This window comes from Megalobrama amblycephala, linkage group LG1, assembly GCF_018812025.1.
Source record: "Megalobrama amblycephala isolate DHTTF-2021 linkage group LG1, ASM1881202v1, whole genome shotgun sequence".
NCBI classification, from domain to species: domain Eukaryota; kingdom Metazoa; phylum Chordata; class Actinopteri; order Cypriniformes; family Xenocyprididae; genus Megalobrama; species Megalobrama amblycephala.
The window spans coordinates 2,102,538-2,246,716 of NC_063044.1; the positions used below are offsets into that span (position 1 = coordinate 2,102,538).

Consider the following 144,179-nt stretch of genomic DNA (forward strand, 5'->3'; position numbering starts at 1 on the left):
ATGGATAAACATTTAGCTATCGTAAGACATTGGTGAAGAAACTTTTGAGCACTCGCTATGACAATAAAGACGAATGTTGATTGAAGCGAGTAGGCCTAGTATAACCTTGTATAGCAACCCGAGATCAGAGCTATATTTGATTACACAAAATATGTCGCTTTCTAATAATTATTACTAATTTAAGTGTTTCTTACCACAGATAGGACTACCATAATTGAGCGCCTACTGAGGTTTCTCAGAAGAGCCTGGACGTTTCTGTGCTGCGGTGGACACGAGAACTCTGGTGTGTAGCTATATTATTCTTTTGATACATTTAAACAATAAAAGTGTATAAACAAACTGAAAACATAGGGAAGTCTGACAATGTGCTTATCCAATTCATAAACAGAGATTCCGCTCTCAGTTGAAGAAACAGCGCCACCTCTTGGTGTAAGCACTGTACGACCATGGAATCACAGTGAGGGTGGAGGTATTATTAGAACGGTTTAGGTGAGACACTTTCATTCACTAAATTCAGATCAAAGTGAAATTATCTATTTTATCAATTTTAAGTGATGCAAACTGATGACATCTTATTGAAGTGTTCCATTGAACAATTCTAATGGCCACTCTATCCATTCCATACAGAACACTTGAATCAAGATGAAGAAACGACTTTATAAGTTTCTCACTTCAGAGATGGAGAATTGGCCCCCTTGTAATCATCTTCGTCCCAGCCACTTATATCACAAATCTGTGAGAGGAGCCGATGTCAGGAGGTGGGGCAGAGTTATGACGCTCTCGCCTCAGGTGTGCACCTAATCTAGTCTATTTGATGTGATAGTGAGTCCTGCCAAGTTGTTGGCCGGCCCCAAGATACAATCATTCATTCACTCTTCATTAAGCCAGAATATCAGGGCTGATGCGAGTCAGTGTGATATTCCTTTTATACCAATTCAACAAGACAGTTGTAACTAAACAGTTAGTAAGTACATTTCTTCTCTTCCAAAGAAAGTAGTTTAAAAAGAAGCAAAAGCATCCAGCTTTCTGCATGTTACCAAACAATGCACACTGAATATAAATATGGTGGACAGAAACAAAGTATATTTACATTTATCTCAATGTTATTGGAGTATTTTGATTTTGGAGACTTTTTTTACTTCTCTTCAACTTACTTCAAAACATATCTTACTTTTTGCTTCACTGCATTTCATAAATATCGTGCCTTGCTCCTCATTCATTTGAAGACATGGTGGAGATCTGATGTCTGTTGTTCATGCTATCATCACCAGCAGGGTGGATTATTGTAATTGGCTCCTCACTGGTCTTCGCTGCTGCCAGGATTCTGAGCAGAACCAGAAAACATGAACACATCACACCAGTCCTCAGCTGTTTTAGCTGTTACGCCAGCCGCAGCTGGAACCAGCTTCCAGAAGAGATCAGGTGTGCTCCAACAGTAGCCACATTCAAATCCAGACTCAAAACATCTTTTTATCTATGCATTTCCGGATTGAACACTGTGCTACTGTTTATACTTTATTTTATACACACTATCTTTTTATTCTTTTAATTCCTTTTCCTGTTTTTATTTAATTTTTAATGTATTTTATATCTTTCATGTATCATCTTGTTATTTCTGACTTTTAATGCATTTTAAATATTGCTGTCTGGTTGAAAGAGCTGGGTAAATTAGGAAGAAAGCATTTGTGATTAGGTTAAAATTTGGTAAACTTGGATAAGGGGACAAACCATGGGGAAATTTGAGCTGTGGTGCATGGTTAAGATATCTCTGGATTACAGTGAAGACACTTTCCAAAGGGAAAATTTGAACTGAGTTGCAAAGATATCTCCGGAAGGGGGATTAGGGCTGTGTGGCGCAGTTTGAGGTGTCTTGGCAAAAGGGGAGATTGAAACTTTGTTTATCAGTTTGAAGTAGTAGCTAGACAGCGGTCCTGTCATGTGAGGAAGATCCATTTAGATCCGCTCTGATGGATAGATCCGTTTAGATCCACTCTGACAGACAACAACAACAAAAAACTTCCTGAAACTTCCTAGCTCTTCCATCCAGATAGCAAAATTCTCTGTTTTTACTGTTATTTCTATTCCTTATGTTCTATTTTTATTATTATTCTTAAAGCACTTTAAATTACCATTGTGTATTATATGTGCTATACAAATAAAATTGTCTTCCCTTGCCTTGCCTTGCCTATCTCAAAACACCATCTTGTTCACTGCGGGCGTCTGTTGTTGTTGCAGTCTCTGGAATTTTGTTGTTGTTCCGTCTCGTTAGTTTCTTTTTTTACTGTAAAACAGTGGCGCAGGCAAGTGTTGTCACCTTGTGAAACAACTGATTTGTGCAAAACAAATTCAATGCGCATGTTCGACCTGTGCGTACAAAGTACAGTATATGCAGGTACTCGTGACTAAATTTGCTTCACACACACTGTATATGGACTTTCGTGTATATGCATGAAAACAGAAGTATACTTTGGGCTTTAGGTCTAAGCATTACATTATGAGTTTCCCAAACTGGGGTTTCATGAAAGAATTGCAGGGATTTATAATTTAAAATTTAAATCAAAAATTAAATCATAAAAAAATCTAATTAAACTAATTTAAGTAATTAACAAAATTTAAAATAAAAGCAAATAAAAAAATACCTGAACAGTAAAAATAGAAATACTTTATTTGTTTACCTGCATGTCAGTGTGACTATTAACTGACATCAGAAAACCATGCAAATGTGTTGTTACATTATTATAATAACAACTTGATTAAGTTAGTTAGATACAGTGTTGAGGGGAAAAAAGCATGTCTTCAAATGACTTTTTTTTTTCTTTTTTTCTCTTTTTTTTAGATTTGACATGTTATCCTTTGCAGTACATAGGAAATATTGAGTTTATACTGCACAGTAATGTTTTTGCTATATGATTTCTGTAAGTCCAGTGGTCACATGTTTTGTGGCCTCTCTATTTTCTGTATGAGTCTAGTGGCTGGAGTGTGCACAATTGACCTTTCGCCGGGAGTTTGATTGACAAGCGATCTAACCAATCAGAACGCCGCATCCGCCATTTTGTCCGACAAAGCAGCCAGTAGTTAAAAGATTAACCTCGGTGAAGTTAAACTTGAAAAATGGTGTGTATTGACCGTCTTTCCGCGTTTGAAACAACATTCATTCTCATGTTCATGGACTAATAGGAAGAGATGATCGGTTTTTACGAGCGGTTGAGCTGAGGATCTGCAGCAATCTGTCACGACCATGGTCACGACACATTAAAGAGCAACAAAACGGTTTTTATTGTTTGAATTTCTTTAATAACTACACGGTTTGAAAGCTGGGACTTTGTTTAATATCATAAGTAACCTGCTCTGTCTTGTCTGTCGATGTGTGGTCAGTATCCTCTTTGTTCCGCGATGTATTTTTCACTGCGTGTGGAGTATGGTGGAGTGACAGCGCCACGGCTTGTCGGACAAAGCAACAGTAACTAAGGGGGGCGGGGCTCGGCGAAAGGCTAATTACACAAAATGTAAGCGCAATGATTTTTTAGAAAGGAAATGTTAAAAGAGAGAGAGAAAAAAAAAACATGAATATAGTGAATCAGTAAATTATAAATAATCTACTGCCATGTGTGAATATGTAAAAATGTAATCCATAACTGTAATCTGATGACAAGCATTTTAAAAGGACTTAATTTTATGAATCTGATTACATAATCCAGATTGAAATCAGTCACTACCCAGCACTGCTTCTAGGAATGAATTATTCTTTTGAGCCAATACTTTTCGGTGAACATGTTGAATTGGTTCTCAAATCACAACGAACAATTCATTCGTGAAGTACAGTGATCCAGCTGTAATCAGATCTGAGCGAATCCTATTTTCATGTCTGACTCAAAATGGACATGTGACCCTCATCTTGAGGTTGCGGAGGATTTGACTGGAGGTGCAAACAGTTACTAATGCCAAATGTTAGTATTGTTTTTGTACATAAAATTTATATTTATGTAATGCATATGTTTTTGAGCTAAATCTTTCTAATGAAGTGCTTGAATGTGTACATACGTCATGTAAATAAGGTAAATAATAAAGCCATGTTAAAATAAACCAGCGCCTAATGCATCTTTCCTGTGTGAAGATGATATATTATATAATTAAAAACACTGTGTTTACTTTGAGTTCTTAAAACACATGTTGCATGTGAGATCATTCTGCAAAACCAACCTAAGATGGTTTAGCTGGTTTAAGACGGTCTCTCAGCATATGGCCAAGCTGGTGTTTAGCTGAGAGTTTCTAGCAGATCTTCCACACTCTAAAAAATGCTGGATTAAAAACAACCCAAGTTGGGTTGAAAATCCAGCGGATGGGTTAAATGTTTGCCAAACGTGCTGGACGGTTTTATTTATAACTATTGTTTACAAATTATTATATGTTTGTTTATATTGTTTTATCTGTTTTTTTATCTGTTGTGCTAAAATGCTGTATTTTACGAACGCATTAGCGTATCGATACGAAACTCGGTATGGGTCATCAGGACAATGCCCTGAAGGAGTCTGAGAGGTTTCGGACCAGCGCCACCTTGTGGTAAAAATTTATAACAACCTTTACAAAAATGCTAATAACTTTTGACTTTTTAACCGATTGTAATGGAACTGGTCTCAGTAGATTCCTTGGGTCATGCTGAGAACATAAATATCAAATTTTCCATAGTCGGCTGAAGTTCCTGTCCGCCATATTGTTTTTCTTTAAAAACTTACTTTTTCAAACTCCTCCTAGACCGTTGCTCCGATTTTCACCAAAATCGAACTGAATCATCTTCAGACCATGGTCACTAAAATGGATGTGGATTTCAAGTCAATATGTCAAACCGTTTTTGTATACCGGAGCAACAAATTTGAGGCATGATGCAAAACAGACACTTGAAGCTGTATCTCTGCAATGCTTTGACATATGGACATCAAACTTTGCAGTTGTCATTGTCAACTCACTCTGACCATACCACATTAATTTGGTCACAGCGCCACCTATTGGTCGAAAGTGATGAAACAGTAAATCCTCATTTTTGATCATTTTTCAGCTCTTTTGCCTAAAATGATCTTAATAGGTCTTTAATTGCTCACTGTTGCAGTTGGTCTGATGCTCACAGCCATATTGGCTGGCTTCTTGTGCTGTTTTTGTGCTTGGCCCCGTAATTGCTGCTTGCAGCTATATTTTTTAGTTGTTGTTGTTTCCTTTATTATTGTTATTGTTGTTGATATTGTTCAGGGGTGCAAGCTTGTCACCTTTCACCGTTTTAAATTCAAAATAGGTCATTATTGTGATTCGTCTATATCCGATGAGTTTTAGAAAGTGTGGTTGCAGGGCAGAGTCTCGATGGATGACATTTCATATGCGCGAGAGATTGTTTCTGAGCGCTGTGTTAGAGATGCAGACACATCCGCTGTTTGTTGATGTTATTTCAACGTTTGCTAGTGTGATATTTATTCCAAACACAGCTTGTATAATACTAACGATACTATTTTGTCAACTATCATAACCACATTAAATTTTTTGTCACCTCTCCTTCAGGGTCTATTTGACCCCACGCAGTGTTTAACGCCTCTAAAAATATGGTTGACATCTTTTTTTTTGCTTCATATTTGATGACTTTTCGTCATTTAATGGGGACAACTAGGTAAACATAAATTTTTCACGATGACATATTTTCAGTGTCCTGTACACAGTCCTATACACATCGATGATCCTTGGGGTCAATTTGACCCCAGGCTCATTTATCTGTATAAAACATATTAGAAATATAAATATTTTACACATATTTGTTTTGGATAATACTGAGGTCATTATAAAATGTAATTTTATCATCTACAAACAATTTTCATCTGCTTTAGGGCCCTAACCTATCATAACCATACCTGAAGTATTGCGAGGAAACACTGTCATCGGGGGGGTCGGGGTGGGGGGGTCGTCATAATTTTAATGAAAACATAGATGAGGAGAATCCTAATTTTGAGACATCCTGCTCAGAATGAGATTCTTAGTGTTTTCTCTTATGTTGTCTCTCAACCACAAGGGGGTGCATTACCTTTCAAAAATTCAAAAAAGTCTCAGAAACCCTCATTAGATGAACTGCCTGTTAAAAGTTTGTTGCTTTAGTTGTGGTGTTGATCAGATGCATTTTACATACAGTACAGTATTTACAAAACGCTTCATTGGCAAAAACAAACAAACAAACAAACAAACAAACAAAAAGGACCTGTTTGAGGTAAAAAGTGATCATCAAGAATAATTTCACTAAGCACATCAACACATGGGAAAGTGCAAACAAGTTCTAGTCAGGAGGAAAAAGTGCTTCCAGTCATTGTGTTCTTGCGTCTTCAATGGTTACCTCTAAAGAAAGACATGTTCCCATCATCGCTTTGCAGCAATTTCTTTGCATGTGAGGCCATTTGATGCAAAGCATCTGAAAGAACCATTTACTGGATCATCAAGAACTTCAAGTTGAGAAATTCAACTGCAATGAAGAAGCCTTCAGAACATCCCAGAGTGTCCAGCAAGTGCAGGACAGTCACCTCATGAAGAGTCAATCCTGAACCATGTGCAGAGCTCAATATTGGCAGCAGGTGTGCATCTGTAGGCACAGTGAGGTCAAGACTTTTGGACAGTGGCTTGGTGAAGAAGGGCAGCAAAGAAGCCACTTTTCTCCAAGAAAAACATCAAGGACAGACTAGAATTCTGCAAGTACAGCAAGGATTGGACAGCAGAAGACTGAAAGAAGTTATTTTTTCTGATGAAGCCCCCATCCGACTGTTTGAGAAATCTGGAAAATGAATAGTCCAGGGAAATAAAAGGTGAATGCTACCATGATGAGTCCTGTGTCATGCCAACAGTGAAGCATCCTGAGACCACCCATGAGTGGGGCGGTCCCAAGGGAGTGTCAAATTGACCTCAAACATACTGCATGTTATTACCCTTGATAGCAAATACATTATATTATATTATATTATATTATACTTAGGTCATTATAAAATGCAATTTTATAATGTTCAAACAACTTTCATCTGCTTCGGGGCCCTAACCTATCATAACCATACCTGAAGTATTACATCATAATAGTGTAGGGGGAGGGGGGAATTATAATATATAGTATATAATATAATATAATAAAGCCATTAATATATTAATAAGCCATTTTTCCATAGACGAGCAATAGGTTGGGGGGTGTTGTTTTATTTAAAGAGCTATTTGAGTAGTCAATGAAGAAACATAAAGTACCTGATACAACTAGGAAAATAAAATTATATTCTGGAGGTTTTTAATTGCTGAAAACCAGGTACGCCACTGGTTAACTGGCGTACCTGGTTTTTGAGGGTAATACGAGGGTTCATTTTTTTGTCACCTCTCCTTCATAACCACATTAAATTTTTGTTGTCACTTCTCCTTCATTACCACATTAAATTTTTTTGTCACCTCTCCTTCATTACCACATTACATTTTTGTTGTCACCTCTCCTTCATAACCACATTAAATTTTTGTTGTCACTTCTCCTTCATTACCACATTACATTTTTTTGTCACATCTCCTTCATTACCACATTAATTTTTTGTTGTCACTTCTCCTTCATTACCACATTAATTTTTTTTGTCACCTCTCCTTCATTACCACATTACATTTTTGTTGTCACCTCTCCTTCATTACCACATTAAATTTTTTTGTCACCTCTCCTTCATAACCACATAAAAAAATTTTGTCACCTCTCCTTCATAACCACGAGGAGAGTGTAATGACGTTATTAGTTTCCTGTTTACATATTCTTTCTTCTGCGAGCGAAACTGCGAGGGCTTTTCTGAAGAGCCACTGTTGCTGCGCAACATCCTGTAGGCTGCTACATTAAAGTGCCGCAGTAGTCTTCATTGGTTCACTGTAGTCTTCGGCCACCAATAGCAGAACGTTTCACACGCCAGCTCCTCCTTTTCTGTCAACACTAATCAAGCATATTAAAATATTGTATGGCACTATAAGGCGGGATATTCGCAGCAGCGTGTCACATTTAAAAATACTTTATCAAAGACAGTGACTGATGGAACTCAATAACGGAGGTGAGAATTTTGTACTTTAATTGCAGCATCTTTGTAACTCTTGTCATGATATGGGTATGGTGACACTTGATATTTTCTGTCCTGCTTTACATTCCCTAAAACTTTATAAATAACTATTTTGGAGTTAATAGATAACTATATGTCAGATAATGCAACTGGAATGGATGTTATACCGGTAACCGATTTGCGTTGACGTTTTCGAGATAGTTTTTGAAATAGTTTTGATTAGATCTTTTAGTTAGTTTTCTTAAGTAAAAAAAGTAAGTAGCTACAGTCTTGTGAGGGATAAATATCTTTATATAGAAATATCATGACATGTGAAGACATTTTGCGTGTCCTCACCATCTATAGGCTAATGCTCATTAGGAGATACTAGGAGATCCCTACTTGATTACCTTTTAGAGCACGCTCGTTTCAGTGCACATGAGCAGACATGCACGTGCATAAAACGTATCAGTTATTATTAATAGTTAAACGACTGAAAAGCTAACATGACATTTCTCAGTAACCTCGCTGTTATACAAATTGTAAAACGTTGCTTGACGCTAGAGCTGAACATTGTTGAGAGCTGCATACACCCAGATACACTAAAAAAAAATAACTCTTTGAACGAACATAAAAAAAAATCATGGAAAGGATTTCCACATGATTAAGTTGCTTTATTTCAGCATTATGCAATTCTGTTATTCCAATTTAATGTACTTACGTTGGGTCAACTTAATTTATTAAGGTTGATTCAACTTATTTACTATGGTTGGGCACAGCTTAATTTAATAGTGTCAGCCCAACTAATTTGCAATGTTTTGGACCAACTCATTTACTTAAATTGATCCAATCTATGCAATTTAAGTTAGCCTAACAAAAGTGCTTAATGCTGAAAGAAAGCCATTTAATCACGCGTAAATCCTTTCCATGATTTAATTACATTAATTCAAAGAATAGCTTTTGAGTGTTAATAAATTAAAACCTTTTTACCATACACTCAAAAAAAATGACACTTTATGGACAGTGTTTCCACACAACCAACTTAGTTTTTTATTAACATTAAAGGTTTATTTTTATTCTATGCAAAATCCTTGAGTTGTGACAAAACAACTGACTAAGGAAGAATCTATGTAAAATAGTTATGTCCAACTTACTCAATTCAATCATGGACAGTGGTTCCACATGATTGAGACAAGTAAAATCCAATAGAATCAACCATGTTAAATTAACTAGAATCAATTGTGTTCATTTAAAATAAAATTTAAAAAAGCAATAAATAAATAATGAATTGTTTTCATTACATTGATTACAATTAATTCTTCTTGTTTAATTTTGTGATTTACATAACTTTTGTGATGTTCTGTGTTAGAAATCTTGATGTGATACTGGATTCATCCTAAATTGCTTTAACCAAAAACATTGTAAAGCCAAAATTGATCATAAGTCCATTGGTGGTAATGGTTTTACAATCAACATAGGTTTACAATGCTTTTGGGAAATGCAACCCAGAGCACTACCACAGTGATTACTGTCTTATTAAAGTAATTTGAAAGTTTGTTAGCAGGTCCTCAACCCAAGCACAAGTGCAACAGTTCACCACAATGGTAACCCTAAAACTATTAATTAACAGAAACGTTTAAATACCAACATAATAGAACAGTAAACATTAAAAAGTCTTTCCATTTTCTCATCTTCCTAAAAACTGCTTAAAATAACACTTTATTTCAACATTTACTCTCCCAAATCAGCCCCTTTGCAAAGCATGATGGGAAGTGAAAATCCTATTTGATTGAGTTCTGGTTGGGTTTACTTGATTGAAACATATTATTTTAATATAAAAACATCGTTAAGTCAAAAAGTAATTGTTTTTCAACTTAATTTAACATGAAGCAATTGAATTTGAACCAGAAACTTGATACAATGGTGTTGAATCAAAATAAGTTGTTTAAATAAAGTGAACAGCATAAAAAAATAATTTTTTTCAGTGTAGGCTACAACTCTCTCTCTCTCTCTCTCTCAAAGCATTGGTAATTACATGAACAATGAACAAATTAGTATAAAGTATAAAATGAAGTATATAGATATATGAACATTATTATAAAAAAGAAAAAAAAAACATGAAAATTGTCAACATTAAATCTTCAATCTCAGTGATTTCTCATATAAAACAGCATTAATTTTGTTATTTCCAGGAACTCCATAATGAATGTTTAATGATAAACACGTTGAAGATTCGCGGACAGGCTCACAATTTATAAAGTGATCAGATGCTTCCTCCTCTAAAAGTCTGCTTACTGAAGCATCCTCCACTGACATTCATAAAAAAGTAGCCTCGTACTCCAGCCCACACCCCAGATGTGTCATTCTGGCTCTATTGTCAAGTTGAAGGTGGCAGGCTGAATCTGTTACACAGGCAAACGTTCACGACAACAATGAACAAAGTGCCGTCAGTGAGTTTGAATTTAGATGTTTAAATATTTTCAATTACTTTTTCAATTTCATGCATTACATATTACTAAAAAGTGCACAAACACAACCTTCAATACATATACATTTTTTAAGGAAAAAATAACGTGTTATCTTATAATTTACAATTATGTTTGTTGCCTTATTTTAGAGTCGTGTTTGTTTCCATGATGGTGTTTTTATGGTGGATGTCTTTCAGTAAATTATCATGTTTAGTAGCTACTAAAGTGTTGCCTTATTTTTTACATTAAAGTTTTGGCAACCACAGCAGCCTCTTTATTCTTTGTTTTGCCAATTTTGGAGGCAACGGATATATATATAAAAAATTCGGTTACACTTTATTTTAAGGTGTCTGTGTTACAGTGTAATTATACATTTGTACTGAATAATAATAATTAACTACATGTACTTACTATATTGCATGTAATTATGCATAATTTATAGTTATTACTACAGTAACATGTAACGTGTAACAATGACACTGTAAAATAAAGTGTTACCAAAAATTCTTACCACAGGTACCATACTTGAATGTCTCTGGAGGCCTCTAATAAGAGTCTGGAGACTCCTGTACTGCTGTGACACTGATGACTCTGGTATGTATCTAAAGAGTTTCCAAAATATCATTTCAATATTACATTCTAACTTATATATAATGCTTTATAGATCAGTTAAATTGCAATGTTTGTTCATATTCCTCTAAAGCTTTAATAAACACCATTGGCCATAATAATTTCTGTATGTGATTTCTTACCAGAAATAAAACTGTCAGAGGAAGAAACATAACTAATTCCCATAATCAACGATGTCCCTAGCTCTGCCCGTCCATGGTTTTAAAACTGAGAAGAAGATGATGGAGTTTAGTAAGGTGGGTGAATACATGATTATTGCTTCATAAGTTATTATGGTTCATTGGGTTGTTGCTCATGTGCTCGCCCCCTCTGTCTCTACCTGTGCATGCATTAGGAGCTCCTGTTTTCACTTTCTGGAGCAGCTCTCCTGGAAAAGACCTTCCCAAAAGATCCAGACCTCTGGTTCATTCATTTCACTGGAAATGGAAAACCGAGTCCAGTATTGCATTACAATATGTGACCCAGGACAACAAGACCAGCCATAAGGGTCAATTTATGTGGTCAAGATACAACTATTTGAAAATCTAAAATATGAGGGTGCAAAAAAAAAAAAAAAAAAAAAAATATTGAGAAAATCGCCTTTAAAGTTGTCCAAATGAAGTCCTTAAAAATACTTTTTTGATGTAGGAAATGTACAAAATATCTTCATGGAACATGATCTTTACTTAATATCCTAATTATTTTTGGCATAAAGAAAAATCAATCATTTTAAATTAAACAATGTATTGTTGGCTATTGCTACAATTATCCCGTATGACTTATGACCTTTGTGGTCCAGGGTCACATATTTTCCTAAGTTCCTTTTTTTTTTTTTTTTCCTAAGTTCCTTGGGCTCAATTAAAGAAGAAAAGAAAAAACAGCACTGTTATTCTGATATTACTCAACTGTAACTTCCTGAGTATTCAAACTTGATGAAATTAATGTCTAAACTTTTTTCCAATTGCATGAGAAAATAGATTGTCTTTTTTTAGCCCTATACTGGATTTGTTAAAGGCCCCACCAATGTGCATTTTAAAAATCTGGCCATTACCTTGTTACCAATGTTAAAAATGTGCCTTAAGACATATATTTGTATTGGTTTTCTTTTGTTTTATGTCTATGTCTATCTAATGTTACTGTGCACAAATTTTGTAAGAACTTTTTTCCATTGTTTTGTATGTTAAAATTGTATGAAATGAGATTTCCAAAACTTCCAAAAATGAATGTATATTAGAGCCAGTGACAGACAGATATATAATCATGGTGAATTGTGGTTTGATTTGTGGTTAATGCAACAATGTAGTTGCAAACAAGGAGAGACTGGATTTAGATGCAGCAGTAGGTATTTAATAAACAGAACTCCAGATTACAGGATAAATGGAACAGAACAACAATGCGTAACAAATAAAAGACCACTGAACAGGACAAAACTCAGGGATAAATACACAGTTAACTGATCAGGGAAAAGAGACACATCTGACAAGACTAATTGCAGAACAACAGGTGACAGGAATACAACAGTCAGACACACTGGGAAACTGGGTCAAATTAACGGGATCACAGGCAAATATGAGCTGAAACCAATGAAAACTAATAAGACGCAAACAAGACATGAACACAATGAAAACTAGACTAAACACAGCAGAGCTAAACCATGACACGAAGGCCCGGTTTCATAGGCTTAGCCTAAGCCAGGATTAGGCCTTAGTTCAAGTACTTTTTTAAAAACGTTTACTAAAACAACATTACTGGTGTGCATCTTGAGACAAAACAATGGCACTGACATAATTTAAGATTTGTCAGTACAAGTTACTTTCAGTTAAAACAGCTCAAACATGCATTTTAGTCTAGGACTAGCCTTGTCTTTGAAACCGGAGGACAGTGTTTCAGTTAGGTCAACAGCTTACTTCTGCCTTTGTTCAATGGTTGTTGAAACTGCTGAGAACATATTTTCTTTCCAAACTGAATAAAATGAAATGAAAAATAAATTTGTAAGAAGTTTCTTTTTTTCTTGTCATAACAGCAACACTAATTTAAAGGGTTAGTTCACCCAAAAATTAAATTTCTGTCATTTATTACTCACCCTCATGTCGTTCCACACCCGTAAGACCTTTGTTCATCTTCAGAACACAAATTAAGATATTTTTGATGAAATCCAAGTTGTTGTTTTTTATCCCCAATAGAAAGCAACGTAATTACCTTCAATCAAGGTCCAGAAAAGTAAAACATCATTAATGTGACTAAAAGCAAATATGTTGTTGCGTTATTGAAATAACTACTTGATTAAGTTAAACATTGTTGAGGGGGGAAAAGCATACCTCTGTCACAGTTACAATCATTCCCGGACTCCATTTCCCATGATCCTCTCTGGTTCACACCTGCACTCCACCACTCAGCCATCACCCACACCTGCAGGTCATCTCCTCATCACCACAGCTCTACATAAGACTCTCACTCACTTCAGTTCACTGTCCGTTCTCGTTTTGCAAAAGGACCCTAATGTACGTCAGTGATCTCCAACGTCTCCCTGTTATTCTCAGTCCTTCATAATGTTATAGGAATAAAGGAATTAGCCTATACTTCCATTAATTTGATACGATAGGCTGCTACTCCACTAAAGGACGTACAAAATGACCAGTGCTGGGTATGTTACTTTAAAAAGTAATTAATAGCTACTAATTACATCTTAAACAGTTAATTACGCTCTCTAAAAAGTGTTGCATTACTTAGTAATAAGTAGCCTACTTATTTCTAAAGCCCTATTCGGACGGGATTAGTTTTACATGGGGAGGTGGGGGTAAAGTAATCATTGCCAGAGCTTCTCGGTGATTTTAGTCCCGTCCGAATGTGCCATCTCAGTAATCATTACGGACAATGTCAGTAAAGATTACGGCGACTTTTACCTTCTGTAAAAAGGTCCGGAAAAATGACCTCAGGTAATACTAATCCCGTTCGAATAGAACCACTGTAAATATGTAAAATTTCATCATTTCCTGTTTAAAAGTAGCCTAGTTTTCTGCGCATTTTTTCAAGCATGGAAGCACTTAGAAGAAACATTCATTTGTGTTGTAGGTGGTGGAACTGTGGTGTTGGTGGAAGGTGGTGTTGGAAGTCTGTGGCAATCCTCAAGTATTTTCCACATACCATTCAGAGCAAATACAAGAAGATCGAAGCAATTGTCAGAGGCACAAAACTAATGTGCATATTACATCATAATTCAATCAGAATTTAATTAATAAATCGTTTGACCGGACCCAACGTTATATATAGTTTATATATTTAGATTATATGCGTTTGCGTACACGGTATCAGGAAGCAACGTATATCCACATGACGACAGGGAGGTGACGGCGGTGAGTAAATCGAGTTACCCCTCCCACTTCTGGTAGTTTTACTGAGATGTCTTGTCCCGTGCGAATTGGCCTAGTAATATTAGAGGTCCTGAGGTAAAATTACTTTACACATCCCCATGTAAAACTAATCCCGTCCGAATAGGGCTTAAATCCTATAGTCTTCGACAAGTTGAACAATACAAGAGTAGACATGAAACTGCTCTTTTAGTTCTGTCAAGTAAATAATATAAAATTGCATAAATTCTTAAACTGACCAAAGTATTCAAAGGGAGAAAGTTACATTAAAAAATACATTTTAACACTAGACGTTACATTTTGATAGACTAGTATACAGTATTTAATGCAATTACATCAGAAGTAGCCTAACTGCATACAATTACGGAATATTCTGTAATACAGAAAAATTAAGAGTAATCTATCACTTTACTTTTTAAAGGGAAATGTAATTAAATTACAGTAATTACTTAGTGATTCTTTACACCTAGTATTGACTAACCCTAATACATATAAATGAAGCTGAGGTTTTGGTCTGGAGCGAGGTTTATGCTACGTAAAGTGAAAACAAACGAGGCATCTCAAATGAGAGAGGTGTCATTCTTTCACTACAAAACTGCTGGTGAATTCCGGGATGACGCAGAGCGAACTCGCTGTCAAAAAGCGGCAGGAAACGAGTCCTCGTAGTCAACCACTTTGAGGAAACGAGAGTTCCTTCTTCAGGGAGCACAGCTATAGCTCCAAAAATAACCCAACAGCCTCTGTAGACCAACCTTCTCCGGTCAAAACAAACCTTTAGCCTACTTTTTCATTGGTTCACTGTGAACCAATGAAGAAGTAAATGTTTTATTTACATATACTGACATATTTAATTCCACCAACAGCAGACCTTTTCACGCGCCAGCTGTGCAACTGTAATTAAGCTGCACATTTTAATTCTTCCTGGCACTATACCGCGGGAAATTCGCCGCAGCTTGTCCCATTTAAAATTCGCAGGAATTACTTTAATCAAAGACTAACATGACTGACATGAAACTCAATAACGGAGGTGAGAATTTTGTATTTTTAACTGCAGCATCTTTTTAAACTATTGTAATATGGACACGATGGCATGATGGCACTTGATATTTTCCGTCCTGCTTTCCATTCCCTAAAACTTAATAAATATAGGCTAACTATTTTCGAGTTAGTGGTAAATACAAATGCCGAATAATAGGCTACCGCATCTGAAATGTTACAATGACGATCTGCGTTGATGATGTGTTCGAGATCTGACTTGCACAGGTTTCTGTGAGGGTTAGGTTTAGGGTAGGGGTCGGACTGGTTAGGAGATACTAGGAGATCCCTATACTGAGATACCTTTTATTGGAGCATGCTCTATCTTTTCTCTCTGTCTCCGCACACACTCACAGACATTCACGTGCATAAAACTTGTCAGCGCTGCTATGAAGAAGCTGAACGACTGAAAAGCTACATGACATTTCTCAATAGTCTCGCTGTATTAGAAATCGTAAATTGTAGGTTTTTTTTTTTTTTTTTTTTACATTAATCACCATTTTTGTAGTGAATCAACATATATAGCCTATATATAGGCTATATAAAAGTGTGTGTGTGTGTGAGAGAGAGAGAGAGAGAGCATTACTGATTAGTCGAATCCCTCTTTTTGTGACAGGCATCAATGTCTTGCTGCTAGGAAACGTTCTCATTTTTTTCACCTAATAAATGTTGAATTTGTGTTTTATTGTTTAATTTTATGAAGTTAGGGCAAAGTAGGCTATTTCTAATTTTGTATAAAATGTCTCTGATTTCCTCAGTTAGGGCAGCTGGTGAGGAAGTGGTGCTCTATCTCTCTCGGGACAGTTCTGTGCCCGTCTCTAGTCAGCGTGTGATTGTTCAGTCTGTAGTTTCTTCTTTTCTCTCCTTCTCCCTTTCTTTCTCTCCCATTGGCCTACATTATAATGGCCATTCAGAACTTCTATAAGCCGAAAAAAAATTATCAGCAATAAATAAACCAGATTATCGGCATCACTGCTTAAATTTGCATGGCTTTAAAGGGATAGTTCACCCAAAAATGAAAATTCTGTCATCATTTACTCATCCTCAAGTTGTTCCAATGAATTTCTTTCTTCAGTTGAACAGAAAAAAATATATTTTGAAGAATGTCAGTAACCAAACAGTTGATGGATCCCACTGACTTTCATATTATGGAGAAAAATAAATATGGAAGTAAATGGGGTCCTATCGACTGTCTGTTTACCCATATTCAGGTTTGGAACAACTTGAGTGTGAGTAAATGATGACAGAATTTTCATTTTTGGGTGAACTATCCCTTTAAGTTTTACGCCAATCATTGTTTGCGGATAAAAAAAAAATAGAAATAAAAACAAAAATCTCAGTGACTTCTCTTAGCAAACAGCATCAACTTTGTAATATCCAAAACTGTCTCTATAATTAATGTTTTAGGACATACTGTTTGATAGTGTTTCCTCACAAAAGACTGCTTACTGAGTGATTACGCCACACTAAAGTAGCCTAATCCTGCAGTCCTTACACACCAGAGAGAAGCGCCGATGAGTCATAAGATTATGGCGATACACTTTCCTAATGAGTTACAGGCAAAAGGTTCAAAAAGTTGAACAGTTGGGGGATATAGATGATTATGATAAGTTGACCTGTAAATACAAAACAGCAATTACAAAACATGACATCTTCACTGTAAAAAATGTTTGTAATTTTAACGGTAAATGCATACGGAAAAAAAATCAGTGACCTGTTTAACGGCATGTTCTCTTATAATAAACTGTAATCACTGATTCTTGAAATAATGGTCAAAACATGTTTTATAAGTTAAGTTTTTATTATTTTATAATACATTATTTTTAAACTGATATATTTGTAGACAAAGATGTCAGCTAATGAACCATGTATAGGCTAAGTGAACAGGTTTTTCTGAAAATGTTTTTTTTTATGTGCATTTATTCACTTCAGAACTTAGTTTGTGTCAACTCCGTCAGACGCATTAAAAAACATGCTATTTTAATTTGATCCATCCGACATCAGTGTAAAGTCTTCAATTAAGCTATGTTGCCTTAATTCTCTACTCTCCTTTTTAATATTAAACATACTAATGTTCTCAGGTAAATCAGACATGATATCATGTGGTTTAGTTGAAGTTTTAATATTTTAACAATAAATGGAAAAAAAGAATAAATTATTTCTTTCAAAATTAACAGAAATCTTCATCTGACGGTGTGACGGAGTTGACAAAAACTGATGGAGATGACAAAGGTCCACCTGAGGTTACAACAAGTGATTGACAACACAACAATTAAGACAACTAACTAATTTCTAAACTAATATTTAATTTAATTCAACAATCCTTCCAGTGGTTTGTTGTTCTTCTTTTAGCGATATAGGCTACGTCTTATTCTGGGTTTCCAGTGTAGCTCACAGAATACAAGCGTGTGTTAGCAGCAGGTTGTAAAAAAAAATGTGTAAAAATTATTTGATTTATAATAATATTCCATAAGTAGCCTAAATACATTTTGTGAGCATTTGTCAACACCATCAGGCTGATTTGCACTCTAAATGTGGCAGAGAAATCCTGAATTTCTCCGTTAATTTCCAACAGCGCTCACCTTTGAGCCATGCACATAGCGTGTTTAAAGGGTTAGTTCACCCAAAAATGAAAATTCTGTCATTTATTACTCACCTTCATGCTGTTCCACACCCCTAAGACCTTCGTTCATCTTCGGAACACAAATTAAGATATTTTTGTTGAAATCCGATGGCTCCGTGAGGCCTGCATAGGAGCAATGACATTTCCTCTCTCAAGATCCATTAATGTACTAAAAACATGTTTAAATCAGTTCATGTGAGTACAGTGGTTCAATATTAATAATATTGACTCAGAAGGCGCCGATCTTGAATCGTAAATATTCAACATGTTGATCATTGTTACGACCGTAGGGGTCAGCCGCAACAGGAAGAGGAAGAAATGAGTCTCACTACCAGAGAGATTCCGAAAAGAAAAGATTTATTTCTTAAAGATGGTTTAGCGTCAGGGGCAGACAAGGCCAAAATAACAAACGGAAGAATACTTTTTTTTAAACCTCTACAATTCCTAATTTGAAAATAAAGAAAACAAAATACAGTTTAAACTTACCTAACCAAACTTACCTAACTTAATCTCCCTAACCAAAAACAATATGAAAATATGTACAAAATAAAATGGCGTCAAACCCCCTACATCCCTCGATTTGGCAATATACAAAAGTATTTACAGGTAATATTTACAGAAGTCCGTAGCAAACAAAGCAGAATCAAAATCTAGAATTGATAGTCAACAGGCGTGGGTCAAGTAAACAAGAAATATCAACAATCAAAATACTACAGTCACACTCACAAATACAAACTCCAAATAATCACTCACAATCAATCTCTCTGGCATGACACACTAGACTAACAAACGATACGAAGTAATGATGAGATACGATCAAAGACACAATGGCACAATGATGGCCCCTTCAGTGTGTTTGGGGCGGTCTTTATATCCAGATCAGGTGAGGAGGAGAACCAATTGCAGCCTCCAACAGGTTATCACAAGTCACGCCCGCATCTGTAATACAAACATGCATACACAGAGAGAGAAAATACACAAGACAAACACAGGACAACAGGATTGGATAAATGAATAAATAACTCTGCTCATAACAATCATGATCAGAAATCCTGATGTGTGGGGGGAACCCGAGGACAAATGTGCATGCTCTGGAGATTATGACATGAAATATCTAATATCCAAACGCGCATGCTCTGGAGATTATGACATGAAATATCTAATATCCAAACGCGCATGCTCTGGAGATTATGACGTGAAATATCCAAATTATGACGTGAAATATCCAAATATCCAATCAGAAAGCGAGCTGACAGAAGACAGAAGCATAACAAACGCAGTCATGGCGCAGCACAAAGTTAAATGGATCTGGACAGCAGAGATGGAGGATCAGCTTGTTGATAAAAGAGGGATTAGACAATGAAATCAAATTCAAGAAAAGATTTATTAAATTCAACAAATTATACAACCAATAATAATGAACAGAAATCTAGGGGTATAGCAGAAACAAAAAAGATAAGAAATTATCAATGTACAAGGCAAACACAAAAATGAGTCACTCCTGAGAAATGTTCCCCTAGAGAGTGCCTATCCTCCAATAATACACAACCATTTTTATATTCTATTGATAATTATCAATTAAAAGTGTTGGAACCAATCAGGAACCCCCACATTCTGCACCAATAGCATTACGAGTAGGCTGAGGGATGTCACACCTCAAACCTCCAAAAGGAGGTTCCCTAAAGAACAGACAAAAGAAAACAAAATATAATTCACATGCAAAACAAATCAGATATAAAAATGTACATGAATGCAACGATACTCATCTCTGTAATCCCACTCCATCTCACTCCCGGAATCCTGGGCCCTAGGACATCAGAGAGGAGAATAAAGAGAGAACAGAGGAAAAGAAAGGATGGAGAAAAGAACTGAGGAAGAGGAGAGAAAAAGAAAGAGAGAAGATTCCTGACACTACTGGGATATCTTACGCATGAGAAAGAGCATCAGCTATCAGGTTATCCTTGCCACAAATATGTCTAATCTGTAAGATACATTTGCTGGTGATGATTGAATTTTTATTTTTTTTTAATAACTGACCAGATGCTCAATCCCATTTACATCTTGCGAAAGAACAGCACCAGCGCCATAAGCACTAGCATCAATAGCAAGGAGGAAAGGTTTTTCTAACTGAGGAAGCACAGGAGCATTGGCTAAAAGGGACTTAGCATTTTCAAAGGCACACTGACACTGTTGTGACCATTTGAAAGGTTCCTTTGGGCTTAACAAATTGGTCAAAGGGGCAACAACAGTCGCAAAGTTCTGACAGAAGCCTATATAGTAACCTACCATCCTAAGAAAACGTTGTAACTCGCGACGGGTAGCTGGAACAGGAAAATTACAGATAGCTTCAAATTTAGCGCTGATGGGTTTTACACACCCCCGGCCAACCACCTTACCTAAATATGTCACAGTGGCCTTGCCAAATTCACACTTGGCAAGATTTATGGTCAAGTTAGCTTTAGCCAAACATTCAAAAAGCTCTCTAATTTGTGTGAGATGTTCAGACCAAGAACTCTACAAAACCACATTATCCAGGTAAGCTTCACATCCCATCAACCCAAACAACACTCGGATTTACTAGCCGCTGAAATGTAGCGGGAGCATTTCGAACTCCAAAAGGCATAACCGTGTACTGCAGAAAACTATCAGGTGTAATAAAGCCACAAAATTCTGGGTAGAGGGAAACAATCAGTCAAAGAGTTAAGCTTCCTGTAGTCAGTACAGAAACAATAAGAATGATCAGATTTACTCACCAAAATACAGGGAGAGCTCCAAGAACTGAAACTAGGTTCTGCTAAATTATGAGTAAGTAAATAATCCACCTCTTTCTGAAGCAACTTCCTTTTTATAGGGTTTACACGATATGGATGTTGTTTTACGGGTTGAGCCATACCAACATCAGTGTTATGTTCAATGACATCAGTTTGGGTAGGAGCATCAGAAAAGAGAAAGGGGAATGAACTTACCAACTTGATTATATCCGTCTTCTCTGATTCACACAAATGAGACAGATAATCAGCTAAATTAGCTAGAACCTCAGAGTTGTTGAGGCGCCCTTCCACTTCTCCTCGAGAAGGACATTTAATCTCCTTCAGATTGTCAGCCACATCTACAGATGCTGTTGAAACACTCGGATCTACAAGTTCAGTAGTTGTCGCAACATTAACAGACAGAGAAGGTACAGGAGTTAGATATGGTTTCAATAAATTATCATGACAAACCTGTACTTTCTTTCTACGATCAGGCGTGTTTAAAAGATAGTTGTTATTAAGATAACACTTCGCTATCGTATAAGGTCCAGTGAACCTAGCCTGAAATGGATTACTCAGCACAGGTAGCAAAGCGAGCACTTGATCTCCTACTTGGAAATTCCTGGACTTAACCTTACGATCATGCAACCTCTGCATCTTTCCTTGAGACTTACCTAATTTTCGTAGAGCAATACCTCTGGCTTCATAGAGTCGGTAACGAAAACTACTCACGTTGTCTAAGACATTCTCAGGTGGATCAGATGTTTTCCATCCATCTGCCAAGACAGCAATAGGGCCCCTGACAGTATGTCCAAACACTAACTCATTAGGACTAAAGCCTGTGCTCTCTTGCACAACCTCACGAATAGCTAACAACATCCAAGGAAGTCCATCCTTCCAGTCACAATCAAGTTCAACACAATACGATCTCAAAAGTGACTTAAGAGTCTGATGGAATCTTTCCAGCCCTCCCTGACTCTGAGGGTGATAAGCACTCGAGATGTTGTGTTTAACTTTGAGTTGTTGCATTGCTTTAGAGAATTGTCTGGACATAAAATTTGAGCCCTGATCAGACTGAATGGTTTTAGGAATGCCAAAAATAGACAAAACTTGTTAAAGCCTTTAAAATTGATTTAGTTGTAATCGATCTCAGAGGATAAGCTGCAGGATAACATGTAGACTGGCTCATCACAGTGAGTAAATAAGCATGCCCAGCATGATCCATCTCTAAGAAAATAAAAGGAAGATGAAGTTTCATTTCCTCCTCTAGCAGCTAAAGAGAAATACTCATGAAGAGTTTCATCTGCGTGCTGTGCTTTGATTAATTCTTCTCGAGTCACACTATAAAGTGAAGACAAAGAACAAGTGTTAACATGGTCATCACAAGTAAATGGACTTTCAGACATGAAGTCAGGCTTATTCATCTTGTGGTCATTATCAGACTGTAACTCATACATAGAGTTCACATCTTCAACTTCAGTACAATTGTATTACCGAATATCGGCACATGTCTAGTTGACAGGCAGGTAGAACATCATATCATTGCATTCAGGCTGAATGCAATGATTGGACTAACATTTTTTTGGCCCTGAGACTTCCACAGAAGATACATGTACATTTTTTTAGTATTTAGACCATTTCTAATATTGATTGCTATCAGTAGGCTATGTAACATGAGTTACATAATCAGATTACTTTTTCCAAGTAATTAAGTAACTGTTACGACCCGCTCATTCCAAGCAGTAACATAAAAGAGGGATTAGACAATGAAATCAAATTCAAGAAAAGATTTATTAAATTCAACAAATTATACAACCAATAATAATGAACAGAAATCTAGGGGTATAGCAGAAACTAATTTCTTAATTTCTTATCTTTTTTTTTTTTTTTTAAAAGATAAGAAATTAAGCTACATGTATAAGGTAAACACAAAAATTAGTCACTCCCGAGAAATGTTCCCCAGAGAGTGCCTATTCTCCAATAATACACAACCATTTTTACATTCTATTGCTAATTATCAATTAATGTATTGGAACCAATCAGGAACCCCCACATTCTGCACCAATAGCATTAGGAGTAGGGACATCACAGTAACACATTACTTTTAAATTTACAACAAAATATCTGAGTTACTTTTACAAATAAGTAATGCAAGTTACTTTGTTTTCCCATGTAATGACTGACAGCTCTTCTGTCCCCATGCTGAGAGAAATAAGAGTAAGTGCAGAGGTGTTGTGTGTAAACATGACAGTTATTGTAGTTCTAGACTAAATGTGAGCATTTACTCATCTCATTTGCATATGAGTTTCATTTCTCATTCAGTATTCCTCAAAATGAATTCAGAATATTGCACAAACCTGTAATAATTACATATTAAATTAAACATACTTTATCTCACTTTATTAACCAGTGTCTTTGCTGCTGACCTTCGATGATCCAATTCAACCATACTAATAAGCAAAAATTACTTTAGAAAAACATCACATTTGTGATCAGCCTGAAGCTTATTCATTTCACTTTTGGTGTGAAAGGGCCTTTACATTTGCCATAAATAGAACTTTTTTGTTGTTATTAAAGAACAAACAAGGAAGCCCAGCCCAGGTGAGAAAAAGTTACTTTTTATGAAAAGTATGCATTACATTTTGCGATACTAACTAATGCAGTTAGTTACTTTTTTTTAGGCAGTAACGTAATATTGTAATGCATTACTTTTAAAATTAAACACTGATTGCTATCAGGATGTGAAGAGAGTTTCAACCAGTATAACAAAAAGTGTTTATAAAAAACATTGCATAAATGGAAAACTATGTGAGTGGCGCAGCAGGATTTTGAGCTGCCTCTAGTGTTGTCGAATGGTGCCGCCCATGTGCGTTAACTCAGAGAAAACATGTATTTGAATTTTAAACACGTGGAGCTTCTTGTCCAGTGTATGACCCTCTTTATGCTCTGTTTTGCTAATTTTGGAGGCACCTGGTTAAAGAATATAAACAAATTCTTACCACAGGTACCATACTTGAATGTCTCTGGAGGCCTCTAATAAGAGTCTGGAGACTCCTGTGCTGCTGTGACACTGATGACTCTGGTATGTATCTAAAGGGTTTCCAAAATATCATTTCAATATTACATTCTAACTTATATATAATGCTTTACAGATCAGTTAAATTGCAATGTTTGTTCATATTACTCTAAAGCTTTAATAAACACCATTGGCCAACATAAATTCTGTATGTGATTTCTTACCAGAAATAAAACTGTCAGAGGAAGAAACAGAACCAATTCCCATCATCACCGATGTCCCTAGATCTGCCCGTCCATGGTTTTAAAACTGAGGAGCAGATGATGGAGTTTAGTAAGGTGGGGTGAATACATGATTGTTGCTTCACAAGTTATTATGGTTCATTGGGTTGTTGTTCATGGGCTCGCCCCCTCTGTCTCTACCTGTGCATGCATTAGGAGCTCCTGTTTTCACTTTCTGGAGCAGCTCTCCTGGAAAAGACCTTCCCAAAAGATCCAGACCTCCGGTTCATTAATTTCACTGGAAATGGAAAACCGAGTCCAGTATTGCAATATGGAATACAATATTTTCTTTCATATACAAGTTTAAAAAAAAGCACAACACTGTTATTCTGATAATACTCAGCTGTAACTTCATGAGCATTCAAACGTGATGAAATTAATGTCTAAACTGTTTTACAATTGCATGAGAAAACAGATTTTAAGCCCTATACTGGATTTGTTAAAGGTCCCACCAATGTGCATTTTAAAAATCTGACCATTACCTTTGGTTCAGAAAAACAGATTAATGCTGTTGTGAAAAGTGACTTCTTCCAGCTTTGGGCTGTTGCACACTGAAATCTCAGGTACTGATCTGGAGAATTGCACACATGCTTTTATGTGTTTTTGTTTTATTTACTCTGACACTTTATGCCTGGTACTATTAAGAGGAACCATATTTCATCTGCACTTGCCCCTCTTTACTGGTTACCAGTCCAGTTTAGAGTCTTGAGGTCAGTTTTAGAGTCAGTTAAGGTCTTGTGCTGCATGGATGACATTTTTTTGTAGGCCAACCTGTAAGTTGGCATCACCCTGGTTCCCTCAACAAAAACTCAAAAGGATTTTTCCATTGGCTTTTGAATTATTGCAGAAAAACAGCTTTGTGACCAACAAAAGTGTACGATTCTGAAGCCTAAATACAATCGACAGAAAGGTAAAAAGGTAAATGTGGGCTATATAAATGAACTACAGCACGGTCACATGACTTCAACGTCACCACCATTAGGCTTCTGACAACTCTTTCAGTCTTTATTTCAAAAACATTTCCCCTGAAAGTTTGAGTTAGAATAGCTTGTAAGATCATGATAATAAACACAATGAGGCTGTAAAAGTGGATGAGTGAGTAAATGAGTTTACATGTTCGGCTGATGACGTTTTACATTTAATGTTAAAAACTTGCCTTAAGACATATATTTGTATTGGTTTTCTTTTGTTTTATGTCTAAGTTTATGTCTATCTATGTTATTGTGCACAAATTTTGTAAGCACTTTTTTTTCCATTTTTTTGTATGTTAAAATTTTATGAAATGAGATTTGCAAAAATGCACACTTCCAAAACTGAATGCATAATGTATATTAGAGCCAGTGACAGATAGACAATCAAGGAGAATTTTGGTGTGATTTGCTGCTCAAGTGTGGTTAACGCAGTACCCACACTGTGTTTTAGTTAGGTCAGCAACTTATTTCTGCCTCTGTTGAATTGCAGTTGAAAATGCAGAGAACTTTTTCTAAACTGAATAAAAGTGAAAGTGATTTTTGTAATAAGTTTCTTTTTTTCTTCTCATAAAAGCAACACTAATTTGACTCTATAAGCCATCACAACTCTCAGCAGTAAATTTTAAATATTGTGGAAGATAATACATTGGAATCTATAACTTTGATGATCAAAGGTCATATTTCATTGATAATTCAAGGGGAATTCCAAATATCCTGTGTTGTCATTGGATTTTACTTTGCAAGTATATGCAGCACTTCCCAAAAACATCCCATTTTTTCTTGTTGCATTGACATCAAAGTAAACAAACAGTTCTTAAAATTGAAAAGTCATGAAACGTAATGACATTTAGAGTTCTCGGAAAAAAAGCCAAGAGGATGTACAGTTCATTCAGCCTTTGTGGTTTTGTTGTTATTGTCAGTGCAGTCCGCATTAGTCAGATTAGAAACTGAAGAGTCATCCTCTGACACATATTGGTCCATTCTAAGTTCATAACACAGATTGAAATGCTAATAACTGGATTTGTTTAAATCACAGCAGTGGAATAGCACTTGGGGCATGTTAGAGACAAAGACTATGTCACAGGTATTGCACATTTAAATATGAATATATGAAAACATATCAAAGCTTATTGCATTTCTAAAGTATTTTTTATGGTATATGTAACATTATCTGATTCAATGATTTTATTTGTTATTAATTAAAATAGGCCTATTATAAATTATTACCGACTTGACAACACAATCAGTTGTGTGGGAAGCTTGTGTAACAGTTGTTCATTAATATATCCTTTAATATCTGCTCAGGAAAAGATTACTTCTTTGATATAAGCTATGCCCCCGGTTTCACAGACAAGGGTTAAGCCTAGTCCCAGACTAAAACACATGTTTGCATTTTATATATCATAAATATGTCACTGCCATTGTTTTGTCTCAAGATGCACAGCAGTAATGTTTATTTTTTTCTAAGGCATGTTTATAAAAGCTACTAAAATGCCTTAATTGAAGGCCTAATCGTGGCTTAATCTAAGCCCTGTCTGTGAAACCGGCCATGAAGCTCTTAAAAACCTTTGCAAATGATGGATTATTAGTTGTATTTGGATTCACAGGCTGTTTCCCTACAGATTCATGTATTCATTTAAGGTCGGATAGTTTATTTTATACTGATGTGAAATTTTCATTCTGAGCAATTACTTCTACATGCTTTATAGCTGTTCATTAAACTTTAAGGAGTAATTTAACTTGCATAGACAGACATCAAGTAGTCTTCTTCTACCCCCTGTAGTCTTCTGACCACAGAAGACTACAGAGGGTAGTCTGGTCTGTTAAGCGAATCATTGGTACAACCCTCCCCGCTTTCCAAGAACTGTACTTATCCAGAGTGAGAAAAAGGGCAAAGAAAATCACTCTGGACCCCTCACATCCAGCACACTCCCTCTTTGAACTGTTGCTATCTGGACGACGCTACAGAGCTCTGAGCGCCAGAACGACCAGACACAGGAACAGTTTCTTCCCTCAAGCAATCCATCTCATAAACACTTGACAAACACGGAACACACAACACTATAATACATTATTTACTTAAAACACATACTTATTTATATTTCTAATTTGCACACATCATAACTACAAATTGTCTATATTATGGTGCTTTACAAGGTTCCCTTTGTAAAGGGTTTATAAAGGTGTTTGTTAATGAATAATAAGTCATTTACAAATGCATTATAAATCATTAATAATGCAGTTATAACTGCATGAATAAAAAGGGCGACTTTAACGCAATACCTGCCAAATAGTGAGCCGTTTTTAACTCACATGTAATAAATGCTTAATAAATGTATTTATTAACACTTATTTAACTCAAAATCAGATTCCTGGTTTATTTCATGATGCAGCAAAAATTGACTATCATAATTAGACTGAAGGGTGTTGTATTTGTGGTTTTCTTATTAATATCTCATGACTGCCACTTTTCTTACTATGTTGCTTACCAGAAGTTTCTGTCTTAGCCATAAATGGTTCACAGGTTTCCACTTTACATTAATGTTCACTTTCACAGGTTATTAATGTTTATAACACATTAATAAATGGTTCATATGTGTCCACCCTACATTATGGTTCACAGTTAACTAATACTGGAATTATTTTTTTCATTATTAATATCTCATCAAGTTATGGTTATTTTCTTATGTTTTATTTTCAAAATAAAGTTGGAATTTCATCTTAAAAAAACATGAAATCAGTTTTTATACACTGCTGTGGATAGGCATCATGACCTTTTTGGAGAGTATCCTAGGCAAGACAGAAACTTCTGGTAAGCAACATAGTAAGAAAAGTGGCAGTCATGAGATATTAATAAGATATTAATAAGAAAACCACAAATACAACACCCTTCAGTCTAATAGTCTGATAGTCAATTTTTGCTGCATCATGAAATAAACCAGTTGTTTACCTTAATGTGATACATGTGTTTACCTTAATGTGATAAACCAACCTTAATGTGATACACTGATTCATTATGCTCTGAAGCTTCATGAAGCAGTGTTTTGAAATCGGCCATCAATATATAAGTCGTTATTTTGTTTTTTTGGCGCTCCAAAAATATTCTCGTCACTTTATAATATTAATATTGAACCACTGTACTCACATGAACTGATTTAAATGTTTTAGTATGTCATTGCTGGCTATGCAGGCCTCACTGAGCCATCGGATTTCAACTAAAATATCTTAATTTGTGTTCCGAAGATTAATGAAGGTCTTACGGGTGTAGAACGGCATGAGGGTGAGTAATAAATGACAGAATTTTCATTTTTGGGTGAACTAACCTTTTAAATAAGTTTTATTAAATACATTTATTAAGCATTTATAACATGTGAGTTAAAAACGGCTCACTATTTGGCAGGTATTGCATTAAAGTTGCCCTTTTTATTCATGCAGTTATAACCGCATTATTAATGATTTATAATGTATTTGTAAATGACTTATTACTCATTAACAAAAACCTTTATAAACCCTTTACAAAGGGAACCTTAATGTAAAGTGTTACCTATATTATATATTGTTTTTTGCTTTTTTTGCACTTTGTCTATCTTGTGTATTTGTATATTATTCTTTTATTCTTCTTGTGTCTTGTCTTGTCGCTGTCACTCTGTTGCACTGTGGAGCTTCTGTCACTAAAACAAATTCCTAGTATGTCCTGGCTCTTTCTGATTCTGATTCTGATCAACAGGGGGCGCGATGCTCCATTTTCACTTTCAACCAAAAATCAACCAAGGAAGAGCGCTATTGAACACGCGCGGGAACAACAACCGTTTCTCGGCAACAGGCAACGTGCTCACAGCCTTCTTCAGGACTCTCTAAAACAACCAGATTAACTATTATAATGCTGCTGCTGCTGCAGAAAACACCGAAGAACAGAAAATACCGATTAAGACCATTTAATTCTGGCGACATTTTAACAAAAAAGAAGAAAATTAGTGGATTTCATTCATTTCCTTCTTGCAGCAGCTGACACAAATTTCATGAGAAGGGAAGGAATTATTTAAAAGGTATTTAAAAGGTAAGAATTTCCTCCATTATTGTGTTTATGAAGTTAAAAAGACATACAGACCTTCTTGTGAGCACTTGTTGAACTTGAAGTTTAGCAGAAATGTAGGATTTCACTTGTTTGATGTTATTTACCATTAACGAAGTCTTCTTAATGATGTAAATATTGTTTCAAATCATAGTGTTTCTCAGTGGGACTTGTAGAGGCACTTTTTGGACACTGATTGATGTTGATTTATATATGAATTTTGAATGAATGTTGCGGAAGTGCATTGATATAGGAAGAGAAACAAGCTTCATGAAGAAAGAAAGAAGCGCAAAATAAGCCTCTTCCTTCACGAACATTATTAACAGAACCGATAATTCTAAATGAAAATATAAACACAGATTCGCGCTAAACGGCAGTTTGTGCTTTCACAAAGAAACGGACACATTTGCCATGGTAACGAACATTGATGGCTAGAGAAAAATTCCTAGTAAAGAATTTAGTCATTTTAGATTTTGACGCGGCATAAGTGTAATGACTTTTGATTGGTTGTATGTAAAGTTAAGTTTGGCTTGTGTGATGCCCCTCCTTCATTCATTCAAGAGAAATTCACCCTCCAATTTCAAGCGCGCTGAACCTGCGCCGCTTACGCGCGCTCTGTGTATGCGAGAAGTTTGTTTATGTCTGTCGCCTTTGTACATTAAGTTTATAAAGGACATTAACACAACGATGGCCACACCAAATAGACTGGAAACCAACAGCAGAGGTGAGAAATGCGCTGTTTTACTCTTAAAACCTGATGAAACACCGGCGCGCGCGAGCTGTTTCATCCTTATCCATCTTTCAGACAGTTTCTTACTCGAGATTATCCGATATTGCTTAGATCAAATTATCATTTATAACTATTTCGGAGTTGATGGAGCGATTTCACACTATTAAATGCATCATAAACATCGAAATAGAAGTGATTTGTTGACATTAGAGAACAATCGTCCAGAGTTATGTGTGTCAGGTGGCAAAACACGACGACATTTTTGTGATGGATTCCGCTAAATAGAAGTGACTATAACCTAGATGAAGACTAGTTAATGGTTTAATCTATTTTCAGAGATGTTCAGTAACAAACAGTGTTCGCTCAGATTGAATGATCTTATCTTATCTTATCTTATCGCAGGTGGCATTTTTGTCTGTATCTGGAGGCCATTGCTAAGAGTCTGGGGACTTCTTTGCTGCCATCGTGGAGCTGATGAGTCTGGTGTGTATCTAAAGGACTTCTGCATTATCATTCAGAAACACTTGACTAATGTTATATAGCCTCATGCTGAATAGATCTGCAGTTCATGAGCGAGAATAACAAAAATGAATGTATATGAGAATGTGAGTAATCATTTTTTAATATTACAATAAAGGATAAGTCCACTTTTAAATAAAAATTTCCTGATAATTTACTCACCCCCATGTCATCCAAGATGTCCACGTCTTTCTTTCTTCAGTCGAAAAGAAATTAAGGTTTTTGATGAAAACATTCCAGGATTATTCTCCTTATAGTGGACTTCAATGGTCTCCAAACGGTTGAAGGTCCAAATGACAGTTTCAGAGCAGCTTCAAAGGGCTTTAAACGATACCAGACGAGGAATAAGGGTCTTATCTAGCGAAACGATCGGTCATTTTCTAAAAAATGCAACTGTATATGCTTTATATAAACAAATGATTGGCTTGCACGTGCTTCCGCTTTCCATATTCAAAAAGCTTACGCCGTATGTCCTACGCCTTCCCTATTCAACTTAAGGAAAAAAACTAAACTGATGCCGCGTTTGTTCCGTAAGTTGAATAGGGAAGGCGTAGGATAAACGGCGTAAGCTTTTTGAAGAATGCGTAAGCATGTGCAAGGCGATCATTTTTTTCAAATATGACCAATCGTTTCACTACATAAGACCCTTATTCCTTGTCTGGTATCGTTTAAAGCCCTTTGAAGCTACAATGAAACTGTAATTTTGACCTTCAACCGTTTGGAGACCATTGAAGTCCACTATAAGGAGAATAATCCTGGAATGTTTTCATCAAAAACCTTAATTTCTTTTCCACTGAAGAAGGAAAGACATGAACATCTTGGATGACATGGGGGTGAGTAAATTATCAAGAAAATTTTATTTAAAAGTGGACGAATCCTTTAACACTTAATGTGTGGTATAGTATAAAGTTTTTCTTATTAAGGTCCCACTTTATATTAAGTGTCTTTATCTACATACTAACATTTAAATTAGTCATTTGTTCCATATTTTGTAACTACATGTTTTATATTGAACTTATTAAAAAAACTGCATGTAATTACAGCTGTAATTAATCTATGTAATTACATCTATAATTTCACTGTTGACCCTTCTCTTGCCCCTTAAACCATCTTAAACCTAACCAGTCCACCTGTCCTGTATACCTGTATCCCACCTCAATAGCAGTGTTTTGTAAAACTTCATGAACACAATAAATATCTACATTGTACCTAACATTTTATTATGCAAGTGCATACATAGTAGTTGAAGTGGTCATGAAATTAAACTTGGCCCTATTTACTTTATTAGAGCACACAACTAGTCTTGTGGTGAACAATTCATCCATGCAAGTTAATACATGCACAAAGAAATTGGCTTTATCTGTAATCAAAATCTGAAAATGTACTTCCCTCTGGAATGGCCTTCCAGTGGGATCATTTCACCAATAGCCTGGGTATGGCAGACCCTGATGATCCAATCTTACTCATGTCCTTCGACGTGAGAGTCCCACTTTCTAATTTAAAAAGAAAAAAAAGAAAAAAAAAGGCTAAATTAAAAAAAAGTCAGTCCCACTTTCTTCACACTTTTTCCATCACTTCAAAGCTCAAAAGTCTGAATATTATCCAATTTAAGTGTTATTTTTAATATGCTTACCAAAAACATTTTTGTACGTCGTAGTTTTACAAATGAGGACAATCTAAGTCAATCAATCAAAAATCACAGCCAATCAGAACACAGTGTGGGTGGGCTCTCACGGCATGTGCACACCACGGCACCAGAGATTAACGGAAGTGGCACTCGCAAGGAAGTGGATAGGTACATAATCAAATTCACAAATATTACCCCATTTAAACATTAATAAAAATACATACCGAGTTACCAAAACAACCTTTGTCATAGAATACATTCGTATAGGGCTGAACAATAATTCAATATCAATACATATCGCGATATAATTTTTTTCGATAACGGTGATATGATTTTTAAACACATTTCCGGTATTTCGATATATACATTACAGCATTTCTCACTGACTTGAGGCGCAGCGGTTAGAAAGAGCAGAACGCGATTGGCTATTTGCGTGATGACGTGCACCACAGAGACACGCAGCCATCAGCCAGTGCTCAGCGTATCTATTGGTTAATATGGTTTGTTTAAAATAGCAACGTGGAAAACAGAGAGACAGAGTTCAGATAATGTATGTTTCAGTCGATGGATGCTCAAAACGTTACAACAACGATAATCAAAAAGCGTGGACAAAACAGTCACTCTTTGTAAACTGTTAACAGCTAGTGCCGTCTGCTCTAATGTCCAGTCATTTACGCCGTCATCACACGGGTGTTGATAGCGCACGAGCGCAGGTGAGACCTGAACAGCACACATTGCTATCTGTGTTTAAACTAAACTCATTTAAGCTCTGCTGATTTAAACTTTCAAGAACAAGAAGCGAAAGAGAACTCGCACGCGCTGTGAGAAGATTTGTGTGCGCTCATCCGAAGCGCGCACACGCTTATTTCAGTCAGCGCGCAAATACTGAGTTCTCTTTCAAGTCTTGCGCTTCAGCGGACAAATTCATACAAAAATTATGTCAACATGCCCGTCTTAGCGAGTATCCTAGTCAGTTCATAGTCAGTTATGTCTTAAGTGAACGTATAACATTCGAGAAAGACAGCGCATGTGTAACAGTATATGTATCGTGCATGTCTTAAAGGGAAAAAAACTATTCCTGCTGCCTGTTTTTAATGTTAAATCAAACAACAAATAACAAAGAAATCACTCACTGCTCTTGACTGAATAGTTTTTGTAACTTCAATAATGATTCATCTTTATTTATTTTATACAGTAAAGATAATATGCAGTGTTATTTTATATTTGATTACTTTATCCATTTTCTGTACCTGAAATCTACTGTTAGATACCTGAAAAACCTGAAAAGCACTGTTTATTTTATTTGAATATTTGCTTTATTGTACTTGTTTGTGATGCTGCTTGTAGTTTGATTGTTTGTTCTTATTTTCTTTATTTTTATTTGACAGTAGTCCTATTTTTAGGGTCACGGTCCCGAAACCGTGACCCTAAAACCGTGATACGATCCGAACCGTGAGCAATTTGAACCGTTGCACCCCTAGTGTCATCAACACTCAACAACGTCCCTGCCCCATGTGTTTTTGTTGTTTCTCACTGTTTTTACTGTTCACAAATCACAATCTTTATCTTGGCTGAAGCACTTTTGTTTTAATCTATATTAAGGATAATAAAATCAGCCTACATTAATTAGTTTAATGTTAAAGATATTAATATTACTAAAGTGAGTGAGTCTTATGTTTATTTTTTATGTTTGTATGAAGGCTAAATACAAATAAAAGCTGAACATAAATTTATTTGTACTGTTTTTATTTCTAAAATATTATATAGTTTTATAGGAAGAGATTTCATAGATTTGGCAAATTCAGTTTTCAGACGTTTGTAGGTACAGACATCCGTTGTGGCCGTTCTTGGCAGTTTTTCTGAGGCTATTATATAGTTCATATCGATATCGGAATTATATCGTATTGACCGAAATTAAGAATTATATCGTGATATAAATTTTGGCCATATCGTCCAGCCCTACATTCGTACCATCGCAGCTGGTTAGGACAACCGGTTACTTAAACACCTCTGATTGGTCATTATTTTCAACAGAAATCTCTGATTGGCTACAATACTCAACACTGCAAAATCACGTTGTGACATTGGCAGCACCATTGGTCTTTCATGACACGAATATAACAACCAGATCACTTTAATGACTGACTTTTCTGTTTTATTTAAAAATACAAATTTTATGTTACACATACATAGTAATATAATTCTGTTAATCATGCATGCAATGAATAATGAATAGTTGCTATACCCTGGCATACCCAATTGACACTCCTGTGGCCTTCTTTCTCTGATGACGTCAGTTTTATGGTTTGGGTAGAGCATCCCCCCCATCCGTCAGTCTGCTGCAAGCTTTGACAGTGAACTGAACAGAACGCCCACTTTTCTAGGTCCAATAAATTCCCAGCGGGAAAAACCAACCACGCCCTCTGTTTTTCTCACTCAAAATTCTGTTTCACATGGAAAATACGTCACAATACTGAGCGACTTCTGGTTCACGCGGACTTTAAAGACACCTAATATAAAGTGTGACCCTTACTCATTCTAAACAGAATAAAAACTGTGGAAAAATGAACAGATATTTAATGTTTTACCAGGAATAAAACGTTCAGTGGAAGAAACGTCACCAGTATTCAATGTCCAAAGCTCTGTCCGTCCATGGTGGTGATCCTGAAGTTGTTTTCTTCACACAGGTGAGACAAATGATTTGTGACCTACCCTGGCTTTCATTCGAATGATGTGAATGTATCAGTCACTCCACGCCTTCTCAAACCTGTCCTGGGAACCCCCCATCACTGCATTTTTTAGATGTCTTCCTCATTTAACACACCTGATTCAGGTCATCAACCCTATAGCAGAGAATGCAGGACTTGATCTGGGTGTGTCTGATTAGAGAGACGGGGAAAAAGAGCAATGTAGAGGATTCCCAGGACTGATTTGAGAAGCACTGAAGTAGGGCTGAGCGATATGGCCAAAAAAATCATATCTAGGAATTTGGCTGAATGGCGATGTACGGTATATATCTTGGTATTTGCTACTTTTTTCTATTTGGATTTAGAAAAAAAACTGTATTTATTTTAAAACTTATTTCATATCCTGCCCAGTGTTGTCCTGCAAACAATGTTCATATTAAAGGCTCTGAAAACAAGTGAATAGTGAATGTATCCAGTGCAAACAATGGTCAAATCACAATGTATTCTAACATTATAACATTACAATCTAAAAATAAAAAAGCAGAAGTTTTTAAAGCAGAAGTTAAATTCACTAAACTAAAAATGAAAATAAATAAAAACAAAAGCTCAGACTAATTATATTAAGCTATTTTGATTTACAATAGTCACTTTACACTTACAGCTATCACAAAAATACACCTCCTCGTAGGTTTAAAATTCTACATTCAACAACAAATATTTTACCAAAATGTATATTTTAGTCAGAATTATGGCGCTCCTATTCGATTGCGCTCCATCTGTTTCATGGTGGTGCTCGTTCACTGAAGTTTGTAGTTTAGTGGAAATTAACTTGTGCATAAGGCTTGCCCACTCCTGACAGCAAAATGCAAATATTTGCATGACTTTTTAACATTTCAGATGGAGAATATACCTAGACAAGTAGTTTTCTGGTGTAGTTTTGTTAATTCAGTGCAGGTTTTGTGGAGAATGCGGTTGTGAGTCCTGAAAATGTGCAGGTGTCAGTTCGGTTATAGAACGGGGTTGTCACGCTCATAAAAACCAAAAGACTGTATGAACGCTACCGTATTAAGTAGCGCTGCCTTAATAGCCATTAGCATCTGTGCAGGAGTTTTGTGTGAAACATGATGGGATTCGGGATGAATGTAAACACTGTGACTCGTCGACACGTCATTCCATGCAAATGAACATTTTTGTAATTGATTACGTTGATGCGTCGTTCCAGCCCTAAAGCTCTGCACAAGAATGTTATGCTTTTTATTTTAGTCTTTATCTTTTAAGGTAAACATACTTTAAATGTTTTTTTTTTTTGCCTTTTTTTTTGCTCTGGCTTAAATTCCTTTTTCCTTGATTAAAAATTAAAATTGTATGCCATTAACTATAATGTTAAGATTGTGTGTCAAACTTGAACTGTTTTTTATATATATTATATATATATCTACACGTCAACATCTCATACAAATGAAAGTCCTTTTGAAAAATGTCAACTGTTACACAATAAAGGAAAATGTTCAAAAAAAGAAAATGAACCATATTTTTTTGGTACAAAATAATCGCATGGACAACTAACAAAAAATGTCACCAGTATTGTTTTCAATTCACACACAATAAATCTTCAGTACTGCACAAGCTCAATGAACAGACAAAAAACAAAAAAGGAAATCATCTTTAAAGAAATCAAGAAAGCAAATTCCCAAAACAAACAATAAGAGAGGGATATATATGTTTGGAAATGGTACGATTTTTAATGTTTTTAAAATAAGTTTCGTCTACTCACTAAGGCTGTGTTTATTTAATTAAAAATACAGTAAAAACAGTAATATTGTGAAATATTATTACAATTTAAAATAACTATATAAAATATTTTAAAATATAATTTATTCCTGTGATGCAAAACTGAATTTTCAGCATCATTACTCCAGTCTTCAGTGTCACATGATCCTTCAGAAATCATTCTAATATGATGATTTGATGAAACATTTATTATTATTATCAATGTTCGAAAACAGTTGTGTACTTTTTTTCCCCAGGATTCCTTGATGAATAGAAAGCTCAAAAGAACAGCATTTATCTGAAATACAAAGCTTTTGTAACATTTTACACTACCGTTCAAAAGTTTGGGGTCAGTAAGAATTTTTATTTTTTATTTTTTTAAAGAAATTAATACTTTTATCCAATTAGGTTGCATTAAATTGATCAAAAGTGATCAAAAGTTTATAATGTTACAAAAGTTATATTTCAAATAAACAAATAAAAAAAAGTTTCTTTTGAACTCTTTAATCATCAAAGAATCCTGAAAAAAAAAATATTGTACACAAATATTTCTTGATCATCAAATCAGCATATTAGGATGATTTCTGAAGGATCATGTGACACTGAAGACTGGAGTAATGATGCTGAAAATTCAGCTTTGATTACAGGAATAAATTACATTTTGAAAATATTTTCAAATAGAAAACAGTTATTTTAAATTGTAATAATATTTCACAATATTACTGTTTTTATTATATTTTTAATTAAGTAAATGCAGCCTTGGTGAGTAGATGAAACTTTAAAAACATTAAAAATCTTCCCATTTCCAAACTTTTGACTGGTGTTGTGTGTGTGTGTGTGTGTGTGTGTGTGTGTGTGTGTGTGTGTGTGTGTGTGTGTGTATGTATGTCTGTGTGTGTGTGTGTGTGTGTGTGTGTATATATAAATTTAAAATGATATAATATATATATAAAATGCAACAAAATAGATAACAAGGGTTCACCAAACTAAATGTATTAAATGACTGTAAAAAGCAAAATCAGTTGAAGAAAATTAAAGTCAGTTCAAACCAGATAATATTATTACTATCACAATAGAGATCAAACAAAAACCAAAAAATAAAATAAGAATAAGTACCTGCTGTAAGGATGTTGCGGTTAGCCTCATTGATGCGTCATTGATGCGTCATTCCAGCCCTAAAGCACTGCGTTTTTAAAAAAAAAAAAATTTCCATTTTGCTCTGGCTTAAATGCCTTTTTCCTTGATTGATACATATACATATATATGTGTGTGTGTGTGTATATATATATATATATATATATATATATATATATATATATATAGATAATAAAAAGAATTTATGTTCACTGTACCATCACAATAGAGATCAAACAAAAAATAAATAAAAATAAAATATGAACCTGCTGTAAGGATGTTGTGGTTAGCCTCAACCATGGAAGTCAAGCTTCCGTATTGCACCGCTATTAAGTCAGAGATTTGGCACGCACCTCCAGGATATCTTCATGTATCAGCACTTCCAATTTACTATTTTTTAAATTCTATTTTTAAGACTTTTTCAAAAAATGTAGACCTTCACATAATTTCTATCGAGTTCTTTGCAAACACACAAAATCACCTTCTCAATAGAGATATATGAATGAACAATGGACATTTCTAGGTTTAAATGAACTATAGCACTGTAAAGGTCTATAGAGGTATCTAAGGAGACCATAGCAAATATAATTTTAGCATTACCATTTGCCCCAGTGATGCCTTTATATGACTTTCCAATAGATGGAAAAAATATATAGAGAGACAGTCATATATACAGTGGCATGAAAAAGAATGTGAACCCCTTGAGAATCTGTGAAAATGAGAAATATTTTAATAAAATAAGAGGGATAATAAAAAATGAATGTTATTTTTTGTTTAGTACTGTCCTGAGTAAGATATTTTACATAAAAGATGTTTGCATTTAGCTGTGTGTGGTTACCTGATGATCCACAACTGTTTTTTTTTTTTTTGTTGTGTGATGGTTGTTCATGAGTCTCTTGTTTGTCCTGAGCAGTTAAACTGAGCTCTGTTCTTCAGAAAAATCCTCCAGCTCCTGCAGATTCATCAGTTTTCAAGCATTTTTGCATATTTGAACCCTTTCCAGCAGTGACTGTATGATTTTGAGATCCATCTTTTCACACTGAGGACAACTGAGGCACTCAAACTCAACTATTAAAAAAGGTTCAAACATTCACTGATGCTCCAGAAGAAAACACGATGCATTAAGAGCTGAGGGGTGAAAACTTATCCCTCTTATTTTATTAAAAAAAATTCTCATTTTCACAGATTCTGCAAGGGGTTCACATACTTTTTCATGCCACTGTAGATCATGACAGTCAGAGAGACTGGTAATTTAATGCCAGGGTACTATAACACAATGTATAGTTTTATAAGTGTACATTGTTATATAAAAATATTTTGTAACATTACTGTAGTGAAAATATATAATAAAACAATAATAATAAAAAATTATAGTTGTATTTGGGGATAGAAATGGTAAAATAATGAGTGATCTATTTCTACCTGGGATTTTATGCATTAGACCAGGGTTTTCAAAGATAGTGGGCCAATAAGGCAGTGTTTTTCAGGCAAGTCTAGCTTAGTATTCAAGTAAAAATACAGAAATTGAATAGTCTTAACTGTATGAATTAAATATGCTACAAAAGCTTTTCGGTCAAAGGAGTGAGTGATTCTCTCGCAAATATAAATCATTGCATTGAATTTGGGGGACACTTTTGCTCCAAGCACCGGTTAAAGGATTAAGGCCCCAACATACTTCAAACAAAATTGAAGAAGGAATTGATGTGACGTCATTTCGAACAAAATCAGGCCGAAAGCGAACTTTCTGGAAAAGTTTGCTTCAGCTGGTAAACACCTTCGTACTACCATTGGTCCGTGGCCATTACGTAAGGTTGGTGTGTGCTGAGGCTCCTCCTCCTTTCACTCGTAAAATCTTTTCCAGTTTATTTCTCCTCTCGAGTCCATAGAAGTCAGATGTCCGCAAGTGAAAACATGAACGCTAGAAAGCTGCTTTATAGTAGAAAAGAGACTTACACTGTTTTTAGTGTTTAATACGAGAAAGCTGATTGATTTTAAGTAACATACAGAGCTTGTGCAAACAATCATCCTTAAAAAGTCCTTGATAATTTCTAAATTTTGTTTAATTTGTTACTGAGAGGAAGGCGCACAACATTTTTACATATTCGTCTAACGTTGCTTTCAGCAGTGTGGGCTGCTTACATATATTGCTGCTTACGTATTTCGAACTTCATTTTACACCTAAATGAAGAACGAAAAAGAACTTTGCTTGATGTATATCGGGGCCTTTAGTTCACTTTATAATTATCCCAAGATTTTCTTACCCTCAAGCCATCCTAGGTGTATGTGACTTTCTTCTTTCTGATGAACACAATCGGAGATATATTAATAAATGTCCTGATGCATCCAAGCTTTATAATGGAAGTGAATGATACCAAAGAGTATGAGCTGAAGAAAGTGCATCTATCCAAAGCAAAATGTGTACTCCACACGGCTCCGGGGGGTTAATAAAGGCCTTCTGAAGTGAAGTGATGCGTTAGTGTAAGAAAAAAAATCCATATTTAACAAGTTGTTATGAAGTAAAATATCTAGCTTCTGCCAGACCGCCTTCAGTATTCAACTTGCGAAGAAAGTGTAAAACATTTTTACTAATAATTTTAATTATTTAGTTATTCAGTGCAAATACAACAGCCCAAATTTCCAAACAAATTCAGTAGTGTAGTAAAAAAGGCCTGTTCACACTAAGGATGATAAATATAACAATAAAGATATATAGTTTTAAAAATTATTCTAAATTTAAAAGAATACCAGAGTCCACACCACAACTATAACAATAATGAAAAAAGGAACAATATCATTGGAATCGCTTTCAGAACATTTTTTTCCAGCTGATGAACAATAAAAACATTGATAGCCATTCAGAATCTATCCTGATTTAAAGAGCTTAAGCAAAAGTGGCAGACCGTGCATTTATAATAAACAGAACATTATCGTTTGTTGGCGTGGACACTTTTATAGTTATCTTGGTAACACATTACAATAATGTCATGTCTATAGCATTTATTAATCTTCATTAATGTTAAGCTCAACATTTACTAACACATTAAGATCAAAATTTGTATCAGTTGATAGTAATTAATGCACTGTTAAAATAATGATGTACAAATATATTGTTCATGTCAGTTAATGCATTAACTAATATTAACAAATGAGGCACATATGTTATTGCTCATGATCTCTTCACCTCTTTTTTATATAGATGATCATTTTTGATGAATTGATGACCAGTAGATGACCAGAAGAATTCTTGGACCTACATTTGGAGCCAAGTTTAAAGACTGAGAAGATTTATGTACTTCCCCTCAAATCTGCCTGACGTCCCACCGACATACTGGCAGAATGTGATGTGTTCTGGCCAAGGTACTTTATTACTACTGTGCACTCAGGAGAAGACACCATTAGGGCTGTGCCAATGGATGATATCATCGTCCATCATGATGGCTGACCGACATCACGATGGAGAGACACCATCGTGATGCCACGCCCCTGCCCCGGCCCCACTCTGCTTCGAGTCTTGCGAGTCGACACCATAAACTGTAAATAAATACACATCCTAGTCTCTTCTATAGACTATAGTTAACCTAAAATCTTTGCAGGAATTGCTCTGTAAATTAAATTAAGAATATAACTAATGCATATATGCTATTTTAAATACTGTAGTCTATGCCAGAGACATGATGTGTGTTAGTCTGTGAAAATACTGTGTCAGGCATTTGATCTTGACATTGTTAGAATCTCGTCTTTTTACATGTCTAACACTGTACATTTAACTTAAAATATTTAATTTTGTACAAGAAAACAGCCCTTATTAATGAATTATTAGTAGCCTATTGTAGTGCCACGGGAGATCATGCTCATTGTAGCTCTGTGGCTATACTGCACTGAAGCGGCAGTTTAAGATATAAACACAGGACGCTACTTTTTTTTTTTCCTCTCAAGTGCAACCTATTGGAATGCCCGGATGACGAAATTATAGTTTTTAAGAAGAAAAAAATATTTATGTAAAGAGATATATTAAAATAAAAAGTGCTTAAAAGTGCACAACTCTTAAGTGGAGGAAAGCTACTTTTTCCCCTATTGGAAAGCCCGGATGGCATTAGTTGGGTTAGTAAAATAACGAAATTATAGCTTTTAAGTAGAAAATAGTATTTATGTAAAGAAATATATTAAAATAAAAAGTGCACAACTCTTAAGTGGAAGGAAGCTACTTTTCCCCCCTCACGTGCAACCTATTGGAAAGCGCGGATGAGTCATTAGTTGGGTTAGTAAAATAACGAAATTATAGCTTTTAAGTAGAAAAAAAAATTATGTAAAGAGATATATTAAAATAAAAAGTGCTTAAAAGTGCACAACTCTTCTTAAGTAGAAGAAAGCTACTTTTTCCCCGTATGTGCAACCTATTGGAAAGCCCGGATATGGCATTAGTTGGGTTAGTAAAATAACGAAATTATAGACCACTTTGGAGCAGACGTCACAATGACGTCACTTGCAGCTGCGCGCGCATAGTGGTTGCAGAAAAATAGCAGTAGCAATTGGAGGAAAATGTGCAAAATCCACAGAATAAGAGAAAAATGTTTTGTTGTGCCTCTGGATGTTGGAATCAGAATGCAAAAAAAATATAGTCTTCATTTTTAAAGAAAACCATCGTTGAAAACGTCCTTTGAAGCTAAACGGAGACGTTTCACAGACTGGACTGATGACACCTGCAAGGATTAGTCTACTATTAAAGTTGGAATTTGATGCAAACAGTAAGTGTACATAATATTCACATATGCAGTTCAGAGGACATACATACATAGCAGTTACAGCATGAAATAATATTTAAACCTATAACATTTTACATAGATAACTTTTAAACATAGTCTATAAAATTTGTATTTCACAATTCTGACTTTTTTCCTGCATTTGTGAGTTTATTTCACAATTCTGAGGGGAAAAAAGTCAGAATTGCGGGATAAATTGCAATTCAGAAAAGACAGAATAACGAGTATATCTCACAATTCTGTTTTTCTTTGTAAGAAATGTGAGATATAAACTCAGATTTGTGAGAAATAAAAGTCAGAATTGTGAGATATAAACTCGAAATTAACTTTTTTTATTCTTTTATTTCGTGGCTTCCATAGACTGCCACTGCTCAACTGTCATTTTCTGCAACCAGGTAGGCTCCGCCCATAAAAAACGTCATCGCTGTTTGCAAACACCAAATTGGTCTATAGGTTTTAAGTAGAACATAATATTTATGTATAGAGATATATTAAAATAAAAAGTGCACATCTCTTCTTAAGTGGAAGATCTACTTTTCCCCCCCTCATGTGCAACCTATTGGAAAGCCTTGATCTAGTGCACAAAACAGTTGGTTTAGGTCAATGGAAGCTGGCATTGGATCATCAGCTGCTAAACTTGAAGATAATGAAGCACTGTACCAGTGAAGTGTCCTTAAGATTTAGACAGGTACTGTTGTTTTAAGTGTTAACAGTTTCAATGAGCTTATGCACACATCGATGTGTGAATGTTTTCACACAGAAATCATGATTTATCCATAAGTTCATACTAGTATTTTTAGTCAAATAAGAAAACATTTACACCACCTGAGATCACTCAGATATTTGGTTTTTGTGCTCTCATGTGAGAATGCACCTCTAGAGATTGAGGAAATGTTATGTAAATTATTCCCTGCAGGCACACATTCTCCCATTCAGAATAATCCACATTAATGATCATAAGGACTGCAAAACATCAATGACAGCTGTTAACCTGTCCATGTTGGCAAATGATCATGGCCATGTGAATATATAAATCATTTTAATAGCAGGGCCATTCGAAACTTGAGGGTCTGCCATGTGCGTAGTAAGGCGATCACTTTGGGCAACCGCGGAATTAATGTAAACACAGATATCGGATGCGATTCGTGTCTAAAGTAAATGTAAACAGGCAGGCCAAAAACAACAGACGAATCTGTGCATTAAAGGATTAGTTCACTTCGAAATGAAAATTAGCCCAAGCTTTACTCACCCTAAAGCCATCCTGGGTGTATATGACTTTCTTCTTTCTGATGAACATAATCAGAGAAATATTAATAAATATCCTGACGCATCTGAGCTTTATAATGGCAGTGAACAGGACCAATGAGTATGAGCTGAAGAAAGTGCATCCATCCATCCAACTAATCCTTTAAAACTTGAAGTGTAAATGCAGCCAAGGACAAATACTGTTGTGATACATTGCTCATGCTTCTCTACTTGAATCTCTTAAAGGGATAATTCACCCAAAAATGAAAATTCTGTCACTTATCTTTTGTGTTTGTGGAACATACATAAAAAACGTATATTTAACCATTTTGGTTCTCACTGTATGGACCAAAATCACTGACATTTCTCAAAATATACAGAAGAAAGTCATACAGGATTATAATGACATGAGGGTGAGAATTTGACAGAAATTTGGCTGAACTGTCCCTTTAAGCAGAGGGTTGTCACTGTTTACATTCTGTCTCAGGATTGGAAATGTAATTTATAATAAAATCATGTTGATATTTTTTATTGTTGATTATGAAGGTTTTTTTCTTGCTCTGAACCTTCATATCTAAAAGAATGCCTCCAGTGGGATTTTAGGGAAATACCTAAACACTTGAAGTTCCTAGAAACATTTCCTCAGGGGTGTTGCAACAATCACTTGCTCGCGTTACCTGAGTATTTAAAGAAGCCATGTGGGTTAGTGTTTGTCCTGACAAGATAAGGTGTTCTGATTTCTCACAAAGTACCTACACTGGAAGTTAATGCCAAACTAAATCGCTTCCATTAAAACCAACAAAGTTGTTTGAATAGCGGTTGACTGAAATCTAGCCTCTCTCATCTGGCAGTAGCCTAATTTACAACATTTCACCCACAGCTTGTCCAGAATGCTGTCTATCCTAAAGCAGTGTTTCTTAACTCTCAGCTGATCAAATTCATTAGTTCCAGGTGGATTTGATCAGGATCGGTTGAGAAACCCTGTTCTAAAGGTTCTTGATTGGTGTAATGGAGGACTGTAGAATTATTGGTTTTAGATCAATATATTGTTAGCACTTATTCTTTGCTTGCACTTAAGCTTGATTGTGCCTTCTTTTGCTATTATTTATTTAGACATAAAACAAGTGCTAGTTAAAGGATTGTTTTACATTTAAGTAAAGTCTTATATTATGAAGTTGCTTAATATTCAAGTATATTATTTATCCAAAAATATATATGTATGAAAAATACTGTATCAATTAAGAAGTTGGTTTGTATTGTATGTGGTTACAGTGTCGATGTTTTTTTTTGGGGGGGGGGGGGGTCGTCGACAATGTGGATGATACACAGCCTCAATGTGTTACATGTTTTGAACAATAAAGTCAAATGATCCAAATCTATTTTGTGGCTTTTATTTATATTGCACTAGATGGCAAGCAGCACATGCAAATCTTTTCTAACAGGCTTTCCTCAGGTTATGTATGCAAAACGTGGTCAGTTGGAGTTATTGTGCACTGCATTATTGTACAAATATACAGGTTGTAGGTACTGTGCCAACTTTAAAGACCGTCATCAGGCAAAGGCAAATTATAAACAAAGATTTTAAAATAACCTTAGTTTTATTGAATATATTTTAACATAACCCCTAATATGAACTGTATAAGGTTGTACATAGATTATAGCACAAATACTAGAGACATCCAGCAGCCTGCAGACGGAAATCACATGCATTGTAAGAAAGAAACTTAACCTACTAACTTCTGTAAAATCCACTTCCTTCAAAACAGACTAATATTACATATTTAGTGTATTTACATACAACAGCTTTAACCTCAACAATCAAGAGCAATAAAGTTCTTTATGGATACTTTCTCCATTTAAAGAAAATTAAAGGAGTGTCTAGTTATAAAAATATTTCATAAGGTGGTATCCGCAAAATCACAATTGGTGTAATACGAGACATCGACAAAACCCACACCTAAAGTTTTACAAAGTTTGATCAAAATATAACATGGTTAGAAATAAACCAAAAATACTAAAAACGAACTGAACAGTGAGCTCATGGTTATTACCTGAAATACAAATGTTATGAACATGTTTATATAGAGATTATGCAAATCCAGTCCAGAACTACAGCTGTGAATGGCCAGGGTCTTTGTATGATGCTTTGACCGAAGGAAGGTGTTCAGCTGCTTTCGCCCTTTCCACTAGGAACTTATCAAACTCTGAGGATGAGAAAGAGATGAGACACTGAAATTAGTCTTTCACATGTCTGTTGTAAGAAATGCTGCTTGCCTAGATATAAACATATCAAATATTGCAGAATACTTGAGAGACACAATAGGAAATGCCATATATAGACATACAGTAGGAAGTACCATATGAAAAAATGCTTTTAAGAAGCCTAATAGCTGGGTTTGGAAAGTACCTGCAAGTGAGAAAAAGCTGAATTACTGAGCTAAGCGTTTGCAGATTGACAAAAAGAAGAGGGCAGAGGAAGGGTACAGAGAATGTGATAAAACCACAAGCAGACTGTGACCGAGTACTGATCACAAGTTGATGTCAGAGGCGTAGGTGTCTATGACTAAATAAGGACATAAGGACATCCGGCAGGTCAGAAATGAGCTTCATAGACTGAACCTCTTACAAGATGAAGACTGGATCATACAAACAGAATGGGAGTAGGGGGAAAAAAAGCTTTAAAAGTTGGCAACTGATATAACCAAGTATGCAGAAGTTAATATCTTAGCATTTTTGCTGTTAACTTAAATCTGCTTTGATTTTAATATGGCAAAATGTTACATGGTGCTGATAGTAATACAATCTTATTTGTAGCAGAAAGCATTATCATACTAGCCATATTTCATAAGCTTGCAAAAAAAAAAAAAAAAAAAAAAAAAAAAAAAAAAAAAAAACACCACCACCACAGTACCACCTTCACTAGTCACTCCCTCATAATCATCTTCCTGGAACACAAAAATACACATGAAATACAAACTTAAAAAGAGTTCACAATAATCAGTGTTTTAAGATGACATGAGATCCAAATGCACCCACTTAAACTTTATTCATAAATGTCTCTGGTTTTATTGCACGTTTCAGTGCAACAATTCAGTTGACAATATTTTTTTAAATAAACCAACAAAATGTAAACAGTATGTAAATAAGTGATTAATTATTAAATCAGTTGGAGCAGTTCTTGATATACTGAACTGCTAATCATTACTTTTGTCATGTTCAAGTTGAAATTAACGGTTTTATCGTCTGTTTTTAACACTATTTTGTGGTAAAGTTTGAGTAATTACTGACAAAGCATAGTTATACAAATTCATATACACTACTAACCAAAGAAATGCTCACAAAGGATGCATTTGTTTGATCAAAAATACAGTAAAAACTGTAATATTCTGAAATAATATTACAATTTAAAATAACTTTTCTATTTTAACTTTTTAAAATGTTAAAATTCATAGCTGATGTAATGGGGGAATTTAATCCAAAACTAAAAAAACTAAAATACTAAAAAAAAAAAAAAAAAAAAAAAAAATAATTCAATAAATGGCAAAGAAATCAGAAATTGTAAGTGGAATTGGAGCCACAACTGTTATATCTCCTACAATTCCCATCCTTAGCAACCAGTTAGAGGTTTAAGACATGTTACTCACATCATCAACATCAAGCCACTGTTCAATGTCATCCATCACTTCACTCTGACTGACAGCAGAAGAAAAAATATGAATTTACATTAGCATATTAAAGTACAACAATCAGTTCCAAACCACACCATCTCAACCAAGCTTCACACTACTTTAAAGGTGTGTTCACACTTGTAGTTCAGTTCTTTTTGGTCCGGACCAAAAAAAGAAAATGCATTTAGTCCTGGTTCACTTAACATTCACACTGTAATTTTTAACTAGTTTCAGTCTTATGAGTTTAGAATGACATGAGGGTGAATAATTAATGACAGAATTTTCATTTTGGGGTGAACTAAAATTACGGACAGAATGAACTAAACACCAAAAAGTCCCACAGAACCTTCAGCAAATAAAGATAATGAAGCATTTCCAAACATGCAGGCGACACAAAAGCAAGACAGCCGACACTCATCGTTTACTGAAGGAGGAAAAAAAAAAAAAAAACTGACATGCTGAAAGAAAAAGAAAAACAAGGCCAGAACAGCAGATACATAAGCTCGACCAACAGCACATCATAGGCCCTGTCCCAAATGGCGCACTTCATGTGGACTTTCGGTCTCGTGGACTTAAATTGCGCGTGCTCGCCGAGTCTACGAGTCCGTAGGCCGTCCCATTCAGCATTTTAACGCTCTGAAGTGTGCTCAGCAGCGTCCCCTTTGTACCCTTGAAGCGGTCTTCCGCGAAGCCCGCATAGATGCAGGCTCCGCACACTTTAACTACCCAGGAATCTTTGCGAAATGCCAATCAGACAACGGATGGGAGGAGATTTCACTCAAGAGCAATTGATGACATGGCTGAGAAGAAACTATTTAAGTGTAGGTATCATTACGGTTTTTATGACCTAGGTGTACATTTTACCAGTTGTTACCTACAGTTTATACAAACATTATGGTCATCGACCAGTGGTTGATATCTCAAACATAATAATAGCGCGTTGAATAATACGATCGCATTATGATTCATTAAATAAATAGAACCGAATGTCAGTCATATGTAAACCTAGTATTTATATTTAAACCTGTAAATTCATCTGAAATTCACGCACATGTTTATTATGCGTTAAAATTGTAATCTTAGTTCAAATGGAACATTATGTATTATTACAACTGTATACATTATTTAAATAAGCATGTATATATTGCCTAATACCTAGGTGGCATAAGCAAAAGCAGGCTGTGTATTTGACATGGAGATAATATTTTGCAAAAGAAAAGAAACCTGTTCTTGATGCTAAATATTATCCCCGAACCTGCAGCTCCTGTCAAAAAACAACCAGACCGTTATTTCCGGCGTGACGATCGATTCTGTCCCAAAAATACCTCTCAATGCACCCTTGTGGACTCGCGCCAAGGGCCCTATAGGTCTGCACTACATGATGTCACCAAAGTGTGGACTCCGAGGAAGTCCACAAGTCCGGAGTGTGCCATTTGGGACAGGGCCATACACTAAAGGCTGACTGTCTCATCAGCCAATCAGACCCACCATTCCCTTTTCAAGCATCCAATGAAACTGAGGCAACAATGTCCTGTCGCTCTTTGTATGGCTGCCAGTCCCTCAAGAGCTGCACAGCTTTCTGGACTATCAATACAATTTTTAAGTGGCGTTTACTAAGACAAGCATTAATATTGCTCATACTTAGCATTAGTGATACTAATAAACCCTTAACACATAGCATTACACTTAAAGGGTTAGTTCACCCAAAATGAAAATGTCATTAATTACTCACCCTCATGTCATTCCACACCTGTAAGACCTTTGTTCATCTTCAAAACAAAAATATCACAAATTAAGATATTTTTGATGAAATCCAATGGCTCAGTGAGGCCTCTATTGACAGCAAAGAATAAAATGTGAGCAAAATATGAGCAAAATTGGCACTTACTCAATCCTGCCATCTGATTGGATAGTGTGGGGACTGCTGATTGGCTGATTGCACTGTGAGCACCATTTGTTGCCTTTGATTGGTTGGAAGTACCAAAGTCAATGAGGTTTGCATTAGCTGGATTCTGAAATAAAACAATGAATTAAGAATGAATCAAATAAAGAATCTATCTATAGATTAAATCAGCAGTATTTAATATCAAATGTATATATTCTTACAGACTGTGTACTGCTCTGTCTGTTGAGATGCCTTTCAAATCTGAAGAAAGAGAAGTTGAGCAACACTGAGCAACACAAGTTATTAAAGTAATTTGATGTGGGATACACACAAACCTTTCAGCAAATTAATTTATGACTTCTCCAGTCACTCATGCTTAGTTTATAAGGATTTGAACTAAAAATATATTTGTAATATATTTACAGAAATATATACATTTATATGAATGTTTAAGATTAATAATTATTTCCCAAGTCTAAAATAAAAAAACAAACCCCCCCCCCCCCAATTTTCAAATTCAGTGTTTTCCATGATCGAGGGAACCCTGTCATTATAAAAGAGCGCTCCTCTATTTATAACGTTTCATAGTTCCCACAATTGCCGATATTAATTAGGATCATCCAGGACAATGGGAACATTTATTAATATTTTGAATTAACTAACCAATGAGACCAAGTTATTGCAAAGTCTTTCCATTTTAATTAGCATAATAACCCTGGCCAAGGCATTTTTTGTAAGTTTATCATGCAGTGATTTTGTTTTCCACTGGGTGGCAGTACATGTGACGGTCAGGTGTCTTCTTACTAATCACGGATGTGAACAGTTTTTGGTTTGATACAGCATACTGTTGTTTCTATTTCTGCCATATGAAGATAAAGTCGTATGCTATTTGTGTTTATAGTGTGTGAGATTCTGCAAGGAAAAAAAACAGTGAACTTTACGATGGAACTGTTAAAATACACATCAGTTGTTCAGGTTATCTAATATTAATATATTAAAGACCTTTTAAAAGGATTGTTTGGATTATCTATCATGAGTCAGATATTTATTCACCAAATTTCTTTTACAACACATTTACACCTTGCAGGTCTCCATTTGCCTGAAGTGAAAGTTGATATATGAATTATTCATGAAATGTTGTCAAACATCATGCCTCTAACCTGTGATATTGTGCAAACGTGGTGTTAATGTCATCATTGGCAGTGAGTAACTGCTCTATGAGCTTCTCCTCTGTCAGTCGGGGTATGAGCTCCACCATCCGGCCCTGCATGTCCTTGCTCATGGAGTACAGCTGCTACTGACCGGCACAGAGAAGAAGAGGGTAGAGAAACATCAACAACCCTTCATTCATAGGTCTAAAATCACACCTGGAGGATGAGTGTGTACATGCTGGAGAAAGAAACGGTGGAAAAGAAAGTAAGGATGTGTATTTGTGTCCGTGTCTCATTCCAACCTGTAGCACCTCCGTGTCCGACGGCTCAAGACTTCCAGGCTCCATCTGACTCATGTCAGACCACCACCACCAAACCGGTCATGCTGAACGATTTTACAGGCAGCATAACGTTCTCCACGATTTTTCCAGACCCTTTCACGTCTGTCACATGTGCTCAGGGTGAACCTGCTCTGTGAAAAGCACCAGTGGTGGACCTGCCCATTCCGGTGTTCAATGGCAAATCCCAATCGAGCTTCACGGTGCCGGGCAGTGAGCACAAGGCCCACTAGAGGACATTGGCGACCCTCACGAAGTCTGTTTCTGATTATTTGGTGAGAGACATTCACACCAGTGGCCTGCTGGAGGTCATTTTGTAGGGCTCTGGCAGTGCTCATCCTGTTCCTCCTTGCACAAAGGAGCAGACACCGGTTCTGCTGATGGGTTAAGGACCTTCTACGGCCCTGTCCAGTTCTCCTAGAGTCTCCTGGAATCTCCTCCATGCTCCTCAGACTGTGCTGGGAGACACAGCAAACCTTCTGGCAATGGCAAGTATTGATGTGCCATCCTGGAAGAGTTGGACTGCCTGTGCATCCTCTGTAGGGTCCAGGTATCGCCTCATGCTACCAGTAGTGACACTGACCCTAGCCAAACGCAAAACTAGTGAAAAACAGTCAGAAGAGATAAGTAGAGAAAAAAATATCAGTGTCCTCCACCTGTAAAACCATTCCTGTTTTGGTGGTCGTCTCCTTGTTGCCCATCTAGTGCACCTGTTGTTAATTTCATTAACACCAAAACAGCTGAAACTGATTAACAACCCCCTCTGCTACTTAAAGGATTAGTTCACTTTCAAATTAAACTTTCCTGTTAATTTACTCACCCCCATGTCATCCAAGATATTCATGTCCTTCTTTCTTTAGTCAAAAAGAAATGAAGGTTTTTGATGAAAACATTCCAGGATTTTTCTCCTTATAGTGGACTTCAATGGCCTCCAAATGTTTGAAGGTCAAAATTACAGTTTCAGTGCAGCTTCAAAGGGCTTTAAACGATACCAGACCAGGAATAAGGGTCTTATCTAGAGAAACCAGTGCTCATTTTCTTAATTTTTTTTTTTTTAATTATATATGTTTTAACCATAAATGCTCATCTTGAACTAGCTCTCTTCTTCTTCTCTATTTGAATTCCAGCAGTGTTGACGCTGCTAAGTGTATTACTGCCCTCCTCAGGTCAAAGTGTGAACTAACTGTTAATATAACAGCTGAAGCTGCACTGAAACTGTAATTTTGACCTTCAACCGTTTGGAGTCCATTGAAGTCCACTATAAGGAGAATAATCCTGGAATGTTTTCATCAAAAACTTTAATTTCGTTTCGACTGAAGAAAGAAAGACATGAACATCTTGGATGACATGGGGGTGAGTAAATTATCAGGAAATTTTAATTTGAAAGTGAACTAATCCTTTAACTGACCTGGGGTCTCATTTATAAAGGGTGCGTACGCACAAAACGGGGCTGGAAACGTGCGTACGCCAGTTCCCACGTAAAGGTTGTGATCTATAAAAAACAAACTTGACGGGAGAATCTGCGCACCTTTAAGCAAACTTTGAGCCGTGCGTACGCACATTCTGGAGACAAAGGGAATTGGCGACACCGATGGTGAGCTGAGAGACTAACGGCAGATGAAGGAAAACCACTTTAAATCCTCATTATGAGTCATAATCATAAGTACAGTGTATGTTCACAATAACAGTTTAAATTTAAACTCGCATGGAAACTCACGTTTTCATTTTGATATACATATTTACAATAATATTACACTTTTACTAATGGCGATAAGCACTGAAATTACATTACGCAGTCATTACGGAGAAGTTAAACAAACGTGATATGAATTCAGATAGTAGATGTGCTACTTTAGATCACTTTTCCTGTTTTAATGACAGCGAGGAGCGCTGGGAGCACAATAATTCCTCTTTAAACTACTGCAGATGTTATAACAAAATATTTTAGCGAGAACGACGATCGATGCACACTTAACTTCGATATTATGGAAGACACTGCTGGATTCGGTGGTCGAACGGTCCGTTGTCCTGTTTGAAAATTTCCAATGATAATATATAACCGCAGCTGCAGGAGGTGTTAATGTCGTGTGAAGGATCTTTAAACAATTACCACTGTATTTGAAGGATATAATTTGAGGAAAACGATAAGATTTGCACGTTTCCTTTTTAAAATACTTAAGTGAAGCGCCGAGAAAGACAAATGTAGGCTATTTACACTGCAATAAATAAGTAGGCCTATCCGTTTTCACTAAAAAATATAGCCTAGAAACATCCTAAAAGATATGTTCACCTTATCAGCAAAACTGCATAAATTTGATTCGAATTGTTTAAAACAATTAAAATACTATAGTAGTCAACATTTGAAGTGGATTAAAACCTTTCTTAAAAGTTGTCCTAAGACCCTCTTCTTAGGACAACTTAGTTCTTAAGACAACTTTGATGAACTTTTTTGATCCACTTCAAATGTTGACTACTATATTTGGCCAGTGGAAATGAATGAATCAACTCTATTCTAAAACCTTAAGTATTTAATAAAATTTTGTTTTTATGCATATTTTGATATATTTATTCTAAAACAAGAATAATGATTTTTAGCAATGTAATGTGCATGGCACAAATGTTAACCATGGTGTCATGTGGATGGGAACGTGTATGGAAATGATATGCAGATGAGGTTATGCATAGTAAAACTAGGCGTCGTAAGCTCCATATATGGTGATTTCGGGGAGGAGACAGGGTGGAGATGAGATGCACGTATGCACAATCTTCCGCTGACTGGGATTTATAAAGGGATTTGTGCGCAGGATCTGGCGTACGCATGGTTTTATAAATCTGATTTTTCTTTTTTTTGTGCGTACGCAGAATCTAGCTTTTGCGCGTACGTACACTTTTAGGATGAAATCTACGCAAAGTTTTATAAATGAGACCCCAGATCAATATCCCAGGAGTTTAACTGACTTGATGCTGTTCTCTGATTAAAAAGTGTTCCTTTAATTTTATTAGCAGTGTATATTAGAGCCAGTGATAGATAGATAATCAGGGGGAATTGTGGTTTGATTTGGTGCTCAGATGTGGTTAACACAACACCCACACAGTGTTTTAGTTAGGTCAGCAGCTTATTTCTGCCTTGAATGGCAGTTGAAACTGCAGAGAACTTATTTCCAAACTGAATAAAAATGAAATTAAAGTGAAATTTGTAATAAGTTTATTTTTTAACACTCTGTCTCAAATTCTGTCATTAATTACTCACCCTCATGTTGTTCTACACTCATAAGACCTTCGTTCATCTTTGGAACACAAATTTAAACAAAGATATTTTTGATGAAATCCAAGGTTATTTTATCCCACATCTTAGATTAGTCCATACCAGGCAGAGGGTCAAGCACATTTAATCAGTCTGTACATACATACACTCCACAAAGGGCAAACAGGAACAAGGAATCCACGACCCAGCTATAAGAAACATCAGAACTGCTCGAAATGCCAACAGAAAATATCAACCAAAACAAACAAGACTTCATAAATAATACAGGGCAAAAGGCATTTAAATAGACAGGGAAATAAACAAACAAGACACAGCTGAAACAGGTTAACTAATAATGAGCAGAAGATACTGGGAAATTAAGTCCGGGAATAACAGAGTCTATGGAAACAATGAGTGATGAGGCTGTCATCTGCTGGTACTTCAGGGTACCACAGCTGACGGATGTCACAACAAACAAGGCTTAAAGGGTAAGTATTCCCAAAAATGAAAATAATGTCATTTATTACTCACCCTCATGCCGTTCCACACCCATAAGACCTTGGTTTTTTTTTTGATTCAACAAAAATATCTTAATTTGTGTTCCGAAGATTAACGAAGGTCTTACGGGTGTGGAACGGCATGAAGGTGAGTAATTAATTACATTATTTTCATTTTTGGGTGAACTAACCCTTTAAGCCTAGTCCCAGACTAAAATGCATGTTTGAGCTTGCTTTAACTGAAAGCAACTTGCACTGATATATTAAAATATGTCACTGCCATGGTTTTGTTTAAGATGTACAGCAGTAATGTTTTTTTTTCTCAGGCATGCTTATAAAAGCTACTAAAATGCCTTAATTTAAGGCCTAATCGTGGCTTAATCTAAGCCCTGTCTGTGAAACCGGGCCATGAAGCTCTTAAAAACATTGCAAATGATGGATTATTAGTTGTATTTGTATTCACAGGCTGTTTCCCTACAGATTCATGTATTGATTTAAGGTCAGATTTTATACTGATGTGAAATTTTCATTCTGAGTAATTACTTCTACATGCTTTGAAGTTGTTGATTAATCTTTGAAGAGTGATTTAACTTGCATAGACAGACATCAACCAACAGGGGGCGCGATGCTCCATTTTCACTTTAAAGCTAAAATCAACCAAAGAAGGAAGAGCGCTATTGAACACGCGCGGGAACAACAACCGTTTCTCGGCAACAGGCAACGTGCTCACAGCCTTCTTCAGGACTCTCTAAAACAACCAGATTAACTATTATAATGCTGCTGCTGCTGCAGAAAACACCGAAGAACAGAAAATACCGATTAAGACCATTTAATTCTGGCGATATTTTAACAAAAAAGAAGAAAATTAGTGGATTTCATTCATTTCCTTCTTGCAGCAGCTGACACAAATTTCATGAGAAGGGAAGGAATTATTTAAAAGGAGTTTAAAAGGTAAGAATTTCCTCCATTATTGTGTTTATGAAATTAAAAAGACATACAGACCTTCTTGTGAGCACTTGTTGAACTTGAAGTTTAGCAGAAATGTAGGATTTCACTTGTTTGATGTTATTTACCATTAACGAAGTCTTCTTAATGATGTAAATATTGTTTCAAATCATAGTGTTTCTCAGTGGGACTTGTAGAGGCACTTTTTGGACACTGATTGATGTTGATTTATATATGAATTTTGAGTAAATGTTGCGGAAGTGCATTGATATAGGAAGAGAAACAAGCTTCATGAAGAAAGAAAGAAGCGCAAAATAAGCCTCTTCCTTCACGAACATTATTAACAGAACCGATGATTTTAAAGGAAAATATAAACACAGATTCGCTCTAAACGGCAGTTTGTGCTTTCACAAAGAAACGGACACATTTGCCATGGTAACGAACATTGATGGCTAGAGAAAAATTCCTAGTAAAGAATTTAGTCATTTTAGATTTTTGATTGGTTGTATGTAAAGTCATCTCCGATTGGTCAATGAAAAAAATGTTTGGCTTGATTCGGAAAAGAGCTCATTTACTGTTTATTTTATATCTTTATATGTTATATAAATAGTAAATAGTATGCTATTGAGAAAAAAGCCTTTATCTTTCGCGGTGTGTGTGCGCCACTAACACTCATGCAAGAGTTGTGAACTCGCGGTTGCCATGTACAGTAAAATCCCCTAAACAGCGCGCGCACCTGGAAATGGGAAACAGTGCACAGTGACGTGTTAGTGGAGTAGAGATCGAACCTGGTAAAGACAGAAACGCAGGGAAAAAGGACAAACAGCAGTGTCGAATAATAATGACATTATGCAGAGTGTAACTCGACTTAATAAAAGGAGCGGTCATGGCAACCTACTGACGTCATGTGTCGTTTTTCTTTGCGTCGCTAATATTTTACCTCCCATTCGAATTTGACGCGCGTTATGCGCACGCTGCCGCGAGAAGTTTTCTTGTACCTGTCGCATATGTAAATTAAGTTTATAAAGGATATATTAACACACTGATGGCCACACCAAATACTAATAGTATGGAAACCAACAGCAGAGGTGAGAAATGCGCTGTTTTACTGTAGCGTCCGACGAAACACCGGCGCGGGCTGTTTCATCCTCATCCATCTTTCAACCTGTTTCGCACTCGAGATTATCCAATATTGCTTAGATCAAATTATCATCATCTCTAACTATTTCGGAGTTGATGGAGCGATTTCACACTATTAAATGCATCATACACATCGAAATAGAAGTGATTTGTTGACATTAGCGAACAATCGTCTCGTCCAAAAACACGACGACATTTTCGTGATGGATTCCGCTAAATAGAAGTGACTATAACCTAGATGAAGACTAGTTAATGGTTTAATCTATTTTCAGAGATGTTCAGTAACAAACAGTGGTCGCTCAGATTGAATGATCTTAAATTATCTTATCGCAGGTGGCATTTTTGTCTGTATCTGGAGGCCATTGCTAAGAGTCTGGGGACTTCTGTGCTGCCATCGTGGAGCTGATGAGTCTGGTGTGTATCTAAAGGACTTCTGCATTATCATTCAGAAACACTTGACTAATGTTATATAGCCTAATGCTGAATAGATCTGCATGAGTGAGAATAACAAAAATGAATGTATGAGAATGTGAGTAATCATTTTTGAATATTACAATAATACTTAATGTGTGGTATAGTATAAAGTTTTTCTTATTAAGGTCCCACTTTATATTAAGTGTCTTTACTATGTACTAACATTTAAATTAGTCATTTGTTACAATGAACTTATTTTGTAACCACGTTTTATATTGTACTTATGAAAAATACCTGCATGTAATTACAGCTGTAATTAATTACACTGTTGAGTACACCAGTCCACCTGTCCTGTATACCTGTATCCCACCTCAATAGCAGTGTTTTGTAAAACTTCATGAACACAATAAATATCTACATTGTACCTAACATTTTATTATGCAAGTGCATACATAGTAGTTGAAGTGGTCATGAAATTAAACTTGGCCCTATTTACTTTATTAGAGCACACAACTAGTCTTGTGGTGAACAATTCATCTGTGCAAGTTATTACATGCACAAAGAAATTGGCTTTATCTGTAATCAAAATCTGAAAATGTACTCCCTCTGGAATGGCCTTCTTTCTCTGATGACGTCAGTTTTATGGTTTGGGTAGAGCATCCCCCCCATCCGTCAGTCTGCTGCAAGCTTTGACAGTGAACTGAACAGAACGCCCACTTTTCTAGATCCAATAAATTCCCAGTGGAAAAAACCAACCACGCCCTCTGTTTTTCTCACTTAAAATTCTGTTTCACTTGGAAAATACGTCACAATACTGAAGCCGGTTGCGACTTCTGGTTCACGTGGACTTTAAAGACACCTAATATAAAGTGTGACCCTTACTCATTCTAAACAGCACGAAAAACTGTGGAAAAATGAACAGATATTTAATGTTTTACCAGGAATAAAACTTTCAGAGGAAGAAACGTCACCAGTAATCAATGACCAAAGCTCTGTCCGTCCATGGTGGTGATCCTGAAGTTGTTTTCTTCACACAGGTGAGACAAATGATTTGTGACCTACCCTGGCTTTCATTCGAATGATGTGAATGTATCAGTCACTCCACGCCTTCTCAAACCTGTCCTGGGAACCCCCCATCACTGCATTTTTTAGATGTCTTCCTCATTTAACACACCTGATTCAGGTCATCAACCCTATAGCAGAGAATGCAGGACTTGATCTGGGTGTGTCTGATTAGAGAGACGGGAAAAAGAGCAATGTAGAGGATTCCCAGGACTGATTTGAGAAGCACTGAAGTAGGGCTGAGCAATATGGCCAAAAAAATCATATCTAGGAATTTGGCTGAATGGCGATGTACGGTATATATCTTGGTATTTGCTACATTTTTCTATTTGGATTTAGAAAAAAAAATCTGTATTTATTTAAAAAATTATTTCATATCCTGCCCAGTGTTGTCCTGCAAACAATGTTCATATTAAAGGCTCTGAAAACAAGTGAATAGTGAATGTAACCAGTGCAAACAATGGTCAAATCACAATGTATTCTAACATTATAACATTACAATCTAAAAATAAAAAAGCAGAAGTTTTTAAAGCAGTAGTTAAATTCACTAAACTAAAAGTGAAAATAAATAAAAACAAAAGCTCAGACTAATTATATTAAGCTATTTTGATTTCCCCATTGCAATAGTCATTTTACACTTACTGCTATCACAAAAATACACCTCTTCGTTGTCACGCTCATAAAAACCAAAAGACTGTATGAACGCCACTGTATTAAGCAGCGCTGCCATAATAGCCATTAGCATCTGTGCAGGAGTTTTGTGTGAAACATGACGGGATTCGAGATGAATGTAAACACTGTGACTCGTCGACACGTCATTCCATGCAAATTAACATTTTTGTAATTGATTACATTGATGCGTCGTTCCAGCCCTAAAGCTCTGCACAAGAATGTTATGCTTTTTATTTTAGTTTTTATCTATTAAGGAAAACATCCTTTAAATGTATTTTTTTTTTTTTTGTCCATTTTGCTCTGGCTAAAATGCCTTTTTCTTTGATTAAAATGTTAAGATTGTGTGTCAAACTTGAACCTTTTTTTTTTTTTTTTTTAAATTTTAATATAAACGATCCACACGTCAAAAAATATACAATATATTTAAAAAATATATATTTTATGATTTATCAATAAAATACAAATGAAACAGTCCCTTTGAAAATGTCAACTGTTACACAATAAAGGAAAATGTTCAAAAAAAGAAAATGAACCATATTGTTTTGGTACAAAATAATCACATGGACAACTAACAAAAAATGTCACCAGTATTGTTTTCAATTCACACACAATAAATCTTCAGTACTGCACAAGTTCAATGAACAGACAAAAATCAAAAAAGGAAATCATCTTTAAAGAAATCAAGAAAGCAAATTCCCAAAACAAAAAAATGAGAGCTATATATATATATATATATATATATATATATATATATATATATATATATATATATATATATATATATATATATATATAAATATAAAATAACACACACATATATATATATATATATATATATATATATATATATATATATATATATATATATATATATATATATATATATATATATATATATGTGTGTGTGTGTGTTATTTTTACTGCACCATCACAATAGAGATTAAACAAAAATGAAAAATAAAACAAGAATAATATGTATGTGTGTGTACCTGGTGTTTGGATGTTACCCTCATGGTTAGTCTCAACCAAAAAACAAACTTCCGCATTTGCACTGCTATTGAGTCAAAGTTTCGGCACACATTTCCAGGGTATCTGCAGGTGTCAGCACTTCCAATTTAATACTATTTTTAAGACTTTTCCAAAAAATGTAGACCTTCACTTAATTTCCGTCATGTTCTTTGCAAACACACAAAATCACCTTCTCAATAGAGATATATGAATGAACAATGGACATTTCTAGGTTTAAATGAATTATAGCACTGTAAAGGTCTATAGAGGTATCTAAGGAGACCATAGCAAATACAATTTTAGCATTACCATTTGCCCCAGTGATGCCTTTCTATGACTTTCCAATAGATGGAAAAAAATATAGAGAAAGAGACAATCATGATATACAGATCATGACAGTCAGAGAGACTGGTAATTTAATGCCAGGGTACTATAACACAAGTGTTATAAGTGTACATTGTTATATAAAAATATTTTGTAACATTACTGTACTGAAAATATATAATAATACACTAATAATAAAAAATAATATTTTTATTTGGGGATAGAAATAGTAAAATAACAAGAGTGATCTATTTCTACCTTGGATTTTATGCATTAGACCAGGGTTTTCAAAGAATTATTAAAATATTTTTAATAAGGCAGTGTTTTTCAGGCAGGTCTAGCTTAGTATTCAAGTAAAAATACACTTAACTATGAATTAAATATGCTACAAAAGCTTTTTGGTCAAAGGAGTGAGTGATTCTCTCACAAATATAAATCATTGCATTGAAATTGGGGGACATTTTTGCTCCAAGCACCGGTTAAAGAGTTAGTTCACTTTAAAAATAAAATTACCCCAAACTTTTCGCACTCTCAAGCCATCCTAGGTGTTATGTTAATAAATTGGAGTTATATTAATAAATATCCTGACGCATCTGAGCTTTATAATGGCAGTGAATGGAACCAACGAGTATCAAGCTCAAGAAGGGGGGTATTAAACCACTTTACTTTAAGGTTTAGTAAAATATCTAGCTTTCAGTGTTCAACTTGCGAAGAAAGTGTAATGCCTCTCGCAGTTCAAAATGCTTGCGCCACGTCCAACGCCTTCCATATTGAAATTACAAAAAAAGCTTAACTGACACAACGTCAGTTACATTTTCTTCCCAAGTTGAATAAGCTAGATATTTTACTTTATAACTTGTTAAATATGGATTCTTCAGAAGGCCTTTATTAAAGGATTCACTTGAAAATGAAAATTAGCCCAAGATTTACTCACCCTCAAGCCACCCTAGATGTATATGACTTTCTGACAAACATAATCATAGAAATATTAATAAATATCCTGACGAATCTGAGCTTTATAATGGCAGTGAGCGAGGATCAACGAGTATGAGCCAGACTGCCTTCCGTGTTCTTCATTAAGCTTATGCTGTACGTACTACACCTTCCCTATTCAACTTACGGAACTTAGGCATTGCCATTTCCGTTTTTTCTGTAATTTGAATTCTGAAGGCGGTCTGGACACTTTTATAGTTATCTTGGTAACACATTAACGTATCATTTGTTAACATGAGCAATACATCTATAGCATTTATTAATCTTCGTTAATGTTAATCTCAACACTGTTAAAATAATGATGTACAAATATATTTAATGCATTAACTAATATTAACAAATGAAACCTTATGAGGCACACGTTATTGCTCATGATCTCTTCACCTCTTTTTTTTTTTTATATATAGATGATCATTTTTGATGAATTGATGACCAGTAGATGACCAGCATAATTTTTGGACCTATATTTGGAGCCAAGTTTAAAGACTGAGAAGATTGATGTACTTCCCCTCAAATCTGCCTGACGTGTCCGTCCCACCGTCATACTGACAGAATGTGATGTGTTCTGGCCAAGGGACTTTATTACTACTGTGCACTCAGGAGAAGACACCATGCACAAGTTTTTCAGGGACTGACCTTTGGCTTCAAACCTCAGGACAGCATGATCTTCCTTTTTGCCAAAGTGACAAAGACGGTGTTCCCTTTTAAATCACCTCGAATATCCAGAACGCTTGTTTGAGCCAAGAGGTGTTTGATCTAGTGCACAAAACAGTTGGTTTAGGTCAATGGAAGCTGGCATTGGATCATCAGCCGCTAAACTTGAAGATAATGAAGCACTGTACCAGTGAAGTGTCCTTAAGATTTAAGGCCAGAACAAACCAAGTCGATGCCGACAAACTAGTGGCGACGAAAGCAGACTGCGGGGTTTGTTCACGTCGGCAGCGTCTGTGTCTATAGTTGCCCCGCCACACCAAAACCGACGCTCAACAGTCGACGGCCAAGCAGCACGACATGTCGAATTGGCTGAAAAAAAGCCGACGAGGACCAACTTCAGCCGACGGTGCAGAACACACTGAGAAAACTTAGTCGGCCGACGAAGGAAAACTGCCCGACGGCCGACCGTCGGCTTGGTGTGTTCCTGCCTTTAGACAGGTACTGTTGTGTGTTAACAGTTTCAGTGAGCTTATGCACACATCGATGTGTGAATGTTTTCACACAGAAATCATGATTTATCCATGAGTTCATACTAATATGGTCACATACACACTGCAAGTTTCAGGAGTGACAACTGCATTTAAATGCGGGAGTGAATCCCCTAAATTATCGTTACATGTGTGTACGGAACATGACTCACTCTCGAAACTTGGATGATTGACAGCTCGGAAACCATAGCGACGTTCTGGTATCTCTCGTGTTTGGTATCCGTTATTGTGACCAAAGTAATATTACAGTGACAAAACACTCGTTATTTTCAGCAATTTAACTAAACGGTTGACAGAGGCGTGATGTTTTTTTTTTTGTTTTTTTTTTTTTTTTTTTTTTTAAATGCTTGTACAGCCTGATTCACACAAAGCGTGCTCTTTTTGTGTTGCCAGTGTTGCCATGATCACATTTATTTTAAGCGTTTTGTGTTTGTTGTTTAAGCTCGTCTCATAAAGTGACCAGGTGTATGGAGTTATTAAAGTAAGCAGACAAGAGTCACGATATTTTGTTCTTATTTTCAGCATAAAGCACTTGGATTTAGTTCTTGTTCGCTGATTTTTCTAGAAAAATCTGGCAACACGAATGAGTCAAGGCTTGTGCTTTCCCTGTGATTCACTGTGCATAAAAAGACATCTCCGATGCACGTTAAAAACGTCATTAACAACTAGTTGTTCAGTTCAGTTCTGTACACACTACGTGGAATTTCTGTAAAGGCGGTTATAGATGCAGAGTTAATACGGTTGTAGAAGGCTGTTGTCACTCCTGTATTTTACTGAACTGTGTGTGTACAGAACACGATTAAGCACTAAATGGTGAACTGACAACCGAATTTAGCAGCAGTGTGTACGTGGCCTATTTTTGGTCAAATAAGAAAACATTTACACCACCTGAGGTCACTCAGATATTTGGTTTTTGTGCTCTCATGTGAGAATGCACCTCTAGAGATCGAGGAAATGTTTCGTAAATTACTCCCTGCAGACACACATTCTCCTATTCAGAATAATCCACATCAATCATCATAAGGACAAATACTGTTGTGATACATTGCTCATTCATCTCTACTTGAATCTCTTAAAGGGATAATTCACCCAAAAATGAAATTTCTGTCATTTATCTTTTGTGTGTGTGGAACTTACATAAAAAACATTGTATATTTAACCATTTTGGTTCTCATTGGCTCTCACTGTATGGACCAAAATCACTGACATTTCTCAAAAATATACAGAAGAAAGTCATACAGGTTTGTAATGACATGAGGGTGAGAGTTTGACAGAAATTTGGCTGAACTGTCCCTTTAAGCAGAGGGTTGTCACAGTTTACATTCTGTCTCAGGATTGGAAATGTAATTTATAATACGTGGAGATAAAATCATGTAGATGATATGAAGAGCTTTTGATATTTTGTTGTCTTTGTGCCTTTTTGATTATGAAGATATCAGTCTTGCTCTGAATCTTGCCTCCAGTGGGATTTTACGGGAATCCCCAAACACCTCAAGTTCCTAGAGGCATGTGATTTCCTCAGTGTTGCAACAATCGCTCGCACATTACACAAGTATTGAAAGAAGGCATGTGGGTTAGACATGACTAGGTGTTTTGAATTCTCACTAAGTGCCTACACTGGAAGTTTGTGACTGACTAAATTGCTTCCACTAAAACCAACAAAGCTGTCTGCACTCACTAGAAATGAGCAATACTGCAGTGTCACAGTGGACAACTTGTTCAAGTTTTATTTTATTTTTTATTCATTCATTGTTTTATTTGTATTTTTTTTTAATAAACAGTGGTTGAGTTCAGCAGCAGATTAATGTTGTTGTGAAACTTACTTTTGCACTTTTGCAGTAGAAATAGCGGCTGACTGAAATCTGGCCTCTGTGTCATCTGGCAGAAGCCTATTTAACACAGTTTCACCCGCAGCTTGTCCAGTATGCTGTCTATCCTAAAGCAGGGGTTCTTAACTGATCAAATTCATACTAGTTCAGGTGGGATTAAGAGAACCCTATTCTAAAGGTTCTTGCCTGGTGTAATGGAGGACCTTGTGTTGGATTCATGGTTTTAGATATATATTGTTAGCACTTATTCTTTGCTTGCACTTAAACCTAAGCTTGATTGTGCCTTCTTTTGCTTGTTTAACTTGTGCTTAACATAAGCACAAGTTAAAGGACTGTTTTAGATTAGGAAATAATGACTCAAAATATATAGCAACTTCATAATATAAGTAAACATAAGTATATTATTTATCCAAAAAGAGATGCATGAATGTAAACTGTGATTTTTGTATTGTATGTGGTATAGTGATTATCACACACAGCCTCAATGTGTTGTTTATTTTGAAAAATAAAGTTAAATGATCAAAATCCATTTTGCGGTTTTTATTTATATTGCACTAAAGGGTAAGCAGCACATGCAAATCTTTTTTAACAGGCTTGCCTCAGGTTATGTACGCAAAACATGTGGTCACTTAGTGTACTCATACAAATACACAGTGCATGCATAATTAGTAGGCAAGTTGATATTCTGATATAATTTTTTTCCATGCACATTTTCCCAATTCCGTAAAACACATCAATCTTAATAACTACTATTAATTTTATATTTAATAAAATTTTCCAGAACTACAACCAACCAGGGGCCGTATTCACGAAACATTTTATCTTACCACTTAGAGTTCTCATAAATAGCAGTAAAAGTTCTATTCACAAAGCTGCCGAGACCAACTTTTACTAAGGAATAGACAGAAATCAAAGTAAGAGCGGGGTTGACATTGTTGCTATGGATGATATCAACATGCTTACTGACTATTCCAACTAGGGCCACAGTGATTGGGTGATGGGGAGGAGTCTGTCAATGATTTAGACAAATTTTAGAATGAGGTATCATGTTGCCATATTCAAATAAAGGTTTTAAAATGTATGCTAAATGTCACTAATTAAATGTTCAGCTAATTGTTCAGCCTCTTACATGTCTGCATCTCGAGAATGCAAAATTCAAGTGACAAAAGATGTTTTTTGGGAAGAACTTGTTCAAACGGTCTATCTAATCAGCTGGAGAGAGCCGACTCAACTATAGTTACCTCAACAGTTTTCTGAATGAGCTAAATTGGGCTAAATTCCAAGCTTGGAGTCCTCGATCCCCCTGGACAGCATGCCAAATACGCTGCTTATATTTTTTTTTTACTGTATTCGATTGTAAATGTGAACTTGTGAATACAACCGCCACAGGTATTCGGACATTATTAAAGATTGATTTTTGCTGTTTTATTGTAGATTCAAATCTAAAAAATCAAAATATGTATTGCCTTTATGAAGAAAAGGTTCAGCACCCAAGACTCATCACTATTGGCTCAATGGTGTTCAGTGTCTTTGGGCGGATTGCTGAGGCAGATTGGCAGCAACGGCTATTAGGATTGTTTGTGATTTGATCTTAGTGATTTAGGAGTCCTCTTGACTGCTAACTTCTCACAGATTTAGGAGCTAGTTTTAGCAATAAAATGCTTTGTCTTAGAGCAAAAATTTAGGAGTCATAAAATTAGGGCTGACATGACCATTAATTTTATGAGTTTCACCTAAATCGGCAAGTTACAGTAGGAGCTACGTTTAGCCTTTAGATTTTTTGTGAATACGGCCCTTGGAGTCTCCATATATACAGGGTATCAGGTTTTCAGAGACTGCTAAAGTAAAAAATCCAGAAACATGACACCCACATAGTAAGAATCTCTTTTTTGGCTCATTTTACCTGTAAAAGAAAACTTGCTTAATAATTATGCACATCAGAATATAAGGTGTTTTTCACTTCTAGCCCTCATTAACAATTATATATTACTTATGAATGATTATATACAAAAAAAATGAATAGTAGTTATTAAGGTTAATGTGGTTTGGAATTGGTCAAATCAGAATATCGACTTCTGCACACACTGTACAGGTAGCAGGTACTGTGCAAAATTTAAAGACTATCATTAAGCAATTGCTGAAGAGACAGAATATCACTGCTGCATTATTTCACTAATAGGAGATTAGAAGTCATTAACAGGACATTGTTGACAATTATTCAAGTATTTATATTTTTCAAAATAACTACACAATATATAAAGGTGACTTATATGTGCCAGAAGACTCCATATACAGAAAACGTGTGTGTATTTAGAGAGAGAGTTATAAACGTTCAAAGATTTCAAAATAACCTTAATTTTATTGAATATATTTTAACATAACCCCTAATATGAACTGTATAAGGTTGTACATAGATTATAACACATATACTAGAGACATACAGCAGCCTGCAGACGCAAATCACATTCATTGTAAGAATCTTAACCTACAAACTTCTGTAAAATTCACCTCCTTCAAAACAGACTAATATTACATATTTAGTGTATTTACATACAACAGCTTTAACCTCAACAATCAAGATCTTTAATAAAGATCAATAAAGTTCTTCATGGATACCTTCTCCATTAAAAGATTAAAGAAACGTACCTCTTCAACAGACTGTACTGAAGAAAGGAGTGTCTAGTCATAAAAATATTTCATAAGGTGGTATCCGCAAAATCAAAATTAATGTAATATGGAACATCGACAAAACCCACACCTAAAGTTTAGTTTTACAAAGTTTGATCAAGATATAACATGGTTAGAAAAATACTATAAACAAACTGAACAGTGAGCACATGGTTATTAACTGAAATACAGATGTTGGAAAATATGAACAGGTTTATGTAGAGAACTACAGCTGTGAATGGCCAGGGTCTTTGTGTGACGCTTTGACTGAAGGAAGACGTTCGGCTGCTTTTGCCCTTTCCGCTAGGAACTTATCGAACTCTGAGGATGAGAAAGAGATGAGACACTAAAATTAGCCTTTTACATTTTCATCTTTCACATGAAAGTATTGCAGAATACATGCTTTTATGAAGCCTTAAGTCTATTTGCTGGTTTTAGAAAGTACCTGCAAGTGTGAAAAAAATGAATTACTGAGCTAAGCGTTTACTAGATTACTACAAAACATTAAGAAAAGGGCAGATACAGCAGAAACTACATTGCCACACACTTGTAATAAAATAGGGAAGATAACGAGCAGAATTTAAAAGTGTAGGTGTCTGACTAAATAAGGACATAAACAAGGCAGGTCAGCAATGAGTTACATAGACTGAAACTCAAAGAAGAGGAAGACCTTTATGGGAAAGAAAACAAGATATAAGCATGCAGAAGAAAAGATGAGTGAGCATGCATATGGCCCAAATGGATTGAAGTGGTTTTTTTTTTTGCTGTTAATTTAAATTTGCATCCATTTAAACATGGCAAAAGGCATTACATGGTGCTGATAGTACTACAGTCTTATTAGCTGTAGCTGAAAGCATTATCATATTAGCCATATATTTTTTCACAAGCATGCAAAAAATATAGTAGCACCTTCACTGGTCACTCCCTCAGAGTCATCTTCCTGGAACACAAAAATACACAGTACACAATAATCAGGGTTGTAAGATGACATGAAATCCAAATGTACCCACTTAACTTTCTTCATAAATGCACAAGTTTTAGTGCAACATTTTGTGGCATTCACAATATTTTTTAAATAATAAACAGGATGTGATTCATTGTTGAATCAGTTGGAGCAGTTCTTGATTTACTGAACTGCTGATCATTACTTTTGTTCAATTTGAAATGAACTGGTAACTGTTTTATCCATTATCTGTTTTTCCACACTGTATACATATTCATATACACTACTAACCAAGTAAATGCTCACCAAGGCTGCATTTATTTGATCCAAAATACAGTAAAATGGTAATATTGTGGAATATTGTTACAATTTAAAAATAACTGTTTTATATTTTAATGTTTTAAACTGTAATATATTTCTGTGATGCCAAAGATGAATTTTCAGCATCATTACTCCAGTCTTCAGTGTCACATGATCCTTCAGAAATCATTCTAATGATGATTTGATGCTTAAGAAACATTTCTTATTATTATCAATGTTGAAAACAGATGTGCTGCTTCATATTTAGTGGAAACAATGATACATTTATTTTAAGGAGTCTTTGATTAATAGATTGTTCAACAGAACAGCATTTATTTGAAATATTGTTTACTGTCATTTTTGATCAATTTAATGCATATAATGCAAAGCATTAATTTCTTTCATACTGACTTTTTTTTACTTAAAAATGTGTTACTCACATCGTCCACGTCAAGCCACTGTTCAATGTCATCCATCACTTCACTCTGACTGATAGGGATCTGATAACAGAAGAAAAATGGGAATTTACATTAGCATAATAAAGTACAACTATCAGTTCCAAACCACACCATCTCAACCAAGCTTCACACTACTTTAAAGGTGTGTTCACACTTGTAGTTCGGTTCTTTTTGGTCCGGACCAAAAAAAGAAAAATTTAGTCCTGGTTCGCTTAGCATTCAAACAGTTTTATGATGTATATTTGGTGACAGAACTTGTCGAACATCCAAAACAATGCTGTGTGCTGGGCTAAACATTAGTGATGGCCGATTTCGAAACACTGCTTCATGAAGCTCCGAAGCTTCATGAATCTTTTTGTTTCAAATCAGTGATTCGGAGCGTGTATCAAACTGCCAAAGTCACGTGATTTTAGTAAACGAGGCTTCATTACGTCATCACTGTTTCGAAACAGTTCGAAATTTCAGTGGTTCACCGATAGAGGGCGATGATATGGAAGGCCGTTTCAGCATAAAAACGTTCCAGCGTTACTCGTCGTAATTATATTTTTACTAGTAACAATTAAATTAAAGAGCTCTCTAATTCAGTTTTTACTAGTAACAATTACAATTAGAGAGCTCTATAATTCATTTTTTACTAGTAACAATTATGATTGTAGAGCTCTATAATTCAGTTTTTACTAGTAACAATTCCAATTAGAGAGCTCTGCAATTCATTTATTACTAGTAAGAATTCAATTGCAGAGCTCTGTAATTCAATTGTTACTAGTAATAATCCAATTGCAGAGCTCTACAATTCCACTAGAGAGCTCTCTAATTCAATTGTTACTAGTAAAAACTGAATTATAGAGCTCTCTAATTATAATTGTTACTAGTAAAAACTGAATTAGGGAGCTCTTTAATTCAATTCTTACTAGCAGCAATTCTAATTACAGAGCTCTATAATTGTATTATTACTAGTAAAAACTCCTATTCATGAGATGCAAAACAGATTGCAGATTTCCCGCCTACAAAAGTGCGTTTCAAAATAAAAGCCCTGTAGCGTGGTTCTAAAGTATCCTGAAATATTTTACAGACTTAGGTAACATATTAATCATGTTCACATTAAAGCAAAATTAAGATGATGCCTGAGATAAAAGCCTATATTTAGTCGTTATATTCATTCACCTTTGTATATTGGTAAAGCTAAGAGCCAAGAACACTCCATATCACTGGACATAATATAGGGTGAAATGCCCTAAGCCACCCAAAGTGTTTTGACAAACTTGATATTAAGGAGTATAAATTCATTTTAAATATTTACAGTGTTTAGTATTGTTATGCAATAATAGAATGATTATCGCGGATATCTAATACAAAATAAACACCTCTATTGAATTGATTATCAAATTGTGTTAATAATAGGCGATTTGGCGCTGGGGTATGTTGTTTTTGAAATTATGTTGTTGTTGAGTGCTCGTTGTTATCAGAGGCGCGTGCAACAGGGTTCACAGCGCTCGTGCACACGGATTAGCACTTCAATCTATCGCTGTTGCGGAGACTCTCTATTCCATACGTTGAAATCACAAAAAACAAAATACATATAAACGTGTCACTGCTCTTGATATACAATCACTGATGAAAATCTTTGGTTTTAATGAGAAAAAAAAAAAAAAATTCACTTCGTTGGATTAGAACCGGGAATCTCTGACATCCTAATCGGAGAAACTGCCACTAGTCCATCAGGACATTCAATCATCAAAGGCGGATCGTCGTATTTATTAACTAATGTACATACTCTCGAGACTAACGACATTGTATTATAGTAGATGTAGGAAAACTATCATATTTGAACACATTTATAATTTTAATATCATATCATTATTATTGTAATAATAATACAACCACCCATACACATTCTTGTCCCACCCACTTTGTAAAACAAAGTTACGCCACTGACCCCAGTTGAATATGCATAAGGCACGATTAGCATAATGATATGTCGCCGAATACAGAGCTCTGTAATGCAATTGTTACTAGTAAGAATTGCTATTGTAGAGCTCTGTAATTCAATTTGTACTAGTAAGATTGCAATTACAGAGCTCTCTAATTCTAATTGTTACTAGTAAGAACTGAATTATAGAGCTCTGTAACTTAATTCTTACTAGTAACAATTCAATTAGAGAGCTCTGTAATTCAATTATAGAGCTCTCTAATTCAATTGTTACTAGTAACAATTGAATTAGAGAGCTCTATAATTTAATTATTACTAGTAAGAATTGCAATTAGAGAGCTCTACAATTGAATTCTTACTAGTAACAATTTGATTATAGAGCTCTCTAATTGAATTACAGAGCTCTCTAATTCAATTGTTACTAGTAACAATTATGATTAGAGAGCTCTGTAATTCAATTGTTACTAGTAACAATTACGATTAGAGAGCTCTCTAATTCAATTGTTACTAGTAACAATTGAATTAGAGAGCTCTGTAATTGAATTATAGAGCTCTGCAATTACACATATCTTTAATGTGTATTTTTACTAGTAATAAATCAATTGAAGAGCTCTGTAATTCAATTGTTACTAGTAAGAATTCAGTTAGAGAGCTCTATAATTGTAATTGTTACTAGTAAGAATTCAATTAGAGAGCTCTATAATTGTAATTGTTACTAGTAAGAATTAAATTAGAGAGCTCTATAATTGTAATTGTTACTAGTAAGAATTCAATTAGAGAGCTCTATAATCCCAATTGTTACTAGTAACAATTGAATTACAGAGCTCTATAATTAAAAATGAATGGAAGTCAATGGAGACATATGACTAGTAATAAATGAATTGTAGAGCTCTCTAATTGGAATTGTTACTAGTAAGAATTAAATTAGAGAGCTCTATAATTGTAATTGTTACTAGTAAAAATTGAATTAGAGAGCTCTATAATTGTAATTGTTACTAGTAAGAATTAAATTAGAGAGCTCTATAATTGTAATTGTTACTAGTAAAAATTGAATTAGAGAGCTCTATAATTGTAATTGTTACTAGTAAGAATTCAATTAGAGAGCTCTATAATCCCAATTGTTACTAGTAACAATTGAATTACAGAGCTCTATAATTAAAAATGAATGGAAGTCAATGGAGACATATGACTAGTAATAAATGAATTGTAGAGCTCTCTAATTGGAATTGTTACTAGTAACAATTGAATTAGAGAGCTCTATAATCATAATTGTTACTAGTAAAAATTGAATTATAGAGCTCTGTAATTGTAATTGTTACTAGTAAAAATTTAATTGTAGAGCTCTATAATTGTTATTGTGACTAGTAAAAACTGAATTAGAGAGCTCTACAATTATAATTGTTACTAGTAAAAATTGAATTATATAGCTCTGTAATCGTAATTGTTACTAGTATAAATTAAATTATAGAGCTCTTTAATTTAATTGTTACTAGTAAAAATATAATTATGACGAGTAACGCTGGAACGTTTTTATGCTGAAACGGCCTTCCATACGATGATAAAGTGAGCCCATGAATCATGCAGATTCACTGAGAACTATTGAACAAGTGTCTAGGGCTTTACCCTATGGTTTTACCTGATCTCCGATCAGTTTTATACAGTTGTAGATGTTTTAATTATACATTAGAATAATTAAAATGAATAATGGTAGTTATTAATCTCTTATTGGCCTGTTTAGCTTGAGCCATGGAACAGATACAAGCCTTTAAAATTGATAAAAGAACACAAATTATACAGACACTCGATATTTAATCTTATTAGATGATTAGTTAATTCCATTTAATTGATTTTACTTTAAATAAAACTTTTGAAATACATTTGTTAAAGTGTATTTTTAATGCATGTTTGGCCTGAGTTTTGTTGCATTTGCACTGCTCTGACCACTAGGGGTCACCGTGGAGACGGGTGTCAGATTGTTTCGAAGCCTCGAATCATTACGGCACATTTGATTCAGCTGCTTCAGTGTTTCATGAAGCCTCGATCTGCCCATCACTACTAAACATGCTCGCTGTATGTACATACATATGATGATATATGATGGAGCTGATATGATGATATTTTTAGGGTCGCATCTTGTGATATCATGTACTGTTTTTGGTTCGTTTACATGTCTTTTGTCTGTGTTGTGTTTATATTTCATTCAGACCACGTTTGGAAGCGGACCAAGACGTATCTTTTCAGTGGTCTTGCTCACTTGTTTGGTGCGAACCAGGGTTCTGATGGCAGCATTCACACTTATTCAAATGAACTGCACTAACAGAGCAATCGCAACAGGGTTTGTTTTAATTGAACCAAACATGCCAAGTGTAAACACACCCTCAAGTATAAAAGGAAGAATCGGTATGTTTCAGTCCTGAGAATGGGAAATAAATTGGTTTGAAATGGGAACACCATAAAATAAGGCACTAACAGTTATGGAACGGTCAGGATCCAGGCCTTAAAGGGTTAGTTCACCCTAAAATGCGAATTATGTCATTAATTACTCACCCTCATGTTGTTCCACACCGGTAAGACCTTCGTTTATCTTCGTAGCACAAATGAAGATCTTTTTGATGAAAGATGTCTGTTCCTACATTGACTGCCTTTGCAACTGACATATTGACGCTTCAAAAAGTTATCCATATGAATCAAGCAGTTTAGTCCAAATTTTCTGAAGAAACTCGATTGCTTTATAGTCAAGTCACCCTTATTTATATAGCGCTTTTTACAATGCAGATTGTGTCAAAGCAGCTTTACATTGATAATTGGTATATAATTTTCCTTTTAAAGAATAGTGTCAATGCAGGCAGATCAAAAGCACTGTTGAATAAATGTCAAGAATACTGTTGAATATCAAATATCAAGTCAAATTAAATTAAATTAGGGCTGCACGATTAATCGTATTTTATCACGATAACGATATCTGCTTCTCCCGATTGATTTTAAATAATCGTCACGATATTGGCCCACTCTATGAAAATGAACATAATTTGGAAATATTGGAAGTAATATTAGGAGTTTCGCTGTTTTATCTTTTGAAGTTCCTAAAGGTTTTACCAGTTTTCATAATGTTGATCAGCTAGAAATGATTGTTCTTTGCTTTACAAATTTGCCGGGCAATTTGAATCTGGTTTGTCTTATTGCAAACGAATTTTGTTGCTTTAAAATCTAATGTGAATACATATTACAAAGCGCTCACCAAAACCATGTTTTGTATTGATTTACCATCTAACGAAGTAATCATAGTTGGTTAAATTTAAGTCTTTGTGCCACCTACAGGCCTTTTGGGTGAATTGTAGGTTGGTAAAGAACTTGCAAAATAGCCATAATTACATTACTCTTTTTGATAGAATAAACGTAATTAATAATCGTGATTATAATTTTGAGGAAACTGGAAACTGGAGGAAACTGAAATTATGCTATATGATGAACAGAACAGTTTTACGATGTCTTTATAAACTTTTTGAAGCGTCCAAGTTACAGTTGCAAAGGCAGTCAATCAAAAAGATCTTCATTTGTGTTCCGAAGAAAAACAAAAGTCTTACGGGTTTGGAACGACATGAGGGTGAGTAATTAATGACAGAATTTGCATTTTGGGGTGAACTAAAACTTAACAAAAGGACAAAATGAACTAAACACCAAAAAGTCCCACAGAACCTTCAGCAAATAAAGATAATGAAGCTCCTCCAAACATGCAGGCGACACAAAAGCAAGACAGCCGACACTCATCATTTACTGAAGGAGAAAAAAAACTGCCATGCTGAAATAAAAAGAAAAACGAGCCCAGAACAGCAGATACATAAGCTCGACCAACAGCACATCATACACTACAGGCTGACTGTCTCATCAGCCAATCAGACCCACCATTCCCTTTTCAAGCATCCAATGAAACTGAGGCGAGCTGCCGAGGGAGGTGGAGTCTAGGCTGTCATCCTTAACATAGACAGACAGCGTTTTAAATGATGGACACATATCGTGGCATCCAATGGCAGGTGAAAACAACCACAGGAATATCCTCACTGCTCTCACATACATTAATGATTGCTGCTCTCTCATAATACAAAGAGATGGTATTTGAACACCATTTCAAACATGATATCCTTTCTTAAATTATTGAAAGACACTTACCGCTCCAGTGTCCTGTCGCTCTCTTTGTGTGGCTGCCAGTCCCTCAAGAGCTGCACAGCTTTCTGGACTATCAATAAATCACAATGTTTAAGTGGCGTTTGCTAAGACGAGCATTAATATTGCTCATGCACTTTACACTTAAGTGTGTAAATATTGCTCTGGACATAACCAAAACCAATACCTCAAATTATGCTAAATGAGCTACAGAAACTAACTATACAACACACTCTTTGTTTAAAGTGCCCCATTATGCTTTTTCAGATTTTACCCTTCATGTAGTGTGTAATATCGCTGTCTGTGAATGTAAAAGGTCTGCAAAGTTTCAAAGATCAAAGTGCTTGAAGAATGAATTTGTTTCCTAAATGAAAGAACTCATTTGGAAATGCCTGAAATGAGTCATCAGTAATTCCAGTCTCACTTCCTGCATGAATGTATGTTTGTTACAAATCTGCATAATGCCCACAAGTGGTTTTCATTGGCTGCCCTTGAACAACATCTACTTTGACCCTCAAACACTTTCGTTCGAGCTGATGCCTGGGAGAGTTTGGTTTGTTGTCGACATGTCAAGAAGATGCTGTTTTCTCCGCAACAAAAGCAAATCTACTTAGCATGCATTTCCAAAGGATGAGGACTTGCGCTACAATTGATGTGGTAATACAGACACCATCATTACCTTTCATATCGTGTTGAAGAAAGTCTTCTCTTATTCAAAAGAAATCCCTCAAGTCAGGGAGTTTCAGATGCCAAAACTTAGTCAAGACAATAAAGCTGAGATCCCTGCAGAACATCTAACAAGTCGCAGCTTCCACTTTTGAGCTGATAACCAATGATCTCATTCACAGGTGTTCTCCTCCCTTTCATCTTCAGTCTCTTGCTACAATTATTTATCTTCTCACTTTCTTTTTAATGTTGATGCACTACCAACTAGTTTATTTTTAATAACATTTGTCAGACAATATATAACTGGTGTTTCACAGAGCAGAGTAGACCAATCACAACAGACTAGGTCATCTAACCAATCAGAGCAGAGTAGGCTCTCGGAAAGGAGGGGTTTAGAGAGACCGAATCCTTTATCGAACTGTTTCGGACAATGAGAAAAAAGGAAATTCTGCAAGGTATATTATGAGAAAATTCAAGTGTTTTGACCTTGGATGCATGTAAACCTGTAGTAGGAGACCTCCAAAACTAAATTAGAAACCTTTAAAATAGGGCATAATAGGGGCACTTAACAAAGATTTAAACAAATCAAGTTCACTTCATTGCCAATAACTTCACTTCCTGAAATTATCACAAACATTTGCTCACAGCTCTAGTTTTTCATGCTGTTTTCTAAAATGATAATTATATTATACATATAAACTGCTTTAATTCCTACCTTTTTTGTAATGAGCTGCTTTTATTTACTTTTAGGTCATCTCCTTTTGTGCCTGTAGCAAATCATGCAACAAAATTATGCATTAATAACTGAGATTAAGATTGAGAATAAAATGTGAGCAAAATATGAGCAAAATTGGCACTTACTCAGTCCTGCCATCTGATTGGATAGTGTGGGGACTGTTGATTGGCTGATTGCACTGTGAGCACCATTTGTTGCCTTTGATTGGTTGGAAGTACCAAAGTCAATGAGGTTTGCATTAGCTGGATTCTGAAATAAAACAATGAATTAAGAATGAATCAAATAAAGAATCTATCTATAGATTAAATCAGCAGTATTTAATATCAAATTTATATATTCTTACAGACTGTGTACTGCTCTGTCTGTTGAGATGCCTTTCAAATCTGAAGAAAGAGAAGTTGAGCAACACTGAGACAAGTTATTAAAGTAATTTGATGTGGGATACACACAAACCTTTCAGCAAATTAATTTATGACTTCTCCAGTCACTCAAGCTTAGTTTATAAGGATTTTTCAATAGGATTTTAAAAATATATTTGTAATATATTTACAGAAATGTTTATTTACTATAAAAATGTATATGAACGTTTAAGATTTTAATAATTAATTCTTTCCCAAGTCCAAATTCAGTGTTTTCCATGATCGAGGGAACCCTGTCATTATAAAAGAGCGCTCCTCTATTTATAACGTTTCATAATTCCCACAATTGCCGATATTAATTAGGATCATCCAGGACAATGGGAACATTTATTAATATTTTGAATTAACTAATCAATGAGACCGAGTTTTTTGCAAAGTCTTATGCTTTTAATTAGCATAATAACCCTGGCCAAGGCATTTTTTGTAAGTTTATCATGCAGTGATTTTGTTTTCCACTGGGTGGCAGTACATGTGAAGGTCAGGTGTCTTCTTACTAATCACGGATGTGAACACAGTTTTTGGTTTAATACAGCATACTGTTGTTTCTATTTCTGCCATATGAAGATAAAGTCGTATGCTATTTGTGTTTATAGTGTGTGAGATTCTGCAAGGAAAAAAAAAACAGTGAACTTTACAATGGAACTGTTAACTTGAACAACTGATGTGTATTTTAACTATTATTAATATAATAAAGACCTTTTAAAAGGATTGTTTGGATCATCTATAATGAGTCAGATATTTATTCACCATATTTACACCTTGCAGGTCTCCATTTGCATGAAGTGAAAGTTGATATATGAATTATTCATGAAATGTTGTCAAACACCATGCTTCTAACCTGTGATATTGTGCAAACGTGGTGTTAATGTCATCATTGGCAGTGAGTAACTGCTCTATGAGCTTCTCCTCTGTCAGTCGGGGTATGAGCTCCACCATCCGGCCCTGCATGTCCTTGCTCATGGAGTACAGCTGCTACTGACCGGCACAGAGAAGAAGAGGGTAGAGAAACATCAACAACCCTTCATTCATAGGTCTAAAATCACACCTGGAGGATGAGTGTGTACATGCTGGAGAAAGAAACGGTGGAAAAGAAAGTAAGGATGTGTATTTGTGTCCGTGTCTCATTCCAACCTGTAGCACCTCCGTGTCCGACGGCTCAAGACTTCCAGGCTCCATCTGACTCATCATGTCTGACATCACAGATATATTATTACGCACCACCTCCAGTTCGGCCTTCAAAGTCTTCATCTGAAACACAAACACACATGAAACCAGCAGTATTCAATAATACAGTAATAAAAACTTACAACATTTACTTATGGTTAACAGTAATTTCTACATGTACTAATGGATTTTTTAATTAGTGTATAATTAGTGTAATACATTAAAATGTTAAAAATGAATCTTAATATATAACCAGTAACAGTAACCTTAATTTAATATATTAACATAGTGTATAGCAGTATATATATATATATATATATATATATATATATATATATATATATATATATATATATATATATATATATATATATATATATATATATATATATATATATAGCACTCACATTTATTAAAAAATGTAATAAGTTAAATTATTAAATAATATTGATATTAACCAGAATATTCAATTTCTGACATAAACTGAGGCCCTCTGGCTGGTTACATAGTATGTTTGATATACTATGTATTAAAATATACTATGTATTAGCAAAAAATACCTTGAATATCTCTGCTCTCAACCACTAGAATGTGGATGTAACTTTTACTGTTCCTTCTGATCACGCTGCACAAAAGTGAAGTTCTTCCTCAGTATTTTTGTCTTGTTTTCCAGTGCAATTGTCTAAAGATTCTTAAATCAAGATGCATTTAATGAAGTGAGTTTATGCTTAAAACAAGAACAAATATCTGCCAATGGGCTGAGAAAAATCAACTTAATTCAAAGGGAAGTTTTTCATATCTAACTAACAGATATTTGCATAAACTCACTTCATTTTGTTCAATTTTTCAAGACTTCATTTAACATTTGCATCTCAAGTAGATGTATCAAGGATGTTTAGATATTTGTATTGGAAAACAGGACAAAATTACTGAGGAAGGTATACATACATTGCCACAACTGTATGAATTTAAGACTTTCTGCTCTGATTTAAGACCTTTTTAAGGTCTTCATTTGTTTAAGGACGAATTAAAACATTTAAAACCTGCAGAAATGCTTTGAAATGTTGAAGCCACACCCACCCTTTATCTTAAGCATGACATGCTAGTCAGCATTGCTGTGTGTGTGTGTGTGTGTGTGTGTGTGTGTGTACCTGTTGAGGTGACAGCGTGACGGGCGTCTCTGTATTCTGTGGCTGTGAGGATGTGACGGAGTGACTTTCTGTACATGCTGTTACCGGAGACACGGATCCCACGGTCTGTTGGCATCAAGCATTAATTAATAAATAAGCAAAAGCAGTACACATATAGTATGCTAGCACTCTAGAGAGGGTCTACTGTGTGCAGCTTTTGAAAACAGTTATGTATTCTTTGTGTATTTATAATTGTTTATAAAGAGCTGCTTTATAAACAGGTTTTTAAATATGCAGCAGTTATACCCTGTTTGGAGTGTGAATAGGGGAATAACCATTCAGTTCAGTCATGGGAAACTCCAGGCCTTTTCTCCTGAGATCCTCGTACACGGTTACAACCCCTGTCAAATCTGGAGAACTACGGAAGGCATCGGACCACGCCTAGTGAGAAAGAAAGACGGACACACCCAAGATCTGTTTGAATACTTCACAATGCATTACACAAGGCACATACTGAGCCAAATATTTCCAGTGATAGTGGAAAGAGATTTTCCTTTGGTAAGATTTTCCTTTGAAAGAAATTAATACTTTTATTCAGCAAGAATGCATTAAATTGATCAAAAGTGACAGTAAAGACATTTGTAATGTTAATAAATGCTGTTCTGTCATGACAGCTCTCAGAGTGGTAATGGATAAGACAATGCTGATACGTTTGGAACGTGACTTGCTACTGCCAACACTGCTGTGAGCAAGAAAGACACAAATTACCCCTAGCAGATCAATACAGGTGGAGCTGGGGATGGTGGAGGCTTTCTGAAAGAGCGCTGCAAACTTTTACAGCAAACACTGACCAAGTATTTGAAGGTTAAGCAGCGAGCCCATTGGCTTTTGATACAGAAGGAACCAATCAGCTGCAGTGTTGGGGATAACACATTACAAGTAACTTGAGTTATGTAATCAGATTACTTTTTCAAGTAACTAGTAAAGTAACGCATTACTTTTAAATTTACAACAAAATATCTAAGTTACTTTTTCACATTTATTGACTGACAGCTCTCCTGTCCCCATGTTGAGAGAAATAAAGTTCAGAGGCATTACACAAATATACTTCATGTATTTAATCTCACTTTATTAAGCAATGTCTTTGCTGCTGACCTTCGATGATTTAATTCAACCATACTAATAAGCCAAAATTACTTTTGATTAGATTTAGAAATAAGAGTGTTGAACTTCCGTCCTCTATATCCTATTCTTCTTTAATCAGCACAGCTGAAAGATTTGTTTGAGCTGCGCCCTCTAGTGTACAGGTGTAAATATGCATTTCCTTCAGCCTGAGACTTATTCATTTCCCTTTTAGTGTGAAAGGGCCTTAACATTTGCCAAAAATAGGACTTTTTTTGTTGTTATTAAAAACAAACCCAGCCCAGGTGAGAAAAAGTAACGCAAAAGTAACGCATTACTTTTCATAAAAAGTAACTAAGTAATCCAATTAGTTACTTTTTTTTAGGGAGTAACACAATATTGTAATGCATTACTTTTAAAAATAACTTTCCCCAACACTGATCAGCTGTGCCCTATAGAGAATGAGAATGTGATTGCAAGCCTACTGAGTTAAAGGGTTAGTTCACCCAAAAATTAAAATTCTGTCATTAATTACTCACCCTCATGCCGTTCCACACCCGTAAGACCTTCGTTAATCTTTGGAACAAAAAATTAAGATATTTTAGTTGAAATCCGATGGCTCAGTGAGGCCTGCATAGGGAGCAATGACATTTCCTCTCTCAAGATCCATAAAGGTACTAAAAACATATTTAAATCAGTTCATGCGAGTACAGTGGTTCAATATTAATATTATAAAGCGGCGAGAATATTTTTGGTGCACCAAAAAAACCAAAATAACGACTTATTTAGTGATGGCTGATTACAAAACACTGCTTCAGGAAGCTTCGGAGCGTTATGATTCTTTTGTGTCGAATCATGATTCAGATCGCGTGTCAAACCGCCAAACTGCTGAAATCACGTGACTTTGGCACTCCGAACCGCTGATTCGACACGCTGATTCATTATGTTCCGAAGCTTCCTGAAGCAGTGTTTTAAAATACCAAAAATATTCTCGCCGCTTTATAATATTAATATTGAACCACTGTACTCGCATGAACTGATTTAAATATGTTTTTAGTACCTTTATGGATCTTAGAGAGAGGAAATGTCATTGCTCCCTATGCAGGCCTCACTGAGCCATCGGATTTCAACTAAAATATCTTAATTTTTTTGTTCCAAAGATTAACGAAGGTGTTACGGGTGTGGAACGACATGAGGGTGAGTAATTAATGACAGAAATTTCATTTTTGGGTGAACTAACCCTTTAAAGACTAATCAGACTGCGCCATCTAGAGTTTCATGACAGAAATTTGTATTTGTTTTTTGTTTTTTTACTTTTTTATTGATAAAAGAATCCTGAAAAAAATTATCAAAGTTTCCACAAAAAGATTAAGCTGTTGTTTTGAACAATAATAATGAGTCTTGAGCAGCAAATTAGCATATTAGAGTGGTTTCTGAAGGATCATGTGACACTATTTACTCTGAGTTGGCAAAGGGTTTATTTGTACCTGTATCATGCTCAAGACTCTGTCCTGAAGAACCACTGGTGCGTTGTTTTTAGGCAGGATCGTTTGGACCAAAACGTTCTCCACAAAGTCTCTGGTGGACACGTAGATGTGGAATTTGTGCCCGCAGTTCTTCACACAGGCCTCCAACACCTGCAGCAAAACCAAAGGGGTCACTGAAGAATGCACATGAAGAATAATTCAAAACATAATGTGAATTATTAATGTGTAAACATGAGGTAAGACAAGAGTTAACTGACAATATGTTTGACACTTACACTCAAAGCCAGCATGACCTCTTTGAAATTCTTATTTCCCAGAATCCTCTTCTTTATTGCCCTGACTGCATCTTTAGGTCTGCAAACAGAGCAGCATCACAACAGTTATGTCAGACAATGTATGTTATACAATTTAGAAACTCAAAGCACCATACAGTTGAATGAACTATTCAGATTTGGACACTTAAGCCATTTATTATTATTTTAAGCAAACAATGACAGCACAAGCAAAGATAGTTTGGTTTTAAATGTTAAATCCATAGCTATACAGCTCAAAATGAAGACTGTATTATAACATTATGACACCTTGTGGTTGTGAAACATTAGTTTGTTATGTAGCCACTGATTTATAATAGATCAGAGTACAGTATGCTGCTAGTTCAATCAAAATAAAACACTTTCTAAAATGAAATATTTGTTTACCTGCCTGTCATGTGAGCATTAACAGAACCGTGAATATGTGCGTGTTGTTAAATTATTGAAATATCAACGTAAAATCTCAGGGGGACGTAAAGTAAATATTGTAAGGTAAAGGGATTTGGCTAACAGAAAACTTTGGTTAAATACAATGACTTTCAAAAGTTTTAAATGTAGTTTAGGTATTCAAATACGTTGGGTAAGACTTCATTGTCATGACCATATGAACAGACAACATACACACCCTTCAACTGTTTCATTGACAATGTCACAGATCTCCATGTTGAGTCCCCAGTCTTCTGACGGGAGAGAAGAACTGGTGGCATGTTCTGAGAAAGAAACAGTCAAACAAACATAAAGGGTTTACCCTAAAAATAACAGGATACAACATGTTGTGGTTTAAAATAATGGCTATTACATGCATACTTTGATCCCATACTTATCATTCCTTTTTTTTACTGAACAAAATGCAGTAAACAGAGGAACTCAAAGCGATTATGTAGATGTTTGCAAGCTAACTAGTACTGTTTCTTATCAACTGAATCAAGAGCATGAAATAAACTGAACTGTCTGTCTGATGCATGCCCTGCTATTATTGTTATCTTACTCATCAGCAAAGTGGTTTATGATTCACAACAACACTATCACTGAACTTGTGTTGATATAATAGCTCATGAAGAACCCAGACTAACTTTAAAAAGAGGTCTCATATTTACACTCCACTCATTCTGGATTAGTGAAATCCCAGCCATATGCTGAACTGAAAATGTGAACTAGCTAACTGAGAGTTGAACATGACTTGTCCTATTGTTTACAATGTGTAAGGTTCAGCATCTGGGCAGGGAAAACAGGCTTTTCAACAGTTTTAAAGGGCAAGTTACATCAAAAGCTCTCTCATTACACTGCTAGTGTCATTACATAAGGTGACTACTCATCTTTAAAGTCACCATGAAATCAAATTGAGGTTTTTGTTTTTTTAATTGAATATTGCAGTATTTATTATAAATGATTTATCCGTGCACCTCAGTTCTTTTAAATTCATGTGTCTTAATAATTTATCAAATATTTTAATCTTTACTCAGAATAACTTGGTAAAGACAGCTCTCATCTTGTCTAATGCCGTTGTTCTGACTATTTCTGCTACCCTGTCAGATTTAGCTACCTCCCATTAAAATAGTAAGGAGAATAATTCAACAACTAAACATACTATCAGATTATGCTTCCAGCATGATATTAATGTGGAAGTATGAGGCTTTATTAAAGGATTAGTTCACTTTCAAATAAAATTTTCCTGATAATTTACTCACCCCCATGTCATCCAAGATGTTTATGTCTTTCTTTCTTCAGTCGAAAAGAAATTAAGGTTTTTGATGAAAACATTCCAGGATTATTCTCCTTATAGTGGACTTCAATGGCCTCCAAACGGTTGAAGGTCAAAATTACAGTTTCATTGTAGCTTCAAAGGGCTTTAAACGATACCAGACGAGGAATAATGGTCTTATGTAGTGAAACGATCGGTCATTTTCTAAAAAAATACAACTGTATATTAGGGCTGGGCGATATATCGCATGTGATTCTCACGCGCATTTCGTCAGTAAAGCCGGTTCCCTGATTACCTCTAAATCGCCATCACCTGCTTTAAAATGGAGCGCCTTTTAATAGACAGAGCCGTAGTTCACTGATAAGCCACGCAAAATCGGGTTCATTATCGAAGTCGATTCATCTTCGATACTGAACGCGATTTTGCGTGGCTTCTCCGTGAACTACGGCTTTGTCTATTAAAAGGCGCTCCATTTTAAAGCAGGTGATGGCGATTTAGAGGTAATCAGGGAACCGGCTTTACTGACGAAATGCGCGTGAGAATCACATGCGATATATCGCCCAGCCCTAATATACAGTTGTATTTTTTTAGAAAATGACCGATCGTTTCACTACATAAGACCATTATTCCTCGTCTGGTATCGTTTAAAGCCCTTTGAAGCTACAATGAAACTGTAATTTTGACCTTCAACCGTTTGGAGGCCATTGAAGTCCACTATAAGGAGAATAATCCTGGAATGTTTTCATCAAAACCTTAATTTCTTTTCAACTGAAGAAAGAAAGACATGGACATCTTGGATGACATGGGGGAGAGTAAATTATCAGGAAAATTTAATTGAAAGTGAACTAATCCTTTAACATCTACACCTACTCCAACCCTAAACCTACCCTTACTAAAATTTGATAGGTAGCATTATTTGTTAGACCGTGTTTACTGGAGCAAAGGCATTCTGACAACTATATCTGGGATGAGCAGAACATTGCAAAAATTATTCTGCTAATGCATAATTATGGTGTTTGGCTGGAACAGGAAGTTCCTCCCCAACTATTTGCTCTGTGCTGCTGAGATGACACTAGTCTAGATGCAACGTCACTATCAGGAGAACAGCAGAAAAAGAGGGCACCCCTTAAAATGAATGAAAAGGAGCCCTATTATTGTATTTCTTGCGAAAACAGCAGTAAAGTCTGGATTGGGTTACATAACCCGTTTAATTCTCAGATGTAAATAGTTCTTTTCTAAATAAGAGCGGCTAAGAAATGGGTCAAAACGTTATTAGGATACACTGAGACGTGCAACTTCCAGCAGACATCCTCCACGTCCCGCCTTCCTTTATTGCCATTTGCAGAGAGCGTTTGATTGACACGCAGCTCCGCCAATCAGGAATACGTTGATGGGGCGACTGCGACGCTGGTTTGCACGAATGAGCTGTCAATCTTAATTTAATCGTATCCTTTGCTGTCATCCTTAATTTAACGATGCATACGTGTTCGTGGGTGCCTTGGAAGAAAACCAGGCACGAATATACAGATATATTTGTTAAATTTGATGTAAATATCAAGCAGTCGTATTGGATAGGCTACATCAAGTTAAAGTACACTGACTGATCTGTGCTAAAACGCATTGCGTGTGATTTGCGATCTCATCCAGCGTGTTACTCACCGATAAGTTGACCCACGGGTGTAGAAAAAGGGTTTCCTATGAAAAACTCCATCCTCCGAGTGTCTCTTGTCTGCTCGGTGTTTCGGCTTCGGGCTGATCAGCTGGAGAGCTAAAACAAACTTAACCGATTACATCATCTCTTAAAGGGACAGTAGCGCATACGGGGCTTTCCTAGCTATTCGCTGTTTGCTGCCTATTATTTTCATTCATTAGTATGTAAAATGAAACAATAAACGTTTAAACAAATTAAAACAAGCATCATTTTGCATTTTTAGTTCAACAAGTAGGCAAGGTTTTTTTATCTTTCTTAAAGGGATAGTTCATCCAAAAAATGAAAATCTGTCATCATTTAAAGGGATAGTTCACCCAAAAATGAAAATTCTGTCATTTATTACTCACCCTCATGTCGTTCTACACCCGTAAGACCTTCATTCATCTTCGGAACACAAATTAAGATATTTTATTTGAAATCCGATGGCTCCGTGAGGCCTTCATAGGGAGCAATGACATTTCCTCTCTCAAGATCCATAAAGGTACTAAAAACATATTTAAATCAGTTCATGTGAGTACAGTGGTTCAATATTAATATTATAAAGTGACAAGAATATTTTTGGTGTGCGCCAAAAAAAATAAAAAAAATAATGACTTATATAGTGATGGCCAATTTCAAAACACTGCTACAGGAAGCTTCGGAACATAATGAATCAGTGTGTCGAATCAGAGGTTCGGAGTGCTAAAGTCACATGATTTCAGCAGTTTGGCGGATTGACACGTGATCCGAATCATGATTCGACACAAAAGATTCATAACGCTCCGAAGCTTCCTGTTTTGAAATCGGCCATCACTAAATAAGTCGTTATTTTGTTTTTTTGGCGCATCAAAATTTTTTTAGTCGCTTTATAATATTAATATTGAACCACTGTACTCACATGAACTGATTTAAATATGTTTTTAGTACCTTTATGGATCTTGAGAGAGGAAGTGTCATTGCTGGCTATGCAGGCCTCACTGAGCCATTGGATTTCAACAAAAATATCTTAATTTGTGTTCTGAAGATGAACGAAGGTCTTACGGGTGTAGAACAGCATGAGGATGAGTAATAAATAACATTATTTTCATTTTTGGGTGAACTAACCCTTTAAGTCATTGGGGCCTATCATCTGTTTGGTTTTCACATTCTTCAAAATATCTTGTAATCGAAATTCATACAGGTTTGGAACAACTTGAGGGTTAGTAAATGATGACAACATTTACATTTTGGGTGAACTATCCCTTTAAATTGGATTTTTAACTCAGTTTTGTGTTGTTTTAGTCTAATTTAAAAGTACAACAAATTAAATAAAAAAATAAAATGGCCACTGATATTACTCACCCATCACACTGGAAGTGGAAGGATGTACAAGTCAAGCACATTGCATTGTGGGATGCATTAAGCTCTATATATTGTCATCCAGATATTCAGTGCATACAAAAAACACAGTATACGTACTGCATGTTGCATACTGTAGTATGATTAGCAGGGTTGGATACTAGCCATGGACGAACACAAGCAGGATTCTTATCATTTTGAACTGCATAAATGATAAGGTGTGGTTCTCTTGGACTGAAATGCAGGCCCTGCCCTGTAATGTGTTGCCCACATGATTTGATTTGAGAGTGCATAAACAAGCAGACTGGTGACCTGTCAGGGTGTGTGTGCTCTACACCACAGAAAACATCCAAATCCTTAGTGTATGACATGCATTTTTTTTTTCTTGTAATCAAATGATTTATAGGATCTATTGTAGTCACGGGAGGTCAAGCTAATTTTGATGCATGTCAGACTTTATCACATCTGAAGCACTGCCTCCAGTAATATTAGTCTTTTTGTCTCAAAGGTCAGCCGCTTTCTGTTATAAACACTACAGCTCATGACACAGGCCACGGCAGACCTTCCAGTTCCAACAAGGAGAGATTTAAGGGATTTTTTTATATGAGAGTTTTGGGAATTGTACTACTATAGTAAATGTTTGTAAGAGTTAGAGTTCTTCGATATTTAGAAGAGTGTGTTATGAAGTCTCTTCTACTCACCAAGGCTGCATTTATTGATCAAAAAATACAGTAAACATAATATTGCAAAATATTATTACTATTTAAAATAACTGTTCTCCGTTTGAAAATATTTTAATATGTAATTTATTCCTCTGATCAAAACTGAATTTTCAGCATCATTTTGCAGTCTTCAGTGTCACATGATCCTTCAGAAATCATTCTGATATGACATGAAATATAATTCTGATATGAAATATAACATTTATTATTTAAAACTGTTGTGCTGCTTAATATTTTGTGGAAACCAACTACCATTTGGTGTAAGTAAGATAAAAAAAAAGAAAAAAATATTCAGAAAGATGCACTAAATTGATCAAAAGTGACAGTAAAGACATTTAGGCTATGTTACAAAAGATTTTTGAACTTTCTATTACAGTTCTTTCAAACCCATGTGGAAAAAAAGTACACTTCTATAATGTACTTAAAGTGCTCTATTTTTGTGCACTAATTTTGTACTTAATATATACAAAAAATTCTTGGTTACACTTTATTTTAAGGTGTCTTTGTTACACTGTAATTATACATTTAAGTACTGAATAATATTAAGTAACTACATGTACTTACTATAGGGTTAGGATTGGGGTTTGGTTTGGTTTAGGGTTAGTTGCATGTAATTATGCATAATTTATAGTTATTACTATAGTAACTACATGTAACATATGTAACAATGACACTGTAAAATAAAGTGTTACCATAAATTCTTCTTTAGTACGTCTTAAGATACTTCTTGACATCTAAGTGTGCTCAAAAAATGTATTTAGTTACCACTAGCAGTACACTATGGGTTCAAGTATACTAACTAAATATATTTTTTAAATACAGAGATAGTATATTAAATGCACATTTCAGTTAATATTTCATGGTGTCTCAAAATAGCACAATTGAGTTCACTAAGATGTCATTAAGATGATCTTAAGTAAGAATTTTTAGTATATTAAGTACAAAATAGTGCACGAAAATAGAGCACTTTAAGTACATTATAGAAATTTACTTTTTTTAGCCTGGGAATTGTAATATTTCACAATATTACTGTTTTTACTGTATTTTTGATCAAATAAATGCAGCCTTGGTGAGCAAAATATCTAATTTTTTCAAGCCTTTGACCGGTGGTAGTTTACAACATCTATTTTACACTGGTTATAGTGCTACGGTATTTTTGACTTTCATGATCAACCACATGGTGGCGTACGTCTCTGCGTGATTGTCCACTGAACTCCAGAAAGGCAAAGCATGCAAACCAACACCTGTGGTCCTGACGTGAAATACTGCGGTTGTAAAGGTCAGAAATTCACATCACACAACACAGAGATGTTGTGTAAAATGACGAATTCCTCATTATATTGTATTTTTTTTCTTATTTTTTCCTAGAATGCATCGCGTTGCATGTTATTACAGCGGCAATAAAATGACAGCTGAACAGCAATGTAGTTTTTTGGCATGTTTCTGACTGTTGATTAACACACCTGGGAAAATGTAATCTTTTCGTAGCTCTTTATTAGAGGCAGATCTCACAAGAATCCTCCTGTAATTAACACGGTCACGAATGAGTCAGTTATGACTCACGGCTCATTTCTCTCTCTGTGTGAGATGCACATTCAACAGGAAAAGGTGGAAAGCCAAAAAAAAGCGAAACCATATTTCAGATAACAGTGTATTTATCAAAGAATCCTGAAAAGTATAATCAGTTTCCTCAAAAATATGAAGCAGTACAACTGTTTTCGACACTGATAATAATAATAAATATTTCTTGAGCATCAAATATCATTATGATTTCTGAAGGATCATGTGACACTGAAGACTGGAGTAATGATGCTGAAAATAAAGCTTTACCATCACAGGAATACATTACATTTTAAAATATATTAACATAGAAAACAGTCATTTTAAATTGTAATAATATTTAACAATATTATTCTGTTTTTACTGTATTTTGCTCAAATGCAGCCTTGGTGAGCAGAAGAGACTTCTTTCAAAAACATTTAAATAATTGTTCAAACCCCAAACTTTTGAATAGTGGTGTACATCTTCAAACAGACAGTTTTAGAAGCTCTAAAGAAAAGAAAATCCTTCATGAATCCTCAGTCAATAACCTGTTCAGATAATGGACATAAAACACACTGAAAAACTTTGTCTTGTCTTCCCAGTCCTCACACAAAGCAGAATAAAGAGAGAGAAGAGAGCATTTTATAGAGTGGATAATGCATTTAAATGATGATTTACCTTTTACTTTTTTTCAGCTGAATGCCAATAATCAACTTCACCTGACATTACTGTCAAGGCAAATCAAGAGATTTATTATGGGTAACATCATTTTCATACATTTTAAGGGCAATCATCATCATCCAAACACATCACTGCTGACACACACACACACACACACACACACGCAGCAGTGACATGGGAAATGAGCTGTATTTCCCTACAGCTGTGGACAGTCTTCAGCCAATCAACACAAATGTCACAGACGCTGGATCCTCTGTCAGAGCTTGATGAAGAAGAATCGGCCATCTAACCAGAATCCTAATTATACTGTCCAGAGCGAGAGTCTGGTTATTTTAAAATACCAGCAAATTTGACATCAGCAGCCATTTATTTATTGCCTGTAATTTCTCGGTTCCTTCCTGCCTACTGTAATAAGGAACCTGTCAATAAAGCCACACACTCACTGACCTCGGCTTAATAAAGCTGGTGCACAAGATACGATTTGTTGGGTCTTTTCTTGGGTGAGGGAGACTTAACTAATGTGAAATCATCATAAAATCACTCTTTACACAAGAAGTGTGTTTTAGGATCAAAAACTTTTTCAACAAATGGTCAATTAATGTTCATATTCAAACTTGAAAGGTCAGACTATTATACGGGATGTTTTATTTTTTATTCATTTTTCTTTATGTTAAGTTTGCAACCTTGGTTTTCATGATTTTATATATATAGCAATAAAAGATGATTTTGTGAGTCTGTATAATCTAAAAGGCAACAAAGCATTGGTTCATTCATCAGAATTCCTTTATATTTATCAGTGGAAAAATATCATTTAGAGGCATGAAAATAACAGTAGAAGCATCAGCAGCACACATAAAATCCTGCTCAACCAAGCAGCATAACATGTCAAGTGTCCATGAGCACTATATTTCAATACTTTTTTTTTTGTTGCATATTAATACACATTTCTCAGTTTCACAATTTGATTTCTTTTGTAAAGATAAAATACTTTTTTAATGTTTTTTTGTTTTTTTGTGCATAAACACTGATGCATCACTACGGAAGAGGATTAGGGCCGAGCAATAATGGAAAAATAAAACCATCTCGAGATTAAAGTTGTTAAATTTCGAGAAAAAAGTCAAAAGAAAATGTTGAGAATAAACTCATTAAATTACGAGAAAAAACTCGTTAAATTTCAAGAAACAAGTCGAGATAAAATGTTGAGAATAAACTCATTAAATTATGAGAAAAAAGTCGTTAAATTACGAGAAAAAAGTCATTAAATTATGAGAACAAATTTGTTCTCATAATTTAATGAGTTTATTCTCAACATTTTATCTCGACCTTTTTTTGGAAATTTAACGACATTTTTCTTATAATTTAATGAATTTGTTGTCGTAAATTAATGACTTTTTTTCTCGTAATTTAATGAGTTTATTCTCAACATTTTATTTCGACTTTTTTTCTCGAAATTTAACAACTTTTTTCTCGAAATTTAACAACTTTAATCTCGAGATGGTTTTATTTTTTTTATTATTGCTTGGCCCTAATCCTCTTCCGTACATCACAAATACTCTACTGTTTAAAAGTTTGGGATCTGAAAATTTTGTTTTTTAAAAAGTTGTTCATCTTCATACATTTATGCAAAAATACAGTGAAAGCAGCAGTATTGTGAAATATTACAATTTTAAAATAACCATTTTGTAATATATTTTCAAATGTAATTTATTCCTGTGATCAAATCTGAATTTTCAGCATCATTACTCCAGTCTTCAGTGTCACATGACCTTCAGAAATCATTCTAATATGATGATTTGATGCTCAAAAAACATTTATGATTATAATCAAAAATAGTTAAAATCAGTTGTGCTGCTTAATATTTTTGTGGAAACGCTATACATTTTTCATTCTTTGATGAACAGAAAGTTCAAAATAACAGCATTTATTTGAAATAGAAATCTTTTTTTTGTAATATTATAAAAGCCTATACTGTTACTTTTGATCAATTTAATGTATCTTGATGAATAAAAGTTTTAATTCCTGAAAAAATCTTACAGACCCCAAACATTTGAACAGAAGTGTACATATAAATAAAATGCTATTAATGGGTTACTAAAGCACATCACAGTGGGTGAAGATAAAGGGTTCATACATTTGAAAGCAAACTACAACTGGGTCAGATATAAATATCTCAGTTTTACTTTTAAACTGCATTATATTATGTCAAGCTGGGCGCCACAAAACTCTACAGTTTTCATCAACATTGTAGTTAAAAATGCAGATGTAAAATGTGATAGAAGTCAGAAGCAATGGTGCACATTCACCTAATGAGTGCGCAGATCTTCTGTTGTTCAGTTATACGGCATCATTTGAAAACTTGCTAATATTCCTCAATACAGCTACATTTATGAAATATTTGTGAAGATTTATTACTGTGCCTCCAGTCACTTGCTGCATTATTTCAGAAGATGAGTAACAGCGCCTTCCGTATAACACTGAAAACTGAGATTGTCGGAAAAACTTGTTGGCTGCATCTGAAATCACATATTTTCCTACTATACAGTAAGCGAAAAACAGTATGTGACAAAAGAAGTATGTCTGAATTCACAGTACTCATAAAAAAGTCGGCAAAAAGTCCCCGGATGACCTACTACTTCTGGCGAGATTTTGAAATGTGCGTTCCATGGACACTTTACTATCCCATGAGGCCACGGTAGAGGATTTGTGAATGAAACTTGATAAGGGCAACGTGGCGAATGTAGTACGTCCAGGTTACATTCACACTAAACTTTTTAGTGGTCAGAAGCAATTACTTATTTAAAATACTACCTACTCAAAAGAGTATTCGATTTCGGACGCTACCACTGTGTCATAATTGACCCTTCGCCAGGAGTTTGATTGACAAGCGATCTAACCAGTCATAACACCGAATCCGCCATTTTGTCTGACAAAGCAGTCAGGAGTTAGAAGATTAACCTCGGTGGACTTGAACTTGAAAAATGGAGTGTACTGACGTCTTTCTGCGTTTGAAACAACATTCCTTCTGATGTTCATTCATGTTTATTTGATGCTATAAATTAACTAGTAGGAAGAGATGATCGGTTCACGAGCCACTTGAGCATCAAGATAAACTAAATGAAAATGAGAAATGTCACCTTGGTTTAAATATATAATATTAAATAACTTAAGTTTAGGTTTTTTTATAGTTTATTTCAGTTAACATTTATTTTATTACAAGTATCGAAAATGTATTGTTTATGGTTTTTGTTTTAATTTTAGTCAACTATAATAACCCTGCTGTGAACTGCGTTCATAAATCAAAAATTCTCATTGCAAAACTTTTAGGTCAAAGAATTTTTCTAGCTTAACTGGTGAACCTTATCCAAAATCTGTGTCTCACCCTCCTTATCAACAAACACTGACAGAATTTTTAGGTGAACTATTCCTTAAAATCCCAAGGACAATGTCAGTGTTTTTGGTGACATACATTGTGTTTGGCAGGCGAAGCAACTCCACAACAGAAAATTCGCTCTTTTGCAAGAAGTAAGGGAGAAAATAATGTGCGAAAGAGTTACAATTTAACAAGTGTTAATGGGAATCCAGCACTTGAGCCTGACTTTAGTCTTCTGCTTTTAGACAGCTCAGTGTTAATTGTGAAAATGGACACACCGTATCATCTAATCACACTCCTCATTTTGGAAATCTCCTCCATTAGGTGGTTAATGCAATAATTCTGCATAATATGCACATCAGTCGGGTGCCCATGTACTGCCATCTGTTATGAAATGCGAAACAGAGTGCTTGAAAATATTGTGCTGAATCACGGGTCTGAGGGCTTGTTTACTTGTCATTCTGTGCTACACTCTCTCCTGTTTTACATTGACGTATCTACATGACGGAGCAGGTGAAGCCACAGCACTCCTTCAGCAGGGTGACACCCGTCTTGGTCACGTAAGGAGATGAGGTCTGCTGGGCTCTGGACGTCATTCTCTTGTCCTTGGTGTGATCTGAACGACAGAGAGAGAGAGAGAGAAATGCAGTGACCTTCTCTGAATCATTCTCAGCATCTCTGAATACTGTCGAGCATGAGCGCTGAGGTGTATTCATACCAGAACATTTGTAAAATATACCATATTGTGCTTTTAGTTGAGTAAAGTTCAACAAATAGAAGGGTAATATTAAGTGATTTACATTTTAGAACAGTCCTGTAAGTATTGTTTGCTCTATTTTGCAACGAATAACAGTTCCAACGAATGCAACAGAACTATTGTGCAAAGACCCTTTAAGACTGTATATAAAGTCTCCAAGCAACACACAGTGGTGTTTTGCGAACAAATCTGCAGCTTTATTATTATAGCTTGTCAAATTTGCCCCTATTTGTGTGTGAGCAAAATAACACTGTTTTTGTGTGTGTCACTTTAAATGCAAATGAGATGCAGCTCCTGACTAGTTTTCCAGAAGAGGGCGGAGCTTTAACAACTTGCTCTACGCTCGATCAACAACAACAAGTAACTTGTGCCAAGTTCAGATGAATTGTAATCTATAATATGTTTATTTGGGTGGAAAGCTCAGTTTATAAAGCAGCTGCAGCACTAAATATTATGGAAGATTTTTGTGTCAAATTCTCACCACAACACTGATTAGCATTTGTTTGTGTTCTTCCTAATTTACAGTCAAACATTCTCACTTCTATTGACATTCGTGTACTTTTGCACATTTTATTCCAGTTCTGAATTAGCTGATTAATTATGAACTAAAAGAAAACAAATGAAGACAGTTTATTAACACCCTGAGAACAGAATTAACATTCACACTTCTGAAAACACCACAACATAAGCAGATTTCTTATTAAGTTCTCTAGTTTCCATTTTCATTAAACTTGAACAGGCACTGAGTAAAACAATTATGAAGATGCTCAAAGAATGTGTTATTATGTATTATGTTAATTTGTGCAGAGATTTAAGAGCTTGGCCTTGAGCTTACAGCTCCACAATAACACATACACACACACACACACACTTATACATACTTTTCATGCGGCATCTGTTGGGAAATTTGGTCTGTAGGAAGTCAGCCATCTCTTTGTCTTCTTCTCGCTCTCTGAGTGAAGAATAGCAGGTATTAGGGAGGCAAATGCACAAACACCTACATAAGTCCGGATTCAATGTCATGTGTACATAAATGTTAATACAATAAAGTTTGAGATTTTTTTTATGTTTTTGGACAAAAATTAATAAAGCTCACTAGGGTTAAATTTATTTAATAAAACAAGCTTTTCTGTTTTTTTATACATTTCAAAAAGTTATTTATTCCTGTGATCAAAGCTGAATTTTCAGCATCATTCAGTGTCACATGATCCTTCAGAAATCACTCTAATATGATGATTTGCTGCTCAATTATTATTGGTGCTAAATTATTAATAATTTTTTTAATAGTTGCTTTTTTTGTTGCTTACTATTTTTGTTATATATTTTTTTCTTTCTTTAATGAATAGAATGGTCAAAAGAACAGCATTTTTTTAAATAATATTTTATAAAATTATAAATTACTTTACCATCACTTTTGATCAACTTAATGCATCCTTATTGAATAAAAGTATTTTTTAAAAACAAAAAAAACAAAAAAACCAACAACAACAAGCATTTAAATACTCCCTATAAAAGGTAGGGTATAAATGCGCTCTTATCATTCTGAGGACATGTCGAGGCATGAACTCCTCTAGACCCCTGAAGGTGTGCTGTGGTATCTGCACCAAGATGTTAGCAGTTGTGAGGTGGAGCCTCCATGGATCGAACTTGTTTGTTCAGCACATCCCAAAGATGCTCGATTGGATTGAGATCTGGGGAATTTGGAGGCCAAGCAACACCTCAAACTCATTGTTGTGCTCCTCAAACCATTCCTGAACCATTTTTGCTTTGTGGCAGGATGCATTAAGAATACCGTTTCCATGAAAGGGTGTACATGGTCTGCAACAATGCTTAGGTAGGTGGTAAGTGTCAAAGTAACATCCACATGGATGGCAGGACTCAAGGTTTTCCAGCAGAACATTGTCCAAAGCATCACACTGCCTTCTTCCCATAGTGCATCCTGGTGCCATGTGTTCCCCAGGTAAGTGACGCACACGCACCCGGCCATCCATGTGATGTAAGAAAAAACGTGATTCATCAGACCAGGCCACCTTCTTCCATTGCTCCGTGGTCCAGTTCTGATGCTCACGTGCCCACTGTTGGCTCTTTCGGCGGTGGACAGGGGTCAGCATGGGCACCCTGACCTGTCTGCGGCTATTCAGCCCCATACACAACAAACTGTGATTCACTGTGTATTCTGACACCTTTCTATCAGAACCAGCATTAACTTCTTGAGCAATTTGAGCTACAGTAGCTCATCTGTTGAATCGGACCACACGGGCCAGCCTTCGCTCCCCACGTGCATCAATGAGCCGTGGCCGCCCATGACCCTGTCGCCGGTTCACCACTGTTCCTTCCTTGAACCACTTTTGATAGATACTGACCACTGCAGGCCGGGAACACCCCACAAGAGCTGCAGTTTTGGAGATGCTCTGACCCAGTCGTCTAGCCATCACAATTTGGCCCTCGTCAAACTCGCTCAAATCCTTACGCTTGCCCATTTTTCCTGCTTCTAACACATCAACTTTGAGGACAAAATGTTCACTTGCTGCCTAATATATCCCACCCACTAACAGGTGCTGTGATGAAGAGATAATCAGTGTTATTCACTTCACCTGTCAGTGCTCATAATGCCTGATCAGTGTATTCTTGAAGCTATAGATACAAAATCATTGCAAATGATCATACATGTAGTTATTGTATCGGCACATCTACTACAGTAAAATGGATGTGCCAATACAAGTACAGCAAAACATACTGCTAGTCACTTCTACATCTAGATCACACACATATCCCTATCCCTAATTTTAAACCTAACCATAACAATAAACTTTCTGCATTTTATAATTTCATTAAGATATTATTTAGTATGTTTATTAAGCCATTTTTCTTGTTCAGTTGTAGTTTGCTTTCCAAAATCATCAAGATTTACAATTTTTTCAGTCTCTGCAATGTAAAAACAGTCCCACACACAAACAACTGTGAAGTGAGACACTGAACATTCACCAAACATTCACACTCAAACTCCAAACAATCAATTATTCTCTTAGCACATCGGTTTAGCGCGCAAACTAAGAGTGTTTGACTGTTTATCGCTGTCTATCTCTCTCTACCACCATCCATCCGTGTAATAGCTGCTTGTCATGTGGGTGACAGCGGCTCATTTATCCCATGAATAAACTGTGAGGACTTCATTTGTGTTGAGTTCTGATGCGTGCGTCACGATTACTCATGCACACACACACACACACACACATATATATATATATATATATATATTATTCGTGAAGTCTTGGCAGATGGCAATCAGCCCAACCCACTGAAAAAAAAAAAAAAAACATCTCTTTTTCCATTTCTTTCTTGCCTGCAAATCAATCTCTCTCGTTTCTCAGAATCAGAGCCACTGGGACCGTCTGTGAGCGTGATGTGAGGTGTGTGTGTGTGACGGCCATGGTGAGGTAAGGGTGGATTATTGGTTTCAAGTGGAGTGTAATTGGATTGCAGTGTCTTCACAGATGAGAGAACAGACACAAGAGGCACAAAACACATTCTTGAGGCTGATAGTCACGCATGCTAGCCGCCAATCTAAAGGGTTGCGGCCCATGTTCCTGTCTCTGAAGGCTGGCGGCTCTTTAAAACTGACCTGAGCCTCTCAAACTCCATGTCATCCACTAGAAAGTCCCGCGTCTCCACCATCTTCTGGATCTGTTGAAGCAGTTCATCCTCACGCTGTCTGTCCTCATTTGACTTGTCTTTGTCTGCGGATAGGAGACACATGTGGAACAGTTAACCCAAAATCAAAATGATCATTCCATCGCTGTATGATGCTCTTTCTTCCATGCAACACAAAAGAAGATATTTTATTATGTCCTGACTTCAAACTTGCATGCATATTTAAATATATATGCAACAGTTCAGTAAGATTTATTTTTTTTTTTAAAGAAGTTAATACTTTTATTCAGCAAGGACACATTCAATTAATCAAAAGTGACAGTAAAGACATTTATAATGTTACAAAAGATTTCTATATCAAATAAATGCTGTTCTTTTGAACTTTCTATTCACCAAAGAATACTGAATAAAAATTTATCACAGTTTGCACAAAAATATGAAGCAGCAAAACTGTTTTCAACATTAGCAGTAAATAATCATATCAGAATGATTTCAGAAGGATCATGTGACACTGAAGACTGGAGTAATGATGCTGAAAATAAAGCTTTGATCACAAATGATATTTTAAAACATTGTAAAATAAAACCATTTCGACATCTTTAAAGTTGTTAAATTTCGAGAAAAAACTCGTTATATTTCGAGAAAAAAGTCGAAATAAAATGTTGAGAATAAACTCGTTAAATTACGAGAAAAAAACTCGTTAAATTTAGAGAAAAAAGTCGAGATAAAATGTTGAGAATAAAGTCATTAAATTTCGAGAAAAAAGTCGAGATAAAATGTTGAGAATAAAGTAATTAAATTACGAGAAAAAAGTTGTTAAATTACGAGAAAAAAGTCTAAATAAAATGTTGAGAATAAAGTCATTAAATTACGAGAAAAAAGTCGTTAAATTACAAGAAAAAAGTCGAGATAAAATGTTGAGAATAAAGTCATTAAATTACGAGAAAAAAGTTGTTAAATTTCGAGAAAAAAGTCGAGATAAAATGTTGAGAATAAAGTCATTAAATTACGAGAAAAAAGTTGTTAAATTACGAGAAAAAAGTCGAAATAAAATGTTGAGAATAAACTCGTTAAATTACGAGAAAAAAACTCATTAAATTTCGAGAAAAAAGTCGAGACAAAAAGATTGAGAATAAAGTCATTAAATTACGAGAAAAAAGTTGTTAAATTACGAGAAAAAAGTCGAAATAAAATGTTGAGAATAAACTCATTAAATTACGAGAAAAAAAACTCGTTAAATTTCGAGAAAAAAGTCGAGATAAAATGTTGAGAATAAAGTCATTAAATTACGAGAAACAAGTTGTTAAATTACAAGAAAAAAGTCGAAATAAAATGTTGAGAATAAACTCGTTAAATTACGAGAAAAAAACTCGTTAAATTTTGAGAAAAAAGTCGAGATAAAATGTTGAGAATAAAGTCATTAAATTACGAGAAAAAAGTCGAAATAAAATGTTGAGAATAAACTCGTTAAATTACGAGAAAAAAGTCGAAATAAAATGTTGAGAATAAACTCGTTAAATTACGAGAAAAAAACTTGTTAAATTTCGAGAAAAAAGTCGAGATAAAATGTTGAGGATAAAGTAATTAAATTACGAGAAAAAAGTTGTTAAATTACGAGAAAAAAGTCGAAATAAAATGTTGAGAATAAACTCGTTAAATTACGAGAAAAAAACTCATTAAATTTCGAGAAAAAAGTCGAGATAAAATGTTGAGAATAAAGTCATTAAATTACGAGAAAAAAGTCGTTAAATTACGAGAAAAAAGTCGTTAAATTATGAGAAAAAAGTCGTTAGATTATGAGAACAAATTCGTTAAATTATGAGAAAAATGTTGTTAAATTTCAAGAAAAAAGTCGAAATAAAATGTTGAGAATAAAGCCATTAAATTACGAGAAAAAAGTCGTTAAATTTTGAGAACAAATTCGTTAAATTATGACATTTTTCTCATAATTTAATGAATTTGTTCTCGTAATTTAACGACTTTTTTCTCATAATTTAATACGTTTATTCTCAACATTTTATCTCAACCTTTTTCTTGAAATTTAACGATTTTTTTCTTGTAATTTAACGAGTTTATTCTCAACATTTTATTTCGACTTTTTTCTCGAAATTTAACGATATTTTTCTCGAAATTTAACAACTTTAATCTCGAGATGGCTTTATTTTTTTTTTTTTATTGTTTGGCCCTAATCCTCTTCCATAAAAAACAGCTATTTTAAAATTTTAATAATATTTCACAATATCACAGTTTTTTCTATTCCTTTTTGATGAAATAAATGCAGCCTTGGTGAGAGACTTGTGATGACCACAAATATCAGAGAATAACAATTTAATTTTTTTTATGCTTTTTTGTCTTTTGTAGAGATTTTCAGTATCAATATATCTGCTATTGCTATATTGAAGAAAGTTGATACATTCTGCTTTGTATCAACATGAGTAAATGATGACAGATATGATCAAATACCAAAATATATCGAAATCCTGACTCCACAGATGAGCCAGAAAGAACATGAAGGTCTCAGAATAAATGGACATCCCTAGTCCTGGAATGTGATCCGTTTCCCACCGGGATGGTACAGTATAAGACATTATTATCTGTCGGTTTGGATAAATAACCTCTTCTGTGAGCGAAAGCTTTGTATGCACTTGTGAAATGAGGTTTCCGCAGTAAACAAACCGTGGCGTACGCTTCATTCGTGCATCTCCTTGGAAACAGGAGGAGAGTTATAGTGAAGTATGTCACAACCATAATGTGCTGAAAAGAAGCTGACGTGAAAGAAGGAACTATAAATGATGCTATTATAGAGAACCAGAAGAACATGCAGAAATTAAAAAGCTGTCGTGTAACACTAGGGGAGCCAATTCATTTTTTGCTTTGTTTTCTCTGATTCTTAATTAGACACTAACTGTTCAAAAGTTTGAAGTTGGTAAAACATTAATAGTGTGAAATACTGTTTTCTATGTTAATATATTTTAAAATGTAATTTATTCCTGTGATGGCAAAGCTTTATTTTCAGCATCACATCACTCCAGTCTTCAGTGTCACATGATCCTTCAGAAATCATAATGATATGATGATTTGATGCTCATGGATCACAGAGGGCTTTGCTGTGGATGTACTTGAGGAAAAGCAAAAACAATATTGAGTATCTAACAGACATGATGTTGGGTTTAAAGCTGTTTAAAGCATCAGGGAGCTTCTTATGTTCTGAATGATAGGAAATAAAAACAGATGAGAATGGGATCTATATCATCTTCCACTAATATATTAATACAGTATCTTTTTGAGAACATACCTGGAATAGAAACCAATTTCTGGAGTTCTTTTTTGAGCCTTGTGATCTCCTTACACAACTGGATGTCATCCATCCTGAGGAATGAGGAACAAAATGAAGAAAAACTTTTGAGATTTTACTTTAAACCACCAGTCAAAATGTCTTTCTGTAGAAAACAAATGTAAAAAAGCCATTAAAACCTCCACAGTCTGTCCTTCATGTTCTTATATCCACAGTATTGCATGTCGCAAAACTTTTCCAGTCAAGTCAGAAGTCAAGGTAAGTGTGAATACTTATATACATATTTCATCAAAACAAATTTCACTGGTTGAAGCTAAAGTAGTCTCTGTTCAGCAATGAAATAACAGATAATATGTTTTGCTATTCACATTGCAATCATACATACGCACACAAATAACAACACAGCCGTTGATGTCTAACTCCAGCAGACACATATTACTGACAAATCTCACTTGCAGGGCTTGTGACAGACTCCCATCAGACGCTATTGTTGTAAATAAGTGCAGCGAATCCCTTTATCAATAAATGTCCTCAACAATTTCCCCTGCTTTTATCTCATTTATGTCTGTATCTCTCTGCACAGATACTTGCTACATTTATTTTTGTTCAAATTGTTATTGAACAAAACACACATTTTGCGTAATGACAGTCATAGCTCACTCAAAAACATTTTTTTTCTCCATATAATGAATGTGAATGGTGACCACAGCTGATTCACTTCCACTGTTAATTAATGTGCATTGTGGGTAAATGTGACATACTGTACTTCCTGCTTCATGGTCTCAGTCTGATAGTCTAATAATGATGATAATGGAATTACTTTTCAATGGCAGGAATACTGTTTTACTGTTTCATAAATATTGTTCATTTTATTTTCATGTCCCAGGCCTATCCTTTCAGTTCTGTATCTAAGAAAATACCTCATTGAGAGCTAATTTTTTTTGAAAAAATAAATAAATAAATAAATAAATGTATGTAAGTTGCCCCATAATTAGCTGATGAATTCCCAGACATTTAGTAAGATGCAGTATTGTAGAAAATAACATTGACCTCAAGCATATGGTATGTTTTTTTGGGTTAATGTTAGCTTAAACTGCACTATTATGTAGCCTTCACTGTGTTGCATTGAATTATGCAACATTTACTTATCTTTTCTGTTGATGTCTAATGTATTCAACAGAAGGGATAAATGCAATAATAAAATGCAACACCATGAAGGATACATAATATCACATAATGCAGTGCATTTGACCTCTACCATCTACAAAGTGCACAATCAGCCTCATTCAAGAAACCTCACTCACATATATCTGAGCTCCGACTCTTTCCGGACCAGCGCATCCTTTATCCTCTCGATTTTGAACAGCTCCCCCTCGATGTCCTCCACAGTGATGGTGGAATCAGCCATGGACACCACATCCTCTTCAGCTGTGATGAACAACACATGAACTATGAGCACGTCTCACGTCAAGCACGGTGCATTACGCTCATCTGAAGAAGCAAATTCAGAAAAATGCCACCAATCACTCTTACAATCCCTAGATAAATCTTTCTCATTTAAATCCCATTTGAATTTGAAAGCTTTTTGAAAGCAGGAGTGTCTGAAAGTAGGAGTCTATCAGTGGACTGGTCTGCCGATATACACGTAAGCTCAATGAAGAGTGTCATTGATGTATTTTTACAACATTTTTTGAAGCGTTGATCCGTTGAGGCCAATCACAAACAATCTGATGAGCCGTGAACACAATGGCCAACCAGAGGTGTTTGCTCAACAGCACTCAAAGCATCACATTTTTTAAATTTCAGTACCGACGTGGTACCGAAGTCAGTACTTTTTATAACACTACTCCCTTAAAACTCATCTTTGATCATCAAAATGACATATTTAAATGTGAAAATTTCTTCATGTCTTAAAATAGCTTGAACGTAGATAGTTGCTTCATTTAGTATATGTGGACCCATAAATAAGCAAATTAGTCTCCGCTTCCACTCAATCACACCAGCTCAGAATACCCGATCCACTCGGTCAACTTTACTGCAGTAAATGTTGTTTTAATGGAAATATTGGTTTAATCCAGCCATATATGTTTGAACCAGAAACTGACTCAGAAGAACAAGTGGATGGGTGAATTAAACTCATCTACAAGTCGATGTATTAGCATGGTAATTAGCAACGTCGGACACATAATGGTAATTGATATGATTAGGTTTTTGCTTGACGTTATCAGACAGCTAAGAATGTGTTGCTATGTTCCCATTCACCATCTCAGAGTCAGACAGCTGCCTTCTAAAAATCAGCATCCTTAGAAATAATGACAGGAAAAGCCCAGTTCCACTCATTGACGGGATTGGTTACGGGGATGTTTATGAAGGTAGGAGAAAGGGACGGTTTCAAAGTGCATTTTTTGAGACTGTCTTTGGTTCACTGCAGGTTTAAATAGAAAATACTCAGCAATGGTGTTGACTGATGAATTTGCACATGGTTTGTCTTAAAGCATGTTAAAAACACTACATAGACGTATAAACAATATTAAAAACTAAAAAACCACAGGGGGTCTTAAATAGGATTGCAAAAGGGCAGAAAATTTCCAGAAACTTTCCATGGGAAGTTAAGCTGGGGAATTTTGGAAATATTCCAAGTTGGAAATTTAATGAGAATTTATGGGAATTAAAGGGAATTAATTGGCAAAAACTGTTTCATATACAAACATAAATATAAACATTTTGCTTGGTCATAAGCAGACTTGCAACTAATAAAATCTTTTAAAAATGACATTTTTGACTGATTTATTTGTGAGTAGGACTTAAATCGATTCTTTCATTGAACAAAAAAGCATGAATGTTTAATAAAATAAACATATTCCATTTGAAAACACCCCACAAGTAGTGTGCATGTGATCGAGGAATGCGCGGGGTACAAATTCAACTGAATTTGCAATAAATCCGTTTTTACCAAGATTATGCTGCAAGATGTCTTTTTTTCCCCAACTACATTTAAGTTCCTTGTTATAGGCTAATTTTACAAATTTCCAGTTTATTCCCATTAATTCCCATATGTTACTGTTAATTCCCACGGAAAGTTTCCAACTTTAAAAATTCCAGGAATTTTGCAACCCTAGTCTTAAAGGATTAGTTCAATTTCCTGATAATTTACTCACCCCCATGTCATCCAAGATGTCTTTCTTCAGTGGAAAAGAAATTAAGGTTTTGATGAAAACATTCCAGGATTATTCTCCTAGTGAACTTCAATGGTCTCCAAACGGTTGAAGGTCAAAATTACAGTTTCAGTGCAGCTTCAAAGGGCTTTAAACGATAGCAGACGAGGAATAAGGGTCTTATCTGGAGAAACGATTGGTCATTTTCTTAAAAAAAAAAATGAATGATCGCATCACAAGTGCTTCCACCAGAAAGCGATTCCATATTCTTCAAAAAGCTTACCCTAAATGTCCTACACCTTCACTAGATAAGACCCTCATTCCTCATCTGGTATCGTTTAAAGCTCTTTGAAGCTGCACTGAAACCGTAATTTTGACCTTCAACCGTTTGGAGGCCATTGAAGTCCACTATAAGGAGAATAATCCTGGAATGTTTTAATCAAAAACCTTAATTTCTTTTCCACTGAAGAAAGAAAGACAAGAACATCTTGGATGACATGGGGGTGAGTAAATTATCAGGAAAATTTAATTTAAAGGTGGACTATTCCTTTAATATATCTTCATATAATATCTTTATTCCCTAAAAATCCCCCAAATGTGTGAAATAGGTAAGGTAATTAAACTGAAATCATGAACTACTACAATTAAAAATGTATGCAAATTGTTTATTTGTAACAAGAAATTTAACGATGAAGTTTGTCATTTTGTGAAATAAAAAGTGCATGTAAAAACAAATAAATAAATAAATAAAAATATAATATAATATAATATGAAAATTATTATATTATATTTAAAAAGCATTTTAGGAAATGCATGATGGTATTCCAAAGAAACTGAAGGTAATCACTGGTCAAACTTTGTTATAGTGTTTTTCCAATTTGTTGTCTTGCCCTTGAAGATGAAAAATAAAAACATCATCACACATTTCTTCAGAAGCAGGGCTTCTCTTATCTGGAATCAACTAACAAGCACCCTGGTGTTGACCAGCCACATTTCAAACCAGAGAGTTGTGAGATGTCGTGCAGCATGTGTTGTGTATGACGCTCGTCACTGTGCTAATTGGGCTTGTTATTATTACTGAACTCTGCATGAATCCGAGGGTGGGTGAGAATGTTCTGGTCACTCAGCCTATGACAGATTAACATCTTGGTTTTATCGCATGTAGCATTTAATCAGAGGATCAGTGCTCTCTATATATAGTATGTCTGTATTATCTGTGACTTAATTGTGCATATAAAGTACAGGCATCGGATGAATCAGACACTGAGAACATCTAAAAAACAAATTGGGCAAAAGTGCCGAGTAAATTCTGGCCTTGAATTTCATATTATGCATTAAAAACTGTAAATTTAGAAACTGGTTTAATCAGTTGATGAAAAAACAAGGTTACCTCCCTCAATATTTAATTCGTATTCTATGTGCACAGGCATTGCTCATTATTATTATTTTTACATTTCCACTTCTCAATTCGATGTCTGCATTGACAAAGACTTGTAGCCTTGAGAAGAACAGCAGAAACGGCCAAGTGTTTTTTGCACCCTAAAAAACAAGGCGGTCCGTATCCTCCGATGACTCATTTGGCTTATCCTATGATGCGTTCAACAACCGCAATGCCTCATAAACTAAGTTCTGTCTCTATGGCAACAACCCAGGCCTTCAGTTTTACACAGTTATTGGATTTCAAAACAATGGGATTGACCCCCAAACCCAGTAGATTTTCTGGTTAAGGCCACTGTGATCCATGGTGCAGATCGACAAAGGAAACACACACCATGCCAACAACACACCACAACCTTTTCCCTTATTTTACACCTGTGCATGCAAACAAAACTAAAATAAACATGAACTACATATAGTAAGCATGTTTTCAAACACATTTACTATATACTGTCTGTATATATTGTCCGTATTGTCCAATATTTCTCAATGCTATCGTTTTCTAAAATACAAAAGAACAAAATGAGTTAGAGGAACATTACTGTTATTATGATTTTTTGCACATGTAAGCTTAAAAAAGCATGTGTAAGCACCCAATTAATTTCCTTTGGGTAACATATTGCATCTTAATTAAGGGAGTCTGCTGTTACAATACTCGATACTTATCAGGTTATCATGATTTAGAAGAGCCCCCTGTAAACAATATCACTCTGATATAATGGACAAACATGATTTATATTTGATCTTACAACAGATTTACTTACCAAAAGGTTAGTGCGATATTAGTCAGCCCTACTGACTCAACGAGAGCCAAAGGTGATTTAGATCAGGATTTTCAAACTAGGGTCCTGGGGGGCCACAAGGGGTGCTAGGGTGTCCATAAAAAATACAAAATGTATTCTAACAGTAACAAACTAGATAAAAAAAGTTTGTTAAGACAAACTTTGATGTTGGCCTGACCAGAATGGTTGAAGTAGTTTTAAAAACTGTAAGTTTGAAGCTTTTCAGTTTGAAAAGAGAGAGAAAGACAGAGAGATAGATAGAAATGAATATTAGAATGGCATCTTAAAGCAGTCCCTCCAGGATTTCGCAGGACTTTTTTCTGATTTCTGCGGCCTAAAATGACTGATTTTGCGGCGGCTTTTCTCAAAATTTGCTGCAATATTTGCAGCATTTCTTGTGTAGTTTTTCAGTAAAAATACACCAGAATCAATATTCTTCTAACATTTTTATTACTTTTCTGAGTTCAAGAACCAATGGGCTCTGTAATTTTTAAAAGGAGGTTGACTGGCTGACAGATGCATTGCCGAAGCAATGGCGCAAACAGTTGTGTATCGATCGATTCAAGTTCAGCGCAAAAAAGCTGCATTCACGTCACCTCGTATTTACCGGAATCTTGAAATGACAACACGTGACGTTATATTCGGAGCTGTTCACGACACGTCCTTTTGGTCCTTGGACTGGGAATTATACGTTTCCATGGCACCACTATCAACGCCTAATAAATCAATCTACAGCGGTCAGGTGGTACAGCGGCCACGTGGTACATCTGGGAGCTTTCAGAAATCTCCCAGCTTACAAGCTGTAATTATGAGCTCTACGAGGACGTGAACGCTTTTTACAAGCTAGAATCTTGTAACTACAGGAATTACGAGGCCGCGTGAACGCGCAGTGGGCTTTCCTTTGGCTGAATGTACGTTGTGATGATGTCACATGACTTGTTCAGGCCGAAAATCTGCGGAAAATCTGCGGCAATTTAGAAAAATTACAAGCCCCTCCGAATTTTGCGGCGTTTGCTTGATTTTGCGGTAAATTCTGCGATCGCGGAATCCTGGAGGGACTGATTAAATGAGTCTAACACTAGTGCATTTTCATTTTAAAATGCATAAGTTTTGCTATGGTTACTTACACCTGTCATTTACACTACACTGGCGTTTTCGAACCTCAAAAAAGGAGACTTTTGTAAACGCCGGGGTTGTGTTTCAGTATAAATGGACCAAAACGTCCTTGACGACCGTGTAAACAATAACACGGAGACTGAACTGCAATCTTTGCAGGTGTTGTGCCAAATTTCGACTCCCTGCCAAATTATTACCCCCTCATTGAATTCGCTATCTGATTGCCTAATCCTAACCCCTCCCCCACACCTAATACTAAACCTACCAATAGAGTGCCTCAGGGATGACGCATTTTTGTAGGCAAAACCCGGAAGCGAGTTAGCATTTTAGGGCTTCCGGTTCCAACGCAGTAAAGTCTATGGTTTTTTTGGAATGGGTTTTTGCTAAATCGCCTGAAATAAGGTCTGTGGTTAACAAAGCCTCTAAATATTTTCACGTTTTGATCTATGACATAAAACACACCAGTTATACCCACTTGTGATTTTTTAAACCTTTATTGTGTCTTAAAAATGGCGGTTGCTAACAAGTTGCTAAAAGGGACTACTTCCTTTGGCGGGGACTTTAGACGTCATCATTAAAAACGGGACATTTGGACAGCATTTCTCATGAAAAAGTGGAAAAGTATTCATAACAGCGCAGATCATAATCAGCATGTTTTTAAATAACGTCGTTTTTTAAATAAAGTTTGAAGAAGCTTGGTGGTGATGATGACGTTGATCCGCGGCCATGGTGTGCTGTAGTCTGTTTATAGCCTACTGTTAGCTTTTTATATCTGACGACTTTATTTAGGCTTCAAAATGTATTTATGTTGTTTTAACGTGTAAAGATTATCTTGATAGACAAAACGTGTAAGAGTCACAACCCTTTGTTAAACACAGAGCTTATTTTCTTCAATTTTCCAAAAGTCTATGGGAAAAATGCATAGGCTTTCAACCGAGGCGCCGCTAACTTCCGGGTTGGCCTACAAAAACGCGTCATCCCTGAGGTACTCTATACTAGGGGGGGTAATAATTTGGCAGGGGTAGGAATTCGGCACCACACCGGCTTTGTTGTAATTTTAAGCAGCCATTGTTCAGTTAAACTTAGCATTTTTTTAATACTGCAGCTGCCTGCATGCGCAAAAGGCAACCCAGTGTGCATGAATAGTCATGTGACATGGGTTTTCGGCCATGTAGTGTAGATGGAGATCGTTTCTGAAACGCTGTGGAAACGCCAGTGTAGACGAGGATTGTTTTCATTTTAAAACGCTGTTTTGGAATCAAAAACGCACTAGTGTAAACGGAGTTTACGGAGTCTAAAGAGCTTCTAAGTGTTTAATTTTGAAATTTGAACAATCTTGGCTTATTTAAGCATTCAATCAATGTGAGTCTATGGGATTTTTCAGAGGTTTGATTGAAATTTTTAGGAAAACCGTAAGTCCGATCAGTTTGTAAAGACATAGCACACTATATAGCACCAGTCTGAAGGTCTGAGCCGAGTTCTGGTTGTAGCTTAAATGCTAATCTATATTCTAATAAACAATATTCTAGAAAAAATATTAACTTTATAGCAAATACTTTCCAGATAATATTTTAATTTGTTTTGGTTTAAATAACATATTAAAGGCAGCACGTTGTCTTTATAATATTGTTCACACAGAATAAATGGGTTTGTATACATGTACACACTACCTTTCAAACGTCTGTAAGATTTTTGATCAAATATACAGTAAAAACAGTAATTATTTGATGAATAGAATGTTGAAAAGAATGGCATTTATTTGAAATAGAAATCTTTTGGATCATTATAAATGTCTTTCCTGTCACTTTTGATCAATTTTATGTGTCCTTGCTGAATAAAAATATTAATAAAACAAATATGTAGTGAATCTGAAAACAAAACAAAAATCACAGGAAAACCAGAAATCCCACAGATTTACCAATTTAAAGGTAAAGTGTATAATTTATGTCAGCAATCACCATCTTTAAGGGATTAAACTTGATATCGAGTGTTTAAAAGAAAACCCCAGTGAGTTCATGGCTGACAGAAGGTGCTATCAGCGTTTTTACCCGCGGCTGACACTGACACCTTCCTAAGGCTGCAAAGAGCGAACACCCTGCTCCGATATAAGGTACATCTTTTATCCCTCCATCTCTCCACTTCACTGTTTATTCTCTCTCTGCCCTCGGAAACACCGTAAGCTATGACTCACCTCAGCGCTGAGCAGATATTGGTTTTTAATTGCCTGACAGTCAGTGAGAAAAGACATCTAAACAAACCACATCCTCATCCACCATGGGAAAACTACAGGGATGAAAAACAGAGGCAATAAATCAAGAGAAGGATTATGGGATATCCTGATGTGGTCTGGTCAGCACGCTGAGACGTATATGTGTGCGAGTGATCGCCGCCCACCCAAATGTTTCAGATCAGTCCTGACAGTTTTATTCTCATGTGTCAGTTCACCACAGATCTGCTCTGTCTCACTCATGGCAAACTCTGTAGGACAGGCATGAATTCACAGATTCATGGATCAAAACAACAGTGATACTCTGACAGGGAACAGGTAAGGTGTCAGAAAGGATTCATATGGAGAGGGAAGAAATGCTGCATTCCCATGAGGCTATTGTGCAAGACTGTGAACTTGTACTTGATAAGTAAACTTTAAATAGGGTAATTTTTTTTTTGCACAGTGAGATTATTTTCATGACAATTAGCACTTTTAAATCCCCTTTCTCCTTTCAATTTTGAGTTATATATACACTGCCTGGCCAAAAAAAAGCTGTTTGGATTTTAATAGGCAAATACTTGAGAATCTATGAATGGATCATTATTAAGGTGATTGCTATTTTTCTAGCATGTTATATGTTTGGCAACAGTACTTTTAACCCTAACTGATAGATGTGTAGCTTTTAATTTCTTAAACAAGCATGTAGGAAGACACATCATGGCCATATTCCAGTATGAAAATGTCAAGATCAGGTTCAAATTGTGAAAGAACGGTTGGAGCTTGAAGAATCATTTTCACACATGAATTAACAACTCTGAGTCCAGACCTTAAATTCATTGAAAGTCTTTGGGATGTGCTGGAAGAGACTTTACAGAGTGCTCACCTCTTGCATTGTCAACACAAGATCTTGACCAAATACTGATGCACCTCTTGATGGAAATAAATGCTGTGGTGTTATTTACATCAAGAGGCACATCAATTTAACAGATGGGGCTTATAAGTGACGTTTTTTGGCCGGGCAGTGTATATATGTATACTGTGAGATTGTTTTAATGACAATAAGGCCTAAACACTGTTAAATCCCCTTCTCATTTCAATTCATAGTATGCGTATATCCACAAACAATTTTTTTTTTAGGAACAATTGTACTTAAAGATGCCAAAGAACATGTTTTTAAAAGATGTAATATAAGTCTAAGGTGTCCCCTGAATGTGTCTGTGAAGTTTCAGCTCAAAATACCCCATAGTTTTTTTTATTTATTAATTTTTTAACTGCCTATCATTATAAATGTGCCGATTCAGGGTACGCGGCCCCTTTAAATTCTCGTGCTCCACGCCCCAAGAGGTCGCGCTTGCCTCAAACACCATAAACAAAGTTCACACAGCTAATATAACCCTCAAAATGGATCTTTACAAAGTGTTCGTCATGCAGCATGTCTAATCGCGTAAGTACAGTGTTTATTTGGATGTTTACATTGATTCTGAATGAATTTGAGGCTGTGCTGCGTGTCTAAAGCTAACATTACACACTGTTGGAGAGATTTCTAAAGAATGAAGTTGTGTTTATGAATTATACAGACTGCAAGTGTTTAAAAATGAAAATAACGACAGTCTTGTCTCTGTGAATATAGTAAGAAACGATGGTAACTTTAACCACATTTAACAGTACATTAGCAACATGCTAACGAAACATTTAGAAAGACAATTTACAAATATCACTAAAAATATCATGATATCATGGATCATGTCAGTTATTATCGCTCCATCTGCCATTTTTCGCTGTTGTTCTTGCTTGCTTACCTAGTCTGATTGATTCAGCTGTGCACAGATCCAGACGTTAATACTGGCTGCCCTTGTGTAATGCCTTGAACATGAGCTGGCATATGCAAATATTGGGGGCGTACATATTAATGATCCCGACTGTTACGTAACAATCGGTGTTATGTTGAGATTCGCCTGTTCTTCTGAGGTCTTTTAAACAAATAAGATTTATATAAGAAGGAGGAAACAATGATGTTTGAGACTCACTGTATGTCTTTTCCATGTACTGAATTCTTGTTATTCAACTATGCCGAGGTAAATTCAATTTTTGAATCTAGGGCACCTTTAATTGTACTGGAAATAATATATTGATGAACAACATTTGCCCCAAGATGACAAAAATATTATTTCTTAAAAAATTCTAAACAAGATTCAGCTGCTAACCAACAAGGAAATTCATTCTGGTTTAAAGGATTAGTTCACTTTAAAATAAAAATTACTCCAAGCTTTACTCACCCTCAAGCCATCCTAGGTGTATATGACTTTCTCCTTTCTGATGAACACAATCGGAGTTATATTAATAAATATCCTGATGCATCCGAGCTTTATAATGGCAGTGAGCGAGGATCAACGAGTATGAGCTGAAGAAAGTGCCTCCATCCGCATCCATCCATCATAAACATACTCCACACGGCTTCGGGGGGTTAATAAAGGCCGTCTGAACTGAAGCGATGAGTTTGTGTAACAAAAAATATATTCATATTTAAACAAGTTATGAAGTAAAATATCTAGCTTCCGCACAAGCCGTGTTCCGTATTCAACATGTGCAAAAAGTGTAAAACTCTTGCAGTTCACAAAGCTTACACAAATGCATCGCTTCGCTTCAGAAGCCCTTTATTAACCCCCTGGAGCCGTGTGAAGTATGTTTATGATGAATAGATGTGGATGGATGCACTTTCTTCAGCTCATACTCGTTTAATAACGCTTACTGCCATTATAAAGCTCGGATGCGTCAGGATATTTATTAATATTTCTCCGATTGTGTTCATCAGAAAGAAGAAAGTCATATGATGGCTTAATGGTGAGTAAAGCTTGGGGTAAATTTCATTTGAAAGTGAACTAATCCTTTAAGCTGGTCTTATCAGCAGTGTCTGAGCAAAATAAAATAAAAACTGTTCTTGAATACATAGTAAATAATGAGATTAGGTGGATCAACAGCCTTTAAAACATTAATGTGACAACAACAGATCAGGTTGGCACTTCTCCTACACTCGAGAATCTCTTAAACCTGGAGATTGTAAATCTACGTCACTCCTGTTTGAACAGTGGAGGCGCTGGGATCTCACGTTAACTCGCAGTGTCAATCCATCTTCACAGTTTCAGTCACAGTGCCTGGAGACACTCCTACACCAGCTCATGCGGTATGACAACACACACACAAAGCACTTTATCACAAGAACGAAGGCATCAAATGTCAAAAGTTTCCGTATAACACTATAAATATGCTTGTCCAAACAATGGTGAAAGGAGGGGAGTAATCAGGAAACCTGTTTGTCATTATTTATGCAGTTACAAGAGATACTAAGGCATAATTTACTTCTCCATCTCACAGTTTCCCTGTCACTCTTGTTTAATCCTCCTCATGAGTAAAGCTGGTCACTGTAACCACCCCTCAGCGTTTAGATATAATTAAAAACCACATGTCTTTTTACACCTGCTGCTCAAGCAGCATCAAAGTACAACGAAGCATGAACTCCAGCCTTGTTATCCAGCTAAACCCAAGAGATGAGAGGAAAACAGCACTTTCTATGCTTTTTTTCTAGGTGAACCCGAAAATGTTAAAGTCACTGCACTCAAATTATTCTAGTCAGATTTATCATGGTATCATCGTGGCCAAGCATTGAAGCAGCTTCTTACACTTTTTCTGTCAGTTTTAACAAGAAGTACCTGTGAACGGTGGGCTTTGGTCTTACCACAGATTACTGATATGGGTTACAGTTCATGCTTTGATCTGAACCCCCCAGAGGCTTGTCTAGAAACCACATTTCAATTTTTATCTGAGGTTTTTCAGCAGTATTTTGCTGAAAGTCAGAGCTCTTTCATAGCTGACACATACCATAGTATTGGAGTGGAGGTGGATTTGCATGATTCTGCCTCGGGCAAAGAGCGTTTGCTTTTGGAGCAAAGTCAGCGCTGGTGATTTCTCTCACCCTAAGATCAAAACAATACAGCTCTATTACGAGAATAACACGCTACACTCTTAAAAATAAAGGTGGTTTATTGGCAGTGATGGTTCCATGAAGAAACATCCATGGAATCTTTCCATTGCACAAAAGGTTCTTTATAGTGGAAAATGTTCTTTAAAATGTTCTTAACACTAAGAAAAAATGGTTCTTTTAAAACTGTTCACTGAAAGGTTCTTTGGGCAACCAAAAATATTCTCCTACCTTTTGAATTTTTTGGGGTCATGAATTGAGAAATGTATTTTTTCTTGATCTTTTGATATATATAAGAGGTCATTTTACTACAAAAATATATCCTGCAATTCTCACAACTCAAAACTTCCTTGTTAATCCAAAACAAGTTTTTACTGAAACCAAGCTCCCAAAACGACTCGTTTCGGATTTTGTCTCAGTATGATGTCGTAGTGCGACGAAAGCCTCTGCAGAAGCAAAACAACACCTTCTTCCACATTATTGCCTCTTTAGCCCCGCCCGCCAATTCACGCATGTCATGTAGTGCTAAATACGAGACAGACACAAACACAGGATAACTCAAGTGACAAAAGGACAGAGGTGCCACTGAGGATTACAAGAGTTTTGCTATGCAAAGCTGTGGAAAAACAGTCTTTGCATTACCTTCATCGTGATCCTATCCAAAGACTATAGAATAACACAAGATGTGTCACTCGTATTGTTTTGAATGGGAGAAAGTGCAACGTGCAATATGGCGGAATAAGTCCCGCCTTCTAAATGAGAGTCACTGCAGCGGCTGTTAGAAGCTCCGGTTCCTATAGAAACAGTCAGACACGCGCCTCCGAAATGAGACACGAGACGTGCATTTATGACTGCGCATGAGCTTGATCCAGCCTGAAAAATAACGTTTTTTGTCATGATTCGAGCATTTAGAAACAAAATGAGACAGTTGTTGTCAGATTTCATTGGTGATTTCAAATATGAAATTTAATCGAAAGCTTGGCAAACAGCTTTAGAGAATTTGATGTTTCACCTTTCAAAGAGATAGGAGCTGCACTTGAATGCCCGAGAGGCATTTCAAAGATGGCCACTGAGTGAAAAGACTTGTCTTAAAGGTGCCATCGAATGAAAAATTGAATTTACCTTGGCATAGTTAAATAACAAGAGTTCAGTACATGGAAATGACATACAGTGAGTCTCAAACTCCATTGTTTCCTCCTTGTGTAAATCTCATTTGTTTAAAAGACCTCAGAAGAACAGGCGAATCTCAACATAACACAGACTGTTACGCAACAGTCGGATCATTAATATGTACGACCCCAATATTTGCATATGCCAGCCCATGTTCAAGGCATTACACAAGGGCAGCCAGTATTAACGTCTGGATCTGTGTACAGCTGAATCATCAGACTAGGTAAGCAAGCAAGAACAATAGCAAAAAATGGCAGATGGAGCAATAATAACTGACATGATCCATGATTACATGATATTTTTAGTGATATTTGTAAATTGTCTTTCTAAATGTTTCGCTAGCATGTTGCTAATGTACTGTTAAATGTGGTTACCATCGTTTCTTACTGTATTCATGGAGACAAGACTGTCATTATTTTCATTTTTTAAACACTTGCAGTCTGTATAATTCATAAACACAACTTCATTCTTTATAAATCTCTCCAACAGTGTAGCATTAGCCGTTAGCCACAGTGCACTATCAAACTCATTCAGAATCAATGTAAACATTCAAATAAATACCATACTTACGCGATTAGACATGCTGCATGACAAACACTTTGTAAAGATCCATTTTGAGGGTTATATTAGCTGTGTGAACTTTGTTTATGCTGTTTAAGGCAAGCGCGGGCTCCGGGGGCGGGGAGCGTGAGCAATTAAAGGGGCCGCAGCCTGAATCGGCGCATTTCTAATGATGCCCCAAAATAGGCAGTTAAAAAAAATTAATAAAAAAAAATCTATGGGGTATTTTGAGCTGAAACTTCACAGACACATTCAGGGGACACCTTAGACTTATATTACATCTTTTGAAAATGCGTTCTTCGGCACCTTTAAAGGGACTTTGTCCTAACATTAAGAAAACATGGATGAACTTTATTTTTTAACAAAGTTCCAGATCGCTGAAAATAAAAAGATGATGCAATGAAGACTGTTGTGTCACTATTCCTTTGTCTGTTCCAGATCATTTGATTTGTAAGCACTTTACTTAAAGTCACTTTACTTTTATATTACTGAAAATTATGAATGATGAATATAAGAATATAAGAACGTTAGTGAGACAAACAATTCATTCATAAATAGTTTACACGAAAAACACTGTAAGTTGTCATTTGTCAATTATAACTGTGGTAACTCCAAGTACTTAAACTTTATTTGCCACAACCAAGACTTATAAAACATATGTAGTACGTCTTCTGATGCGGGATCAGACTCAAAACATGTATGATTGAATTTCACCGGTTGCCATTTGAATTTTTCAAAACAATTCCACACATGTAATGGTGGAGTTGTTGAAAATTATTTTAATATACAAAACTGTTACCCAATCAAAGCAGTGGACATTTACTTCAAGTCTTGAATGCAGCATGCCTATTAAAACAGAGTGTTCAAAAGAGAGGGTCAAAAACAAGAAATAACCCATTACTTCTAAATTATGATGATTTTTTTTTTTGATGTAAAAATCTTGATAACATTATAAGTGGACCTCAGAAAACACACTTCTTTTTTCCTCCCAAAAATGCAGTTCATGACTCCTTTAAATAAAAAAAGACTTGACAAAAAACAAACAAACAAACAAACAAACAAACAAAAAACAATGAAGTGGACTTATAACTTAAACTAGTGCAGATGTGTTAATCCATGTGATTTGTGTTTGTTAGAATCATAGAGCGCCTTACATAAGCTCTGCATAACAGTTTGGCTAACATTTGAGACTCCCCAGACTACATTAAATTAAACTGAAGGCCTTTAACAGACTCATACATCTGCCATGAACCTCCTCTGACTTCTCTTATTCAATTTACTCAGATATTCAGTTATGTCATGCAGAAAAGCCGAATCACAAAGACAGTTTTCAATTTGCTCAGTCGCTTTGCATAAAAATCTCGAGCGGCACACTCTGATTTAACCATTCACACGGTTGTTTACTGCAGCACATTGTAATGTGGAGAACTAAATTCTTTCTGTTAATCAAGTTCTGCAACAGTTTTGATAGCATGATCCAAATTTAACATCTTGCCATATTGTGTCTCATGATTAAAAATAACATTATACTAAAGGGACCCCATCTGTTAAAGACTTTCTCATGTGATAATCAGTATCTTTCCAATGAATCATGCAGTTGATCTAGTTCATAAATCAGATTGTTCAGTTCAAGTTCAACTCACTGACTTGATCTGGTTACAGAGGTTAACATCCCACTGGAGAAGATTAACAGTAGGACTAAATAATGGCATACATTTAGGTTTGTTCTTCACAGAAAGCCACTGAATTGCATATACCACTTTTATAGTGTGTTTGTGTCTGTTTTGACATTTCCTCAGTCTGAAAAACAGAGACCACAATATTTCCTATTGTCTTCCAGAGAAGATAAAAAGTCATATGGGTTTGGAATGAATTTGTAATGTGGAATACAATTCCTTTAATCTTCCATCACTAATTATCACTTAAAATCTAATGGCCTTCAGTTAAATAAACTGAACACACCCCAAGTAAACACATTACACTTGACTATAATCAACCAGTAATCCTTTAGAGTACTAAAAGATCAAGGAACAAGTCTGTTGTCTCCGTTACAACTAAACTCAAAAGGGACATATTTTAAAGAATAACTGCCGAATGGGCATAATAAACAAGTATTTATTGATTATTAATCTTCATTGGTGAACATTCAGTTCCCTCGAGATTTCTTTAGTCAGGATCAGTCACGAAAGCCGAAAGAAACCAGAGTCTCGCTTTTTCCACCCTGCTGTCACTATCTGTATAAAGATGAAAACATGATTGCATTTCCTTTATTGGATCATTAAAAGAAAGCAGGAATGAGCGAACAGCATTCCCTGGGGTGAAAGTGATACTGGGACCTGACAGGAAAAACACATTTAAAATGTAGCCTACTGTTAAATGAGGGACAAATCATTCCCATTACTGATCCTAAGAAATGTTAGTACACTTCAGGTCAAAACAAAATGTACTTGAGCAGTTTGTCTAATATTAAGACCCAATTAATATTCACTAAAGACATTGCAACTAGGGAACCTTGAGAAAAGCAGCTACTGTATGTTTCATAATTTATAATAAAAAACAGTTACTTATAAAATTGCATCCTGTTGTCTGTTTGTATTAATAGAAATGCATCAATTGCACTCTGGAAAGATTTAATTTAAACAATGCCTTTGCATATGTTGCATGTAGCTTTCTGTAACTATGGAGTGAATTAGTGGCACTATAAATATATTCATTTCTAAGCGAGCTGACCATGTAAAAGAGAACTGCATTAATGTAAAAGTAACGTCTTTCGTGCATACAGTATGAACTTGAAGTCAAGTAACATATGCGATGAGAAAGCACCGAAACACCTTCATAAACGCAGAGACGGATGAATTTAAGCATTAAATTCTTCTCACCTTGTTTTCCTGTTTCTCCGCAGAGCTCTGTTTGATCCAGAGATCCGTACTGTTTCGGGGTGCTTCGCCCTTTCTCCATGCTGTGAAGCTCCACAACACACTTTAAGTTTCAGCTGGATCAGAATGTTGCTGATTTGCTCTTCGGCCGGTGAATCAAAGCGCAGTTTGACTGATGGAGGTGGTTTTTAACTCCATGTTCTCGGTGATGCGCGCGCTCGCACCTGCTGCCGATGCTGTGATGCTCAACAAGTATTCTTCCATTAGCCTACCTGAAAGCGCCACCCTGTGAATAACCAGAAAATGACATTAAGTTAAATATGTTACTTTCTGGAGTTACATTTTTAATTAAGATGAAATATACCTTGTGTTTTTCAAATTAAACATTGCAATATCACAAAACATTTATGTATTGTGACTTCACCCGTTTTAAAAATATGTTAATTAGACAGCATCTTAGTTAGTTTGCATATTAGGCCTATAAAAAACTAAAATAACATTAATGCTAGGGCAATTTCGGAGAGGCTAGCAATAGCTAGCTTTGAAAGCAATTCCCACCCTCTCTTCAGACCGCTCTAACAAAGCCACGCCTCCTCCAAAACACATGAACGCGAAAAAGCGTTATGAGAGACTGCAGTAAATTACCTCATGCCTCAAAGCACATAATATTACAATAATGAATAATAAACGACTTAAATAGGCTTGCTTAAAGGGTTAGTTCACCCAAAAATGAAAATCCTGTCATTTATTACTTACCCTCATGTTGTTCCACACCCGTAAGACCTTCGTTAATCTTCAGTACACAAATTAAGATATTTTAGTTGAAATCCGATGGCTCAGTGAGGCCTCCATAGGGAGCAATGACATTTCCTCTCTCAATATCCATTAATGTACTAAAACATATTTAAATCAGTTCATGGGAGTACAGTGGTTCAATATTAATTTTATAAAGCGACGAGAATATTTTTGGAGCACCAAAAAAACAAAATAACGACTTATTTAGTGATGGCTGATTTCAAAACACTGCTTCAGGAAGATTCGGAGCACAATGAATCAGTGTATCGAATCTTCTGTTCGGAGCGCCAAAGTCACGTGATTTCAGCCGTTGGCAGTTTGACACGCGATCTGAATCATGATTTATTACGAAGGCCTCACGGAGCCATCGGATTTCAACTGAAATATCTTAATTTGTGTTCTGAAGATTTACGAAGGTCTTACGGGTGTGGAACGGCATGAGGGTGAGTAATAAATGACAGAATGTTCATTTTTGGGTGAACTAACCTTTTAATTGTACCACCTGACTCCTGCTGATTCATTTCAACATTAAAAGTGTTGCCATAGAAACTTATAAATACTAGTCAGAGGTTATTAAAGGGATAGTTCACCCAAAAATAAAAATTTGATGTTTATCTGCTTACCCCCAACGCATTCAAGATGTAGGTGACTTTGTTTCTTCAGTAGAACACAAATGATGATTTTTAACTCCAACCGTTGCCGTCTGTCAGTCGTATAATGCATTGAAACGGTAACACCATCTATAAGAGTAAAAAAAAACATGCACTGACAACACACACCGGATGCTCAAGACAGTTGGACATAGTGGTGTATTAGAGTTAAAAAATGATATAAATACCGTTCGGTTTCTCGCTCAAACCGATCATTTCGTGTCTTAGGACATCAATGTGTCGTCACGAGCCGCAGGGTTTAATTTGGATTTGTCTGTGCATGTTTTTTTGACTCTTATAGATGGAGTTCCCATTGACATGCATTATATGACTGACAGACGGCAACGCTTGTAGTTAAAAATCATCATTTGTGTTCTGCTGAAGAAACAAAGTCACCTACATATTGGATGCCCTGGGGGTAAGCAGATAAACATCAAATTTTCATTTTTGGGTGAACTATCCTTTTAATAACGGGAATTAGGACATGGCGTGAACGCAGCATAAGCTCGTTATTTTGGTTCAGGAGGAACTGTAAAAGACTGCTGTTTGTTTGTGGCGCTCGGTGACTGTCTGTCTACAACTCTGCAATGCATGGCCTCTCATGAAATGTGCCGATGACGTGTGAGGTCTGCGCAAGAAGGTGCACAGAGTTATGAAAATACATATGTTGGTACGCAGGTAGGACGGATGGTATCACATTTATTTAAATATTTAGACCACTTCTATTCCCTGATTGTACACATACACCTCTGAAACCTCTATTTGATGTGCGTGTTTACATCTGGAAGACATTTTTTTTAAAGAGTTGTTTTTGCTCATCTGCTATACATCTATTCCTGTCAGATGTCAAATAGACGTTTAGAAAATGTCTTTAAGATGTTTATGATATAGAATGTACGTAAAACTGACATCTTAAAGACGTCCAACAGATGTTTGTAAACAGCAGATGCTTTCTAGATGAAGTGATCTTTAACAGACATCTTGCAGACGTACGAGTGCTGTCTGGGGATTGTTAGGGTGTGAAGAGTTTCAACCAGTAGGCAGTAACAAAAAGTTTTTTATGAAAAACACTGCCATATGTAAAGGCTAAATGGTGCATGGCTTAAAATGCTAATTAAAATATATATTTTTTTAAATCCCTGTAATTACCAATTAGTAATACCCAACAATATCACTTGATATCATAAAATCATTTAAATTTAAATATTTACAAATTGTGTTGTTTTCTGTTAGTTCTGTAAGTTGACAAATATGGAAAGTCAAAATTCGCACATTGAAAATTAGTACATACCTTTAAAATGTGAATCGCTCTCAGACCATGGGTCATTCAACTTGATGCCTTCGTCATGTTCACATTCATAAAAATAAAAACCAGACAAGTACTGCAACATCAACGCATCAACAGTTTCATCACAAAACCTTTAACTCATTCCTAAGGTCTCTTTTGAATGGAATTTGTAAAACGGGTGGTACAGTGGAATGCTAACAGGTTAAGACTGGCTATAAAAGTTTAACACAGTCCCTGTCTGTAAAATAATGATCCACATCACAAATTCTTAGAAAGTTTTATCAGAGCAAACTAATGTAAATCTGTCATCCACGTGTTACAGACTTACCTCTATGATAATATGTTAATACATAAATTCATTTGAATTGCAAAACAAGTGGTTTAACAGTCAGGACATTAAAGTCAAACATACAATTCTTTTGCACAGTGAACGAGGCCTACGGCAAATGTTTGTGAGAGTTGAGATTCAGCTAAAGAATGTGTTACGGTGTGAAGGCATCTATTGCTGAAGCATTAACTGCCTGGTTGCACTGACAGATTATACTTTTAAAGCAACAATTGAGGAGAAAGCACATGGTCTGACCCTAGTCTCAGTTGCTGTTATATGCAAGTATCACTTCTGATCCAAAGAAATTACATCAACACTGACACAATGCTATCCCAGGTGAAAAAAAAGTACATTTCTATAATGTACTTAAAGTGCTCTATTTTCGTGCACTAATTTTGTACTTGATATACTCAAAATTCTTCTTTAGTACTTCTTAAGATCATCTTAAGAACATCTAAGTGTGCTCAACTGGGCTATTCTGAGTCAGCATGAAATATGAACTAAAATGTGCTTTTAATATACTATATCTGTATTTAAAAAATTGTATTTAGTTACCACTTGAAGTACACTATGGGTTCAAATGTACTATAAGTAGTATCTAAATAATTTTTTTTAAATACAGATAGTATATTAAAAGCACATTTAAGTTCATATTTCATGCTGACTCAAAATAGCACAGTTGAGTACACTTAGATGTTCTTAAGATGATCTTAAGAAGTACTAAAGAAGAATTTTTAGTATATTAAGTACATAATTAGTGCATGAAAATAGAGCACTTTAAGTACACTTTAAGTTTATAGAAATGTACTTTTTTTTCCACCTAGGATGCCATGAAATGTCAACATGGTAAATTCATGTTCATTGATTCCATTATATAATAGTGTCATAAAATGGTTAATGCTGGACAAACAGGATCAAAGTACACCACTTTTTATGATGCAGGGCTTATCAAGACATTTTAGAAATAAAGAAAAGAGAGAGAGAAAAAAAAAAAGAAACGCTTGACTTTATGCAATTGTTGAAAGTGGAAATAATCATTTAATAGATGTTCTTGATTTCAAACATATTAAATGTAAAGACTATTTATTCCAATCATTCCTCACATTTTTAAAAAAAAGAGTTGTCAGTCACAAACAGACTGATCTGCAATCAGACAAGCTGTACAGGAAAATTTACTCAAGAACAAGTTTTGGAAGCTTCCCCCATCCCCTCCCCCCACCAATAGAGGTTAGGCAAACTTCACATCTAAGCCAAGAAGCTCATTCTCAATCCCTTGAGAATCCCATAACTGTAAATATGATACTTTTATTATGATTCTCTTCAATAAACCCCTTCATCTTCTAGTGACACCTAATAGTGCAAAACATGAGTGCCTCATGCACAATAAATACAAAAGGTCTCTGCATAACAGGTAACTGAGGCTTACCTTCAGATCACAAATCTTTTCAAAACATAAGAATGAGTGTTAAAGAAAGGGTGTGAAGATGTAAACAATAGGCCCTATTTGCTCACGTGATTATTGCCATTTGGCAGAGACGACATGCTTACTGTAAGCAAACAAACCAGATCAGCTCATCTCCAGTCATAGTCCATCAGTTTATGAAAGAGCTGGCCTATGAAATAATACATCTTCACAAAAGAAAGATAATGCACATTTTAGGATTTTCAAGTATTATACTGGTATTGGAACTATGATGCTTCTCTGAAAGCCTTAAATGATCCTAAACAGAGATTCAGCTGGCTTGAAAGAGTAATTAACTGATGTAACTTCATCTTTGATGAACATTATGAGGAAGATGAATGACAACATGCCCTCATGGAGCAAGATTTTTCTTACTTGGTATTTTTGTCTTGTTTTCCATTTCAAATGTATTTGTATGTAAATGTAAAATTTGTAATGAGAAAACAAGACTTAAGGTGATGATACACGGGGCAACTTTTTGAGCAATGTTGCTTGGGCACTTTCCCATTGAGAATGGGCAACAAATTTCTATCTGGATACTTTAGATCGAAATTTGTTGCCCTTTCTCAATGGGAAAGTGCCCAAGCATCATCGCTCAGCAACACTGCCCTGCAACATTGCTCAAAAAGTTGCCCCATGTATCATCACTTTAAAAATACTGAGCAAGAATTTTTTTTTTTTTTTACAGTTTAATGAGCAATTTTAGTGTCATTTTGCTCTTAGTTCATTAAATTGCTCTCTGTAGATGTTAACAGGTCACTCTTTACTTCTATTAATTCAGTCGTTTCCATTGTCCACTTGTTTTTCCTCTATCATCTTCCATTGCCGTCTCCAGCCAGTCTTTCTCCTGGTCCGTATCGGACTCACTCAACTCGGTGTCTGCGGCCAGCAGCCGTGAGTAGTTTATCCGCCGCTGCCGAGGAATCTTCCACTTGAGTACGGCAAGAGCGCTACTCCACAAAGCCAACAAAACCGCCGCACCTTGGAAGAGCACCATGACCCCAAACTTTTGCACCACGAACCCTGCCGTCAGACTGCCAAATGCAGCTCCCAGCTCCAGAGAAAGTGCCTCAAACAGCCTAAAAATGGTCTTTTCGGTGCCAGGAGTGGCGATGTCTTCGCTTTGCGATGTTATGGACCACCAGAGGGCGGCGGTGCTGAAGCCCGCCAGCAGCTGAGCGGGTATTACGGACCACGGACTCCACAAGAAGGAATAATAAAGGCATTGCATGGCTAAACTGACGACGGCGAGTACTAGTAACCAACCGTGGTACTTAAGAAACCGGGAGAGATGCCCAGAAAGTGGCGCAAAGCCAGTCTGGCTTAGGTGCACCAGGGCTAAAGAGATTCCCATGTGGATTTCTGTTGCACCGCAATCTTGCATCTGCCAGAAGAGGAAATCCGACACAGCAGAGCTCACCATCCCCATCAAAATGACAGTGATGGCACAAAGTATCGCCTGTGAGTTCCCATGCACCAATTGCAGCGCCTTAAAGCCGCCACTAGCGAGGCGCTCACGCTTTCGGAGGTAGATTGGTAGTAGGGCGGCAGCAGGTATGGTTAGGATCATGAGTATGGTGTAGGAATAAAACTCCACCGAAGCTCCTGTAAGACAAAACAGGCTGGTTACAAGAACACCAACTGCACAGTTGCCAAAAGCGGCCCCAAGTTGCTTCCAGACCTTCACGCCACTATGGCGGTCGGTGGCATCTACAAAATCCAAGTATTCGTACAGTCCATCATCGGCCGTCCATTCTAATGGGGCGGCCATGCACTCCCACAAAGCCATCACTATGAGAACTAGAAAGAACATCTGATGTTGGGCATCCATAACTTTCAGGCTCCCCAGGAACTCAGTATGAAGATCTTCCTCCTTTTTCAAGGATTTCAATCCTCTTGCTGACCAGTTTAGGCTTACAGTTGTGTTAACATCGACAAGCTGTTCGGTACTGATAGAAGTTTGGTTTACTGAGTAAACAGTGGCATTTGATTGCGATGGAACAGTCATCTGCTCTAGTGTGGCTAGAAGCGGGGTAGGATCGGCATCCGGTTGACTAGCATTACACCGTCCACTTTCAGCTTGTATTCCTGCGGACGGGAAGAGCAGAAGAGTCAAAACCACCAATGCCGAGCTGAGCAATGAGCCCACTATGACTGTCCGCCGTTTGTCGTACTGCCTAGCGAGGACGCTGGAGAACGGCCGCCACACCAGAGCGAGCAGGTGCTTGGATGCCATGATGATTCCGATCATGCTGGCGTTGAGGCCCAGGTGCCGGAAGTAGAGGGTCAGGAAGGGAAGGAGGCAACCGGAGCCACAGGAATGGAGGAAGTTAAAGACGCCCGCCAGCCGCAAGGCTCCCTTCACATTCCACTGCTTGCTCTTCTGCATTGATCCCTTCTTCATGTTTGTTGACTTGAGTTAGCGCTCTGTGTGGTTTAAAGGACAAGAAAACTGAAATTAAAAAAAATATCGGCAACTTTACAGGCCAACTGAATGATTGCCACATTAGTGTTTCACTGAATTCACATAGTACTCGCAGGTATTTCAGAAAATAACAGAGTATGTTATTGTGGTAATACATTGGTACTTTTTGTGGAATGTGTAGAATTATTGGTACAGATGTTATGTAACTTTATATATATATATATATATATAATATTAATATAAATTTGAATATAATATTTATAATATAATATCAATAAATGTAAAAAATGTATAAATAAATATAACATATTAAATAAATGTCCGAAAACATGGTACTATAAATGTTAGTGTAATATCATGGTACTTTTTTGTCAAGTTTAAATTATTGTTTCATTTTATATTTTCTCTTTCGAATGGGTCACAAAAGATAACAACAGGCTTCGATAGAATCTTCATAGAATTCCATAATATGAAACGTCATTGTACATTGCAACGCTTAACATAACATAATGGGTTAATAAACTCCATATGGAACAAAACTGATTCCTTTAGTCCGGTAAACTGCATTTTGGTCATATGTACACATCCTGCCATCATGATTTCTTTAAACGAAACATCACATGAGAGCAATATTTATTTGATAAAGTAGGCATCTATTTAAAAATACGGAAGAGAACGTGCAGTCAGATTCACAATTTCACAAAATGAAACTTATGTAAAGACTTACAGCCTACCTAACAGAGTTTAAGCAGAAGTCTGTAAAATCGCTTGGGTTGGTTTAAAGAAAAAAACCCTTTCAGACGTTTCAATATCTCAACATCTATAAGTACACGACACACTCTCAGTAACAGGTACACCTGTTGTACACGTCACGATGTTGCAGTGCGTTTAGCTATTATTTACCTGAGATCTGTCGTATCCGTAAAATCATGGTTTGCTTGACAAAATATTCTTGATTAAAGTTTTCTTGTACTTTTCATGTCCATACCGTATCCAGTTGAGGAGGTGTAACAAGTTTTCCTTGTCTTTGACAAACAACCAATGGCCGACCGGAGGCTCTGATCTGCAGCGTACTGAGCAAATTCAGTTTTTGGGTTTGCGGCGCCATCTTTTGGTGAGAGGATGAACTTACAGTTTGAAATGAAGTACAAGCACGGTCACGTGGGCACTTTACGTTTAATTCAGCGAGTTATAAAATAGGCGCCTCTCTTCTGTTTTTGTCGAAAATCTCATTTAAAGATTACGGAGCCCCGGACATGACATGCAGGAATAAAATAGTAGGCTAAATCGTGCGCACGATTTACTATTTCGCATGTCATAACACTCATTCTTATGTTGCATGTCATGTGCGGGACTCCGTAAAAGATAACACTGCACGTAAAATAAATTATTACGAACATGAAGATAAAAGTATTGACAATTTTGTAAACTGTATAAGTCCCTTTACGAAAAAGTATACTTTATACAAGTTCATTTTATACTTAAGTAATGTTCAAGTATATTTTTAAGTATACTTTATGTAGTAAGTAGCCTATACTAATATCAATGTGTACTAGTAGTAAACTTGTAAGTGTACTATTTCAATACTGCTTGGGACTAAATTGGCCCACTTTTAGTATATAAAAGTATACATTTAAGTAGCCTACTATACCTGTAAGTGTAAAAGTTGTAAACTTTAAGTGTACAACTACGTTTCTCATTTGTACTGCATCAGTACTACAAGGGAACTTATAAGTATACTAGTAGTTTACTATTTTAATAGCAGTAGTACTTTTTTTTAAGTTAATGAAAGTACACTTTGAAGTGTACTTTCGGTAAACTACTAGTTTGGTAGTTTTATACTGCAAGTATACTTGAAAGTTTTCTTTAAGTGAACATACATTTAGTTTACTATTTATATATTATTTTTGCACTTTTAGTATACTACTTATGTTCTAATTTAGGTATTCATTTTTTATGCTTGAAATACACCTTTAAATGTACTTTAATTTAATAAACATTTTATTATAGCATCATGCATCCTTTTTATCAACAATTGAATGTGGCGAAAGTTGAAAAAGTTGAGAAAATTGCATTTTTGTCAAAAACTATGCCTGGATCAGATTCAGAACGTAGTTTCATTCAGTAGATCGAGTCCATTCACAGCCCCAAAGCTTCACTGTCGTTTCCTCTTCATGAGTTCATCAGTTCTTTATTCACAAATGCCGAATGTATAAAATTTACGCAACAAACTTGTTCTTGAAGTCACTTAATGCTGTGAAAAATGTAAACGGCACATATAGACTATTGTAAAATATTATGAATCTGTATGGTGCCTGTTTTATAATATTGTTTTCTTTAGTTCTATATAGAACTATATAGAATAATGAATCTATATAGAATAATGTTGCTTTACAGTTGTTGACGGTGTGATCAAAACACGAGTCAAGATGAAAATGTTTAAAAATCACAGTTGATATCAATCATTTGTCATACAGTTAATAAAAATAGAGCGCATTACATTGTGAAAAAATACAATATCCCACATATTGTTCTTGAGGTTATACTGCACATTTCGGCAAACGTAACAGGTTTCCAAACTTGCATACTGCACACAGTGTATATACTGCATAATGCAGAAAAATATGTTAGCTAGCATGCCATTCTGATCCAAAATGCCTGCAACAAAATCTTCCAAGCCTTTTTTTCTGTTATGTTAATTATTGGCAAGTGTCAAATGAAAGTCTAAGTGCTTCCAAAGTGTTAAATTAGTAACATACAAACACATTATTGTAGTGTAAACATGCAGACTGCAGGACATTTTGCAAAAATTGTGCAATCAAGGTGACACTATTTCAGCATAACTTCAGCACACATTCACAGTCTATGAACAGCATGTCTGTTCATAGTTCAGCAGGAAGTCATGGCCTCTTGAGGTTACATGTATTTTAGACAACAGAGAAGTGGCAAAAAGAGGAAATGCACAAACAAGAAAAGCCTCAGAGAGGTATAGGGTTTCAGATTGTCTCGTGACTCAAGCGCTTGTATCATGAATTTGAGTCATTATGTCATTGTTCATTGCCACAGAAGGTGTTGATTGGTAGCGTGAGGGTCTTATTCAGGTATTTGCTCAGTGATTCACCTCCCTCTCCAAAACTGTACTTGGACTTGGTACTCGGCTGATGGCAGTATCCCGGGTCCAAGCATGGAGAAACTTCAATGCTGTGGGCAGAAGATCACACATGTTCTCTATAATGGCTCTGAGACATGTTTTACCTAATAGGTGATATTGGACAATAAGGTAAAAAATGTTTATGTATAGAAAGCCATAATCTGACTGTTCACCTCTGGACATTCTTGAATGTTTTACGCGAGTCTTTATCCAGACACACTGTGAACGTCCGCTCCTCCAGGACTCTGATATTGACACTAACAGCTCTGAATGAAGGCTAAAGAGAAAATATGGGTTTTAACTTATTATTTAATTAAAGATTACTAAATATAACACCTAGAATTTAACAGAGAAATCACTATTTTATAAGCACTGTTGAAACGTTGTCTTACCGTGCTGGGCCTTGTGGGAATCGTATCTTGGAAACTTATGCTGACACTATGTAAACCTGTAGAACCAAAACGCCACATTACAAACATGGAAACTAACATCATTATTTCTTTTCCACATCTAACATATGTGTCAGTAACTTCTTGATGGTGAAAGTCTTGATGGTGAGAGCCTATTATAGTGAAGCAAACGTGACAGAGCTTGCAATAAAACATGAATCAACATTAGCTTGGCTTTTCGGAGATGTAGAGAACTGAGGGATTTGAAATGTTGTAAAAAGTGATATGGAGATTAAGTTTTTATTACTCAACAGGCAGAGCTGGGTAGATTCCTTACAAAATGTAGTCAGTTACTGATTCCAAATTACATGATAAAAATTGTAGTTAGTAATGTAATCCATTACATTACATATTTGAGATAATATAATCTGACTACATTTGATTACTTTTAGATTACTTTTGACTAAACTAATTTATCGCATTGATTTGAATAGGATCATCTTGTACCATATTGATATAAAAATACAAGGAAAAAGAAAATATATTCCATTCTTTTTTAACAACATGAAGTCTATTAAATATTACTATTTCTATTATATTAAGTCAGGGTTTCCCAGACTGGGGTTTGTGAAGGAACTGCAGGGGGGTTGTAAGTTTCATGAAAACCTATTATGTAATTAATTCATAAAAAAAAAAAAAAACAAACAAAAAAAAAACATTTAAAATAAATAATTTTAAAATAAAAAGCAATCAAAATAAAACACTTAAATGTAAATGTTTCTCTTTGTGAGGTTTGGTTTAGGGTGGATGAAATGCATCTTTACACACAACTGCCAGCCTGCATGGAGAGCTTCTTGAGACTCCAGAGACACCAGCAGCTTCAAATACCTGTTTGCTGCTCAACACTGGCTTTTTTTATAGCTGCCCTTTTAATACAATACATTTTTTTGACAGGAACTTTCCTCAATAAGCCTTTATCTGACCGAGTTCTGCTGTGCTCTAAATCACGCACAAATCTTATGATAATTCGATGATCTTCATTTAGTTTCACACAATATTAGTTGTTTTCATGCCTTTTGCACAACATTGCACCATTTCATGCTTTTCATCTTCAGAAAGATCTTTCTTCCTCCCCATATTGCATGAGAACTGTGACTTGCTTAATAATGTGGAACAACCTCTAAGTAGGGTTTCCATAGATCTGGCAAATTATTTTGTCTGAGATTGATACCTGTTATCTAAAAAGACATGGATAAATAAACGAACAAACATTTTCTTAGAAAAACTAAAATCTGAATGTTTATTGTACAGAAATCTTACGGATTTGTCTCTTGCATAATAATTTGAAACGCAGTTTATGTTAACATGAAATTACGTGAATTTGTACATTTTAATGTGTTTAAAAGACAAAAGCCTACCAAAGACACTAATACATGGTTAAATGACTCACTGAGTGATGATTCAAATAATAATTAATGTGCTCGTCACGAGCTGATTAGATATGCAATGTTGAGAAAACTCTTGTTAAAAGTGAAATGATTTCTGTAAATACAGTGCACAAATGCTGTGTTTGTCTCAGTTTTCAGTGATAGTCACATGACTAGTGGCTGAACTGTGTGTGTAAAAAAGGAAGTAGTGGGAAGAATCAACCAATTATGAATAATTTACTGCCATTGTGGGAATAACATGTAATCATATAATCAATAAAAAAGGTAACTGTAGTCTGATTAAAATGTAATATAATCTATTTACAAGTACTTAATTTTTGGAATCTGATTACAGAATCCAGATTATATGTAATCAGTTACTACCCATCTCTGTCAACAGGTGAGTAAGATATTTTATTGAACAGATAAATTACTCTAACATTATTAGAGTTCACTATAAAGCATTATCTATTGTGAATGGTCATTTCATGATGGTTGTTGTAGCGCTGTGCTTTATTTTTATTTTCAAGGAAGTCCTGTGTCTATTAATGGGTGTAGCTAAAGTAGCGTCTTCAGCTAGTCAGCTTGAGAACCTTTCCATCTAAACGGGTTATATCTCTTACGCCGTGTAGTGAATGTTTTATGAGCAGTAAGGTGACATTCATCCACACAATCAAGCAGTGTCGAAGCACAACCAAAACAATGTTCTTCTGCAAAATGCATGGTTTTGTTTTTTAACTGCTAGAGGGCCAAAAGTTACATAGTGTACCTTTAAGATATACATAAAAAAAATTTAAACTTATTTTATTTTGGTTAGTTGCCAAGGCAGCATTTCTAAATTTAATTTAGTTTAAGTACTAAAATGACTAGAACTAAAACTGAAATAAAAAACAACAACTGAATTTCTAAAACTTTAACTGAAATAAAAAAATATTAATGATACTAAAATAAAATCTAACAGACCATAAATAAACTGATCCCGGCAGTGCAAGAGCAATGCTGCCATTATGGCAAAGAAGAATGTAGTATTTTAAATATGTGACGTACTTTTGACTCTGCAGGAAGGTGAGACCCTGATCAACATGCCACTTGTCGACAAAGACATTCCCCTCTCAACTTCTCTGTCGCTTATTGAGGCCTAAGAGAAATGTTGACAACAAATCTTTTATGACATAGACTTATATTCAAAAGTTTGGGGTCAGTAGGATGATTTCATGTTTTTGAAAGAAGTCTCTTATGCTCACCAGTGCTACATTTATTGAATCAAAAATAGAGTAAAATTGGTAATATCATAAAATATTATTACAATTTCAAATAATTGTGTTCTATTTGAACATATTTAAAAATGTAATTTTTTCCTGTGATCAAAGCTGAATTTTCAGCATCATTGCTCCAGTCTTCAGTGTCACATGATCCTTCAGAAATCACTCTAATATGATGATTTGATGATCAAGAAACATTTATTATTATTATCAATGTTGAAAACCGTCTCAGGTTACGTATGTAACCATAGTTCCCTGAGAACAGGGAACGAGACTCTGCGTTGACAGAACGCATTGGGGAATCGTCACGTGACCCAGGTGTCGAAAGCACTATCCAACAACTCCAATCGCTATTGGCCGGCGACAGCCTATGACGTCATACGGCGCGACCCGGATGTATAAAGGGAGCGCCTGGAGAGACAGTCACTATCTTATCATCTTGAGGGACTGTTCTGAAGGCAGGCAACCTGAAGCATGGCAAAGGAACGCAGAGTCTCGTTCCCTGTTCTCAGGGAACTATGGTTACATACGTAACCTGAGACGTTCCCTTTCAAAGGGAACTCCACTCTGCGTTGACAGAACGCATTGGGGAATGATATACCCACGCCGCCATGCTGGAGGGGAGTGCCTGCCAAAAAATATGGCTGAGGCAAAGACCTCAAAACAGTTCTCAAACTGCCCAGCAACTCCCCCTCGGGTCACACCAGGCTGTCAGTGACAGCATTCCCTTTGGCCAACAGCCCAAGCAGACCTTCCCACAGGCTTCTACCTTTATCTTTAACAAATAGAGCCTAGAGAAACGCTAAGGCGTCTAGAACCCAATTTTCTTGTGAGAAAAGTGGTTCCTTTAAGGGAATGTGGCCAAGGAACCAAAGGGAACCTCGGCCAGTCACTCATGAGGGGAGCAAGGTCACCCTCATTGCCACCAGGGAGGCCGACATGGTCTTCTCAGGGAACAGACTCAGTTCAGGCCAACCCTGTCTGAATACAGAGCCTCTAAAACGCATTCTTCAGGAAGATAGTAGGTAAGAGTGACTGCAGAAAGGCAGACACCAGCTCAGACCCACGCGTAGAGACGGGCATCCTGGAGAGCAGAACTCAGCTGAGTGCTATGAACCCTCATATCGAGGGGAGATAATCCGCTCAACCTAGGATCTACCCAGTGCTTAATTAACGCACTGAGGAGGCTGTGCGCTGAAAGCCCTGAAAAGGGGAGCACAAACCAGCCTGGGGCTGACCCTAAAGACGGAGCCTGATCAAGGCCAAACCATCATGATCAGCTTAGGGAGCTAAGCACCATTACAAACCCAAGGGGAAGCGCAGAGCTCACCTAACAGGTAGACTATACCCAACACAATCCGACGAGCAGTGTACTCAGTAAAAGCACCTTTTACTCTTTAAGCAAGAGGAGTACAACGTACGCCAACACGTATTAAGGAAGGCCTGGAAGGCCTATAACCTCAACAAACACGTGGCATCAGCTCGTGGCAGTGTTTTAGGTCCCAAGCCTGGTAAACAACCCGCAAAAGAGGGGGTTGAATCTACCACTTGGGCCCCTGGCCAACAAGGTGTAAAGAAATAGTTCTCAGAGAGAAATACACCTAAACAAACGCCAGTGTATCCAAAAAGGCGGCCCGTAGGCTTAGCCTCCCTCAGGACACAAGGCGAACGTCTCGTTGCCGTTTTTAGGAGCACAAGGTCCAACCTAATCCCTAGGTGGCTCTTAGCTCAACTAGAATCATTGACTCAAAGAGGCAACAATAGGTTAAGCCGAACCTCAGTAAGGCTTCACTACTGACATCTCATCCTGAGCCGCACAGAAAAACACAAACTGTGCCCATATGTAAACTAAAACGGAGGCCAGAAGAGGCCTACCGATTCAATGACACAAGGCTTCAGCTCGTGAGTTTCCAGGGGACCAAGCTACAGGGAACCAGCTCTAACCCACTAGCTATGGGAAGCTAACTACAACCTGTGCTAGGCTACACTTTCCAAACAGGCAAAGTACCCTAAGTTCTGTGACTAAAGGGAACCGAAACAACCAACATGGTCTAAGGGAGGCTAATCAAGCCTACCACCTCAAACAAACATGCTGCAGGGCCTGAAGCAGTGTAAACACAGTATGTGAGCACTGATATCCATGAAACAGCCAATACAACACTATTGCTACCTAGAAAGAGGCTTAACAAACTAGCCTACAATCACCGTATATGCAATATAGCTGCTACAGACAGATAACTGAAAGGGAGCTGACAGATACACACTTTAAACAGAAAGTGATCTATCCACCCTGAGTATGCAAACCAACAGGTGAAGCACTCAGTGACAACAAAAAACTCTCCTAGCTGGGGCTTAAAGGGGGTCATCAAACACTTTAGATAGAGGCCAGGCTTTTCTCAAAAAGGGCCTACTATACAAGAGCAGGTGTCAACCTGTGGCAGCATAAGCTCACATACAAATGTAGGGCAAACGTCTAGAACTTCAAAGGAACTTTGATATGCATGCTTCAAGAAAAGGAGAAAAACGTATCCCAACCACAGATTCTCAAATCTGTTCCAAGCCTAGAGGACGGAGCTAAACGCATCGTCAACTCAAGGAAAACAAGGAGCTCTGAAGAGAACATTTTCTCACAGCATGAAAGTTCTAGAGAGTGGGGCCTAGACAACATATAGCCTACCACCTGAGAAAACAGCATCAGGTTCTAACAAAATAGTCTACAACCTAGCTGTTACACTCATAATTGCACCTACATATTATAGCAAGGGGATAATATGGGCAGACAGAAAACAGGCCACTCCCTCAGGAGGAGGCCAGAACTACAATACATATGAGAACTTAACTTCACATATACCATACGCACCATAGTCCTAGCCCAAGCAACTGAAGTGATGAGTGCCAGCTCAAACTATACTGAAGATAGCCGAACGGCTGAGCATACAGAGAAAAACTGAACAGCAGCCATTTTGTGGCTTGCTCAGTCAATCTCACACTCCAGTTCTGCCCAAAGAACCCCTAACCTATTTACTGTTACACATTCAGGAAATGAAACAGGAATAAAAAACAAGGTCAAATTTAAACCAGACCCTGTCTTACCTTCCCGTGGCTCGCAGACCAAAGAATCCGTCTTCATTCCTTATCAAAGGGGAAGAACGATATCCCTGGTTCCGTAAACCACCGAACCTTTTCACTATCAAGCCAGAAGGCGGGCCTTCAGAAAGAAAATTCATCATCGGCCGGCCACCGGCCTGACTGTTCAAAGGTGTTATCCCGAACGTGCATAGTTAAAAATGTATCCCGGGAGGACAAAGAGAAGGGGCGAAGGAAATTTTAACTAAAACCAAAATTTCCCTCGCCAGGAGAGGGGATCGATCAGCGATGCTGATCGCGCCGGCGATCGATCACCTCTCTCAGATCACCTCTCCTTCTCTTCACATCCCGTCGCTTTTGCGACTTACTCCGTGGTGGAGGAGGCGCTCGAGCGGCGACACTGGATCTCTGATCCTGCCTCTGAGCCTCGGCTCGAGGCGGGCCAGAGCCTCCCGGCTGTCTGGGCCCAGAATCGGACCTGAGCGGAATGCACTTCTTAAATGCTGCTGAGCGCGCCCTCGCTTCCCTGAACCTTCCGACTACCGCCTCAACGGAACCGCCGAAAAGTTCAGATGGCGAGACCGGGGCATCGAGGAGAGAGCCCTTTTCTCTCTCCCCGATGTCCGCCATGTTCAACCACAGATGCCTCTCCGTGGCCACCATAGCCGCCATCGATCTACCAATCGAGGCGGCCGTCTGCTTGGTGGCCCGGAGAGCGAGATCTGTGGTGTGGCGCAGCTCAGCCACCGCTTCAGGGGACAAACCCTGCCCCTGATCCAGGTCCTTCAGCAGGTCAGCCTGGTATGCTTGTAACACCGCCATAGTGTGTAAAGCAGCACCAGCCTGACCTGCAGCAGCATATGCTCTGCCGTTCAGACGAGATGTCATTCTAAGGGGTCTGGACGGCAGAACCGGAGCTTTAAGTGTCGGTGCACTGCCCGTGGCGAGACAGTTCGCGAACGTCTCGTCAATGGGAGGCATCGACACATACCCGTACTGGCCCAATCCCTCCACATCAGCGAAATTCCCCCGCTGATGCAGATGAATCCTAGCCGAATACGGGTTCTTCCATGCCTTCTTAACCTCAGAATGCAGTTCCGGAAGGAATGGAAGGCTCACTGGAATTACGGGGTTGTGATCGGAGAGAAACCGCTCGTCCAGCCTGCCGCGAGCGGGCTCTCTTCTCCACAACCTCCAGTAATTCAACATATGCTGGACAGGGGGGCTTGGAGGAAACAGAAGCGACCTCGGTCCCTTCTTCCTCCTCCATAGCCACCTCCTGCTCTCGGGGGCTTTCCGCCAGAAGAGCACTCGCCCCTGGATCCGATGATGTCAAGGAAAGGACATCATCGTCATCCAGGAGCTCATCCCCGCCAGCCGCCGCCTGAGGTTGAGAGACCGTAACACCTCTCTCAAACTTGGCGGCGAGCTCCACCTGTGAGCCCCATGAATGCAGCCGCCGCTCGGCCTCAGCGCGAGCGGGACCGGATCCACCGGGCACAGGTGTCGACGTCTCTTCCCTCGAGAAGAGAGCCAGGCGGGAACGGAGCGTTTTCATAGGAAAACATTCACACTTCTCACAGCCAGCGTCCTCAAACGCTGCCCGTGCATGCTCCTCTCCCAAACAGATGACACATAAGGTGTGAGGATCCTCCGGAGTCAAAAACCTCGGGCAAGGATCCGCACACTTCCTAAAACGTTTAACTTTGTCCTCAGACATAGCTAGACCAGAAATACTCACTTGGAGAAACGACAGTGCAACGACACAAACAGTCCCGAAAGACGAAAAAGATAGTGACTGTCTCTCCAGGCGCTCCCTTTATACATCCGGGTCGCGCCGTATGACGTCATAGGCTGTCGCCGGCCAATAGCGATTGGAGTTGTTGGATAGTGCTTTCGACACCTGGGTCACGTGACGATTCCCCAATGCGTTCTGTCAACGCAGAGTGGAGTTCCCTTCGAAAGGGAAAGTTGTGCTGCTTCATATTTTTGTGGAAACTGTTTTTTCAGGATTCTTTGATGAATAGAAAATTAAAAAGAATAGAATTAATTTAAAATTTAAAGACTTTTTTTTATTCTTTACTCTCACGTTTGATCAATTTAATGCATCCTTACTAGTTGCTTTGTTAAAAAATTGATATTGACCCCAAACTTTTGATTGATAGTGTATATAACACTAAAACACAGCATTAAATCTTTACTGTTATTTATTTTCCAAAATAATGTTAGTAAGCTTCGCCTTATTACGAGTCAACAGTTTGAGAAGAAACTCACCTTTCTATAATTAACTGACACAACTGCACCATAAAATTCTTGCAGGTTGTATTTTTTGTAACGCACTGAACCTTCAAGGCAAAATTTAATGACAAACATTTAGTACAAGCAGATGAAATAGCACCTAAAGTAGAAGTAGTATGTAGTAAAAGTAAAGATGTTAAAAACATTACAATGAGCACCTTTAATTGTGTCTTTAAATGTGGCTCTGTAGCGTTTGACCTCGGGGAAGTCCATCTCGAGCTGAGCCACAAACACTTCCTCCACTGTGTGGGTGCTGAGGCCAGAGAAGCAGATCTAGACGTGAGATCATACAGACATTCAGTTTTTCTCAAAGAAGACAGCCCACAATTTCTACAATCATGACAAACTTTTGGTAAGAACAAGGACAATGTCCCTTTCGGTCATTCGTTTAGACATTCAATGCATGATTGGCACTAACCTTGACAGAGTAGATGGGAAGGTGCACCGGATGCTGGCTGATACGTGTGTAGTATGAGATAATATCTAGCAGGAAGGTGTTGGGGTCTGAAGATTCGCTCTGACTTGTCTGCTACAATGATACCAATAAAGAAGAAGGTTAAAAAACTCCCTAAATGAATATGTCATATTTATACATATACATCAAAACACTTTCAGGAGAGCAAGTGAAAAAGTGTGTTCTGAGTTTCAGCTCGATACATTAATATAGCAATCAGTTCTCAGGGCCAGCAAAGCCTATCTGCTGTAGTAACAGGACTCAAAATAAATTATTTATTATTATTTTTGCATATGTATTTTCATTCCAAATGTTGTCAATGTAAATGCAATTCAATTTGGCATAGATAATGAACGTAGACATATTGAAACTCAAAAGACTAGAGTTGAAAATAGCAAAACATCCATTTTTACTTCATTCTTCAAGCACCGAGACGTATAGTAAGCCTTCATTCTCTGAATTGCTGCACAGACGCTTTAGAGTTGTCTTAAAAACACAGTTATGCTCTCTTAACACTTTAAGTTATATAATTACAGAAAAGACAGCGGATGATTTATGACTGCGGGTTGGAGGTTTGGAACCGAAAACCACTTTGATTACAGAACAAATGACTCTTATGAACCAGTTCTTTTACGTGAATCAAAAACATACAGCACAACTAGTGAAGTTCAACTGCTGAAAGAATGACCCTTTTGAGGCGGTTCTTTTACGTGAATCAAAAACATACAAGTTTGACTTAAAGCGGCACTGTGCGATCGGTGTAAGACATTGAAGTACTGCAAAAGTGATTCAAAAGCCTACAGAGGCGTCTGCTCTATAATCACTCTGATGGTACTTTGATGTCAAACACCAATCAGTCCACACAGCACCGCTTCAAGACAAACACACCTAAGGTGTCCCCGGTGTATTTGAAAGAGTAGCTGCATCTGAAATCACATACTCACTTGAGTAGGTACATATTTTGAATAATTACTTTGTGACCACTAAAAAGTATGCTCTATATAGCATGGATTTGTCGCTTCACTGCCATTCACAAATCCTCTCCCATGGCCTTATGGAATAGTAAAGTGTCTATTGTATGATCACTTCATAATCTCACTGGAAGCAGAGGGTCATCCAGGTACTTTTTCCCTTCTCTTTTATGAGTACTGTGAATTCAGCGTTTTTCGCTTACTATATAGAAGGGAAACATGCGATTTCGGATGCAGCCAATTACTCTTACGAGATGATTCCTTTTAGTGAATCAAACACATACAGCGCTCCCAGTGTAGTTCAACACTTTTAACTAGTAGTTAACCAGTGATATTTTAGTTGAAATCCAATGGCTCTGTGAGGACTCCATAGGGAGCAATGACATTTCCTCACTCAAGATCCATAAAGGTACTAAAAACATATTTAAATCGGTTCATGTGAGTACAGTGGTTCAATATTAATATTATAAAGTGACGAGAATATTTTTGGTGTGCCAAAAAACAAAACAAAATAACGACTTATATAGTGATGACCAATTTCAAAACACTGCTTGATGAAGCATCGGAGCATAAATGAATCAGTGTGTCGAATCATGATTCAGATCGCGTGTCAAACTGCCAAACGGCTGAAATCACGTGACTTTGGTGCTCCGAACAGCAGATTCGACACACTAATTCATTTGTGCTCCGAATCTTCCTGAAGCAGTGTTTTGAAATCGGCCATCACTAAATAGGTCTTTATTTAGTTTTTTTTGCCACATCAAAAATATTCTCGTTGCTTTGTAATATTAATATTGAACCACTGTACTCACATGAACTGATTTAAATATGTTTTTAGTACATTAATGGATCTTGAGAGAGGAAATGTCATTGCTCCCTATGGAGGCCTCACTGAGCCATCGGATTTCAATAGAAATATCTTAATTTGTGTTCCGAAGATTAACGAAGGTCTTACGGGTGGGGAATACGGTAGAGGATTAGGGCCAAGCAATAATAAAAAAATAAAACCATCTCAAGATTAAACTCATTAAATTACGAGAATAAACTCGTTAAATTACGAGAAAAAAGTCGTTAAATTTCGAGAAAAAAGTCGAGATAAAATGTTGAGAATAAAGTCATTAAATTATGAGAAAAAAGTCGTTAAATTATGAGAACAAATTCGTTAAATTATGAGAAAAATGACGTTAAATTTCGAGAAAAAAGTCGAGATAAAATGTTGAGAATAAAGTAATTAAATTATGAGAAAAAAGTTGTTAAATTATGAGAACAAATTCGTTAAAATATGAGAAAAATGACGTTAAATTTCGAGAAAAAAGTCGAGATAAAATGTTGAGAATAAAGTCATTAAATTACGAGAAAAAAGTCGTTAAATTACGACAACAAATTCATTAAATTATGAGAAAAAAGTCGTTAAATTACGAGAACAAATTCGTTAAATTACAAATTCTCAAAATTTAACGACTTTTTTCTCGTAATTTAATGACTTTATTCTCATAATTTAATGACTTTATTCTCAACATTTTATCTCAACTTTTTTCTCAAAATGTAATGAGTTTTTTCTCAAAATTTAACAACTTTAATCTCGAGATGGTTTTATTTTTTTATTATTGCTTGGCCCTAATCCTCTTCCGTAGTGGAATGGCATGAGGGTAAGTAATAAATTACAGAATTTTCATTTTTGGGTGAACTAACCCTCAACTTACGAATGAATGACTCTTATTTTTCTTTTCATTAGTCAGGTCAGATTTTGAACTTGAGTTAGATTGGTTTTGTTTTGTTCTTTTCTTTTCTTTGGCGCCTCTTTTGTCCTTTCCCTGGTTTATTACTTTTGTTTTCTTTTTCTTTATGTAAATATTATTTCTGTTTTTCCTTTTGTTATTCTGTTACTATTCCATTATTTTAATTATTATCCTTATTATCTCACGCCTTTCTTTTTTTTCTCTGATTGTGAAATAAATTACGTTTATTGGCAGTTTTCGTAGCGTTTTGTCTTTTGCCACCATCACCAGCACATGCAGTGGTTACAATCTAAATGTTACCCCTTCTAACCCTAGACCAAAATTAGGAAGTTGTAACATTTAATGGGGGCTCGTCCGGGATAGTTCAGTCCCGAATAACTTTATAATCGTGATCATTTGTGTGTACGTGTGTAAGAATGTAATAATTACCATTTGGGCCAGTTTTAGAATCATGGCTCCCAAACCGGCAATGTTACAGTCATACCACAAATCCACGCTTCCCAAGTACCCTGCCAGTGTCAGCATGTCTTCAGGAAAACCCTCCTGGAAAAGACATGATTTACAGTGAAACACAGTTGAGATGTAATTGCTAGTGTAAACCGAAGCATCTGAAAACACAAAATCTATTACCTGATTGGAAGGCGGCGACTGGTCAGTCACTGGAATGTAATACATCTCCAGATTCACTCTCTTTGTCAGCAGCAGATGTCGTGCCTCCCTTTTCCTGAACACAAACACAGCAAGACAAACACATTAAACTAGACTTTTACTTTTTCAAATGCAAATAAAAAGAATGCATTTAGACATCTTACCGAATAGTGTGGAGAGTCTTGGCTAGCCGGCCTAGAGTTCTGTCATCACCCATAACAACAATACGAGCCGTGAGGTTCCTTTCCTCTTTAGAGAGGACGTATCCTCCATTTCCCTTAATGGCCTCCATCATGAGTGTCATTCTGTTCCCAGCTTTGGGCAGACGCACACACGGCCTCCTGTAGAAGGACTGAGAGCTGCTCTGGTCCTCTGGGCCGCCCTGAGACTCTATCATTATAGCGGAGAACTCACTGATGGGCATGTCTCCCTCGATGCCACTGTCCGTGGACATGGTGGACATGACAGAGTCACGTTTCAGGTCATCCTCGTCCAGATAAGCAGAGTTTCGGTCTGCAGGAACCATCAGTGCAAAGTTAACCAGCTCATTCCCTGTTTAAAAGAAAACGCAAAACACTGAAACTTGGTACAATGTCAGATTTTTTTTAAAGTTACTACTCTCTGTTGACTCTGGTTCTCTCTCTCTATACTTCTGCTACTCAACCTTAGCTCTGCCTTTGATACTGTTTCTCATGATTTACTTATTTCCTGCCTGTGGGTATTTCTGGTGTTTCTTCTAATCTCTCTGACAGGCAGTTTTACATTTCAGTGTAGGATTTTCGATCCCCCACTACCCATTTGAAGCAAGGTGTCCCCCAGGGATCCATTCTTGGCCCACTACTATTCATCATTTACATATAATCCTGAATCAAATCTTGTACTGACATGGCTTTAAAGGGTTAGTTCACCAAAAAATGAAATTTCTGTCATTTATTACTCACCCTCATGTCGTTCCACACCCGTAAGACCTTTGTTCATCTTCAGAACACAAATTAAGATATTTTTGATAAAATCCAATGGCTCAATGAGGCCTCCATTGCCAGCAAGATAATTAACACTTTCAAACACCCAGAAAGGTAGTAAAGACATTTCTAAAACAGTTCATGTGACTACAGTGGTTCAACCTTATTATTAATATTATAAAGCAACGAAAATAGTTGCTTTACAAATTTTTTGTTTCGAATCAGTGGTTCGGAGCGTGAAAGTCACGTGATTTCAGTAAACGAGGCTTTGGCAGTTTGATACACGCTCCGAACTACTGATTCGAAACAAAAGATTCGTAAAGCTTCATGAAGCAGTGTTTTGAAATCACCCATCATTAGATATTGTTGAATAAAGTCATTATTTTGTTTTTTTGGCGCACAAAAAGTATTCTCGTCGCTTCATAACATTAAGGTTGAACCACTGTAGTCACATGAACTGTTTTAATATGTCTTTAGTAGCTTTCTTGGGATTGAAAGTGTTAATTATCTTGCTGTTAATGGAGGCCTCACTGAACCATCGGATTTTATCAAAAATATCTTAATTTGTGTTCTGAAGATGAACGAAGGTCTTACGGGTGTGGAACGACATGAGGGTGAGTAATTAATGACAGAATTTTCATTTTTGGGTGAACTAACCCTTTAATTACCATTTATATGCTGATGACATTCAAATATACTCTATCTATAGGCCCACTCTATCCACTCAAATTGACAAAATCTCTGCTTGAGTACATGAACCCCGTCACTCGCTATCAGCATTCCTACATTTACATTTACATTTATTCATTTGGCAGACACTTTTATCCAACAATACAACAAGCGAGTTGTCATGACGAGGCAAAAAGACAAGAAGTGCTCACAATACAAGTTATAGGCAGTGCTCAGAGTATCAAAAGCTACAATAGAGAGGGATTAGAGGAAGTGAAAGGATAAGAATAAGAAGTTGTTGTTTTTTTTTAAGATGAGGTTAAGTGCTCACGAAAGAGATGAGTTTTCAGCTGTCTTTTGAATATTGCCAGGGATTCAGCATTAAGGATGAAGGCAGGAAGATCATTCCACCAGCAAGGGACAGTGAATGAGAATGTTCTGGAAAGAACATTCCTTTAATGAGCGCATGCTTCTGGTAGGAGTGTAGACTCGTAACAGTACAAGATTCCTAATGACTTTTCCTGCGAGATAGCTGGTACTCTTATTAAATCATCTTGTACTGTTAAAAATCTAGCTGTTTTTTTTTATTCAGCTCCTTTCAGGCTCATATTAACTGTCAGTAAATCACCATTCTTTCAAATACATCGCATTGCCCGGCTCCGTTGATTCATTAGTGTCAAAGATGCCCATTATCCATGCTTTTGTTTCATCCTGCCTTGATTACTGCATTGCCCTTCTCAGTGGTTTACCTGTCAGTAGTACTATTACCAGATTACAGTATATTCAAAACTCTGCTTCTAGAATATCAGTAAGATTTCTGAACTTAAGGGTGCTTTCACACTTGTAGTTCAGTTCGTTTGGTTAATTTGGTCCGGACCAAAGAAGAAAAAAAAAACATTTAGTCCTGGTCCAATTAGCGTTCAGATTGGCAATTTTACCACCGAACCTAAAGGCATAGGGATACATTCACAAAGTGATTTTATGACGTATTGCCTATTTTGAGACGGAATTTACCGAACATCCAAAACAATGCTGTTTGCTGAGGTAAATGCGCTCGTTGTGTGTGCGTAGCCTGCATGTGATGGTATTTTGGCCATCTGGGAACTCGTGAAAAGCTTATAAAATGTGTAAAGTAGTCAAAACAGCGGCGGGAATCCATCCGTCACACAAACAAACAATCTACTGCATGGAGACGCGCGTCTGATGCCTGTGATGGGCAAACTCGCGACTATGACAAGAAAAACCGACATGCGTGAGGATTCTGTCCTTTTTAGGGTCTTGTCTTCCTGTTTTTGGTTCGGTTACATGTCTTTGGTCCGTGTTGCGTTCATATATCATTCAAACCGCACCAGAGTTCGTTTGGAAGCGGACCGTGACCCATCTTTTCAGCGGTCTCGGTCCGCTTGTTTGGTGCGCACCAGGGTTCGGATGGCAGCGTTCACATATGTTCAAATGAACCGCACTAACCGAGCAATCGCACCAGGGTTCGTTTTAATCGAACCAAACATGACAAGTGTGAACGCACCCTTCACTATTTAAAACTGACCTGTTCTCTCAATGTTATCCTTTATAAGTTGTGTCCTACATCTCTTTGTTTTTTGATTTTATATATATATATATATATTTGATATTATCATTCATATTTTTTGTCCTGTATTCTCATTGTGTTTCATTCTGATTTTTCACTTGTACTAGCTTGAGCACTGGAACGGTGCTATATAAATAAAACTTATTTGCCCGGTTTCACAGACAGGGCTTAGCCTAAGCCAGGATTAGGCCTTAGTTCAATTAGGATATTTAAGTAGCTTTTATAAATGTACACTAGAAAAAAACATTACTGGTGCGTATCTTGAGACAAAACAATGGCAGTGACGTATTTTAAGATCTGTCAGTACAAGTTGCTTTCAGTTAAAACAGCTCAAACATGCATTTGTAACTAGCTTAAGCCTTGTCTGTGAAACCGGTGGATAAATATAATCATTATTAAGAGTACAGGCATTTGTTGAAATAACAGCAGTTGAGCTTACATATCTCATCCTCTTTGGTCCAGACATGGAAGCTGACCTCTGGACTGGGCAGCTGAGTTTCCGCTTGTGAGGCTGGACACGAGGCTGGATCTGAACAGAACAAAAGTGTGAAAAGACTACCTATTTAAGTCTGTTTGGATTAAATAGTGTCTTATTGGATTATGGTGAGGACATTTCTACCTTTTGCAGCAGTCAGGATGGCTTGGTAGATCTCTTGTAATCTCGTTTTGTATTGGTTATCCTCAGAAGCTCCATCTTCTGTTCTCTGCTCTAGAATGGTAACAACCTCCTGGAAGTGCAGCTCCAGGTCTTCACCTAAATGCTGAAATAAACAAAATACTTAGTGTTCTTTTGAACAGGGTTATTCAATCGTAAAGATGCCATGGGCCCTAAGATATGCCCTCAATCTAAAAATAAAAAGGTATCTTTTATAAACACCCAATTTATACACTGAAAATTTATATTATAAATTTAAAATGAGACTTAAGTTACATTATTATATATATACTTACTATTATAGTAATGTACT

General features: G+C 36.2%; 5 protein-coding genes and 6 long non-coding RNA genes across 17 annotated transcripts in view; 5 read left to right on the top strand and 6 right to left on the bottom strand.

Annotated features, from left to right (window-relative positions):
• Window positions 1–1,628, top strand: part of LOC125248888 — a 2,798-nt gene extending 1,170 nt beyond the window's left edge. Inside the window, exons 2-4 of the long non-coding RNA XR_007180443.1 lie at window positions 200–283; window positions 389–489; window positions 628–1,628. This is a non-coding gene — a long non-coding RNA (uncharacterized LOC125248888). The remainder of the gene's footprint in view (window positions 1–199; window positions 284–388; window positions 490–627) is intronic.
• Window positions 1,629–7,442: 5,814 nt separating this feature from the next.
• Window positions 7,443–11,631, top strand: LOC125249309. Its single transcript, XR_007180534.1, has 4 exons — window positions 7,443–8,072; window positions 11,042–11,119; window positions 11,281–11,391; window positions 11,490–11,631. It is a non-coding gene; the product is annotated as an uncharacterized LOC125249309 (long non-coding RNA).
• A 3,715-nt stretch (window positions 11,632–15,346) lies between these two features.
• Window positions 15,347–25,724, top strand: LOC125249003. The gene is made up of 4 exons (XR_007180476.1): window positions 15,347–15,529; window positions 23,915–23,992; window positions 24,154–24,264; window positions 24,364–25,724. It is a non-coding gene; the product is annotated as an uncharacterized LOC125249003 (long non-coding RNA).
• LOC125249058 lies at window positions 23,443–29,662 on the bottom strand. The gene is made up of 4 exons (XR_007180492.1): window positions 29,287–29,662; window positions 24,349–24,445; window positions 24,151–24,235; window positions 23,443–24,000 (listed from the first exon to the last, which is right to left on the bottom strand). It is a non-coding gene; the product is annotated as an uncharacterized LOC125249058 (long non-coding RNA).
• Window positions 28,847–42,282, top strand: LOC125248951. Its single transcript, XR_007180459.1, has 4 exons — window positions 28,847–29,235; window positions 30,383–30,463; window positions 34,718–34,813; window positions 40,914–42,282. It is a non-coding gene; the product is annotated as an uncharacterized LOC125248951 (long non-coding RNA).
• Window positions 42,283–45,097: 2,815 nt separating this feature from the next.
• On the bottom strand, window positions 45,098–51,311 carry LOC125249112 (TOM1-like protein 2). 4 transcript variants are annotated; one of them, XR_007180529.1, is made up of 8 exons: window positions 51,134–51,311; window positions 50,729–51,103; window positions 50,436–50,569; window positions 49,497–49,536; window positions 49,279–49,402; window positions 47,367–47,415; window positions 46,637–46,667; window positions 45,098–45,926 (listed from the first exon to the last, which is right to left on the bottom strand). XR_007180529.1 is itself a non-coding variant. In XM_048161427.1 (7 exons), the coding sequence occupies exons 1-5, from the start codon at window positions 50,780–50,782 to the stop codon at window positions 47,402–47,404; spliced, it is 366 nt and encodes a 121-aa protein (XP_048017384.1). In that variant the 5' UTR covers window positions 50,783–51,304; the 3' UTR covers window positions 45,098–45,926; window positions 46,637–46,667; window positions 47,367–47,401. The 4 variants fall into 4 exon arrangements, 3 of the variants coding, with proteins under 3 accessions (XP_048017384.1, XP_048017450.1, XP_048017308.1); XM_048161427.1 differs by having other exon boundaries at window positions 50,729–51,304; XM_048161493.1 differs by lacking the exons at window positions 45,098–45,926; window positions 46,637–46,667; window positions 47,367–47,415 and adding an exon at window positions 49,110–49,159 and having other exon boundaries at window positions 50,436–50,572; window positions 50,729–51,309.
• A 3,875-nt stretch (window positions 51,312–55,186) lies between these two features.
• LOC125249329 lies at window positions 55,187–64,619 on the top strand. Of its 2 annotated transcripts, none has more exons than XR_007180546.1 (4): window positions 55,187–55,456; window positions 56,924–57,004; window positions 57,946–58,041; window positions 61,471–64,619. It is a non-coding gene; the product is annotated as an uncharacterized LOC125249329 (long non-coding RNA). The 2 variants fall into 2 exon arrangements; XR_007180542.1 differs by lacking the exon at window positions 55,187–55,456 and adding an exon at window positions 56,357–56,538.
• A 1,814-nt stretch (window positions 64,620–66,433) lies between these two features.
• On the bottom strand, window positions 66,434–85,107 carry tom1 (target of myb1 membrane trafficking protein). 2 transcript variants are annotated; one of them, XM_048161733.1, is made up of 16 exons: window positions 84,950–85,107; window positions 82,214–82,298; window positions 81,553–81,631; window positions 81,278–81,427; window positions 78,975–79,109; window positions 78,690–78,794; window positions 77,506–77,622; window positions 77,213–77,346; window positions 76,299–76,338; window positions 76,081–76,204; window positions 75,935–75,986; window positions 74,560–74,626; window positions 74,296–74,364; window positions 68,445–68,504; window positions 67,671–67,701; window positions 66,434–67,082 (listed from the first exon to the last, which is right to left on the bottom strand). In XM_048161733.1, the coding sequence occupies exons 1-16, from the start codon at window positions 84,999–85,001 to the stop codon at window positions 66,988–66,990; spliced, it is 1,395 nt and encodes a 464-aa protein (XP_048017690.1). In that variant the 5' UTR covers window positions 85,002–85,107; the 3' UTR covers window positions 66,434–66,987. The 2 variants fall into 2 exon arrangements, with proteins under 2 accessions (XP_048017690.1, XP_048017754.1); XM_048161797.1 differs by lacking the exon at window positions 74,296–74,364 and having other exon boundaries at window positions 84,950–85,106.
• Window positions 85,108–92,420: 7,313 nt separating this feature from the next.
• On the bottom strand, window positions 92,421–117,897 carry zgc:171844 (uncharacterized protein LOC100151763 homolog). The gene is made up of 6 exons (XM_048161586.1): window positions 117,622–117,897; window positions 101,641–101,764; window positions 100,337–100,410; window positions 97,013–97,127; window positions 94,272–94,342; window positions 92,421–93,249 (listed from the first exon to the last, which is right to left on the bottom strand). Exons 1-6 carry the CDS (start codon window positions 117,698–117,700, stop codon window positions 93,131–93,133), a joined length of 582 nt encoding a protein of 193 aa, XP_048017543.1. The 5' UTR covers window positions 117,701–117,897; the 3' UTR covers window positions 92,421–93,130.
• Window positions 117,898–122,659: 4,762 nt separating this feature from the next.
• Window positions 122,660–125,439, bottom strand: mfsd6l (major facilitator superfamily domain containing 6-like). Its single transcript, XM_048161892.1, is given in 3 exon segments — window positions 122,660–122,952; window positions 122,955–124,568; window positions 125,301–125,439. Coding segments are annotated over 2 exon segments (1,683 nt in total). The 5' UTR covers window positions 124,546–124,568; window positions 125,301–125,439; the 3' UTR covers window positions 122,660–122,860.
• Window positions 125,440–126,740: 1,301 nt separating this feature from the next.
• Window positions 126,741–144,179, bottom strand: part of pik3r6b (phosphoinositide-3-kinase, regulatory subunit 6b) — a 29,449-nt gene continuing 12,010 nt past the window's right edge. For both annotated transcript variants that reach the window (XM_048161993.1, XM_048162058.1), the window contains 12 exons: window positions 143,831–143,972; window positions 143,651–143,740; window positions 140,157–140,544; window positions 139,975–140,068; window positions 139,774–139,887; window positions 136,599–136,709; window positions 136,339–136,453; window positions 136,157–136,227; window positions 130,581–130,671; window positions 128,110–128,165; window positions 127,891–127,994; window positions 126,741–127,767 (listed from right to left, as the gene is read on the bottom strand). In XM_048161993.1, coding sequence (XP_048017950.1) covers window positions 127,614–127,767; window positions 127,891–127,994; window positions 128,110–128,165; window positions 130,581–130,671; window positions 136,157–136,227; window positions 136,339–136,453; window positions 136,599–136,709; window positions 139,774–139,887; window positions 139,975–140,068; window positions 140,157–140,544; window positions 143,651–143,740; window positions 143,831–143,972 — 1,530 coding nt within the window. In that variant the 3' untranslated portion in view covers window positions 126,741–127,613. The remainder of the gene's footprint in view (window positions 127,768–127,890; window positions 127,995–128,109; window positions 128,166–130,580; window positions 130,672–136,156; window positions 136,228–136,338; window positions 136,454–136,598; window positions 136,710–139,773; window positions 139,888–139,974; window positions 140,069–140,156; window positions 140,545–143,650; window positions 143,741–143,830; window positions 143,973–144,179) is intronic.

Coding starts and splice junctions, on each gene's coding strand:
- tom1 (XM_048161733.1), bottom strand. CDS start 85,001: ATGGAGTTTTTCATAGGAAACCCTTTTTCTACACCCGTGGGTCAACTT. Junction 77,623..78,689: donor TCACGCTGTCACCTCAACAG/GTACACACACAC, acceptor TTTGTGTTTCAG/ATGAAGACTTTGAAGGCCGA. Junction 77,347..77,505: donor CGGACACGGAGGTGCTACAG/GTTGGAATGAGA, acceptor GCCGGTCAGTAG/CAGCTGTACTCCATGAGCAA.
- zgc:171844 (XM_048161586.1), bottom strand. CDS start 117,700: ATGGAGAAAGGGCGAAGCACCCCGAAACAGTACGGATCTCTGGATCAA. Junction 100,411..101,640: donor GAGTCGGAGCTCAGATATAT/GTGAGTGAGGTT, acceptor CTCATTCCTCAG/GATGGATGACATCCAGTTGT. Junction 94,343..97,012: donor ATGGAGTTTGAGAGGCTCAG/GTCAGTTTTAAA, acceptor TTCTTCACTCAG/AGAGCGAGAAGAAGACAAAG.
- LOC125249112 (XM_048161351.1), bottom strand. CDS start 50,782: ATGAGTCAGATGGAGCCTGGAAGTCTTGAGCCGTCGGACACGGAGGTG. Junction 50,570..50,728: donor CGGACACGGAGGTGCTACAG/GTTGGAATGAGA, acceptor GCCGGTCAGTAG/CAGCTGTACTCCATGAGCAA. Junction 49,537..50,435: donor ACGTTTGCACAATATCACAG/GTTAGAGGCATG, acceptor CTCTTTCTTCAG/ATTTGAAAGGCATCTCAACA.